The 144,179-nt window shown below is 44.3% G+C and overlaps 5 protein-coding genes across 8 annotated transcripts in view; 1 reads left to right on the forward strand and 4 right to left on the reverse strand.

The window, feature by feature from the left end:
- The window catches only part of LOC138609300 (zinc finger protein 271-like), a 3,879-nt gene extending 3,680 nt beyond the window's left edge, over positions 1-199 (reverse strand). The window contains exon 1 of the mRNA XM_069681938.1: positions 1-199. This exon is cut by the window's left edge and continues 431 nt beyond it. The gene's annotated coding sequence lies outside the window, so the exon portion shown is untranslated.
- Positions 200-1,422: 1,223 nt separating this feature from the next.
- LOC138609312 (zinc finger protein OZF-like) lies at positions 1,423-4,022 on the reverse strand. Its single transcript, XM_069681953.1, has 2 exons — positions 3,413-4,022; positions 1,423-2,395 (listed from the first exon to the last, which is right to left on the reverse strand). The coding sequence occupies exons 1-2, from the start codon at positions 3,594-3,596 to the stop codon at positions 1,524-1,526; spliced, it is 1,056 nt and encodes a 351-aa protein (XP_069538054.1). The 5' UTR covers positions 3,597-4,022; the 3' UTR covers positions 1,423-1,523.
- A 3,243-nt stretch (positions 4,023-7,265) lies between these two features.
- Positions 7,266-9,258, reverse strand: LOC138609306 (gastrula zinc finger protein XlCGF57.1-like). The gene is made up of 2 exons (XM_069681948.1): positions 8,909-9,258; positions 7,266-8,729 (listed from the first exon to the last, which is right to left on the reverse strand). Exons 1-2 carry the CDS (start codon positions 9,090-9,092, stop codon positions 7,639-7,641), a joined length of 1,275 nt encoding a protein of 424 aa, XP_069538049.1. The 5' UTR covers positions 9,093-9,258; the 3' UTR covers positions 7,266-7,638.
- A 3,334-nt stretch (positions 9,259-12,592) lies between these two features.
- On the forward strand, positions 12,593-32,191 carry LOC138609259 (carcinoembryonic antigen-related cell adhesion molecule 20). The gene is made up of 10 exons (XM_069681895.1): positions 12,593-12,672; positions 12,998-13,327; positions 16,880-17,043; positions 17,143-17,269; positions 18,676-18,954; positions 20,711-20,989; positions 21,512-21,766; positions 22,691-22,808; positions 30,259-30,297; positions 31,706-32,191. The coding sequence occupies exons 1-9, from the start codon at positions 12,624-12,626 to the stop codon at positions 30,275-30,277; spliced, it is 1,620 nt and encodes a 539-aa protein (XP_069537996.1). The 5' UTR covers positions 12,593-12,623; the 3' UTR covers positions 30,278-30,297; positions 31,706-32,191.
- A 14,005-nt stretch (positions 32,192-46,196) lies between these two features.
- On the reverse strand, positions 46,197-108,419 carry LOC138608329 (glutamate receptor ionotropic, kainate 5-like). Of its 4 annotated transcripts, XM_069680890.1 has the most exons (21): positions 108,311-108,419; positions 95,879-96,043; positions 92,194-92,291; positions 89,387-89,552; positions 87,803-87,981; positions 85,750-85,803; positions 81,238-81,399; positions 77,779-77,931; positions 74,732-74,836; positions 71,915-72,022; positions 71,634-71,837; positions 66,316-66,429; positions 59,578-59,687; positions 58,962-59,135; positions 56,817-56,982; positions 56,442-56,667; positions 50,001-50,129; positions 48,974-49,129; positions 48,897-48,907; positions 48,069-48,522; positions 46,197-47,951 (listed from the first exon to the last, which is right to left on the reverse strand). In XM_069680890.1, the coding sequence occupies exons 1-21, from the start codon at positions 108,417-108,419 to the stop codon at positions 47,821-47,823; spliced, it is 3,174 nt and encodes a 1,057-aa protein (XP_069536991.1). In that variant the 3' UTR covers positions 46,197-47,820. The 4 variants fall into 4 exon arrangements, with proteins under 4 accessions (XP_069536991.1, XP_069536990.1, XP_069536989.1 ...); XM_069680889.1 differs by lacking the exon at positions 48,897-48,907 and having other exon boundaries at positions 46,197-48,522; positions 49,008-49,129; XM_069680888.1 differs by lacking the exon at positions 48,897-48,907 and having other exon boundaries at positions 46,197-48,522; positions 48,945-49,129.
- Between the last annotated feature and the right edge of the window lie 35,760 nt (positions 108,420-144,179).

A 144,179-nucleotide genomic window follows, 5' to 3' on the forward strand; every position in this document is an offset into this window, starting at 1 on the left:
ACACTCCTTGTAGCGCGGTGTAGCACAGTTCCGTCTCCGTCTAATTCCAGCTAGCAAGCTATCATTACGCTAACTTCATTTAGCATTCTTGGCCAACAGGAGATGAGTCTGAGCTCAGTAAGATCCATCAACTGAAACTCAAAGAGTCCGATAGATTGTTTTTCTGCACACAGGCTCCGGTGGTTAACTTTGGGTAAGGTACGTGTAACTTACGGAAAGAGTTGGCATGTTAACCACAACAAGAGAATCAACTTCCGGTACCATTCTTCTTCTTTGGTTTTTACGGCAGGTTGCATCCTTAGCGTTGCATTACTGCCATCGTCTGGAGCAAGTAAAAATTGCACTGTCCAGATTTAACTTATCAAAGGAATAACAGGTAAAGTTCATCTTGTCCTTATACATAATCTGAGAGCCTGGAACACATTTAATCCATAAAACATAATCATTCTTATAAATTGTCAATATCATTGCCATTGTTTCGTACCCTGTAGCGATACTTGTATCCCCACAGCCTCTTAATGGGCCTTGCAAGACAAAAAGTGTGTTCCCTCTTAACACAAACTGAAACAAATCAACAACAACAACGAGAATCAAGAACTGATCTCATCAAGGAACTTTAAAGGTATACTCTCTGTTAGGTCACTATCTATCGCTAGATGAGGATGTGATTGAGCCTATGGCCCACTGATGAAAGCCTTGCATTTGCAGTATATAGTATTATTATGGACTGGGTGTCTGTGGAGACATTCATGGTCTGCCAGAGAGGGTAGGCGGAGCTAAGCGGCTGCTCTTCCGGTCTCTGCAAGTGTTGCGAGTAAACAGTAATCTAAAACAAATTGGACGCTCAGATGAAGCAAACAGTCTAAAAAGGAAAGCGACCGTCAGCCAGGAAAATCAAGAGTTACAACCGGAGCCAACCGTGGACGTCTGGTTAAGTTGGGAAGTGTGCTCCCGCAATTACCGTTTCCCGCCATTAGAGGCGCCAAAGAGAAGGAATGATGTGGATGACTGTTATTCTCCTTAATATTGGAATCATGACAGACAACTTGAAAATGTTACGATTTTATTTACTACAAAGACCCCCGTTCTACTACACAAATTGTATTCATGTTTTTTTTGTTCTCTGCTATAGCAGTAAAATATTGACTGGAGGAATTAAATACAAGAGACAACACCTCTGACCTGTAAGAGGTCACACAACAAAAACACCTTGAGTGTATTGTGATGTATAAATCTTCTTTCTGTGTCTTTAATTTAAGATCTGAAACTGAAAAATAATCCATTTAAACACAGAAGTCCTATAAATGAACACAGCATAAAAGGAAAATATTAAAACAAACCTCATTTTATCCATCCATTGAATCCATTACATTTTCATTCTCATCCCTCCTGATTTTTGACACACAGTAGATGAGGGAATCTTTAATCACAAATGCTGCAAAATGTGGTTTTCTCCATGTGGACAGTCAAATGTCGTCTCAGGTTAACATGATTTGCATTTTGTTTTACCACAAACTGAACAACTAAATGGTTTTTCCCGTGTGAACAGTCATATGTTGTCTCAGGTTTTGGTATCGTGCAAATCTTTTACCACAAACTGAACAAAAGAAAGATTTCTCTCCCGTATGGCTTCTCATGTGTGAAACCAAATAGTTTCTTCGACTAAAAGTTGTTTTACAGATTGAGCAGGTGAAAGGTTTTTCTCCTGTATGAGCTCTTAAGTGTGAGTACAAAGTTGAGCTTCGTGTGAACCTCGAACCACAGACGGAGCAACTGAAGGGTTTCTCTCCAGAGTGAGTTCTCATGTGCCTTACAAGCTCTGATTTCCACGGAAAAGTCTTCTTACAAACGGAGCAGATGAGTCGTTTCGGGCCTGTTTGGATGTCTTTGTTTTCCTGTGGGCCAAAGCTTGTGGCACATTCAGACAAGCTTAGAAATGTTTTCCCAGTTTTACCTTTCATATCACTTACAGATCGTTCATTTTGCAGAGGGTTTAAACAGTTTAAACCTGACTGAGGTTCACTGGTCTCCTCCCAACCACATCTACTGACTTCAGTCTGAGAGGAGTGTGAAGTCTTACCACAGTCCTCTCCATCAGCTTCTGTTTTCAAATGCTCTGCATCGCTGCTCTGTTCAGTTTGGGTTTGATGAAGCTGTGAGGCCTGGGGTTTCTCATCATCTTCTTCACTCTTCACAGGGACAGGGGTGAATATGAACTTGGTGACATGAGCCTCTTCCGGCCCTTGAAGCTGCTCTCTCTCCTGACTTATCGAGAGTTCCTCCAGTTCCTTCTTCATGAGTTGGCACGCTGTGAGATCCTCCTGGTCCAGACTGGGGCTCCATTCCTGCTGCTCAGGGGGACCCTCCTGTTCTCTCACCAACAGCTGCTGGACGTCTGTTAAAACAATGAAAAACATACAAGTTGAAAAAAACTGTAATTAATATTAACATATAAACTGCTAATATCACAAAGTTATTTAAACGTGGGGAGAAATGTTGCTTATTTATGACTTATGTGGGAGTCAGTAAAACAAAAATAAACGATTATGTCAGAGAAGAAAAGTGATGAAGTGACTGCAATCAAGGAAACTCGTTATGTTCACGTGTGAATCAGACGGTCCTGAGTTCAGATACATCTCTCAGCAGAAGACATACAATTGATTTACAGAAGATGCTTTGATTCTGCCCTTGAGCCTGTTTGTACAGAGACTTTGTCTTCACATAATTTGTGGTATTTCTTATGTACCAATTGTATTTTATGTTCACGTCTGTGTTATGTGTTCTATCTGGAACAATTTAGTTGGAAGAGTAAAGGTTAAATACATGCATATTGATTCTTAATGCAAACTAGGCCATATATAAGACTTATCATGAATAAATATCCAAAGTATCTATGTAAAGGGAGAGAAATGTGCAAGTGATCTCATCTAAAAAAGACTTTAAATTACTCCTTCGTTGCAACTACAGATTATTATTTATTATTTCTAATCTGTTCATTCATAGTGTCCAAAAGATGGTAAATAATCCCGTTTACATTTACGATTGCTCTGATGTCAAAGGGCTCATTTAGGATTGGATCGGACAATCTTTGTTGTCATAATACATACATATAATACACAACTCCCATGGATGTCATCATGATAGACACAAAGCCAACAGAAACAACAGAAACACTGCCTACAGCTTGTTTAAAAACCCAACTGCTGATGGAACAAATGACCTCCGATATCTGTTGGATGTGAAGTTTTTACCATATTTGTGAGTAATTAATGTCAACAGATGAGATGCCTGTTTGTTTACAGTGAGTAAATATTGCCTACTCGTTCACTTATGATTTTACCAGCAGGCAGATGATGAACGCTGTTTTTTTCCCACCAGATTAAAGTGAGAATTAAAATGAAACTGTACAAACCTGGTCCGTGTAATCGGACTTCCGGGTTTGATACGGCGTCAGGTAGTTTGTGTTGATTCTCTTTGGATCGACACAGCTCCTCCTCGTACTCTGCTATCGTCCTTTCAAACAGCTCAAATATCTCTTCAGCAGCCGCAGTCAGTCTCTGGCTGACAAAATCTCTCATCACTTGGACTTTAGACATTTTCACCCAATCACAGCAACTCCTCCTGCAAACACTCTCCGTAACAAGCAGTTTAGTCACTACGATCTGCGCTGTGTAACTACGTCTATTTCCAGCTAGCAAACCAAGCTAACCCCACTAGCTGCGGAGGGTATCAGAAAATATTTTAAACTTAAAAATAAAATAAAGGTAAAGGATTTTGATCTACCAGACAGGGTTATGTGGGTGTTTTGGGTCCATGTCTCCGACTAAACAGTCTCGTGAGTCCGAATTACCTCTGAGCGAGCTAACATTACACTAACTTGCGTTAGCATTCTATGCTAACAGGAGATGATACTAAGGTGAAACAACCAGAATCTCTGCGTAAAGTCATCTTAAACAAATGTAGACATAATTACAGTCTCTTAATGTAAAATACGTAGTAACTGTTAGGATTATCATGCTTCCGGTGTCATTCTTCTTTGAGTTTTAATGGCGGTTGACAAACCAGCTTAAAGGGGCCTTACCGCCACCTACTGGACTGGAGTGTGGAGCAGTAGATTGGCAGAGGAAAAAAAACAATTTAAATTCTCTCTATAACTCTGGTTTCTCTGAAGTACTTGTCAAGAAGACTGCGAACCTTACATTATGATTTTCCTAGTAGATTTCCCAACTGATGTTGCGTTTTCCATGACTTCGTTCTGATTTTAATTCCCTTCTTTGCTCATCATACCCTTTGCAATCTATTAATACATGTTTGACAGTTTCCGGTTTACTATAGTGTATGCGTAGTCCAGTAGGTTTCTTGTTTGTTCTATGGAATCTTTTATTTAACCCTGGATGTTAAATCAGCTTCGTCTTCTTCTTCGAGATTATGGCAGATTGCAACCAACGTTAAAAAGGTGCATACCGCCACCTATTGTACCGGAGTGTGTAACATCAGGGTCTGACACTGTGCTTAAGGTTACATAAAGGAAAAAAAGAAAAAATTAAACAAACAAAACTTATTTAAAAAAAAGAAAATTCAAAGAAATCCCTTCCAAATTCCATGCAATCTTATCTGATCTTTCGTTACCCTCCACCCCAGCGTGAGCAGGAACCCAGCATAACTGTACATTAATTCCAACCCTTTGTATTCTCTGCATTATTGTACATATTTCCATCAGTGAATCTTGGCCACATATCAATAGTCCTAGCGGACGTTTCCCTCATTACTGCAGGTGGTCTGTGAGATTTTCACAATTGTTTAGTTGAGAATAGCAGTCACGGATAACTCAGCAACAAAATAAGTTAAATAAAAATGTAAATATACATTTAATAAACCAAATTTTACATTTAATATTCCTTCTTTCAATCTAAGTAGCGTATAGGGAAAATATAATTATTTTACAGTTTGTTATATTTCAAGTAGTGATTTTGCATAGAAAACACACAACATAAGAGATAATGCATAATTGTATAGATCAAACTGCCCAACTGGATACAAAATTCGAGTTGAAATGATAAATGGAGCGGCCTGTTTCCTCCGTGTGGACAGTCAAGTCTCAGTTACATGATGAGCGATTTTTTTTTACCACAAACTGAAAAACTTTCTCATATATTTCTCATATATATATATATATATATATACATATACATACGTACATAAAGTAAAAAATAATAAGAAACAAATAAACCAAAAAAATAAAGATATATCTTCTATCTGATTTGTTCTCCTGAGATATTGTAACAGCCAATAACACTCCTCCCCAGAACTTCTCTGTAGTAGATCATGAAGATCATAGTGCAAGTATCAGGGCTTATGCTGCCACTCTGGAGCCAGATCCACTGGTGGGCATCCTGGGTACCACTTTGAATAAGTGTCAATCACAAGCACTTTCATCATGTGTGGTGTTAATGAAAAAAGCAATTCTTCAGAAGAGGAAAGAGGAGCCTGCAGCCACCTTCGAGGGGTAGCTGAGGGAACTTGTATTACACTTGGAAGAGTTGAAATACAATTTAAACAGGAAGCCATTTGTGAAGGTTTGGCAGCCTATTAAAACCTTTATGAACAAGGTAGATCAGTGATCTTAATGTTAACCAGGTATCCTGATTATATGATTCTTATTTATTTTCCATTCTGTTCCTGTTGCTTTTATTTAGTCTGGTCGTGCTCTGTGTGCCTTGACTATATAATAAAGTTATTTTTTTGTCATGTATTTATTCTATTTTATTTTATTACAGCCGACATGCACAGTTCAAAACAGTGTGTATGAAAGAAAGCCTTGCCCTGTTAACAGTTCTTCAGGGAATTAGCACACCCCCTTTGTTTGTAGACGATTGTTGTTTTTTGCCTTGTAATAAATCCTTTCTAATGTTCTGTGCAGTCAATGGTCTGTTTGAAAACAAGAGATTGGTATTACGTTAGTACATTAGGTACGGTATTGTCATTACAAAAGTATTGTCATTTTCTCATGTTGATTTGTTTTCATTGGAATAACAAATTGCCATGGCTACTAAATGTATGACCCTGTTGTGAAAACCAAAATAAATGTTCAGTATCAGTTCTTCTTTCTGCCTCATGTTTTGATCAGTGAAGCATGACATGTTCGACATCTTCTTCCACAATACATTCATCTTTTGTAAATTTGTCAGCTATTTAATTTCCTTTTATTCCTTTATGAGCTGATATCCAAACAAGTATTACATTTAATCCCATCATTTGTATCCGATAAAGTGTTTGTTGCAATTCTATTAAAACATCTGGTCTGCTGTCTGGTCTGTTTGTCAAGCTGATTAATGACGCACTAAAGTCAGAGCTTATTTCTGTTCTCAAAGGTCTTATCTCTTCCGCCCACTGCAGTGTGCATCTCCCCAGTGTATACTGATAATCCATTACTGATTCTTTCATCGACTTTAATGTTGAATTCTGGAACAATGACGCAAATAGTTAGCATATCAGCCACGGTAAATAAAAATGCTTCCGGTACTCTTCTTCGTCTTCTTGTTTAGCGGTTGTTAGCCACTAGGGTTTAAGGCGCAATTCCGCGATCTTTCATGCTGGAGTTTTTACCGAGGTTTTCCTATTTCTGTTCAGACCAGAAGAAAGACGGATAAGCATTTCACCTCCTCAATGCCTAAAAGTTTTAAGATTCACCACTTGCCTCACCTTTGCTCCTTCTCTAGCTTTTCTTTATTTGTTTTGTACTTTTGCAGTGACACAGAACATGTTCAACCGTTTCTTCTTCTTCTGAGCCACATACACGCATAGATGCCCTGCAGTAAATAGAGAAATATCCTCCAGGACGGAGAGATTTTTCTTATGATTTCTTTAAAAAAATATCAGTCATGCATAATTTCTAAAATAGCATGTTCTATATAAACTCATTTAAAATGTAAATGTAAGTTTGATAAACAAAATTCTACATGTAATATTCCTTATTTCATATAATGTAGAATAGAAGGAATATAGATTTATGTTACAGTTTAGTATAATAAAATTAGAATTAAAATAATCATGTGCTTTCGTCTTAACTGAAAATATATTAGAAAGCATCTCTTAATTTAGAGTCTGTATCAGAGTTCAGGTCTGATATGAGTTGAGGAATTTTGCCCTCTGTAGTTCACCTGCTCATCATCTGAGTAGCATGTGTGTTACTGAAGGGAATTACACTGTTAAAATATCACACAGGCAGTTTATGGAGATATTTTTTTTACTTAAAGCACCTGAATCAAAACATTGTACAAATATCCTCTCATTCAGTTTTGTTAGATAGTAAAAAACGAAACAGACCTACTTTTTTCTTTTTTTTTCAATCAATTTGCTTATTGAAAAACAATTGGACAAATCAGCTAAATTGATAACTGCCTTAGTATCAATCATACCTCAATTACTAGGGATGCACAATATTATCTGCACGTTATCGCTATCTGCAGATCATGGCTTGAAAAGGACATATCGGCATTGGCAGAAAAATATCGGTATATCACAAATGGGGAAAAAATCCAATATCGTGCACCCCTATCAATATCCACCCCCTACTGCTTTAAACACATGATGGTGACAAATAGAAGATGAGTGCACTTTTTCCCACACATGCTGCAGCTACGTTTCCTCCGTGTGGACAGTCAAGTGTCGTCTCAGTGTTACATGTTGTGCAAATTTTTTACCACAAACTGAACAACTAAATGGTTTTTCCCCCGTGTGGACAGTCATATGCCGCTTTAGAGTTCCACGTTGTGCAAATCTTTGACCACAAACTGAACAGCTGAACTGTTTCTCTCCTGTGTGGACAGTCAGGTGTCGTCTCAGGTTTCCATGCAGAGCAAATCTTTTGCCACAAAATGAACAACTGAAAGGTCTCTCTCCAGTATGGCTTCGCATGTGTAAAACCAAATTGTTTCTAAGACTGAAACTTGTTTTACAAACTGAACAGGTGAAAGGTTTTTCTCCTGTGTGAACTCTTAAGTGTAAGGTCAAAGTTGAGCTTTGTGCAAACCCTGAACCACAGATGGAGCACCTAAAGGGTCTCTCCCCTGTGTGTGTTCTCATGTGCCTCTCAACATCTCCCTTCCATGGAAAAGTTTTTTTACAAACTGAGCAGCTGAAACGTTTTCCCTCAGAATGATGTCGCATGTGAGTCGTTAAGGAATTCTTCCGTAGGTATCGTTTACCACAAACTGGACAGCTGAATGGTTTCGGTCCTGTTTTGCTTCTATTGTGTTTCAGCAGATGTCCCTTGTGGCCAAAGCTCGCAGCACCTTCAGAGGAGCTGTTTGATGTTTTTCCAGTGTTACATTTCATATCACCTACAGGTTCTTCATTGTTTTGGAGAGTACTTAAACCAGACTGAGAATTTTTTATCTCCTCCCAATCCCAACTACTGTCATCAGTATCAGATTCAGAGGACTGCAAAGTCTTGTTTCTGTTCTCTTCAGCTTGTTTTTGATCGAGTTTTGATGACTGAGGTTTCTCTTCATCATCCTCACTCTTCACAGGGACAGGAGTGAATGTGAGCTTGTTGATATCAGCCTCTTCTAATCCTTGAAGCTGCTCTCCCTCATGACTAATTGAGAGTTCCTCCAGTTCCGTCTTAATGCGTTGAGGCTTTGTTGGATCCTCCTGGTCCTGACTGGTGCACCACTCCAGCTGCTCAGGGGGAACCTCCTCTTTTCTCACCAACAGTGGCTGGGCATCTGTGGAAAACAATGGAAAAAAATACGGGTTTACTGTAATTAATGTAAACATTCGATAGCACTAAATAGTGAATCGTGGGAGGGGCGTTGTGGTAGTCATAATATTTTAACATCAAGCAAAGGATTGAAGATGGTTCCTCAGCAGATTAAAAGAAGAAGAAGAATAAAACTGTACAAACCTGCTCTGTGTAAACGGACTTCCGGGTTTAAAACAGCTTCAGGTAGTTTGTGTTGATTGTCTTTGGATCGACACAGCTCCTCCTCGTACTCTGCTATCGTTCTTTCAAAAAGCTCAAATATCTCTTCAGCAGCCGCAGTCAGTCTCTGGTTGACAAAAGTTCTCAGCATTTGGACTTTAGACATTTTCACCCAATCACAGCTACTTTTCCTCCAGAGACACTCCGTTAAAAACAGTTTAGTCACTACGATATGCGCTGTGGGGCTACCTTCTATTTCCAGCTAGCGAGCCAAGCTAACCTCATTAGCTTCGTCAGCCACCAGGAAATATTTCAAACGTAAAACATTAAGGCTGAAAGACTTCTGAAGTCTATCTGGAAAATGTGGGTCCATCAAAATATACATATATCAGTCTTTACCTCTATCTCTACACTCTTTCTACCGCTGTTTCCGAGTGCCGTCCACAGACCGAGCTAACATTACGCTAACTTACTTTAACATTGTGAGCGTACAGGAGACGGACCAGGTGAACGACCCGACTCTCTGCTGTCAGTCCACCTAAACAAGCTGAAACACAGTGTCTGCTAGTTCACTTCGACTGTATCTGACCATGTACGTGGTAACGGACAGAGTTAGCATGTTAGCCACGGTAAGTAAAACTGCTTCCGGGTATCGCGCTTCTTCTTCTTCTTTGTGTTTTTTGGCGGATTGCAATACCAATTTAGGTGCATCTCGCTGCCTACCGTCCCGGATTATGTAAAACAGGATTCAAAATCAGTTTTCATTAGCAGTTTAAATATATAAGAACAAAATGAATATATAAATGATATTAATTATACAAAGAAGAACTATATTCTGTTCAACTTTTTCCTCTAAGTTCCACTCTTCCCAGGGGTACTTTTATATCTACTTCTCTTTTCTTGAGGGTTGCCTTTGCGATGAAATCTGCTATTTAATTTCCCTCAACTCCAGCATGCCTGGGAATCCAGCTAAAATCTCATTAATGGTTTCAGGGCGAGCTTTTGATTTGCCTCCTCTTAAAGCGCAGCTGCTGAATCAGAACAAATTAATACTTTATTTGGATTTATGTCCTCTATCCACCACAACTCCTAGAGAGTTGCTAACAGTTCTGCAGTGAAAACAGAGCTCATATTTGAGATTGGCTTATTAAACCCAAATCCACGCTCAGCCACAAACACCCCAGATGCATTCCCAGTCTCTGGGTCCTAAAACCATCCGTGAAAATGAAATCTAGCTTCTGTGTTCAACTAATGTTCTATTTTAGGGCCTATCCCATTACTGTTTCCATATAAAAAGGTTAGATTGATGTCCACTTCTTACATTAGCCAATAAGGCACAGGTGACCAGCCCATATGTTCTGCTATGCTCTCCTGGCCCACTGTTGTCAAAAAATTACCTGAACTTGATCTTAAAATCTGAATCCCACGACTCCTGCAAAAGACACCTAGCTAGGAAGGATTGTATGGAGCCACCCTGCTTTACCCAGTGCTGCAGCCCCAACTTAATGCACCTTAACCAGAAGGGCATTTCTCTCATTTCTATGAGTAGGGGCTGGGGAGGTTGTAAAATATTAGCGGTCTCCTGGGGCACGACGTTCCGGGGGCCACTGGCTTGAGCCTCAAACATTTTTAATGAAGCCCTGATGTTAAATTCAAGCCTACTGCAAAATTGACACCTGAACTCCTAACTCCCATCACAAGTTTCACGAGAGGAGAGGAGAGATGCGTTCAGGTCCAGGTGAAAAACTCAAACTTTTAAAAGAGGGGAGGGTAAGATGGGTTCTTTTGACCTACATATAATGTGTATTTTGTTGTTTAATTAGCTCATCCTACTCGTCTAATCACATGTGATACAGACAGACAGAGAGACAGACAGACAGACAGCATATAATAGAAAGGGAGGGAAAAAGAGAGAGAGGAAAGAGACAAAGAAACTATCTTAAAAAGTTTATTGTAAGTGTCTATGAATGAAGAACTGATAATATCACAGTAAACTAAAGGTAACTTGTGAATTTCACATGTTTCCAAGTCTTGTCAATAAATGTGAAATGATAGCAGTTGAGGTACACATTTTAAAAATGTCAATAATTACTTTGAATAAAATAAAGAGTGCATAAAATTGCATCAAAATAGAGCTTGGGGGAGAATCCCCCAGACCCGCCTGCTGGGGCCTAAGGCCCCACAATGTCCTCATATCCCAACACATGTAGCAAGCTCAATCGATGTTTATCGCATTGTCAAATCTAATAATCAGGTCTCTTCTGGGCTGCATACTGGCATGCAAAATAAAAAATTACTGTGTGGCAGAAGAACAACTTATATTTTACCATTTGCAGTGGGTGGCGCCAAATTCTAAACTTGCATAGGGCACTAAAATGGGCAGAGCCGGCCCTGTGGAAGCCCCACAACAGAGTGTCTAATTTACTAAGCCATGACTTCACAGCTGAGCCATAAACAAAACATCCATAATCTAATACAGATCGTATCACTGACCCCTTCTTCTTCTTCTTCTTCTTCTTCTTCTTGTTTGATGGCAGCAGTTCAACAAGCATGTGGAGTTTGGATCGCAGTTACATATTTCTACTAAGACTAAAAGAAAGATTTAACGGAGGGAAAACACAGCTTTATATTTTCCATTTTAAATTCTGTAAACTGTCAACACACCACAGTGATAAATGCTTCACTTGTAGCTTAATGACTTCCCTGTATGCCCACCAGGTAGCAGCAGCGTCTCACTGAACTCGCTGAAGAAACTAAAGAAATGAAGTTCTCTCTCCTCTTTTTTCTGAACACATTTCAGCTGTATTGTTGTCTGTGATCGATTTTTGATTAAAACAACCAAACATAAAGCAGGATTTAATAAAAGTCACTCTAAAGCCTTTAAATTACCTGAGTAGGCTGAGTACAGTTTAAGTGAAGGCAGTTTATTGTTATTGTTCATGTTGAAACATCAGCGGATAGATCACATCTCTCCAACGTGCACTTTAAGACTCAACATTAAAACTGTTGTCTTTGCTGTAGTGACTAAAGGAAGTAGTACTTTTTACTGCACTGCATTTGGTGCATTCCTTTAGTCATCAGTTACTCTCAGTCATGTATTGTTACAGCCGATAACAACACAATAATATCCAAATATCCTTTGAAAAGCTGCTCAGGCATTAATGCAACTGTAATTTTGCTTATCATATGAACTTTTACTGTATAAAAATGGTCAAATGTTTGTATTTTTATGCTTTTGTTTTGTTCCTTTTCACGCAGTAACACTTCTTCCACTGCAGCACTTTATGTCCCTTCAATGATCTTTGGTGGCCAAACATCGATCGACATTTCACAGAGCACTCAACAACAGACCAAATAAGAAATTCTCAAACATTTTCTTTGTGTATTCGTGTATTAAGCGAATGAGGTGAAGATGTTCAAACTCGAGAGACTGATAAAAAAATACCCTTCATGATGACGTAGCCTTCAGGGATGCAAATGATTCATTGAGAATAAATAAAACGCCTCAAATTACCACACACCGCGCGCGATACCGATGACGTGTGTTTTTCTGTGAGTGTGGTGAAGTGAGATAGGAGGAATGTGTGTGTGCGTGCGTGCGCGCGCGCTCACCTTGTCTGGGTGTGTCCCTCTAAAAGCAGCAGGTACTGCCGCGTTTTCGTCTCTGTTTCTGCTGGAAAGACTTGTACCGTCCGGGATGGATCTGTTCGCCGTTAAGTCGCTTCTGTTTCTGCTCTCTTTTATCGGTAAGAAGCAATAAAAACTCTCAGTGTGTTAGAATAAACTGTAGATAGAGCTGAGGGCATGTTATTTATTCTGTTACTATTTGATGTTTTTGCTGCGTTTCCATCGTTTGTGCGTGGAAACTTGGCGAAGCCTGTTTGAATTAAAGAAAATAATATAATAGAAAAGAAACGATGAGATAATCTTCTTGACCAGACAACACGATTGTAGTTTTTTGTATGACTTAATGGTTTAAGTAACTGTAGGTTATTCCTATAGTAGCATGTCATTCAGCACACTAGCTCTACAGTAGCCTAACCACATTTGGTTCGTATTTCTTCTCCGCAGGATGCTGTGCGGGGCAAGAAATCCTGCCGGAGGGTCCGGTGGACGGAGTACTGGGGAAAAATGTGACTTTAAAAACGCTACTTGGCAAAACGTCCTACGCAGTTTTAATTTGGAATTTCAACGACGGGAGTGACCAAATTAATGTTGTTACCATCACTCCCCCCAAAGAGCCGACCGTGAGCCCACATTACCAGGGCCGGGTGTCGATTAACGCGGACGACGGCACTCTGACCCTGACCTCCCTGAAGTCGGAGGACAGTGGTGATTACAGCATCACCGCAGTAACGGATGCAGGGACGAAAACTGCTGACATCAAAGTGCGAGTTCTGGGTGAGTTTTTCTTCTTGTTATTGCACCTGTGATGCGGGCTAATTTAGCGCCTGCTAAAGCATATTTTTAAGGTGAATTTTAAAGATTGAATTAATAAAATACGCACTACATTGGACTATAGGTGGGCCGACTTTAACAGTTTGTCATGGAATTTCAGAAACCATACTTTAATTGTAAAGTTTGATACTTGCAACAGCTTTGTGAACACATGCTGCTTTAAATTTCAATCTCTCAAATTTTGTTCGGTCTCCTGGTCCTTGTAAACACGGTGTTTTTTTTTTGAGTTTGTACTCTTACTGTTAAACAATTAACTAAGTACTACTTCTATGCCGAATTGAACTTTGTGTCATGACAAATCAGAATTGTATTTTAACTGTACATTTTGACGCTCGCACTGACTGAGAGAACCAGTAGGCCTTCTGCTTTAAATTACAATGTTTAAAAAAATATCGGTCAAACTTTATGAGTGATAACTCTGACTGTAAACTGCTTCTTGAACTATATTAATGCCGAACAGATCAACGGCTTCTATAGATCCAGACGAAGCTGTTTCAGTCTCTGTTTTGAGCTCATAATGTCACCCAGAAACAGTTTTACGATAAATTGTTAGAATCTCTAATGGAGTTTGGTGCACGTCGAAAACCGAGCCACACCTGTTAACGGGTGTGGAGCCATGGAGTTTAGGGTATCCCTGCGCCACGACAAGTTCATTCATCGCTTAACAACCACACAGCGCAGCCACTGTTCGAGAACTATATTCCGTCGCGGAGGAAAAGGCATGACCTGTTTCCCCAGCAATAAGAACTTGTTGAACGTTTGAGCGCTTTTCTACGTGATAATAATGTGCTACTTTGTTGGACGTGAGGCCCCATAACATCCTTAGGCTGTTCTAGTCAAATCAAGGTGCGGGATAGTAATTTCTCAGAGGTATTAAACAGTAGCTCTCTCCAGTAGAGACGTTGTGACAGTTACAGTCTGATTCAACAGACAGTAAAAATGGAGTTTCTTGAGGGTGTGGCTCTTCGTACAGAACTCTCCTGGTGTCTGTGGGCGTGTTTGTGTGTGTTTGCGTATAGGTTCAGTTGAGGGAGTTGATTTGCTCTCTGTAAGGCTCTGACCTCATTGTTGTAACAGTCAGGGAGTATTTAGAGGCTGATTTACATGTTGTTGCTTTGTCACTGGATTTCAGATCTCCAAGCTCAAATTAAAGATTGATTCTAGATTTCTACAATGAAATTACATCTTTAAATGTTTGTTTTGTCCAATCAGCTGTCAGAATCTTTAAGATAATCAGTCACGATGACAAAAAAAGGAAGCAGCAACTGGAGAATAGTTGCCCTTTATTTTTCTATAAATTACAACAACAAAGAAACCAGTTTAGACAATGTTGGATCATTTAATTGGCTCATCTTTGCAGCTTTACTCAGCTCTGTGCAGTAAATATAGATCACTTAGCTGAGGTGATGCTGCAGAAAGTCTGTCCCAAAGACTACTACACAATGTCCGTTTGAATCTTTATTGATTAGAGGTTGGTTTGCAGTGGAGTATGCATGCTTTTATTTCCCAGCATACCTTTTGACTCTCATTCATACAGTAACACTCACTTTCTCGCAAGGTTTGACAGACACTCAGAAGTGTTTCCACGTTTGTTTGTTAACCTGGGACAATATTTGTACTTATTTTTGGGGTCTAAATGACTAAGTTTTGGATATTGTCCAGTAAATTCCTTAAATTGCAGCTGCAAAATGATCAGATTGTTATTCTAAGTGTGTGACAACATGACAGAAAGGATCCCTACAGAGATAGACCTTTGTGTTACAGAGGAAGATGATTGTTTTAACCACACACAGACGTTACATCGCTCTCTGCACACACAACAATCTGAGCCTGTCAGTGACAGTTCTGTTAAAGAGGAAGATGCTTTTTTTGAAGCAGAAGCAGCTGTTACATCACTCTCCTCCAAGCCTCCCGACTCCATTGACAAAAGCATTTTTTTTGCTGCTGCTGGTCTTCTTGCACCTTAATCAGTTAGTTTGTTTGTGTTGTGTGACTTTGGTGTTTTAAATGGTAAGTTCAGATCCAAGAGAATATTTGTGTAACTAATGATAAAACAATAAAAAAGAAAAACTACGCAGTCAAAGGAGCAGTAGACCAGCAACGCTCTGCAAAGAAAAATTATTGTTTTTTTCAATGGAGTCTGGTGTGTGTGCAGAGAGCGATGTAACGTCTGTGTGTGGTTAAAACAATCATCTTCCTCTGTAACCAAAAGGTCTATCTCTGTAGGGATCCTTTCTGTCATGTTGTCACACACTTAGAATAATTAATGTGAAATGACTGTGTTATTACACTGAACCAACCCTGTAGGACAATGTGTTTTATGGAAAAGTGATCAAGGATGATCTGAGAAAGTAACTATTTAGGGAAGTTACTGGATGAACTTCAGAACAGGTTTCCACTCCTTCACATTGTTCACACACACCTACAGTTGCCTAATCCTCAATAAAGAGCCGTCGCATTCAGAAATGGAGCTCCATGATTACTCAGAACGAGTCCAGCAGGTCTAGTTGCTGCGGTTGTCACTGCCGCCTTCATTCACTCCATTCAAATGTTGAATTTAGAGCACAATAAGGATTGTGTGAAGGGAGAACCGCCCCCGGGCGAGCAGGTTATTAGATTCACCACCCCCATGTTTAATCGTGCTGCCATTAGCTGCTCATTGTAAGAAGATTTCATCATTAAAAACTACTTGAATGTCTTTGGAAAAAATCATGTAAGAGATTTTGAGCCGATTTTGAACTTCATCTTTATTTATTCAAGGTGTGAAAAACTCTTACTGCTGCTACTGAGGAATTTATCACTTCTATTCGGGGGGGGACACAATACTGAGATTTTGCTGATATCTTACATGCTGATGTTTTCCAACTCATTGCAGATGCCGCTATATTTTAATCAACCTAACAGCTGAGAGCATTAAATCTCTCCTGTAGTGGAAACAGCATACTATTATGTCTCCTCTAATTGTGATGGTCCAAAGGAAGCACAGACATCAAATAACATTAGCGAAATAAAAAACGATTTCAACGTAGGTTACATTTGAAACATGTCATGTTCATTTGTTTATTTTATTTTTAAAAGTTGTGTATGATACGGACGGTTTCAGACACCAAGGCTCAGGTTGCATGAACATAATCAAAGTCTCATCGTATTGACGTTTTCAGTAAGGGTGGATGTTGACATTTAAGTTCTAAGCCTTTATTGGCTGTTACCCAGAGGTGTCGCTGTCATCATGCATCTCTACGTCAGATGGCTCTTCACACAACAAATGTGGCAAAGATTCCCTTGAAAATTTGACTTGAAGGCTTATTTTGAAACATCTGTGCAGGAAGCTTTGTGACTTTAAAATACTTCCATATATTTATTTCTTGATTCTATCTGAGCTTGTCTTTGGAGGATTCATGATGCCACCCTTTCCTCTGGTTTCATATCTGTCTCAAGCGTTCACTTGTTCATTCATTCGTTCCCCATGCTGACCCTCCTCGTCTCTGCCTGCAGAGCCGGTGTCTGATGTGGCCATAAAGCCCAACGTACCCGAGGCCATTGAGCACAACAGCACCGTGGTTCTGACCTGCTCCGCTAAAGGCTCCTTCCTCAAGTTCACCTGGGTCAACGGCAGCACGGTCATCGTGGCCGATGGCGAACGGCTCATACAGAAAGACGTAAGTTTTGACATCTTTTTAGGTGAGGAATGAAACTTGATTAGTTTACAGTTAAAGTATATTTAGCTGATGTATTTCCCTCTTTGTTCTGAATCTCAGGAGGAGCTGTCCAGTACGCTGACCATCACGGGCGTTTTCAGGTCCGACCTGGTGGGCCCCATCTACTGCACAGCTGAGAACAAACTGGAGAAAGAAAATAGCCCCCCTTTTAACCTCACTGTCTACTGTGAGTACTGCACCCTCACTGCCTTGTGACTCCTCCCACACAGGAAGTGACGAACTAAACAGAAGAACTAGCTTGTTAATATAAGCCGTGACAGAAGAACTGCTTCACCAGATAATTCAAACACTTCTTAAGATAATTACTAATTTATTACTTGATTTAATGACGTGTTACCCAGGTGATCCCTGATGTCTCCATGACGACGCACCACTGTTATGTGTGTTTTTATTATCCTGCTTGAAATGATCTAACATAAAAACCGTCACAGCTGAAGCAATCTCTCTTTTTGCAGCGGAAAGCTAAGGCTTCAGTCTTTGGCGTCATCACATTGTACGTTAATTTACAACATCATTACGTTACACTGGTTAAAAAACGAACCAAGCCCAGTCACTCGTTTTATTCCCTTATTGACTTAACTGTTTAACTCTTGCATTATTTGAAATGTGTGTTTCTTGGAATGAGCTCCGCACCTGTTGGACAACAAAGGCCAGACGTGAGTCAGCGTGTGTCACTCCTTCACACCCCGACACACACAGTCTCACTGGTTCTCTGACAGATGTATGACAGTATCACTGGATGCATCTCAGTTAGGACTGTTTACCTGGTCAGGTTCCTGAAACACTCGGGGATAAACAGGCGTCTGAGCCGTCATGTGACTCCTGCAGTGTAGAGTCTGGTGTGTGTTTGCAGAGCGCTCCCTCTCTGCCTGCTCTAAAGCCACGCTGTGTACACAGCGGCCTGCACTTCCACTCCTTCTCCATGACTAACCTGAAAGGCAGGAAACCGCACCGACCGCTGGTGAACCCTGTTATTAATTAATGCAAAGCTCACAGCTTCAGCTCGGCTGGCCGGGCTTTATGTTGAAGTCAGTGAAACTCAGATTTTAATACAACATGACAACGTTAATAATATCAATAATAAACCACATGAACATACACGCATACATGAAATATGAGAAATATTTTTTCTTGTAAAAATGAGTTTAGAGAGTGAAAAAAGATTCTTTTGAGAGTAACAGCAGCTACATCTCTCGCTTCACTGACACCAGACTTTACCTTGTGGGAGTTGTTGTTCTACTGCTGCTGTGATCTGTTTGTGGTATCGTGTGACTCTGGGATTTTTCAGTGGTAAGCTCAGATCTAACACAACACTACACTAGAAATAAATCAACAGAGTGAGTGGTAGACAAACAACTCCTGTGTGCTGCGAATTGTTGTTTTTATGAATGGAGTCTGGTGTGACTGCAGAGAGCGATGTAACGTCTGTGTGTGGTTAAAACAATCATCTTCCTCTGTAACCAAAAGGTCTATCTCTGTAGGGATCCTTTCTGTCATGTTGTCACACACTTGACTCTGTTTTTGTGGACGCACTTTGATCGTTGCAGCTCAACATTTGTTGCTTCTCCACAGACGGCCCAGATGAAGTCACCCTCACTCCTGCCAAGCCTCCCCAGTTCATCCAGTCCGGCTCGAGCTTCAACCTGTCCTGTGCTTCCCGCTCCAGCCCGGCCGCCACCCTCACCTGGTACCACAACCAGAAGATGATCGATGTCAAAGGTCCCGTCCTGACCCTGGCAACAGTCGAGAAGAACAAATTAGGGATGACAGGTGAAGCGTTCACCTGCAGGGCCACAAACGCCAAAACAGGACGTGTCCTCTCTTCTCCTGGGGTCAGCTTCGTTGTGTTGGGTGAGTCACCTGATCGAGCTTTGGGAGAAACAGTCAAAATGTGACATAAGCAACCGTATAATAGATTGTATCACATTCCCACAGCAGCTGAAACAGATGTAAATTATGGATGTGATGGTCAGCAGAGCGGCCTGTGCTCGACTTCACCGTCAAATACAGCATGTTTGTGAGTTTAAAATATGACAGTCTAGGTCACGCCTGATGTCATTTGTGGGCGCGGTCCTCTAGTTTGTGGTTTCTCCCCCCTGAGAAACCTTTTTCGTGGGTTTGAATTGTTCCTAAATTATTATTAGAAGTGACCTGAAAAGTTGAGTTTTCTATCTAATTCAATTTTCCGATTCACACGTTCAGACGAGGCAGAAGTTCACCGACACTCCACGGGCAGGTGGAGAGCAGCAGACTGAAAGCTTTTCTCCTCTCGGTGACACACCTCGGTGGCATGAAGCGGTTAAATGTACACACGTTAGTCACACAAGCTGCTCGTGACTCTCCCAGTTCAAACAGGCGGCAGTGACCGTCAGCAGATGCGCCACAGTTTTTACCTGTGAGGTGTTGAAACGTCGTGTAAAACACAGAGAACCTGCGCTGTCTGTAATTACTACTGAGGAATATTCTTGCTTTTGGAGGAGGGTGTTTTTAAGTTGGCGGCAGACCATTTGTGTGTGTGTGTGTGTGTGTGTGTGTGTGTGTGTGTGTGTGTATGTGTGTGTGAGAAACCTGCTTGGTTGGGGGATGGTTTTACATTTTGCCCTGCAGCGTTTCTGTGTTTTCTTCCTGCATGATAACAGAGAGCAGGAGGAGGAGTCTGCATGAGGACAGGAAGTGACATGAGGCTTTCTGTGGCTTGAAACCACAGAGAGACTTAAAGTAGGAGACCATTATGTTTATTAATGCAGGACGTATTTTTACCACCTGCTTGCAGAGACCATCAAGTCTCTCCTGTCTTGTTGCGTTGGCCCACAGAGAGATGCACATATAAAATACAGCTCTCAAGTAAGAAACATGTCATCAAACTTGGTTTAATGTGAAACAGCCAATAAGATCAGGCGAACAGTGGATGTGTGTGCAAAGTTAGAGTCTTATTGGCCTTATTACATCACATAAAATGGGAAGGCCAGGGCCGAGGGAGGGACTCATTGTTTCATCCCTGTCTCGGACCAAAGCTGAGTTTAAAGATCGAGCTGCATGAAGAGAATGAATGATCTGTGTTCGGCTCGTTATCTTGTTTCAGGTACACTTTAAATATCATGCAGGAAGTTCAGCGTGAGTCATAGACAGATGAGTTTGAATGTACATCAGATAGCACTGCTGAGATACTCACTTAGTCAAGCCTGGGAGATAAACCCTGATGATGTCATTGTGATGTCATCTGCTCGGGCTTTGGGAGAGTTTGATGGCATACAGCCGGCGTTAATCCGGAGGTGTTTGAAAGACAAGCTTTCTTTTTTGACCAGACTCGTATTAAAAGCAGTTTCCAGTTGCATTATGGGAAATGTAGGCTCCATATGTTTGGAGGATAACTTGGATTCTGTTTCTTTAATTTTGACCAATATAAGATTTTTGAGATGACAGATATGACAGATTACAGATATCTCTGTAAAAGGCCGATATCAGCTGATAATATTGGCCCAGTGATAAATCGGTCGGCTCTTTCAATGCGTCTCTTTTCTTGTGAGCCTCTCAGATTTATGGATGCCCTTCTTACTCACTGTAGTAACCTTACTGTAACACCTCTCTCTCTCATTACTGTTTACAGATCCCATCGTAGGAGCTAAGATCGCCGGCCCGTCTGGGGTCCTCATCGCCGGCAACAGCTCGGCCAACCTCAGCTGCCAAGCAACGTCGGGCACGGTGAAGACCAGGGCCTGGTCGAAAGACGGCAAGCCTCTGGCAGCCAGCTCCCGCACGGTGTTCTCCAGCGACATGAGCTCTGTGATGATCAACCCGCTGCAGAAAGAGGACAACGGAGAGTACATGTGTGTGCTCAGCAACCCTGTCAACCAAAACAAAGCCACCCACAAGATCGTGGTCAACTGTGAGTGCTTGTTCTGCTCAGAGACTCAGACATGTGTCAGGGTTTATGATTTTACATCACCTGTGGGCGTGTGTTTGTCTGTCCTGGCAGTGATTACATTTTATTGCACCTTTATAACCAGAACTCATTCAGAGGTCCATAAAAAATCCTTTAAATCAAATAAATATGTGTGCTCATGTTATAAAAACGACATGGTTTATAGACAAATATGACTTTTCTGCTTCATGTGGGAGTCTCGATCTTTCTGAGGATGTCATTATCTTTCATACAAACTTCCAAAAGTCCACCAAGAAATGATCGGATTAAGACGCTTCTTTCCCTCGTCAGGCTTTAAAGCTTTCTTCAGTATGAGAGTAATCCAATGATAGTCGTCAGCTATTCAGACACAGCTCCTGAAGAGGGAGGGGACAGCTGAGCTGTGCGCACCTCTGGGTGATGTGATGAATCCAGACGATGCTGCGGTTTAAAACATCAAAAAAGCACTAAATGATAAACCCTGTTCTTTTTCCGTTTTGTCTCCAGACGGTCCTGAAGCAGTGGAGGTGACAGGCTCGGACAAAGTAGAGGTGAAAGACCCAGTGCAGCTCACATGCTCTGCTCCCTCCATCCCCCCTGCCAATATCACCTGGAAGTTTAACGGCACAATGACCCAAGTCAAAACGGCCATGTATGTCATCGAGAACGCTGCCTACAAAAACACTGGGACGTACACATGCGAAGCACATAACCCTGTTACCGGCAAGACCATGACGCACACCCACACCCTGTCTGTCAAAGGTAAGATCCACGTCTGTAGACCAAACCTAGATCTAAGTTAGTTATCACAGTGTTTCCCACAGAATGAACTTTTAGTCCTGGTGTTTTCTGACTGGAGTTGTTCATTTATCGGACTAAACAAGCTCAGAAAGCTTGTTGAAACTTAGCGGACTCCCCGCCCACTCAACTGCATCTTTTCTTCAGACAAAATCCAACAAGAATCTTGACTCCTGCAGACAAATTAATCAGTGTACAAACTAACAAGCCAGGTATGGTGAGCACAGATACAGATAGCTGCTAATCAGTGCTGACATAAATAATATGATGAGTGTGAACAGTGTGTCTGCCTTGTTGGACGGTCTGTCAGTCCAATAAAGCGCAAAAGCGAAAAATATTTTTCTTTAAAATAAAACGTACTCGACGTTAGTTATGCTAGCTAGTTAGCACGCTAGCTACCTGTTGCTAGGCGACAGGAGTGGCATTTGACGCAAGGGTAGACCAGACCGTCTCATTTCAGTTCGGCTTTCACTGTGTACGCAGGCTATGGATGACGCGTCCTCCGTGTACCGCCTCCTGTGAAGAGTCTGCACAGCATCCACAACAGACTCTGTCCTCTGTTGTGGATGCTCGTGTGCCAAAATGCCGACTGTTACATGCATGTTGAAATGGAAACTGTGGGCAGTGCAGTCTGTCATGTTGGTCTGACCAGTATCAGTACTAGTGACTCACAAACCGCCGCCCGCAATCAGATCGACTCACTTCCTGTCTTTCGTTTCTGGGAATCCTAAACATGGCTGCTGTTTCCACACATGAGAACGTAAAATGTCTCTGCAATAACTCAAGAAAATGCAGACTGGGATCCTTCTTTAATTTACAAAGACTTTACATGAAGCTTTTCCCTCTCAGCAGGAGATCATCATGATAAACGTTAATGTTGTTTTACAGAGGAGGGAGCGTTGGACAACGGCCTCTCAGACGGAGCCATCGCCGGAATCGTCATCGCCATCCTCGTCGCTCTTGGTGCCGCCATCGCTGTTATCATGTACTGCAGACAGAAAGTACCGTAAGTACTCTCACCTTTAAATTCTACATCTGGGCTGGAAGTCACGGCTGTGTTTGCGGAGTGTCCACATGTTGACATGTTGAGAGAAAAGTAGTGAAATCGGTCTCAGGTGTGTTTTTATCTTTCACACTCTGTGACTGAAAATATTTCTCTGCATTTCTTCACAAAAGTAGTTTAGTTTCATTTCATGCTTCAGTGTTAAAAACTCTATCTGCACAGAATAGATGCGTGTGTGTGTGTGTGTGTGTGTGTGTGCGTGCGTGCTATCTGACCCCCTTTCTTCGAGTCTGAGTGTGTGTCTGAAGCATATCTGTCATTCTTTCTGTCTGCATGTATCACAGTCGTGTCAGGCACTTCATGACCTTCCTGGAAATTCTCCTCATTCCTCTCACGCCTCGACGTCTTGCGACACGTCAGTCCAATGTACACGCATACTTAAACACACACTCAAAGCACACACACACACACACTCTGTGGGGCTGCCACGCCCTTTAAACTGTCACATTTGCAGCTGAAATTACAACATATCTACCTTAAGAAATGCTTCTTGTTAACAGGGGCCACACGGGAATCTTTGCTGTTTTTGTGAACTTTCACAAACTGAACTTTTTGTGAACGTTCAGGTACAATATGTTCAAGAATTCCTCCAGTAGTTTGCTTCAGCCTGCAGCTATGAAACTGTCTGCAATGGATGCAACCATCCTTTGGGAAAATGGGTCTGAGCTCTCTCCAAGCCACCAGACTCCATTGACAAAGCAGTCATTTTAACTTGCACGACGAGTGAGTATCTGGTCCACTGCTGCCTTGATAGGCAGACGAGTCGAGTTCTGCGTTTTGCGAGGTAAAAGAAATTGTTAATGCTGTCTGGTTGCTTTGAAGGGATCGATAAAATGGTTGTTTCTGGTTTAAACTTCTGTACTGAACTGAACTTAGAACCGGCTAGTTGCCCCAAAGGATTACACAGTGGAGCAATCTGCAGTTCCAAAACGTTCTGTACCTTTTAGTCATTTAGACTTAAAATAAAGAAAAACTCAGGTTTAAGAGTACCAGAATTATTCTTTAAGACACGAGTTCAAAATGACGTTTCAATTTGCACCTGTAACTAGAGCTTTTATCCATACGGAGCTGTAGACGTGAGACGTCGTACTCCCTGGAACAAACCCGTGGATCAAACTGTGATAGAAGAACTTGAGCTCAGTTATGAAATAATAAAACACAGTTGCAAATGAAAATATTAGACTGGACTTCAATGACTTAAAACATCAGTTGCAGTCACATTAATCAGTAGTGCGCGTCGAGCTGCGGAACGTTAGCAGTGATGCAGTCCTGCGCTGCATCCTGTCAGATTTCAACATCATGTGGAGCCCAACAGGAAGCTGCTAAAACAAAGAACAAACAGATGAGTCAGTGACAGACGCGGCTCCGACACGCTGAGACATTCCTGTGAAACGAGGAGTTTGTCGCTGTGACAGGCTCGCTTGTAAAAGTTTAGATTTAGAGCTGATTTTCTCCAGGGTCTCTCCACCATCACTCACCATCCTCTTCCTCTTTTCCTGGGACTCATCGCTGAAACAAGAACAAGCTGAACTGTGTGCACGCTGTCTCTGTCGGCTTCTACACCAGGCCCTTCAGTGCTCGTCTGGTCTTAGTGATGCTGTGCAGAAGTGTGGGGATCCAACCACAGCCCACCCTGAAACAACACAAGGGGATTTCTGTGATTAAAGAGCCGAATGCACTGACAGAGTGCTACCATTTGTGGTTTGTGGTGCGTTTCAGCTGCTGATACAAGTTTTCTGTAATAGCAGTACTGAAACTCAGCGGAGACAGATGGACAGGCGCTCCACAGCTGAAACAGAGCACCGGTAGTTGGTGTCCATCAGAGAAATCATGGTACTGATCCGAGCTCACGGCTCATCACACTGGGCACTGGTCAGCCTCAAGGAGCTGGAAGCAGCAGGAGAGTTCATCAGACACAGCTCAGGAGGAGGAGGGAGGTTAACCAGCTGTGTGCTCCTCAGGGTGATCTTACAAACCCAGACACGACAGCACTTACTTTTCTGACGTCTGGAAAGGCAAATATTTGCTGTTTTTGTTAAACCAATGCAAATAAACACAAATGATCTCATGGTCAAAAAAACCCTCTGCGCCTCCCACCTCTGCGTCTTCTCTAACACACTCAGGCGGAGCTCTAACGCAGCCCGATGGTCACATGATGCCACACAGGTCATCAGGTGTCAGGTGGAGGAGGTGTTCAGCTGTAGAGAACCTCTCTGGGCCCCGGGGCCTCTGGATGATTGAAGCGTCTGTCCTCTGTCATTCTGTCTGCATCACCGTCATCGTCGCGTGTAGAGGGTGTCAACAGTGACGACAGGAGGCCTTTGTTCTGTTAGAGCCCATGTTGCTGTTGTTGGCGGAGGTGGAGGTGAAAGATCCACCTGAGGATGACCTGAGGGGACACTTTGAGATTCATTTATCCTTCAAGCTGCAAGGAATAAAACGTTTTGTAAAGTACTGTGCTGCTGTAGAGCTTGTTGGGAGAGAAACGTGCAGGAAGGATTTCTGGATGGACACAGGTTGCTCTGAGATTTATCGTCACATCCTTTCAGATATTTATGACCCCCTCAGGATGAATTGTAACAGCTTTCTACTTGCACCATCATCAGGTCAAAATATGAATTAGCCCAAAACATTTACGACCAAATACCAGCAAAACTCACCACATCCTCATCCACAGGAGGGGTTCAACATATCAGAGCAGATTTTCACAGCTGGAAGGCGGTTAAAGAGATGGATTTACGGGGAGGACAGGGGTTTAATTACAACAAGGCATGAAGATATTTCTCTGTGATATCCTTCATGCAAACATACGGTCTGTCAGTCTGCAGAGAGGCGTGAAGGAAAGTCGTTTAAAGCGTCGACAGCAGAGATAAGGACGGCTTCAGCAGCAGCAGACACATACGAGCATCAAGACTCTGTACTGGATGAATCAGAGGTGTATTTGTAGGCGTTACCTTTCTTCAGGTGGTCGCAGACTCTGGCCCACACTTTCTTTTTTACTTAAACATCAGCTTTAATTCAGGCTTCAAAGTCTTGCACAAGGACCTGCTGACGTTTTGGTTTTACTAGATCAAAGTAGGTGATCGTATTTACGTCATGGCCATTTCATTGTAAACGTAAATTCTAAATGTAAACTGTGTCGCCTCATCAAACTGAAACTAAAGCTGTATGAGCAGGATGAATCTTTTAGTCTGTAAAATGTCAGAAGTTGTAAAGAAGCTTTTCTGTCATAAATGACAAAAAAGCTAGAACCAGTCGTTGTTTGACAGTTCAGCTTGAAAAAGGATCAATTGAGTATCAAAGTAGTTTATTTTTCTTTAGATTGAGCACGAAATAATCGATAGTCACTGCAGCTCTACTGGTAACAAACGTTGCTGTAGAAAGCAGGAGAAGCTGATCTGAAAGCCTTCTAGCGGCATGTTTGCATTTGAAAACACAGAAAAATGAGCTCACGACACAACAATGTTCTTGTCCTGGAGGGTTCAAATAAAACCGGTTCTCTGCAGGGTACAATAACAGACACACACACACACACGCACACGCACACGCACACACACACACACACACATACACACCTGTCGTACGGGACCTATGTGAGAGGAACACTCACACACAAGCTCACAAATCAAAATAAAGATCTTGTTCTCTGATAGTCTCACAGGAGCCAGGAGAAGAACTTTATATGAACCAAAGGAAATAACAGATCCAGCAGCGCCTGCAGGTGCAGACAGGAAGTTCAGAGGAACGTTGTTGAACGGACTAAAAACACCTGCTGATCCGGGACGGACAAAAACCTGCTGCAGTGCATGACGGATAGAACCAGAAATTTATCCAAGAACGCTCTCACAAAGAATTCAGGGAAGATTAATCCAGCAGGTTACTTTGTTAGTGACCTGTCACTCACAGGTAGCCCCGCCCTAAACCCTCCCCTCTACCTAGTCTGTGTGACTCTCAATGGGAGCATCAGTGACTAAATGAACATCATGCTGTGTTGAAGAAGAAACTAGAGACTGAGACCATAAACTCATGAGGAACATGTTTACTGAGGGAATACATCAGGAGAGGAGGAGGAGCATTTTGTCATAGACCTCTATAGGATCAGAAACAGAACATTAGAAAGAGTGCAGGTTTAAGACGCCTCCACAGGTTATGTTCACCTCTTCAGTCTCAGGGTGGGAAACAGGAAGTGACAAAAATGTTTCGTGAGTGTCTGAGGAAGTAGATGGCATCTTTCTGTTTTCATTTCTGCTGGTTGTTTAGTTTCAAACACACACGCACACGCACACACACACGCACACACACACACACACACACACACACACACACACACACACACTCCCACAACCCCCCTCCTGCTGAACCTGGCCTTGTATCAGGATTAAGTTCGTCTGTGTGGGTTTCGGTGTTTTGAGAAACAGTCTGACTGCATTCCTTCACACTCAGCTGTCAATCACAGGCAGGAAGTCCCGCCTTCTCCTCAGGGCTGCAGGTACATGGTCTTCTTTCAGTCAGTGCAGCTGCCTCAGGTCTTATAATTACAGGTGGCTGGTCATGGGTGGAGAAGCAGACTCCTGTCTCTGGTGTCCTCCTTGCTCTTCCTCTGTCCATTAATAGTCGTTGACCTTTGACCTTTTATATTTTTGTTCCAAAATTCATTAAATAAAGGGGACAACATTTTCATTAGAGTAGAATTTCCAAGGTCAAGGGTGGATTTCTGCTGATTTTATAGATTTAAGGATTTACTTTAGATTCAGCGTTTTATTTTAGTTGAACGCTTACAAAAAATATTTATTTGAAATCAAGAAAAAATGTTCATGTCTACTAAAATCAAAGCTGCAGATGCCCCTCGTCACTTTTCAGAAGCCTATTTGTGTCCAGCTGAGCCAAAAGAGAGAGAAACTCTGAGTTAATCCATTTACATGAAAGTAAATGACACTGAAAGAAGCTTTACCTGAACATCAGTAATAAAGAGTAAAATGTCCATGAACTGCTGAGGAAACAGTCGGAGAAGGTAAAAGTGTTCCTCTGCTCTTTACTGGCTCTGTAAAGAAGTTTAATGTGAGTAGAGAAACCAATCGAACCAGAGACCCCTCACCAGTTTGAGCAATGTGAGGAGATGATCCCCTCCAGTTAACATCTCTCACAGTCTGTTTTTATGAAGCACAAAGTCTGAGTCTGATCTTAAAACAAAAAGAGATCAAAATCAAAGCAGACCTCCTCCTGTGACCGACTCGATGTCTGCTCTCTGTGGTTTTGTAAAGAGATAAACTGACTCTGGAGGAAAAAGCTTTTATTTTTACATCTTTAAACAAACTAACTTAAAACTAAGAAAAGTTTGGCTGCTAAACTTGAACAAGTTTTTGGAGAATATTAAAAAAGCCGTTCGACCTCATCTGCTCGATCAATCCACTCTGCTCTGATTAAAACATCCTTCCTATTTTTCCTCCTTTTGATGCTGCGTTCAAAAACAAGCTGCCAGCTGGGGAAACCCGCTCACGTCACACCCCTCCGTTATAATTACACGTTGGGATACTGATATATTTTTTGCTCATCATCTCCTGCTGAGCTTTATTAGCTCCAGAGATGTATCAGCAGATGACACACAGCCGGCGTTTCCCTACATAAATACAAACAGATGAACCTGCAGCTTGTTTTGTTGACTTCAGATCCAGTAAATGGAAATATTTGTAACTTTTATTGGTTCAAACCTGTGAGGTCTGAAATGCTGCCCCCGAAAGTCGACCCAGTGCTAGCAATGCTTGAATTTCTGTGTGGCAGTAAAGGTCCAAGAGGACAGAACCACTTTATTAAAATTGCACCAGGATCAATAAATGAACTTGTAATTTATTAACCCTTAAAAGACAATAGATCTAATTTAAGCAAGTGTTCAGAGTCAGGTGTGACCTTTCACCTGGAGTCACCTGCTCGGTCTGTGTGAGTACTTTCTTTCCACCTAAATGTGACACAGAATCAAATCTCTCCGATGACCTTTGACCTCTGTAGCATCTTCTCGAAGTCCTCTGTCTTGTCCTCGGACGTTTCTCTGAGAACGAGCCGCCTCTGCTTCCTCGCCGGAGGTTTGATCCTCGGAGGGGCGAGGCTGATGAGTTTCAGAGAATGGCAGGAATGTCACTGTCATGTCTGCACTCGTCTTCTGCTGCTCACGTTTGTGTCGTCCTCGCCTCTCACACACACCTCCGCCTTCTTCTTCTGTCATCTCGTTTTCTTTCTCTTTTTGTGCACGGTTTTGAACCCTGTGGCTCAGTGCATCTCACTCAGGTGTTTGGCTGCTACATGTGGTCTGGGGTGACCAGTAGCTCATGGTGGCTAATGCTAGCTAACATTACATGAATCCAAACAACACGGCCGACACAGCGAGACAATATGAAGACGATGAGAAAGTTCAGAGTCCTGTTGGTCTTCTTCTCACAGCGTCTCAGGACAAACAAACATGGCTCCACCCTGAGCGACCTGACGGAGCCTCTCTCATGTTGTTTCTCTGCCGCTGTGTAAACTCTGGTAAAGTTGTAAAGCGGATAAACAACCACAGGGATGTTAATTGTGCTGCATGCGATCATCACATCTTTACTACGTCCTCTCCTCTTTTTCTTTTGTCTGCACATCGTCTGTCTCTTCCATCCCCTCACCTGCTGTCTTGTCACGCTCGTCTGACCCCTGGTGTTTCGTCTGCTGCCGCTCTTATCAGCGTGATCTGTGATAAGATTCAGCAACAAGTCTGTCTTACAGTCGCTGGCTGTTGTTTGCTTTTGAAACATGCAGGGTTTCATGAGCAGCTCAAACATTTAGCAACACCTTTATCAGCCCGGATGTAAAAGGTAACAGTGACGGAGATTAGACTGCACTGCAGAAATGTGGATTTTAAAATATGTCAACAAAGCTGTAAGACTTGTATTGTCAGAGAGATTTACTGTACTTAAACTTTAACTGAAAGGCTGAGTTATGATGTAGCAAAGACTTCATGCTTTAGTGTAAATTTAACCCTCTAAACCCCAAAGCGCCACAGAGCGCCGTTCTGTATATCAGCCTGTAACACCTGCAAGCGTCGGCCATTTTTAGAAGCTTCACAGTGCATCAAATCATAGGAAATAAATGTGTGTGTGTGTGTGTGTGTGTGATGAGATGACATCATACTGAAAGTGTGTCAGGGGTAACGATGCTCTCAGAGAGACATTTTTTAAAATGCATAAAAAACAGAATGGGGTTTGGTTCCTGTGATCGGTTCTTTACAGATACCTTGTTTGAACGTCTCCCTCATGTGTTTATGTTAACCTGGTTTATTCTCTGTGTTTGGACCGTCGTGATCCACAAACTTTTGTATCACAGACTGTTGAAGATCATCATCGTTAATGTGACCTCTGCTCTCTGTTCTCAGGGTCGAGTCTCCGTACTAAAGACGTCCTGAACACTGCTGGTGAGTCTACAAACACACGCACGCATGCACGCACACACACACACACACACACAGACACACACAGACACACACACACAGACACACACACACACACACACACACACAGTAAATCAGTAAGAGTTTTTTGTTTGTGATAAACAGATAAAAATGAAGTTGCTGTGTGTGTGTGTCTGTGTGTGTGTGTGTCTGTGTGTGTCTGTGTGTGTGTGTCTGTGTGTGTCTGTGTGTGTGTGTGTCTGTGTGTGTCTGTGTGTGTGTGTCTGTGTGTGTGTGTGTGTGTGTGTGTGTGTGTGTGTGTGTGTGTGTGTGTGTGTGTGTGTGTAGAAGCAGGGTCATAGCTTCCTGTGTGCTAATAAGAATCTGTATATGTGTGTGCGTGTCTCTGTGTGTTTGCGTGTGTCTGTGAGGCTTTGAGATAAGACGGTTGGTTTAAAGGGGAGTCACACAGAATCTTTGTGTGTCTTTGTGTGTGTGTGCGTGTGTGTGTGTGTGTGCGTGTGTGTGTGAGCCCTGCAGCAGCAGCTTCCTGCAGCTTTTCAGGTGCTTTTAAGGGAAACAAGTTAAATGTGTTTTTCTTTGATCTCTGACGCTCGCTGACAGATGAGAGTCGCAAACTGACACCTGAGGACAAAACATCAGGGGAGACAAACATGAGATGAAAAAGATTTATATTAATCCTGAGGGAATGTTTGAGGCTAAGATGCTACGTTCAAAAATATAAACACTGATAGATGGGATGTAGGTGAAATGTGTGATAAACAGCGTTATGATAAGGTTCTGCAGAGACCTACACATCTTGTACTCTAGATGTAAGAAAACAAATGTGTGAAAATATAAATTGAGATGCAAAAAGGTAATTTCCCTCTAGTTGTAAATCGTGCAGTCGTAATATATATAATATTTGAAATTAATCACAGTATGCACAATCCTGCAGATCTTAATGAACCAAATAGATCACACTCAGACTTTAGTACATATCATCACCAAGATATTCAAAATACTTTATAACATCAAAAGGACAAAAAGGTTTTAACCACAGAAACATACAAATAAAAACAATTTATTTTTCAGCTGAACTCAAACTGAGACATCAGAATGTATTTTTATCTCCTCTAACAGAAACATATAATTGTTTTAAATGTATTATAAATTATAATACAATAATATAAATAATAATAATGATATAATAAATAAACCCACTCCGGTAAACAGCACTCACACTAAATGACTAATAAATGTAATCAGCTGGTAACTCGGGTAACTTAGCAGGTGACCAAAGATGGAGGTGCAGAACGTCAGGCAGAGATGTTTAGAGTGTTTGAGGCAGATTTACTGTGTGAAAGAAAAAATATAATAAAGAAACAAAAGGTGAAAATAACTGGTTTTATTTCTGTCTTTCTCTCTTTAGGAGATGCCGGCCCAAAACACCCGAGCATTTTGTTTCCCATGATCCATCTGTGCAGCCTGGAGGAGAGTGTAGCTGGTTTCCAAAGTCCTCGTCCCAAACCAGCGTTCCCATCATGCCTTTCTCTCTCTGTCTCTCTCTGGCTGACGAGGATGATGGTGGAAACTTGATTTTACAAAAATGACAGACTCTATCAAAGTTTGGATCACCAGCTGGAATCTTCACTCTCCATCTGACCATTTTTTAAATTTTGTTTTTTACATTTTTTGACCGATTTGTCACCTTCCTCATCGCAGGGTCACGACCTCCCCGCTCTTCTTCTTCTCTTCCTCCTCGTGTTAAAAAACGTCGTCTGTCACCTTTTGTCCGCCTCCTTCAGGAAACTAAACACACCGAGAAACTCAGACGTTTTCCGGACTAAAGCTGACGGACTGACTCTGATGAGTGACTCTCTTTATCCTGCTGGAAACCTGAGGAGGAAACACACACACACACTGGAATACTAGATGACTGTGATGCCTGGCTGATCACACACACAGAGGCCACACACGTCGACATTCAGGGCTCTGGGTTAAAATAATATCTGGAAACAGTTTTGTGGTTTGATTTATCTCTCTGTCTGTGCCAGGCGGGCGGAGTTGAGTGGATGGGTGACGCTTCAGGTGCAGCGGAGCATTTCAAAGTAAATTTTGAGAATCTTCTCTGTACTTGGCCGTGTTGCTGGAGAACAGTTTGATCTAAAATACCTCAGCCCTCCACCCCACACCGTACAAACATGTCACCTGTTTCTGTCCCTCCCCGTTCGGCTGATCTCCTTCAGGTTTCAACTTTTATCTGAGCTTAAAACATCTGAACATAACGGCATTATTAAAAGTAATTTTTACTTTGTTAAATTTGGCTATTTCTGTTGATAACAGCCCCTTTTGAGCGCCAGATAATGGTGATGTCATATTAAACAATAACTTTATTTAAATAGCATAAACCAAAGTTACAAAGTGCCTTAATAAAAACCCAGAAACTATAAATAAGAGTAGAACATCATAATAAAAAAATAACTAATGAAATAAGAAATAATGTATTTTTATTGATTGTGTTTTTCCAGAAACTCGAAGCTGAAAAAGAGGTGTGGTTTATGATGGCGCCCCCTGAAGTTTAATGCTGTTTTCAAATTTTGATTGAGCCAATTACATTTGGTGTAAAGCGTGATGTTAGCAGCAAAGCAAAGCAGACGTTAGCCAGAGCCAGACAGCAGTTGAAAACACTCTCCGACAGCGTTAGCTTCCTGCTAAAGTCTCCTGCTTATCTCAAGTACAAACAGAAACACACTTCTTGTCAGTGTGAGAGGGAAGCCTCAGGGACACCTGGATCTCCATGTTGATTCTACTGCCCGATCCAGCTCCTACACATATACATATAGAAAATGTAAGTGGGCGAAGTTTGCGGCTTCTTTAAGCTAGCAGTTAGCATGTTCTTTAAAATCAATATATTGACTGGTTTGGTAAGACATTAAAACAAAATGCAAAATAGAAACATACAAAACAATATGATTAATAAGGGGACGGACTAAGATAATAAACTAGCTAATAACTAGGTAAGGGGAGAAGGGAGGGGGCAATGTTTGTATGCACGTATAGAACCTACCACAGAAGAAGAAATACAGGAAGAGGAGCTCTGAACTACAATACAAGCACATTCTGGAGTTCAAACAGTCAAACATAAACTGTAACGATAGATTTTGTGAAATTATAACAACAGCATGAAGATACATCTGACCCCATTACATCAGCAGGGAAAAGTGCACAGCTAATGTCAGTTTGCAGGCTAGGTAGCTAATTAGCCGCTTAGCTGCTGCATGTAAACGTACCTGCTGATGTCACTGTGGTCTGGTCAGATAATAGAGTGGTCATTGCTCCTTTACACCGCTAACAACACTGTCTGAAAATGATGTAGGCTATTGGCTACAGCACACCTTTTTTTTTGTTAATTTGTCCACTAAAAAGAATTTCTAACTTTAAAATGTTTAGCTGTATTTCTTTACCTTGCCCCTCCTCTGCTTTCCGGTCCAGGATCCCCTTCAGTGTTTGTTCAAGTCATCCCACGCCATCTTCTGTGGAAGTGTGTGAGATTAGAAAGAGGAGGAGGTTAATGTTTGAGGACAAGATTCAACACGCAGGGACAAGTCAGCAAGGCAGAAAGAAATGAAAGACAAAAAAAAGGGCGGGAAGGTCTTTGTTAGCGCTGACACACTGAATTTTGGAGGGAAAGTTTTTCGAGCTTCAGGGCGGTGCTACAGTTTGTTTGTTTTACCACATTGGAGATGTTTTGACAGTTATCACAAGTTAATAATACACCAGGCTTTTACATTTAAATGTCAAAGAAATCAAACCACGTTTTGTATTATCTGAAGTTAGCTTTTAGCCTGACCACACAACTTTTCTGGAGTATTTTGGCATCAAACCTCAGCTGATTTCCTGCCTCTGAGCTCGTCGATAGTTTTTTGTTTTAGTTTGTTTGGTTGTGTGTGATCTCAGACTTCATCATGCACTGATCTCCAGTGAGAAAAGTATTTATTTTGTTTAGAAAATCTTAATAACTGGAGCTGAAGATCATAGCTGGTCTGCAGGTCACACATTCAAAATCTCATTCGCTTTTTTCCGTGTTCTTAGCCGTGCGTTTTCACCCTGAAGATGCTCAATTTTAAAAACAATGTACTATTTTCAACATATTAATGTTTCCAGTTTGGGCTGATTCACAAAGCAGAATGTATTAACAACCTAAGATGTAGATATTACGATTAATTGTACTAAACAGACACATTAATACGTTGAACGAATGACCAAAGTGCCCTCCTTGTAAATACCAGAGACAGACAAGCTGTAAACAATGTTTTTGTGACATTTTTTGGAATTTTTGTGGGTTTTTATCTCTTATTGTGATTTATTTGTTCAGAAATGTTTGTTTCTCTCGTTTTGTTAAAGTTTACAGAAACTCGCTTCAACACAAATCCTGTAAAAATCTCAAAAGATAAAATAAATGTCCCCTCGATGAAATTTGTGTCCAATTTAAAAACTTGTAAAGTCATAAAAGTTGTGGAAATATTTTCCTAATTTTGTCTTGTTGTGTTTTTATTTGGTATATTTTACACGATGACACTAAAGCCTCAATTTCAATGACGACCAATCAGCGTGTGTGTATTTTCAAACTGTCCAATCACAGACAGAAGCAGTGTTTTCGTTGAAATAGCTGGCAGACTGTGTGTGTGTGTGTGTGTGTGTGTGTGTGTGTTTTTCTCTACAGTCAAAGATACAAGGGCGTGGCTGGAAAATCCCTGGGCAGAATTGAAGCACACACACACACACACACACACACACACACACACACACACGGTGGAAACAATCTGTCTCAACATGTCATCATATCTCAGTTTCAGCCTTCAGGACTTTTTCATCTTGTACACACAAATTGATTGACGGATGTTTTAGTACAAGAGTTAACAACGACACAGATGTCTCCCAGCAAGAAAGCAAGTTTGGATACATTTCCCACATGTAGATTTCTTGCACCTTGATATACTACTTATGCCTTACCACATCTTTGCATCTGGACTTTGTGCACCACCAACAGTAAAGGATCTTCTGTGCAACAGCTTGTTAGGATCAGTGTTTATGTTTGCGGACAGGAAGCGATCTCTACTGCGACCTACTACAGGAGAAGATTCGTGATCAGGTGGTGTAAGAAATCATCAGAAATCAAAGAAGTTAGCTAGTGATGTAGCTAGTGATGACGGTTAAAGGCGATTCATTCCGTTCTCCTGGAGGAAAGTCTTGCGTTTGCTTGACCCATTAGAGTCCTGCCTGAAGCCAAAAGACAAGCTTTACTTATTTTAAGTTACTTGTGTAACATCCCGATGTAACGCAGCTCAGCTATATAATGTTACTAACTTAACTAGCTTACTTACTTGACCCAAATCGATCAAACCAATCTATGACTGTTCAACAATGTCAACTGAATAAAAAGATGGCCGACATGACAGCTCCCTAAAGTGAAGCCAAACCCTCTCTATCGCCCCCTGCTGACTGGCTGCAGTATAGTTCATAAAGCCCGCCTCCTCCATGTTAACAGATGGGACATGAGTCAAACTATAAAATCAAAATACACGTCAAATACATTTTTCTCCAACATGGTTTCTGTCATTATAGTTAGTTCTTATCATGCTGATTTATGTCCAAGTGTTCATTTTTCTGACAAGTTTTACTTTTAATTAGTTATTTGATGCTATAAAAAGGGGAGGTGGCCTAATGATTGACAGCTCTGTTGACAAATGGGGCTCCTGCAGCGTTCTGTTCCCGAGTAGCAGAGTAGAGGAGGAATGGCGAGAGGAGACGTAACTAACACTAACACTACAGTCATTGAACTTTCCATCAGTGTGAATATCTGCTTCAGACCGACACAAGAAGCTGTTCTGCTGCAGACTGAGCCCACCTGAGGGCTCCAACACGTCAAGGACACCTGAGGGCTCCGACACGCCAAGGACACAAGGTAAAGGTATGTGTCGGGTAGAGGAAGGGGCGGGACGTCAATACTGTGGCTCCACCAGCCGATCTCAAGAGGAGGTAAAGACACGCCTTTCATCTATGTAAATAAAGTCCTTGTGTCCAACGTGCCCAGTGTGTAGATGTGAGGATGTGTTTGTTACCTGTCATTGGAAGGGTTAGCACTGCAGGTCGTATTAGAGGGAAGAAACAAATGACCTTTGACCTTGTGTGGCTGTATGGACTTCTTGGTTTTATCTGGCCTGTGTTTGTCTGGTTTTATCAAACGAGTTTAAGAGTGACGTCTCATTTGTCATCATATCTGGATGTTCCTGATGGTGCTTGGAAGTGTGTGACATCACTCAAGGTCTCAAACTTTGGCTGGTGTTCACAATCATAAAGTACGAGCCTGAGCAAGCTGTGTGTGGTTGGTACGCTCAACTCCTGTAGGTCAGCTTAACCTCCTGATAATCTCTTTTCTTCAAAACACAGAGATAAACTGATAACACACACACACACACACACACACACACACACACACACCATCAGTTTCAAGGGTACAAATGCCGTCAGAAATATACAGAAGACGACTGTCAAAATATTATCTCTAGAAAACAAGACCTCATTTTTAGATTCAATAAAATGTCAAGGAAGTTGACATTTTGTAGAAACAAAATGAAAATGTTTGATTGAAGGATTCAATCTGAAGCCATCCTTCAATCAAACATTTCCACTGTCAGTGTGAACGTGTCTCACAGTGAAGTGTCGGCTGCATGTTTGATTTGCATCAGCGGCAGAGCTGTGCTGAGTTTGCATGTAAGAGTTCTGTGGTGTCTATAAACACACAGCAGAGCAGCCGCGCTCAACACAAAGACGATCTAAAACACACTCAAACACAGCGTCTGTTTACACCAACACCAGGGCAAATACAGGTCATTAACACACACACACACACACGCACGCACGCACGCACGCACGCACGCACGCGCACACACACACACACACACACACACACACACACACACACACACACACACACACACACACACACACACACACACACACACACATATTTTCATATCCATCTACCCCCATCCTCACCTTTTTGTTACAGAGGAAGATGATTTTTTTAACCACAGACAGACGTTACATCGCTCTCTTCAAACACACCAGACTCCATTGATAAAAAGAGCAATTTTACTTTGCAGTACAAGGGAGTTGCAGGTTTACCGCTGCCGCCATCTTTTCCTTTTTTTGTTCTGTTTTTTTACACAAATATTTTGTGGGATCCAAACTAACCATTTAAAACAGCAAAGTCACACAATCACATAAACTATCTATGGGAATGACACAGCAGTTGACCAGAAACTCCTGTTATCTGTGAGGTAAAATCAGTGTTTTTATCAATGGAGTCTGGTGTGTGTGCAGAGAGCGATGTAACGTCTGTGTGTGGTTAAAACAATCATCTTCCTCTGTAACAAAAAGGTCTATCTCTGTAGGGATCCTTTCTGTCATGTTGTCACACACTTAGAATAACAATGTGAGCCTGTCAGTGGAAACAACAAGAACTTTTAGTGGTCGACCTTTGACCCATCAAGGATTATGTTGCAGCCATTACAGCCTGTTTCACTGCTGAAGGCTGAAACAATCGACTGGCTCAGGTTTAAAATGACAGGAACAACCCTTTTTATTTTGATTTAAATATATGTCTTCACAGGATAAATCCACCTAATAAAATGTAATCCATGGATTAACTGAGATCTGTCAGCTCATGTCCTCTGAAAACATTTCATAAGACACAACACAATAACGTTTCTGTACACCTGCACACACGTAGAGCCTCTGAAAAGGCCTCGTGTGACTCTGGGTCTCTGAGTCGATTGTGTAACAGAGCGGAGCAGCAGGTGGGTTCAATGTAAGTTGTTATTTTTCCATAAGGGTGAATTTAAGCTTCTCAAAGCGGCTTTCTGCCTCGAGGCAGCAAGGTGTGTCTTTGGCTCCACCTAGGCTGGTTGTTTTCTACTTTTACAGTCTGTGTGCTAAGCTAAGCTAACCTTTACATTTACCGTACAGGCAATAGAGTTGTATCAGTTGCAAAATACCCGTTTGGACTATCAGAATGTCAAGCCAGCGGTGTAAGCATGCACAAACTCTTCCACAGTGAGCTTTCTGCAACTTTGTGACGACGTCCATATCAAGAAGAGTTAAGAGGTTCAGGATTGTTCAAATGTCTACTGAACCACAGAATCTGTTTTATTTTTCAAGTTCAAATATCAAACTAACGACCAATGAGAGAACAGTGAAGGTGTATTCGACCAATCAGGAGAGGAGGAGGGTTCATGTTGACGTGCGGAGGAGAGAGCGGTCAGTCATCTTGAAAAACCTGCTCTGGTTTACACGAGGCCTGTTTCTCAGGTAGGTTGGTTTGTAGGACAGATCCACTCAGTTTCAGACTCAGGTGAGTCAAAGAGGTGGAGAGTCTCTGACCTCACAGAAGTCACTTCAGTTCAAAACCTCCCAAAGAAACCTCAAATAAACCTCAATGAAACAAGAGGAACAGCCCTCTACTACTCTGCACACACACGTTTTGGGTTTCTCTCTCGTTGTGTGTGTGTGTGTGTGTGTGTGTGTGTGTGTGTTTGTGTGTGTGTGTGTGTGTGTGTGTGTGTGTGTGTGTCTCAGGTATATCTGACAGGACTGAACACGCCTGCAGCATTTAGTCAGGAATGTGTGTTGCCTCTCGTTGGGAGGGGGGGGGCGGGTTCGAAGAGGCAAACGTAACCAGGAAGACACTCCCCCCCGAAACACCGGCATCCATTTCAAGTTCCTCACTACAAACATGGCAGGCACACTCGTGGTCTGAGTGAGATACCTCAACAACTAAGGAACGTTTATTGACCTTTGACTTTAGAAATGTTTGTACAATCAGAGTATTCTGTTAATAAAGAATTACATTTTGGAGGCAAGTTGAGCAGATTTAAATTAATCTATCTCCCCATACTTTCAGTTTTACGTTTACTCCAAAGATGATCAAATATGATGCTGATGTTGCTTGTATCATCTGATCTTACAGATTTTATTTAGGTTTTTTCTAAAAAGCTCATCAACTGAAATATGAAAAACCGGCAGGAAGAAGCCATCGTATTAGATTGTTTTGAGCAGTATGTTTCAGTGTCTTTGTCGCCCCCTTGTGGTGAAACAGTTCATAGCATCAGACAGTGTATAAAGTTGTTGGTGTGTGTTTGCTGTGGAAGCAGAGAGTCTCAGTTTGCTGTTTTTAGTGTAGAAAGGAGTCAAATCAGGATCAGAGCAGAAATAAACTAATGACTGCAGCAGGAGATCAGTGTGTGGGCCTGTACCAGCACGTTACCCTCTACCTGTAAGTGTGTGTGTGTGTGTGTGTGTGTGTGTGATTACAGAGTAGACTAATAACAGCCTTGTTGGGTTGGATAGTAGAACGATAACTCACAGAGTGTCTCTTGTTTCACAGCTACGGAAGCTCACTGAGGACAAAAACAGAGTGACTGATCTGACAGGTGATTAATTTTTAAACACAGACCTGAGAGAACACACAGGCCGCGCTCAGTGCAGGACAAACATGACACATGTTTAGCTTGAACCTTTCTCATGTCTGCACTGTGAACATACAGTATATTTATATAAGCTCTGTCTTACACACAGGTTGTATAAAGCACACGAATGCAGGAACCTTTTAATATGTATCCTACAGTTTCTTACATCCTGTGTTTCACATCCTGAATGAACGGATGAATGAGCCGGCCCATTACAACACAAGAGTGGTAGATAGTAAGAATGTACTGTGAAAGTTCGTTCCTCCAAAAGTTGATGATAATAATGAATGCACAGAAATCTGAAGAAAACCCTGTTTGTGAGAGAGTTTAAAGTCAAGGTGAAATGAAAAATGTCATTTTAATCCTTTCAGATCACATCCCCGGTAACACTGTGCATCTATTCCACAATATAGGTAAAACAAATACAGAAAATCAATTTCTTCGTATTCTTATATCTAAATCAGATAATTTTTTCTTCCACTAAAACTAAATTTCACGCGTGTTTACGTAAATTAGCACCAACCATTTTCAACCAATCAATCGGCAACATTTAGCCGCAGAGCACCAAGAACGCTCGGTCAGTTAGCTAGCTGCTGCGCTGTGGAGAACGTCTGTCTACGCCCACTTCTCAACGATCCAATCAAATCCCTCTAATGATATGTCCCGCCTGCACGTCCTGTTTCACTCGGAGATACGTCACGATACGGAAGCTAGATGCTCTGGAGATGCCGTTTCAGCTCGACTTTAAAGCTCCTGTGAGGAACTTTCTGTTTGTGTTGATTTTGGCGCCCCCTGTGGACAAAGCCGTCCCTCTTATCTCTTTGCTGATTTTGTCCTGTTCATGCTTTAGTGGTGGTTTTTAGAAAAACATCTCATCCTGCTGTCATATGTATCAGTCACGTTAAATCTTTCTGTTAAATAATAACAACATAGAAATAATCGATCTGTCGCTGATGGTCTGGTTTGATTTTGTTGGTCATAAAGAGTCATCAGAATTAGTTTCAGTCTGTTCCAGAACCTGAGAAAAACTCCTCACAGGAGCTTTAAGCTAAATTCAAATAATCCCAATTCATTTCCAAACACGTCTCCAGAGGAGTTTGCAGGTCTCGACACAGCTCAGTGTGCAAATGAGCAAATAAAAGCTTCCAAATCAAAAATTTCAGGAATGTTTTTAAACTCCAGGGAGTAAAAAAAATCTCACCTGGCACACAGCGATGTGTCCTGACACGACACCTGCACTGACAGGACCGAAACAACAGCTACAGGGGTTATTAGTGGAGGTTAATCTGCATGTTCGACTGTATTCAGCTTCATGACACACAGAGGAGGCCGCAGAGCAGCAGACAGAACACACGTCTCATCGAGGAGGATCAGGAAGGAAGCGTCTGTGGCTCTGAGTGGCTCTAATTGCTGGGAATATTTGTGTGATGAATCATTTTCTGACTCAAATGTCAGTTTCTGTGTCAGAGGAGGAGTGTGGCGCTGGGCGGATTTCACGGTTTGATTTCTTTAATTCCAGCACAGTGATTAATGCAGAGTATGCAGAGGAGGGGGAGTTTAATGCAGCATGACACTGACAACATTTTGAACACATCTTATCTATTAAATAAACGCTGGACAAGATTTATATTTAGCAGCACCAACGCCCAGAAAAGGTTCAAAAACTCCCTAAAAACGGCTGAATATCTCTTTCCTTTCTCATCATGAGGCAGTCTCCGTCTGACAGTTTAACTCTGTGTTCATTCTGCAGGCGGAGCGTAGACATCGACATGTCTACAAGCAAGCTTTGACATGAGCCTGAAGGGGATTACACTTTATTAAACTTTAAGCCTTTATTTTTTTTTTTATCATCTTTGCTCTGAAAATAAAAGCACAACATGCGAATGTGTGTAAAAGATTCATTTATTACTTTAAATGTAGATTTCTGTGATTATTGTGGATGCTGCAGTTTGTGCAGCTGTTAAACTCTTGAGCAACAATCGACTGTAAGAGGAGGACGAAGCCGCTGTGACGTCACCCATCGGTTTGTAAACAAGCTTTGAGTTATCTTATGTGTCGCCATTTTTCATGTTGAACCAAGAATGACCATATTTGGATGAGAGGGTGGATACACATCGCATCGCGGCCGTGCTCGTCTCACACGGCCACACGCTGGTGCATCAGGTAATGTAACGTTAGTTTGAGCTGAAGCCAGGCTCTACGTTACGTTAGTTGGCATCTGTTCAGTCACAACTATGCTAATTTAGCTAGTTGTTATAGCCTATAGAGAAAATACAGTTGTACTGGCAGGGATACAGTAGAAGCCGTTTCCACGGTTACCACGCATAGAGGGCCTGGCGTTTACTCGTGGAGTGCTTGTGTGCCTGTCTGTTCACATGAGGAGCACAGTGAGACCCTTAGATCCAAGCGGGTACGCAGGCTGAGGCCATGTCCACACGTAGCTTTGTCTCTGTGTTTTGACCTTTCCTCCACACAGACGCCGCTTTAGGTCACTGAAAACAGATCTTTTGTAAAACTCCGTTTCCACGGAGACGTGTAGACGGGGTAAACGCCGTCTTTGGCTAGTGACGTGAGGCTGTGCACCGTTATCTCGGACGTGACAGAGAGCGATGCGTAACAGGACTTTTGTCATGTTTACACACGTATGTACGGTTACTCGTCCACTACATTGAGGAGCAAAGATTTTTTCAGACTTTTGATTGGCCGCGATTCTTTGCATGACCGGGTCATATCGCCGCCTGTTGGTGTGGCAGTCTCATGACAGCGTTTCTGTTGTGTTTTTGCGTTTTCATTAGGACAAAGATTTTTTATAACCGCGCTTGTGTGGACGGGATATTTTTTGGAAATGAAGGAGGCAAAAACTAGAAAATATTCAGGTTAGATCTCGAGATACTCCTCTCAAGCTCACTGAACTGTGACTCCGTCTGCACATGTGCAGAAACTTCTGGGATACAAACACCTCCATAGTTTGTTATTTACATGAACAAATGCAGAGACTCAGGCCGGAGGACAGGACAGACTGGATGTGTCTGCACTGTAAGAAGACTTCAAATACCAGCTCCTACATTCAGTCTCTTTATGTTTGAACATGTATCTCGTGTCTGTTTGGTTTTCTCTCTGAGTTTTAGATTATTTGAAGCTCTAATCTAAAATCTGGTTGAAGCTTTAATGAAACACTTTGTCTGAAATCTTGTTTTTCAGTTTCATGTGCAGCAGCTCACAGAAGAAGGGACAACATTCTGATCAGAAGAAGGAAAGGGCGGGGTTGATATAGGCCTCTGCAGGTTATTAAGCTGATTGAAGGCAGGTGTGGCACCCAGGTGAACAGGATCCAGGTGAATTGGGAGGTGGAGCAGGGACACACACGGCAGAAGACACAGCAGGAGAGGGAAACAATTATGGCTATTTGAAGGGAGCCGTAAGACCCGAGGTGAGAGTAATCCAGCATAAAGGGGAGTGGATGGACCAGCAGAACAACAGAAGGTCACATAGCTTAAATATACGTTTGTGTAAGCAAAGAAAACGAAGCTGCTCGGCCTCTAAAAAATCTTCTGTGACATCACATCGGCCTTCGTAAATCCAGCATTTGTGATTGCAGAGCAGCAATCTGTGTCATGACACCGTCTACAGGAAACAAGAGGACATCGTCTTTGTATCACGTCTTTGCTGATATCTGAATCTCCCGGATGCTGTCGTCCTCAGGCCGTGAACACCATCACAGTGTTGATGTGTTAGCGTTGATTATTCTTCAAAACGCCTCCAACGCTCAAAACTTACACACACTTTCCTACAGCCAGAAGTTTGAACGCAATGATAGCCAGGCTAGCAGTTTAGCTCGCTAAGCTAACCATTTCCTGGATCAGTCTCTGCATCCTCTTACTCTGAGGCGGAGATATTCCTGCTTTTTAAAGGAGTAGTTCGGTATTTTTAAACCTGGGCCGAGTCGAAATGACTCATAGGAACAAAAACTTGTGGAATCGTTCCAGTGGATGTCCTCTGCTGTAGCTGCGATACGGCCGCATTGGCTGCAACATAATCCCCTGGGACAATTGTGCACGATCAAAGTATGTCCACTAAAAGTGTTTTGCCGCTGACAGGCTCAGATTATTACTCCAGATGTCCGAGAACATTACGGAAATGATCCCTACAAAGATCGTCCTTTATTTAAAGAGTAACCAGAAACAGAAGTCTCGCTCAAGGAGAAGTCTCGCTTTGAAATCTCGCGGGTGGTGAGATGTTACCTGAGCAGGACGATGGAAAGTTTGTAAAGAATAGGGCCCAGGTTTAAAAATACCGAACTTCTCCTTTAATCTGATGAGCGGTGGACAGAACACACTTCTGCTCCGTCCCCGCTCCGTCTCTCCAACATGTTCCTCCGTGCACGGACGTAACGCTCCCGGACTTGTTCCATTTAGTTTTGCAGGTTTCCACGTCGACTTCTAAAACAGAACTTATCTGTCTGCAGCTGTTTGACAGGCATGTTTGTCTCTGCGCAGTGATAGCAACACATCGTACAGGTGTGGATCATTGAGGACTTGGTCTATCAGCTCGTCTTCAGAACTTTCTGTCCTTGTTGTCCTTGCTGCTGTGTCCACCCTGTCACGTCCCCTCTTTCTCCAAACTGCCCCTACTGGTCATGAGCAGACTGCAGCTCAGCCGACGCTCCAAACAGACGCAGGGCACGCGGGGGCAGCCCCGGGCACGCAAACGCATTATTGGTTATTCTTTGATGTTGAAATTCTGTATTTTTAAAATCTAATCTTTGAGCACATTTTTAATCTAATGTTGTTGTGTTTTCTAAAACTTTCCTGTCAATAAAGCCTTTGAATGAAATTGAGTTGAATATAATTAAATTGAAGTGACCCAGATTTATTCCCGTCTCTCTGGTTGTTTGTCCGGAGGCGTCGCTCGGCCTTCAGAGGCTTCAGCTCTCAGGCTCCACTGATAGAATATTACAGATAAATGACGTGTGTCTGGGTTTTATCACAGATTAATCACCTCTGAACTTTTTCTGACAGTTACACTTTGTTCCTGGTGAAAACGTCACTTCATGAGGTCATCTCAAACCGGCTGAGGACATTTCTGTGCTCACAGTGAATCTTTGACTCCTGATCATTTAACAGAAACATGATGACCTGCTGATTAGTTTACAGAACTAAACATGGTGAATGTGATTTCTCTCTTGATTCTCTCATCTGTCTGATTTTGGTCTCATTCAGTGTTTTTGTTTTTAAAATAAAACAAAAACACTAAAAGTAGTTTTCATAGAGTCGTACAAATGCAAAGACCTTCTGTGTATTAATCACCTGGTCTTTGATTCACAGGTACTGTTATGAATTACTCTCTTTCCTCTGAAGAGACACATAAAGACGTCACTGCTGAAAAGGATGAAAATCTGTTGTAACACCAAAAGGTTATGATGAGTGTGATCTTGAATGTAAATCGTCCCGTTGAATTCTAAACCATAATTATGTTTTGTTACGTTTATATTATAATTTATGTATTTATGTAAAATTAAAACTAGTCCTTTTTACTTTTTAGTTAATAAGCTGATGCTGAGCTTTCCCTCTCTTCTGATACACACCACGTGTGTTTCCATTTAAAAAAATAACCCTTCCTTTAATCTTTTTATTGCCACCTGTACTTTTATTTTTATTACTTGAATACTTGATTTAATTTGCCTGTTTTGTGAGCTGCTGTAACGAGTAAGTTTCCCTGTGGGGGATCAATAAAGCTCACATCACCTTACTGTATCTTTTCCTCTATCCTGCAGCGCCCTCTGCTGGCTGTAAGCAGGCGTTACAGCAGTTTGAGTTTCCCTTTAAGGTAAATCTGTCATCTTTACTTTCGTCGTGGTCGAAAAACCTCCTGAAAAATGTCTTTTATGACGTAATGTGTGAGAAAGTTCGATGCTGGGAGGAGTTCACGGGGTGGAAGCTAAAACACAACTATGAAACAATAAGAACAAACAAATGAACAACATGAAAAAGACACAAAAAGAAAGAACAAACATGAAACAGTAAATGAGTGTTTGGTCCTGAGTGAACATGTGACAGCCTGAGGAGGACAATGTTTAATATTAAAAACAAAAACATGCGTTTTCACATTATGAAACATAAACAACAAATAAAGACAAAATAACATTTGGTCATTTTAATTTGTTATTGATAAATCAGGTTTGAACCAGGTCGACGCCTGATTTATAAATGAGCCGATATTTAACATTTAACGATGTTCGGTATGTTCTGGAGCTCTGCCCACCCGGATGTGTGATCAAAAGAACATCTGGACTCACCTGAGCACCATCCTGCAACTGTTAAGAGAAAAGGTCAAAGGTCAGGAGGTCAGACAAACAAAAACTTCAGCAAACATCGTTTTTGGTACATTGACTGTTTTTTTTATTCCAAACGTGTGTCTATATATTGAACATCAGAGGGCCGGTCCCCTCCTACAGTCACTCACACGTCAATATCAATAATAATGAACAGTAGAATCATCATTATGAATAATAATGAACAACAGAGTCATTATAGATAATAATGAACAACAGAGTCATTATAGATAATAATGAACAACAGAGTCATCATTATCAGTAATAATGAGCAGCAGGATCATCAGATTAACATCATCGTCATCTGTTGTCTCCATCCTGCCGACACGCTGAGCTCTGCTGGTACGAGTCTGACGGAGGAGCTGAACGAAAGCAAAGGAAACAGACGAAACATGACACACACACACGCACACACACACACACACACACACACACACACACACACACACACACACACACACACACACACTTCTCACTCATTTCCTTAAACAATATCTTTGTCTCAGATGCTGCTGGTTTGAAACATTTTCGTAGTGAAACTAATAAAACAAACAGAAACTCCAGGCACTGCTCTTCAACTCAACAATGATTACAAAGTGTTCAATAAAAAAATGTTCAGGAATTGATTCACATCTTTTGAACGCAGCCTGCAGACGCGGGAAGCAATTACACGTGGAATCGACAATCAATATCAGCACTTATGTTGGTTTATGGGTCGATATGATTCGTCGTTTTATGGACGGGCGACCTTTGAACTCCGTCATGAAATCAATTAAAAATGAGTCACGGTCTGTTCCAAAAAAAAACTGTAAAAAAAGAAAGAAAACAAGCGATACTCAGATTTAATGCTCCGACAGGAAGGAAAGTACAATCAGAATGTTTTAAATCTAGTTTGCCCTCCAAGTTTACCTGTGTGTGTGTGTGTGTGTGTGTGTGTGTGTGTGTGTGTGTGTGTGTGTGTGTGTGTGTGTGTAGGTGTGTGTGTGTGTGTGTGTGTGTGTGCGTAATTGTCTGAGCTCCACTGACTTACTGTTTGGAATAAAAATGACACCCTGCACGTTGACTCCAGAGACATCCAAATGATTGACAGATGATAACTGTACAGCTGCTCTGCTACCGTGTGTGTGTGTGTGTGTGTGAGTGTGTGTGAGTGTGTGTGTGTTTATATGTGTGTGTAGCTCTCCCTCTATACAAACACCTGGTTCAGTATTCAAACAGTAAAACATCAGTGCTGATAAACACAGCTTGTCTCTCATTGTCTCTGACTCCTCCTCACTTGGCACGGAGCGAGATGATTGGCCGAGGCAGGAGGGGGAGGCCAGATAGTTGGCGCAGAAAACGAGGCCTCGGGATGGCGTCTTGATGAAAGTCACTTCCTGTTTGTCCATCGTCCGCAGCCCTGCGATGAAGGTAGCGTCTGATGCGGAGCGGTTTGCTCCGTCCACCCCTCTGAAAGGTTATTGGTACGATCCGCTGAGCCGAAGTGGATTTGTTTATGAATGACCCTGCAAACAGGTCAAAATGGTTACTTCCACCCCCCCCGCCGAGGCCAGTTTGGACTGATCCAGCTTGTCTTTGGGGCCAAAAACCCTCGACCTTTGACCCCTCTTATGACGGCCCATGAAGCATCCCTCCTCTCAGTCGTGCCCCCCCATTAAGTCTGTCGGCGGGCGTGTTGGCGTCTTAGGTGGAGGAAGTGGTCGAGGCGGGTGGCGGCGGTTTGGTGTTGGTCCGCCGTGGACTCCCCGCCCCCCCGTCACTGTCGGCTCTGTCTGCTGGGATTGGAGGAGGCGGCGGTGGGAGGCGGGGCAGCGACATGGAGCCGTGGTGGTAGTGGAGGTGGTGGTGGGGGTTGTGGCGGTGGTGGTGGCCCGGCGTCGGCACGGACGGAGGGATCCGTGAGCAGGAGGAGGCGGAGGATGATGAGGAGGGGGGAGGAGGAGGGGGAGGTGTGAGGGTGGCGGGTCGAAGGCTCTGGATCCGCCGGCACTCCTGACAGATCCTCACGTGGCTGCAGGCCTGCAGGAAGCTGCGCGGCGGGGCGGGCGGAGCCACCAGGGCTGATGCTGGATTGTTGGTGGCGTTGACGCCAAGCGGGTCCTCCAGGAGCCGCTGTGGCCCCGGGCCCAAGTCAGGGCCTCCTCCTAGTCCCAGCCCCGGTGGCCCCCCCGTCAGTGGGCCAGTGCCGCTGTACAGTTTGCCGTTGCTGAGACGCATGTCACGGACCAGACGGATGGGGCGAGGGGCGGCCAGAGCCAGACGGGACGGGTGACGCAGGACTCCGCCCCCGGCGCTGCTCAGAGGGCGCCGGCGACGAGAGCGAGAACTTTTCTTACAGGAGACAGCGTTTCTAAACTCTGTGAGCATCTCCTGACAAACAGACACCTGAGAGAGAGAGAGAGACACACAGAGAGAGAGACACAGAGAGAGAGAGAGGGGAGAGAGAGAGAGAGAGAGAGAGAGAGAGAGAGAGAGAGAGAGAGAGAGAGAGGGGTGGAGAGAGAGAGAGAGAGAGAGAGGAGTGGAAAGAGAGAGAGAGACCTGAAAACTCTTCTTAAGTACAATAACAAAGTTCTTCATCACATCCTGTCTCACCTCTTCTTCACGCACACACATTTCACACGATTTAAATGATTAAGTCTGAGCACGTTTAAGTGTAACATTTCAATAAAGCACATTCTGATCAGCTGACTGCAAACAAATACACACACACACACACACACACACACACACACACACACACACACACACACACACACAGGCGGATGACCTACTGAGGAGTTTGAGCTGAGGCTGAGGCCGGGGGCGGGGCAGGAGGAGGAGGACGAGAGAGGAAGAGGAGGAGGAGGAGGGTGATGATGAAGGTTTACCTCGTCCGTCTCTGCGGTGCGCCGCGTCGACCACACAAACTCCATGATGGCCACGAAGACGGCGATGATGAGGCCACAGATCAGGACCACGAAAATCCCTCCGATGTTCTCCATCCCGAGACCTGAAACACACGGAAACACGACGACGCGCAGAGGACGTTCAATCGAGAACATTTATTTATTTACTTAGCAAACCTGACTCAGCCATAATCAATACCTTGGCCTCTTTGAGTGACAGGTAGGAGCTACAACTCGTCACGTTTACGGTCACTTTACACAGTTCAACGTTCAAAACGTGGAAATAAAAATCCCCAACACATCCTGGATTTTAGCAAGTGTTCCCAGAGCAGCTCATCACAACCACACAAAGTTCTCTCTGATCTTAAACACAATTTAAATCAGTGAAAGGACGAAAGCTGTTCCCTCACAGCGCCTCTCTTTCTTTGTGAGGACACACACACATGCACACACACACTGTGTATACTGTGCAATCAGCAACAAAGAGACACTTGATTAGCCTTAATGGGTCTTAACGGGATCTTAATGGCTTGATCTTCTCACACACACACAAACACACACACTCTAGTTTTGCTGTGTGACCTTATTTCCCCCGCGCTCAGGGAATGAAAGAAGCTGTTGGAACAGATGACAGAGAGCTGCTGATCAATACTCAGACAGGACTCACATTCCCATAATGATCGGCTGCTGAAAACATGATCTGAGCGAGAAAGTCGATGGACACAAACTGTCTCATCTCGTCGCACACAGGAAGAAAAACAAACACGGGTCAATAATAGAAACATTGAAGGGAAAATTCAGTCGTCTTGATCACTGTGGACACAGACGAGAGGCAGGCGGAGACAGACACACACAGAGTTCTTACACTCAGAGCTGACACTGCTTAATGGCTTTAGTGTTATGATAGAATATCAACACCATCCTCATGTCTTCAGTTTGAGGGCCGCTCTGTCTCCGTCTGTCGGGGACACCCACCTTTGGCTCGGTGGTCCTCCTCTTTGGGACACTGTCCTCCCTCCCACCAGCGTCTCTTCAGGATCTCCAGCCTGTTGTTCTCCTGCAGCTGTAAGATCCCCAGGGTGATCTCGTCTCTGAACGGAGAGCCTGCAAAGGAGGAAGAAGAGCCCAAGCTCGGTCAGGTCAAAGGTGAATATTTGACATTTTAAAAACGTAAACAAACATAAATCGAACTAATCGTCTGGGTCTCAACAATGTGTGGTCGCTGCTTTTTCTCTGCGTCGAGAGGTCCAGCCTGTGGAAGTGAACGCTCAGCAACAAAAGTCCAGCTTCCTCAGTCACAGTTTTGTGTCACTTTCACACCTGGACTTATTATTTCATTCATATGAAAGAAAAAAAGAATCCTATGTGTCCTTTGAGCTCTGCTCTGGTAAATATTCACACGGACTGACAACAGAAATAACTGAAGGAACAATGTGTTGGGGCCTGACAGATAACAAGACGACGTGGGCTCATGTGAAAGTCTTTCCTCCTTTATTAGAGCAACACACTGACAGAGACACAAAAAGAGGCTGTGGCTCTCTTTGAGATCATTTTGAGCCTCTTGGTCTGGTTGTGTTGTGTCTCTATGTGGTTGTGTATCTTTGTGGTTGTGTTGTGTCTCTATGTGGTTGTGTCTCTTTGTGGTTGTGTTGTGTCTCTATGTGGTTGTGTTGTGTCTCTTTGTGGTTGTGTCTCTTTGTGGTTGTGTTGTGTCTCTATGTGGTTGTGTCTCTTTGTGGTTGTGTTGTGTCTCTATGTGGTTGTGTTGTGTCTCTTTGTGGTTGTGTCTCTTTGTGGTTGTGTCTCTTTGTGGTTGTGTTGTGTCTCTTTGTGGTTGTGTATCTTTGTGGTTGTGTTGTGTATCTTTGTGGTTGTTTTGTGTCTCTTTGTGGTTGTGTTGTGTCTCTATGTGGTTGTTTTGTGTCTCTTTGTGGTTGTGTTGTGTCTCTATGTGGTGGTGTTGTGTCTCTTTGTGGTTGTGTTGTGTCTCTATGTGGTTGTGTGTCTTTGTGGTTGTGTTGTGTCTCTTTGTGGTTGTGTCTCTTTGTGGTTGTGTTGTGTCTCTTTGTGGTTGTTTCTCTTTGTGGTTGTGTTGTGTCTCTTTGTCTCTAGCTGGATGTTTGGGTCCTTCGATGCCCATTATGTCTCCAGATGGTGGTTGTATGATTGCTTGAATTGTGTCTCTTTGTGGTTGTGTTGTGTCTCTTTGTGGTTGTGTTGTGTCTCTTTGTGGTTGTTTTGTGTCTCAATGTGGTTGTTTTGTGTCTCTTTGTGGTTGTTTTGTGTCTCAATGTGGTTGTTTTGTGTCTCTTTGTGGTTGTGTTGTGTCTCTTTGTCTCTAGCTGGATGTTTGGGTCCTTCGATGCCCGTTATGTCTCCAGATGGTGGTTGTATGATTGCTTGAATTGTGTCTCAATGTGGTTGTTTTGTGTCTCTTTGTGGTTGTTTTGTGTCTCTTTGTGGTTGTGTCTCTTTGTGGTTGTGTTGTGGTTGTGTTGTGTCTCTTTGTGGTTGTGTTGTGTCTCAATGTGGTTGTTTTGTGTCTCTTTGTGGTTGTGTTGTGTCTCTTTGTGGTTGTGTCTCTTTGTGGTTGTGTTGTGGTTGTGTTGTGTCTCTTTGTGGTTGTGTTGTGTCTCTTTGTGGTTGTGTCTCTTTGTGGTTGTGTTGTGGTTGTGTTGTGTCTCTTTGTGGTTGTGTTGTGTCTCAATGTGGTTGTTTTGTGTCTCTTTGTGGTTGTGTTGTGTCTCTTTGTGGTTGTGTCTCTTTGTGGTTGTGTTGTGGTTGTGTTGTGTCTCTTTGTGGTTGTGTTGTGTCTCTTTGTGGTTGTGTCTCTTTGTGGTTGTGTTGTGGTTGTGTTGTGTCTCTTTGTGGTTGTGTTGTGTCTCTTTGTGGTTGTGTTGTGGTTGTGTTGTGTCTCTTTGTGGTTGTGTTGTGTCTCTTTGTGGTTGTGTTGTGTCTCTATGTGGTTGTGTTGTGTCTCTTTGTCTCTAGCTGGATGTTTGGGTCCTTTGATGCCCGTTATGTCTCCAGATGGTGGTTGTATGATTGCTTGAATTGTGTCTCTTTGTGGTTGTTTTGCACCTGTTTTCTATAATATAATGCAAGAAGAGTTACATTGTGGTCACTGTGTGATGCTAAAATGTACAGACTTGGACAAAAGCACGAAGCAGTTTGAATCCTCTCAGAAATTTAAAGGAAGTTAAAGTGGATTTCTACATGATTTCTATTTAATTCCATTACCAATTATTAGAAAAGCATCAGAGAGAAAATTCAGCTGCAGGAAGAGTTTTGGTTTTTCTCTTTGTTAATATTGAACTAAATCATCTTTCTAACAAGACACAGAAGGCACCGAAACACGGCGTGCAGCACATTCAGCTCCTGCATTCAGAGTTTCTGTGGGGGAATAAAGCAAAGTGGAGCCCACAGTTCACCTGCTCACCTTGGCTTTGTTAAACACGCCGAGCTGCACTAACAGGCACAGCGTGGTCTCTGCTGCTCTCAGGGTTTTTATATCCACATTTTCCATCCAGGGAGCACGTGTGCTGATAAAGTGAGAAATATTAAGAGAGCAGAGAAAGACACGACGCAGCGGCTGCATCTTTTATACCAATCAAACGAGCCTGCTGATTCTGTGAATCTCATTTTGCACCTGAGCTCTTTGTCCTGCTTCATCCAAAGATAAATAGACCTCTGTGAATGGGAACACTGGCTTTCATTTCTGGTCAGACATTTAAAATGTAGTAAGCAGTAGCATGGTGTCACACAGAGACACTGTATCCTAGAAATAAACTATACTACTAATAAACAGCAGCTAATATGCTGTGTGATGAATGTAATGCCAGGTAGATCACTTTATTATACACACATAAACGCCTGAAACAACAGTTCATCCATGCTTCTTTGTGAAGAACTGTTGCTGGCGAGCTAACCGCTAAAACAATAGCAACATTAGCCTGGGAACATGCTAGCAGCATTTACAATAACTATCTAACAGTCTTCCTGTTTTGTCTTTACTGGGCAGAATACTTTAGGTTACCTTTTTGTTCTCAGGATTACAAATGATTTGATTCAATAAAGAGTTATTGAAGACAAGCTCTCTAAGCTAATGAGCTTGCTAACCGACAGCTAGCAGTCTTGTTCGCTCAGTCGCGAACAAGACAAAAAGACAAATACCTGATTTTTAAAGCGGATGCTGATGTTGCCGTTGAAAGAAACGATGTTGATGCAGAACTGTGACACAGATAAATACATGGGACATTTGACAGTGTGAAAATAACTCACTTCTGAATGACCTCACACCTTTCTTGATGATCTGATCGACCATCTTGTTCATCTGCAATATGCAGCTATTAGACACTTGTCTCATAACTGTCTGCAAACCAGATTTTGTTGAGGAATAATTTTGTGCATGGCTCAATAAAACTGACATGCAGCTAATGAGCTTCAGAAAATATCCTCCACTTTGAAGGTCAGCTCTGTCGAACAGGCCTGATATCAGCTGAACTCCAGCTTGTCCCAGAGAGTGGATCCACACACGGCAGTGATTTGATTCATTTATTAAAGCAGAATATTCAAACCGATGTTGTGAACAGGCTCACAAAATGTTACATGTCCGTAAAATGACCACTGAAGTCTTTTGTTTCATGCAACATGCTGTCAAAACCCAGCACTTCATTAACCTCTGTGACGTCCTCCTCCCGCGTTACATAATGTTAATTAAAATATTGCACATCCTTCACGAGAGAAACAACATCACCAGGGAACATGATCCATGCAGCTGCGATGTTTTCCTCCAACCCATACGTCCACAAATGTCGTCCCTTCCTTCTTATACGAGTCAAACCAACATTTCTGAAAGTGGGGCCTCTAAAGGACGTCGTTCGAACTACGTTTTAACTTCAAAGAAGTCAAAGTCGACTTTTTGTAAAAATGGGACGTCTGTTTTCCTGTCTTTGCGCTGACTAATGCCTTTTCTTCCTTCATGTGCTGTCAGCTGAAGTCACGCTGAACCACAAACATAAATATGTCATTATTCACTGTTGCAAAGACGACCTAAAGTTGTATATTTGGTGCAGACGGTCTCATAAATACAAACTGTATCACTGAGTCACTGTACAATAGAAATCATTTACATTTAACACAAAAAGAATTAATATACGTATGAAGATAACGAGGATCAAGACCACGTTTAGTGGAGGATCAACGTTTAGCTGCTGTGAGATGATTGTTCTTTAAGTTGAATAAAGTCCGAGGTGACATTGTTACAGAGAGAAGTTCAGCTCGGAGTCTTCGTTATATTTTATTGGTACCTGTCGTTAATATTTTGTCCTCTACAGCTGTAAATCCAGAAGCTCTCACCCTCACCTCGTCCTCCCTCTCTCTCTCTCTCTGGTCCATCCATCTTCTTTCTTATTCCATTAAAAAGTGACGATGACTTTCACAGAATGACGGACAGCAGGAAGATAAGTCTTTGACAAAGTGATGACACTTTTACTCGTTAGATCCTCCATATTTTAGATACAGAATGATTCATGTGTCACCTCCTGACTTCCTCTTCTTTTTGCTCTTATAAAAAATTCATATCTGCATTTTTCAGAAAACTTTTTCCTTGGAAGCCAAATACCTCACCTGGCAGGTTTCCAAGACTGTGATCCCCTCCAGGTAATATTTATTATCCAAAACTGAAACCAGGTTGAAGTTCCTTCCAGCAGAGATCAGAGACTCTTTAGGTTCGTTCATGAGGTTTGCTCAGAGGCGGTGCTGCCGTTTGGAGCTGGTGACGTCTTTTGTATCCAGAGCGTGTGCAGCAGAGATCGGCTGGTGGAGCTGCAGTATCGACGTCCCGCCCCGTCCTCTACCCGACACACACTTTTACCTTGTGTCCTTGGCGTGTTGGAGCCCTCAGGTGTCCTTGGCGTGTTGGAGCCCTCAGGTGGGCTCAGTCTGCAGCAGAACAGCTTCTTGTGTCGGTCTGAAGCAGATATTCACGCTGATGGAAAGTTCAATGACTGTAGTGTTAGTGTTAGTTACGTCTCCTCTCGCCGTTCCTCCTCTACTCTGCTACTCGGGAACAGAACGCTGCAGGAGCCCCATTTGTCAACAGAGCTGTCAATCATTAGGCCACACCCTCTTTTTACAGCATCAAATAACTAATTAAAAGTAAACTTGTCATAAAAATGAACACTCGGACATAAATCAGCATGATAAGAACTAACTATAATGACAGAAACCATGTTTGAGAAAAATGTATTTGACGTGTATTTTGATTTTATAGTTTGACTCATGTCCCATCTGTTAACATGGAGGAGGCGGGCTTTATGAACTATACTGCAGCCAGTCAGCAGGGGGCGATAGAGAGGGTTTGACTTTTTACAGTCTGTGGCGGTGACCCGTTGACTCTCGTGTTGAGTCTCGGGTCTAAAGTCAGGGAGGAAAGCATCTAATGAACAATTTCCTTTTTATCGCCAAATACAACAAAACTGAGAACTTCAAGATTTTATCTTTAAATCTCAAAAAAGTGAGATTTCTTGTTTGACGCCTCCAAATGTTTTCCTTGTTTTCCACACGTACAGCTGCGTACAGGCTGTAGGTTTATGGATGTGTCACGGTTTTGGTTCAAATGAAAACTTTATAAATGCTTGAATCATCATTTAGGTTACAAAGACTTTTCAAAGGTCAGGAGACGTCTGTCAGCTGGAAACAGGAAACAAACTTTACATCAGACGTCCAAAACAAAAGGCAGAATGACTCAAGCAGCTGTGAGTTCTCATTTCCTCGTCTTCTGGCTGATGCTAATCGCTCACTGTCAGTCAGAGCGGTTAGCATGGGAGACAATGAGGACCTGGGGCACCTGGGTAATTCTGCTGCTTTTATTTAAATCACTTAACAGGCTGGTTGACTGACAGGCCGCTCTCCCCAAAATCTCCATCCTCCCGCTGTTCCCTCTCCTCTCCCCACATCTGTTCCTCCCTCCTCCATTAGCCATGCTAATGTATGCGCTAACACTTATCACCAGAAACAAGTCTGAGGCAGATGACGAGACCCGGTCAGACACCGGAGAGAGCTGGCCAACGCCAAATTGGAATCAGGAGGATTTAATTTTCCAAGAAGAGCAGCTGCACAAAGAATCTGACCCGGTTAACTGCTGAAACAGAACCGCTGCGCGAGGAGCCGAGCGGGACGCAACAGCCTCGATACATCGCAGACAATACGTGATGTGACAGCCGACCACACACAGTCACACTGCACATAAACAAAGCAGAGAGTATGCACAATATGATTATAGGACCTGTTCTCTGCTCTGCTGGAGATGCCTGCGATCTGATTAGTTGTTTTTGACTCATGTGACTCCCTGACTGATACGTACACATAAAAAAACCCTCTAAACTTAAACACGTTGGTGTAAATCGAACTCACCCAGAGGCATGCCGATGCCGTATCCCTTGGTGTCCAGCAGCCCTCCGATCTGCGTCAGGTTGCAGTTGAGGCTGCGGTAGTACTCGTTCATGGTGCTCTCCATCAGGAAGGCGTACTTGGAGTTGAGGACGCGTGCGATGCCTTCCTCGGTGCTCTTCACGAACACGCTCGGCTGCTTGGAGTACATGTAGTTCCACATCCGCTGGTATGTCTGGTACCGCGAGTTCTGAGGGAGGAGGAGGAGAGGGGCGGAGGACGTTGGAGACAGAGAAGGTCGGATTTTGGAGGTGAAGGAGGTCATCCCCGTCATAACGTGCAGGAACCTTTTATTTTATATCGATCATTAGTATAACATCTATCTGTAATGATTCTCACCATGAAGAAGGTCATGGTGGACCCCCCGTGGATGGTCCCGTACTGGATGTTTGTCTGGTCGGCCAGATCGTCCGGAGACTCGATGGGAACCTCCATCCTCTGCACGGTCAGGAAGGCCGCCAGGTTCGCCGTGTAGGACGAGATGATGATGAGAGTGAAGGCCCACCTGAGACGAGCAGAGAGGAAGAACAGCTTTAACCTTTATTCACCCTGAGAAACTTTCAAACCGTCTCGCCCTCTTTTTTCCCTCTTTTCATTACGAGCTGTGAGCGGCAGGCAGGAGGGAGACAGATGGAGCGCTCTGCAGGAAACGTCAGGATTTTTAGGTAAAAATCATCAACCTAAACATGAACTCTGTCTGCAGCAGAGCGGAGCGGGACGCCTCCACTGCAGAGGAAATGAGACCGAAGTGATGAGCAAGGGAATTAGGAGGAGAGGGAGGCAGGCAGAGAGGGAGCAGGAGGAAATGAGACACAGGAAGGTGTTCTGGTCATTATCCTCCTATTCCAGTTGCCATAGACAACATAAGACTGTATAACGCTGGTGGCTACATCCATCGGCTTGCACACACCTCCAGTGGGAGAGAGGCCACGCCCCTAATTGTGCAAACAAACAGGCCGACAAACAGGAAGTAGTGTTTTGCACTCTGAGCTGCAGCCCTCATGAGTTTCTGTCGGGTTGGCGAGGCTGAGAGCTGTCAGAGGAAAGATGCTGATGAACCCTCCAGTCCCTCCAGTATCACTCCACCATCTGTCTGACAGCAGCTACTGGGAGCAAGGGAGGGAGCGAGGGAGGGAGGAGAGGAAGAGAGAGAGGGGAAAGGAAAACTGGAGAGTAATTGTTTCTTCACTTCTAGCAGCCAGCAGGACGGCGAGGTCTGGTTGGAATATTCTTCCTGTTGAAGTGAATATTTGAGGCAGATGAAGGTCAGCACGGTTCAGATTGGATTCTTCTACAGCCAAGAGGACCTCATCATTCCTCCTGAACTCTCCTGTTTCATACCAGACGACACAGCTCTGTGCACACAGCTCAGCGGGAGCCACACACGTGTAGAAGCAAAGCCTGACGGAGGAGAGAAAACCTCCTCCAGCAGGAGTCGTCTCACCAAAGCAAAAATAACTTCATCACGATGCAGCGCGGCTCGACAGAAGTCTCATTACAAGCTGCTGTGATATCTGTGTCTGCGGAAAGACCAGGGACAAGAGTGGAGGAGAGGAGGGGAGGAGGAGAGATGGAGAGATGGAGAGATGGAGAGATGGAGAGATGGAGAGACGGAGAGAGGGCAGAGGAGCGTAAAGAAAACGAGAAATGAAACTGACATCATCAGTTTCACCTGAGAGCCAGTTCACCATCTGTTCATGTTCACCTAATGTTCCTGAGGAGGGAGCGACGGACAGAGAGGAGAACGGAGGAGCACGGAGGAGCACAGAGGAGCACAGAGGAGTGAGGAGCACAGAGGAGCACAGAGGAGAGAGGAACACAGAGGAGCACAGAGGAGCACAGAGGAGCACAGAAGAGAGAGGAAGACAGAAGAGAGAGGAGCACAGAGGAGCACAGAGGAACACAGAGGAGCACAGAGGAGCACAGAGGAGAGAGGAACACAGATGAGAGAGGAGCACAGAAGAGAGAGGAACACAGATGAGAGAGGAGCACAGAGGAGCACAGAAGAGAGAGGAGCACAGAGGAGTGAGGAGCACAGAGGAGAGAGGAACACAGATGAGAGAGGAGCACAGAGGAGTACAGAGGAGCACAGAGGAGCACAGAGGAGCACAGAAGAGAGAGGAGCACAGAGGAGCACAGAGGAGTGAGGAGCACAGAGGAGAGAGGAACACAGATGAGAGAGGAGCACAGAGGAGTACAGAGGAGCACAGAGGAGCACAGAGGAGCACAGAAGAGAGAGGAACACAGAGGAGAGAGGAGCACAGAGGAGCACAGAGGAGCACAGAGGAGCACAGAGGAGCACAGAGGAGAGAGGAGCACGGAGGAGCACGGAGGAGAGAGGAGGACGGAGGAGCAGAGACGAGGAAAAAAGGACTTTGACAGCACTTAGATGCAGTAAGGCCGACTGGAGGGTGTAAAATCAGGGTTACTGTGATTGGCTGGTGTAAAATCAGGGTTACTGTGATTGGCTGGTGTAAAACGTACCAGACTCCGCTGACGCAGCGTGTGGACAGAGCGCGGGGCATGATCTCTGAGCCCTGCTGCATGAAGCCGCCCACAGGGAACCACAGGCTGTTCCCCAGCGTGTACTGGTTCTCCAGGACGTCCCGCCGCTCCCGCAGGCACGGGTGAGGGTTGTACCACTCGTACGGGCTGAGCCTGGAGGAGCACACACACACGGACACACACACACACGGACACACACACGGACACACACACACACGGACACACACACGGACACACACACGGACACACACACGGACACACACGGACACACACACGGACACACACACGGACACACACACACACGGACACACACACGGACACACACACGGACACACACACGGACACACACGGACACACACAAGGACACACACACGGACACACACACACACGGATACACCTTTACACAGGATATACAACTTCTTCAAACACTCTCATATCACCAGCTGTTAAGATAAGTTATATGTTAATCATATTTGTTCAGATAAAATCACAGGCAGACAGAATAAAACTATTACTACAAAGGTCTTATTCATAGGTGTGAACAGCACACACACACACACACACACACACACACACACACAGGCAGGTGTGTTACCTGGCGGCGAGGAAGAGGACACAGCTGACAGCGAGGTACGCCAGCAGCATGAAGAGCCAGACAGCCGGAGAGAACGGATCCAGGAAGGAGAAGTAACCCGGTTTACGACCCTGAAACACACACGCACACACACACACAAACACACAACCACACACACAACCACGCACACACACACAACCACACACACACACACACGTAAACATAAACATAATCCTCTCTGAGTAGGCTAACAGGCGGAATAAACCAGGGCAACTTGATGAAAACAAATATGGAGAGCAGTCGTGCTTTGAGTAACACCCTGACATGCAGCCAGAGGATCTTTGAGTTGAAGTGAAACATTGCGTTTAACAGCAGAGGAAGTTGTCGTGTCTCCCGCTGGCAGCAGCGAGTCCATAATGACCACCTGTCGCTCAAATCTGTCGACGTCTCGCCTGAAAAACACAACCCGCACTTTGTGACTGACAGACGAGCGGTTTGGAAAACAACACTCTGGATTTCCCGTTTTCAGCTTCGTTTCTCTGCACTTAAACCTGCAATTCAGATACAACAACAAAACCAGAGGACGAGGCAGACTGTAGTTACAGCCTTTAACGTGTAAACGAGCGTCAGATGCTCCCATCACATCCCGACCCAGCGTCTACCTGATGAAGGAGCGGGCAGAGAAGACCATTAAAGAACCAGATTGGATCTAATGTCAGCAGATGTCTGAAGCTGTAAACGAGACGATCAGCTGTGCTTCTGCTTCTGTTTATTTAGACTCATCGAAAAACTGCATATAAAGCGGCCGGCGGCTCAAATCTGACGTGTCTGATGAGACCGGAAATCCTGCGTGAGCATGGATAACAGGAAATGGACTGTACCTACATAGCACTTTGTTTCAACCACTCAAAGCTGCTTTTACACGACATGTATCAGTGTTTTGATCATGTATAGGTGTGTCGTCAGTGTTGTCCCTTAAAGAGCGCGTTCGTCGAACATGCTCATATTTTTGGTGAATGCTAAACTGAACTAATTAATTTGTAACTCATGAACGAGAACGTGAGCGAGTAACGATTAAAGAAGGATTAACATCATTTACTTGTACTTTACTTTCAATGCTTTCAAAATCACAAGCCCCGCCCAGTTAGTGACGCGTTTTCCATCAGCCAGCAGTGGTTGGTCTGCCAGAGAGGGTAGGCGGAGCTAAGCGGCTGCTTTTCTGCTCTCTGCAAGTGTTGCGAGTAAACAGTAATCTACTATGGCTGAACAAACAAAGAAAAGATGGATGACTACAGATACAACTTCAACAAGAAGTGAAAATCCAAAGAAGAAGAAACAAACTCGACGCTCAGATGAAGCAAACAGTCTGAAAAGGAAAGCGACCGTCAGCCAGGAAAATCAGGAGTTACAACCGGAGCCGACCGTGGACGTCTGGTTAAACTGGGAAGTGTCCTTCTGTAATTACTGTGTATCGCCATTAGGTGGCGCCAAAGTGAACGAAACCCAAATCTTCAAGATTGTTTAAGTTCAGTAAAGACTTTTACTGGAGCAATATTAGAACAGCTGACTTTAACTTGTACCAGAGTCATCCTCTGGTTTGATATCTGTACTTTCAGTACGGCTTTCAGGTACTTCATCCACCACTGCTCAAACTAAGAGCTTCTTTGTGTCTGTATTCCTCTCTCCAGTTTGAAGTTGGCACTCCTGCTGATGTCACATATTTCTGCTCCTATCAGGGTTGAACAATATTTCAATTTAATGACGGTTTGCTGCAGAAAGACGCAGCCTTTAATCCACACACACATCTGAACATGTCAGGCTCTTTAACACATTGATTCTTCTTTGCGACTCCCGAAGTAACCAAATAAAGACAACAATCATGTCTGGAGGTATAAAGAGCTTAATGCACATTGTAAAACACACACACACACACACACACACACACACACACACACACACACACACACACACACACACACACACACACACGCAGCATCCATCCAAATAGCTGGCAAGCACACTTAAAGATGGTAATCTCTTTAATTGCTCAGGCTGTTGACTTGTGCACACACATTAGTGAGAGCCATCATGTTTATCAGCGTTCCTGCCCCCTGGTGATCAGCAGTGTGAATTTATGTCTGCTGCTGCTCCCAATTCATTAGTGCTCGATATATTATCACTCTGCTATTCACTCCATCTGAGGCACGACAATTTATTACAGCAAGTACAACAATCTCTGACATCATCAGCAAGGAGACGTTGGTTGTGTGCCAGGGACAGGAAGTGACATAATTAGTATCTGGGAGAATCAAGCTCATGAACAAAAATAACCCCGATACAAAGTGACCTGGTTGACTAATTACGACGGATATAAAAGATCAATTATATTTGTGATTGTGACTTTCCATCAAAAAACATGGACGCCCCCCCTTTGTGTCAAAAGTGAAGCCGAAGCAGAAGTGCCTTAAACCTGCATTCTTTCCAACGTCCAGAGCAGGGGGCGAAGTCAATGACAAAATGCTCCTCCTCCTCTCCTGATGTATTCCCTCAGTAAACATGTTCCTCATGACTTTATGGTCTCAGTCTCTAGTTTCTTCTTCAACACAGCATGATGTTCATTTAGTCACTGATGCTCCCATTGAGAGTCACAGGGACCAGAAGGAGGGGCGGGGTTAGGGCGGGGCTACCTGTGACTGACTGTGATCCAATCATGATAGAGGCTTAGCCACAGTATATTAAGTACACTTCTGAGGTACTCTACATGAGCATATTCACTTTAGGCTACTTTATACTTCATTACACCACATTTTTGGAAAACTTTACAGTTTACAGTTTTAACACTTTATGAAGGTAAACTAATAAATGACTATGTATCATAATAGATTATATATTACCCAGCACTAAAGTAGTTAAAATGAGCTGCTAATAAAGTGATTTAAATATAATTATATAATATAAATTATTGTTAAAGTGGCTGTTGTGCTTAATGAGGACTTTTACTTTGGTACTTAATGATTATGTTGGCTAGTACTTTTGTCCTGAAGAAATAATTTGACTGCAAGCCTTGAACTTCCTCTGTGTGTGTGTGTGTGTGTGTGTGTGTGTGTGTGTGTGTGTGCCTATCATCTGCATGGCCTGTTAGCCAGTCTATGTCCTGTGTATAATGGTCACCAGTGCTGCACTCGATAACAGCAGCCTGGTGTTTAGAGGGGTGAATTTATGATGTCAGGGAGTCCTCCTCCTGATCTCACAGCTGAAGGCTGTAACTGTGGATAAAAAACGTTCTGTGATAAAAACGTTCTAACTGTGGATAAAAAACGTTCTAACTGTAGATAAAAAACGTTCTAACTGTAGATAAAAAACGTTCTGTGATAAAAACGTTCTAACTGTAGATAAAAAACGTTCTAACTGTAGACAAAAACGTTCTAACTGTAGACAAAATCGTTCTGTGATAAAAACGTTCTCACTGTCGATAAAAACGTTCTAACTGTAGATAAATACATTCTAAGATAAAAATGTTTAACTGTAGATAAAAAAGGTTCTAACTGTCGATGAAAACGTTCTAACTGTAGATAAAAACGTTCCAAATGTTGATGAAAACGTTCTAATGGTAGATAAAAAAAATTCTCACTGCCGATAAAAACATTCTAACTGTGGATAAAATCGTTCTGTGATAAAAACGTTCTCACTGTGGATAAATACATTCTAAGATAAAAATGTTTAACTGTAGATAAAAAAGGTTCTAACTGTCGATAAAAACGTTCTCACTGCAGATAAAACGTTCGGTGATAAAAACGTTCTCACTGTAAATAAAAACGTTCTAACTGTAGATAAATATGTTCTAAGATAAAAATGTTTTAACTACAGATAAAAACGTTCTAACTGCAGATAAAAACGTTCGGTGATAAAAACGTTGTCTGTGTCGTCCGAATCCTGAGATAAACACTCGATAGGATGACGTTTGGACTCTGCAGTGCGAGGACGGCCTCACAGCAGAGCGGATCAAACGCAGAGGACAGATGGTGGAGGTGAATACTGATGAGCAGATGTACAGTATCTGCACATCATGAGCTGCCCTCAGAGAGACGCATCATTACGTTTTACCGACTCATTAAATAAATGTTTTATTAACATTTATTGTCATTACATTCACATTCACACTGCTGCAACCAGCTGCTGCGGTCCCACGCTGAGTTTACACGTTTCAGGACTCAGAGCAACACTCTGCTGTACTGTTGGATAAATGTTTTCTGGCAAATACACAGCCGCGCATAAGAATTCATTAGTTTGTTTTGTTTATGGACTATGATGTGTTGCTCTATCACATACAACCTCAATAAATCCATCTTAGTTTGCACCTGGAACATGACGTGGGAAAGTTCCAGGAGGACGAATACTTCTGCAATGAACTGTGACTGAATGTGTGTGCAAAGTTTAAAAGTTGTGTTGTGAAATATGACTGTATTCGAAGCTGCTGGTCAAATGTCATCCATCAAACATGCTCAGGCACGTGTCATAACCTGCTGTCCCTTTTGGGCGGAGGTCAAAGTTCATGAACTTCACTGGAGTGCTTCTCACTGATCATACCAAACCTCAAGTTACTTTATTCACTGATTTTGGGGAAATTAGATCATGTTTTATTTCCTGATGATGTCGACCAGCATCTCTGTCTTACATTGGAATGTTTGTTGGACAGATGCTTCACATTACATCTGTGTTTTTAGCTAGTTAGCTCAGTAAATGCCCGGACTGGAAGCCCGAAGCACAGAGATAGTAGTGTTTAAACATGTAGCACGGCAGCGTTGGACCTCCAGGAGGAGGAGGTTTATTAGTCCTGGACGAGGACAGCAGAGCAGGGAATACTGGCAGACAACAGGACTGCACTCTAAACAAGTTCTGACAAGGACCAACAAGGCCCGTTTCACAACAGGGACCACAGTACTGAGGGTGTTTACAGTGGCTTGAAAGAGGACTCTGACTCTGGGCAGCATCGAGACAGCGGGTGCCCTGAGTCAAACAAGACATCCATCTCTGTACCTCAACTTTTGTGTGCTGGGAGAACCTGGTCCTTTACCTGGAGTGAAGCAGCAGTACATCTTAACATACAGCGAGTGAGCAAACTGAAGTATTGTCAGGATAAGCTACAAGCGACGCTGCAGTCCTGCAGAGGGCACCGTGATAGCAGCTTGTCAATCACAGGTAGCCCCGCCCTAAATCCCCCCCTGCTTTATGGTGTGTGTGTGTAAATGGGACTTGAACCCACCTCTCATGTTACAGACTAATGGCACTGAGAGTAAGAGCATGGATGTTAAAAGACAGCTTCACAAAGCCTCTTACAGAGCTGTTGTTTGGGATTGCGTCACATTCTCAGGTGTTTGTTCTTGTTATTTGTCACCTTTCGCTCACCTTTTACACTCTGTCATATTTTATTTAGCATCCACAGAGACCGAAAACACCTTAAAAAGCATCCAACAAACTGTCAAACGTATTTATTTTAACACTTTTCCTCTGGAAGCAGAAATAATTGTCGCTTGTTGACTTCTCTGTATTCACAGTTAACACACCGTCCCTCCCTCAGTCTGCTATGCAAATACACAAACATCCCTGCTGGCCTGTTTGCAGTCTGTTCACCAACATTTCCAGCCTGAGCCGGCCTCTGTCACACTCACAGGAAGTGCAGATGTCCATGTTTCGTATTCCTGTCAGGGAGGCAGAGTCACTGATCCTCCCTCAGAGGCGGAAAAACTCATATTTTTTTTCTCCTGTCACCTTCCCCCGGCTGACTCACATCCCCTCTCCTCCACCACAGAAGAAGAAACATGCCCTCTCTCTGTGTCCTCAGCCCTGCTTTTATCTGCCCCCCGCCCTGCGTGATCTCTCCGGTCGCAGGAATATTTGCTGTGTCTCCATCCTGAACTCTCAGTTTGACTGTGCGGCCGGAGCAGGCGGGGGTCTGTTGTTGCCTCCGGCTCCGAGCTGCTGAGGAGGCGGCTGCTGCTGTGACTGCAGCGCTTTCTCTCTGAATTCATCAAATCACCGACCGGACGAGTCAGAGAGAGGAAGAGAGAGAGGGAGAGAGAGAGAGAGAGAGAGAGAGAGGCAGACAGGAAATGTCAACAGGTTCAAACGCTCCGTTGTTCAATTTGTAAAGTTTGGAGTTTTTTCTTCATGGACTTATTTAGAGGAAAGCAAACAGCCTGCTGGCTCCTTCAGCACGAGGACAATCTGCTCTGCAGCTGTGCGCTCTCATTTATTCATCTTAGACACCAAAAACAACATAAAGCAACATTTACACCACCTTACTCCTGAGGCTGCACCACCAACAGATCTCACTACCAAATTCAAATATTAGAATATCATAGATTTTTGAAGGGTAGCCATCGTGCTCATTGTCGTCCAAAAATGAACCGACTCTTCCTGTTGGGCTGCGTAACATCTTCCTTCATCACCATGAACACACACACTGTAGTTTGATTTGACTCGACTCCACACACACCGTCCTGCTGCTCCAAATACTCACTGGAGCACCAAATTCATCCGCCGCTGAAAATAGTTCCCCAAAAATGCTCTATTTCCTACTTTAATTAGCAGCTGTTTCAGCCTTCCTGTCAAACATTGTAGTCTTCAAACCCAAGACATCATTAAAAAGAGCACTGGGGTTATTTCCTCAGACGGACATCGTACGAGTCACGACCTTTAGGCTACAACAAGCTAGAGGTAATGAAATGAATCAGTAGAAGGGTGCAGAGGTGAACGTACCAGATGGACCCGGTAGAGGATGCTGATCCCCAGAGTCATGAAGGGTTTGGAGAAATCGATCACCTTTTCTCTCTCCGAGGTGATGGTGAAGCCGGCGACAGCCAGGTCTGCTTTCTGAGAGAGAGAGAGAGAGAGAGAGAGAGAGAGAGAGAGAGAGAGAGAGAGAGAGAGAGAGATTATTACCACATTTAACTTTACGGTTAGTTAGTTACAGTGGCGACCTCTAGTGGGCGTTGTAGTCATTACAATATAAAAGGTGGAAGTCAGCAGAAAGAGGGAAAAGTCCTTTTAGGTTAGAAGTCGACAGTTTGACACCAGTTTAAAAACCAAAGTCAACGTTGACTTCTGTTACATTTTGGAGTGATGTCACTGACATGCACAATGTCACATTTACGTGTAGATAATTTAGACATTAAACTTCTTTAGAATCGTCCTGTGGGTCTTGTTTGATGGTACAAACTGACCCACTAAGTCGTCGCCTGGGTTGGAGTCGTGTTTGTATTCCAGCTGTCTTTTTGCAGCTGCTGATTGCTCCATAAATCATCATAAATCATTTGCCCCGGCTATCTGCCCCGTCTCAAGGTCACAAAGCAAACTGCACTGATGGTATTCCAGTGCAATCATAATAATAATGGTAATACATGTTATTTATAAAGTGCTTTTCATGATACTCAAAGGCACTTTACATTTTCAGAAATGTAAAAATGCCTATAAAGTTTAGCAGCTGGTGCTGTTTGCTCTTGTTTTGTGTCTGATTGTGGAGAGAAGCTGCACCTCTGCTGCGCCGTGCTGCGCTCTCAGGCATTAGCTGAGCTCAGCTCCATGCACAGATGGATGATGAGCAGGGAGAGGACGGGGCAGCTCTTTAACAGTTTGTTGTAAAGTCCAGACTCGACAGGTGTTTACAGTTTCACTCTCTGTAACGGAGCTGCATTTCTTCAGCGAGCCCGCAGCAGCAGCTCTGCCATGCGTAACGGCTCCGCACATGTGGACAAAGTGTGCCGGGGTTGAGCCTCACACAGCCCCCGACTGATTGGTCTCCTGATTATAACAATAATGACAGAATATTATTAACAGACTGTTTTTATAGATATGATGTACAAAAGTTGGAATTGTTGTCGCGATCACTGGAAACTCTGAGCGTAGCAGCCCTTATAATACTGCGCTGCAGTTCCCACCAGCTCGTTTGCAGCTAATATTGTCACTCTTACTGCACAGTGCTGTTAGCTGTGCTGTTAGCTGTTAGCGCTGCTGTTAGCTGTTAGCTGTTAGCTGTGCTGTTAGCTGTTAGCGCTGGCGTTTGTGAATTACATGTTTAATCGAGATCTTGAGAAAACAACCGGAAATGACTCAGGAAACCGGAGTAAATAAAATGTATTGGTGCATGTCCGCTTAGGGCTTCCGTAGTAAATAAAGTTTGTTGTTACTTCAAGAGAAGTCAAGTTTTAATAAATGATGACATTTTCAGTTTCCCACAAGAATCTAGTCTCAGTTTTCTGGAGGTCCTGTGTTTGTTTGAGTCATGCATCGCCCCGACCACCACCCAAAGTATGCTCTTCATACTACGTCAGCTGACTTCAACACCACGTTATAACAAACAGAGGAAAGCATCCAGAATGCCCCTCGGGGCACAGATCGTCAGGTGTCTCCCTCCTGCACAGTCGCTCTGACATAATCATTTTTGTTGCATGTTTTCAAGGTTAATGGTGTCTCTGCAGCAGCGTGAGAGCAGATGAGCACTACTGTCCGCTCTGACTGATATTCTGGCGCATTAACGGGACAAAGAGTCGTCCCAACAGTCTCTAATTGAACAGCCGTCTGTTTTTACACACTGCACTCTGATTTTTCCTCCACAGGAGCGGCGATTAAAGGCAGCAGCTTTGTTCCAGATGTATAAACCTTCTGTGCAGAGATCCCGAGACTTTTAATGAAATATTGATTTTTATTGTACAGAAGTCATTGTGGAGGGCTCCGCTGTTACTGACTGCATTAGAAGTTAACAGTGAGTTGTTATTGTGCGGCTCTCAGGGGGCTGCAGGGCACTAAAGCTGCCAGAGAACAGCTTTTGTTCGTGCTGCGGCTCAGCGGGTAAATCACAGAGCTCACACTGCTCCCATTTCAAGCTAAGACACACTTTAATTTAGGCTGAGCACTCCTGATATACCGACTGCAACTTTCTGTAATTGTTTCCCTGAAATGAGTTGGACACTGAGCAGGTTAGGAAAAGATTTACACATTAACTGTTTTAAATCCGGGCGTGTGGAGACCTCAGCAACAACATCTGCAGCGGCTCTTTGGGATTGAACCAGATCAGGAGATTTTTAAGAACTTCTAATCAAATTAACACAACGTTCAGTGTTTTCACACGATCTCTGCTGCACACGCTCTGGATACAACTGAGCAAGATGGCAGCGCTTTTGTACGAGAGGAGATGGAGACGCATCGTTCATCTTGATGTCCATCTCACACGGCCATTCATTCATTGTCTGTGTTTATATTCAAGCCAACATCACGGTTCACCTTTCCCACATGTGTTTAGTGTTCCACGTTGGAGCGGGGGTTTAACCTCGCCGTGTAAACACGTCGGAGTGAATTTAAAGTTGAAAGATAATCTCATTAAGGTGAAGAGAACAGACGCTCTGAGTGGATCCATGGAGGAGCGTTTATCTGGACCCCAGACTCCCCTCTGCTCCTTAATTAACACTTAATTGATTAACGAGGAGACACTTGTAAAACGGATTTCACCCACTTTCATCAGACTGCTGGGCCTTGTAGTGTGTGTGTGTGTGTATGTGTGTGTGTGTGTGTGTTTGTTTGAAAGCATAAGGTTGTTTTAAGAGCTTCTACCTCTGAAATTTCATCAGTGTGCGAGCAAAGGTTACACACATACATGGAAAGAGAGAGTGTGTGTGTGTGTGTGCGTGTGCGTGTGTGTGTGTGTGTGTGTGTGTGTGTCTGTGTGTGTGTGTGTGTGTTCATACTGAGGACTCCCACTGTGTAATTGAAACTGTTCTCTATAATTAGTAAGAAAAAAGTCAGTTGATTAGCGCGTTAATGGCCTGCTTGTGTTCCCAATTTCCTCTCTCTCACACACACACACACACACACACACACACACACACACACACACACACACACACACACACACACAGTCAAACACACTCAGTCACAGTCATCAGCCACCATCACCATTATCATCACCATTATGTGTAGCTAACACGCAGTGTGGGTGGTTTCGTCTGTGTGTGTGTGTGTGTGTGTGTGTGTGTGTGTGTGTGCTATCAGCAGTATTAGACAGGAACCACCAGCAGTGCACTTTCTATATTATGTGGAGCAGCTTCACACACACCGTTTCCTCCTGTACTTGTGAGGACCTGCGCTGCACTCTGTCGTGTGGGCCTTTAAACGCTCCGTTCAGACAACGACGGTGTCACCTCGGGAGGTTTAATGACCAGCAAATATTCAACCTTCATGATACGTCAGAAAACCGAAAGCCATCTTGTTTTGGTTGGTACCAGCTGGTTAACCTCCCTCCTCCTCCTGAGCTGTGTCTGATGAACTCTCCTGCTGCTTCCAGCTCCTCGAGGCTGACCAGTGCCCAGTGTGATGAGCTGTTAGCCCGGATCAGTACCAGGACTTCTCTGATGGACACCAACTACCGGCGTCCTGTTTCAGCTGTGGAGCGCCTGTCCGTCTGTCTCCGCTGAGTGGCAGTTTCACTGTATCTAGCAAGTCACACGTGGGCTGAGATCTGTCTCACTACAGCGCTATGAAGCCACAACAAACAGATGTTACTGAGATTTAATGACAATAAACAGGCTGAGAGGATGCTGAGAGAACTACATCAGGAGGCAGGGTTGGAAAGAGGCTGAACTCATTCTTTCAACAACTTCTAGTTTGGTCCCGAGATGCAACATCAGGAGGGTCGCAACACTGATGGGCTTTTGTGAATTTATATATATATAAATATATATATATATACTATATATTATGATCAACTGTCCTGCATTAGTTGTCATGGCAACAGGCTGCAGTGGGCGTGCACAAAGGGTGCAAGACGTGTGCTGCGATCCGCTGACAGTGATGCCACCCTTAACTGCAACACAAGAGTCAGCCAATTAAAACGAGTGTTGGAGCGTTAGCGAGGCGCTCGGCCCTGAGCAGCACCAACACACACACACACACACACACACACACACACACACACACACACACACACACGCTGAGGAGGTATTAAGTGGCTCAGCTGAAGCTCAATTTCCCCCGTTAGTTGTTTTCTCAGGGAAAGTGGCTCATTTCAAGTCAAGTTGTGTCTAATTAAAGCTGCGCAGAGAATTGCCTGCGACAAAGCTGTGAGAGAAAGCAAAGATGATAAGGTGAAGTGTGGGCAAGTGTGTGTGTGTGTGTGTGTGTGTGTGTGTGTGTGTGTGTGTGTGTGTGTGTGTGTGGTCTTGCAGTCTGTTCTTGGCAGGAACAATTTGAAACACCTAGAAAGTGAGTAAATTTTGTCCTCTTCAAAGGAGAGTTTAAAATGTGAGACTTTTGTTTGAGCTCTTTTCTCTTTAAAGAAGTGAGCACGTCTAGAAAGGGAGGATTCTTTAAAGCAGCAGTCAGGAGTTCATATCAGTTTGACTAGCTGCAGTATCATCTGAGTATCTGTGATTACGTGCTCTTTTCTGTTTTTAAAGGGACATTTCACTGATTCGAACCTTTTCTTTACCTATCAGAGTCAGTTCTACAAAGTGAATCCTCTGCAGATGTTCTCTGTGTCTCTGCAGCCACAAAATCTCTTGTTCGTCCAACACCAGCACCGCCTGTGACGTAGTTGGTGTCCTAGAAGCTCTACATTCAGCGTGGACTTCTCCCACACGCCTTTGCTTGTATTAAAAACTAACTTCTAAACTTTGCAAAAAGCAGAGATAATGAGCTCCCCAAGATTCGCAGAGGATGTTCTGCACGAAGAAACATTTCATATTTCTTTCTGGCGAGTTAATACGACTGAATATCCAGAGTACTCGAGCAAAGAAAGGCTGCAGAGAGTGGCGTAGGCCACAGCTGCAATGCATGCTGGTACATGAAGACATTGGGACAGTTGTGTAAACAGAAGTCCTCACTTGGTGGGTTCAAGGAAACTAAAGTAAAACTTTAAATAGAAGAAATAACTTTACACTTCTATATATATAAATAACTAACACTTTCAGTAAATGTGATCGAGGAGCCCACATGTGATAAAAACAAACTGGACATGCTGAAATGTAAAACCTCTGAACACTAAGTCCTCTCTGACGACCGACTTTTCTCCCTCCTCGTCCACTCACCCTGTTGATCAGCTCTCCCACCATCCCCGTCCAGCTGCCGTTGGGCTCCGGCGCTCCGTACAGTCCATCATCCACCAGCTTGATCTTGAAGGAGAACTTCAGGATGTCCGCCAGCTCCCGCAGCATGTCCACACAGAAACCCTCGTACTGGTCGTTCCCCTGGAGGTCCTGGTATTTGGACTTACGCATCACGTATGGGTTTTCCTGTCAGATGAGACGTGACGACATTCAGCAACTCCAACCAGTGATACTTCATGCTGCGCTATATGAGGGATTTTTACCAGTATTGTGGTGACGATTAGCGTCTTGTTAGCCAGCGTCTCTGACGCATTGAGGTCCAGAGAAGTGGAGTTCATGGCCAACGTGTTGTTGGAGTACCAGGTACCAATCTGTCCATTCAGGAAGAAGAGAAGGACAAAGAGGAGGAAGAAGGGAAGAAAAGGAAAGAGTGGGAGATTTAAAGACAGACAGGTGTTAAAGAGTTTGAGATTCAACACCCCAGCAGCCCAGAATGAATCATTTAACGGTTAACTCAGGCTTGTTTCAACAATGTGTGAGCATATTGAAATTTGCGTTTGTGTTCCTGTGGTCATGGGCCAGAAAGCCATCGATATACGTCCAATGAAAATAGCCCTGAGAGCAACAGTTTGAAAACTCTGTTGAAAACTTTCTTCACAGTGTTGAGCAGAGTTTTACTGCACATCAGACACTTGGCGTGCAGACAGTTCTGAGACAGGAGCGGATGATGCCCCTGACCTGTGAGGACACATCCTTTGAAGGACGTAGTTTATGAAGGCCGCCGTGAAGGCCAAATCGAGCGTTGTTAAATGAGACGATCGGCTCTAGAAGATTTTCTATTTACGTCACCAGCTGTTCTCGTCCTTACCCTTGAGTCGCTCAGCACCGTTCCCGGCACACACAGCTAATAGAAATGGAGCCAGAGATTTAAATTTTATTCTTTCTGCTCGACCATTTATCAGAGGCCTCACAGGCGGTGTGTGATGTATTTCAGGGTGTCGTTACTTTTGGGGAAGCTCTTTTCTCTTTTGGATGAAATACAATCGTAGTGCGATGAGTCTTGGAACAGGTTGGGCTGCACATGATTCAGCTGTTGGATCTTTCAAATGAGGGAAAATTGATGAAAACAGGAAAGCTATTTGATGACCAGCAGAGCAGATCAGCTTGCTTGTGTGTTTAGCGTCTTTACGAGACGTGAAAGTGACGTCACAAAACGTCTTCATGTGTCGTTCTGTGAGTGAGAACAGTCCGCTGTGTCGTGGTCGTATCAGAGCTGCAGGTGTGACGGAGGGCGGAGCAGACACACACAGTCGACTTCGGCCTATAAACCCCGTCCCTTCCTGCGGGTCGTACGGAGGTGAAGGCGTGTTAGTTTGCTGTTTAACCGCTGTGAAACAATCAGAACATAACGTCTTATTTCACTGCTTTATTTACATTAACGGCGCTTGCTCTCTTCACTTCCTGTCTATGTCGCTCGACCACAGCTGCTCTCTCTCTTTTGCTGGCTGCAGCTTTGGGTTGAAAATCTGACTGTAGATCTGTTGTTGTTTTAAAGCTTCGGGACCTTTCGGTGCTACTGAACGTAAAAGTAACAGAGATCGTGTCGTGTTGAAACTCGTGGTACTGAAAAGTATTCAAAGTGTCCAAAATGGCTTCAACCTTTCTATTGAAAGAAAGACGGAGGTGGATGAAGTAAAGCAAAGTGAAAAACAAGAAAGAAAGATGGAAGAAAGTGGGCAAGTAAGGACAAAGACAAACAAACAGGTAAGGATAAAAACAGTGTGTTGTAAGGACAGAGAGACATCCAGAGGGAGATAAATAATCCTGTCTGTACAATCGATGCTAAAATCAATGAGGGAGGACCCGGCTCCTCCCGCCTCATTCAGCAGGTTAAATAAGGTAATAAATACATACTGAAGCACATAAACGACTATCTGCTGACCTGACGCCAACCCCATCCCATCCCCTGACCTCTGACCTCACCTGACCTCTTGTTTGCGTGTGTATTTATTAGCAGTTACGATACGGTGCTGTCTCCCAGGGGACAGGGAGACAAAGAGCCACTCCTGCCCCCGGCCCCGTCGTGATGTGAAAACTCTCACCTCCACTCTTTCTCATCTCTCTCATTACCTCTTTTTCTTATTGTCTAAAAGTCCAACTTTTCTCTGCTGTGACTCCAGTGAAAACAATAATGGTGCTTTGGGCCCTTTATGTAGGCTTTCTATTTGCAATTTCTTCATTAGACTGCTTCAGCCAGCAACTGTGAAACAGGCTGTAATGGCTGCAGCTAATCCTTGGGGGTAAATGTGCCAAAATAATTCTGTCTACTAAAAGTTCTTGTTGTCTTGTTTATTCTAAGTGTGTGACAACATGACAGAAAGGATCCCTACAGAGATAGACCTTTTTGTTACAGAGGAAGATGATTGTTTTAACCACACACAGACGTTACATCGCTCTCTGCAAACATATGCAAACATATTTTGTTTCATTGTCTGTAATACATAAATCAAGTCATTTGATTCTTCCATTTTTGGCCTGAGGGTGGCGCTCTGAGAGAAAACACAAGCAACAAAGAGCTCCAGCAGAGGCCTTGCTTGAGGATTGTTAAAGTCACCATATAGATCAAATGAGAGTCTCCGACAGTGTATTACTTCTTACAGCGCACTTAACCCCGGCTTGTCAGCCCCTTTGACCCTCAGTTGACCTCTGACCTTTTCATTTTCTTCTGAGGTCATAAAGCAACATTCAACCCACACATCATGAATGGATTCTATCGATGAGCGAATCAGAGAACTGCTTACAGCCGGCAGATCAATGCTTAGCGACCAGCAGTGGCTGTAAACCTGAACATATTGGAACAGATGGTATCGACTCTCCCTCAGTTCTCTTCAGAATTTCAAAATAAAAGCCTTTTTTATTTACAGGAAGTAGTCCCTACAGACCTGCTTCTTACAGCTGATCTCTAGTCACTGAAAAATTAAACACACTTTGGGAGGGATTCCAGATTTCCAACAGTGACCTGAATACTAACTTAACCTCTGACCTGTCTGCCTACCACTTGACCCCATTTGACCTCTGACCTCTTTGTGGCCCCCAGGGTGCTTCTCCAGGATCTTCAGGGTGTAATTGGTCCTCTGGCCTTTGCTGTTGAACTCAATGTGACCTGTCAGACCGTCGTACTCCACCTGATGAGACAGAGAAAGAGAGAGAGAGAAGTGTTGTTAGCTTACGGGCACAGCTAGCAAGCAAAGTCAGGGGAAAGCAGTTAGCAACAATAGTTAGCTTCTATGTAAAGCTTTTGGATGGTTGTGCTTTAGGGACCGATATACACCCATCAGTCATAAGGATACGACCACCTGCCTAATATTGTCCCTGGTCCCTTTATGCCACCAAAACACCCTGACCCGTCGAGGCATGGACTCCAACAGACCTCTGAAGGTGTGCCGAGGTATCTGGCACCAAGACGTGAGCAGCCGATCCTTTAAGCCTCCATGGATCGGACTTGTTTCCAGCACATCCCACAGATGCTCGACTGGATTGAGATCTGGGGAAACGTCTGCAGCTGTTGAAGTAATCGCTAACATGCTAGCCAGCCAGGTGGACGCTAACACTATTTAGCACTCCTCTGCTTTTTGCCGCCCAGCTCTTCAGCTTCTCCAAATGCTCTGCTTCTGATCAACAGCACAGCTTTAGCCATCACTAAAGTTGAACCAGATAATTTAAACTCCACATGGATTTTCTTTGCACCTGTGAGTGAACCCACTGATCCACTAATCCACTTTACCCATGCACTTCTGCAGACTGCCCCCCTGTGTGAAGTTTATGTATCAATAGCTACCGACGTTGGCTTATTCCTCCTGTACGTAATTGTAAGAACAGGTTACCCTGCATACGCTGCACACATTGTGAAGAGTCGATGATGAATCGGGCACAGAGGCATTTAAAAGGACCACATTTAGAAGACAGCCAGGTTGTTTTCATGGAATCAACCTTATTAAACTGAGTTGCAGGGCAGAACTGATCTGCACTCACTTTGGCACCAATTAATTTGCACCATCTTGAGCATGAGAGAGTCAAAGAGTCCAAAATAAAGGGCTAACTAGTTTTCCTGCACCAAATTGTCCTATTAGTGACCAAGCTAGCAAGCTTTGCAAGCTATTGTGACTGATTAGCACTAGCTGCTCCACACAGGCTTGCTTGTTAGCTGTTAGCTTACCTGCCACAGTAGTTATCCATCAGTAATGACCTCAATCAGCATCCAGCACCAACATAGAATTCTGTGAGGATGGTTGGATAAAACTTTGCACTTCTGTTAAAAGCATTTTGAATCAAACCGGCAGCGATATTAGAGAAACTGAGAACGTTTGCAGCGTCTGAAAAAGAAGCTTTGAACCAAAAAAAGATGCTAATTGATTCAGAACGAGGATGCTGAAGAGGAGACAAATAAGATCTGTACTGGAAGGAGAGGCAGAGCAGACAGACAGTACAAGAGAGTGACAAAGCTGTTTATGTATTGTGTGTGTGTGTGTGTGTGTGTGTGTGTGTGTGTGTGTGTGTGTGTGTGTGTGTGTGTGTAGGAATGTGCAAATGAGTGTGAGGATTGTGTGACACGTGTGCAGTCAAGCGTGCATTTTGTGCCTGAGTTTATGTGAGTAATGTGCAATTGAGAGCACGTACAGTGTGAATGAATATGTGTGTGTTTGTGTATGCGTGTGTGTATGCGTGTGTGTGTGTGTGTGTGTGTGTGTGTGTGTGTGTGTGTGTGTGTGTGTGTGTGTGTGTGTGTGTGTGTGCATGACTCAAGATGAATTACATCCCAAAAACTCTGCGGCGAGAGAGACAGAGACAGAGGGAGAGAATGAGAGAGCGAGAGAGGTCTCTGGTTGCTGCCAAAAACAGTGCAGAGATGATGAAGTGATGCACTGGGAGCAACAAAAACAATATGGAGGGAGAGAGACGAGGGGGAGAGAGGGAGGGAGGGAGGAGGAGGGGACGGAGGGAGGGAGGGAGAGGCATCTTCAGTGGATGGAAAAACAAGAAGTGGCAGACGGACAGAAACGGGGAGAGAGGAGACGAGAATAAATCAAATAAACATGAAAATGAAAGAGAAAATGGAGAGGGAAAGAGGCCAAAGTGTGTGTGTGTGTGTGTGTGTGTGTGTGTGTGTGTGTGTGTGCGTGTGTGTGTGCGCGTGTGTGTTTAACCATCAGTCCGGCCCAGATCTGCCGCATGAAGCAACAGGACACCGTTTCAACTCATCAAATAAAAACCGACAAGTCCACCAAGCTAATCTACAAAATCATCTGTCGTATATTAAAGGAACACTAGAGCCAGTAGCAGGTTAGCGTAGCATAGCATAAAGTCTGAAAACCATGGGATGATCTAGCCTAGCTCTGGCTAACAGAGGAAAAAATTGACTTTCAGTCTTTCAGTAAATAAGTTCAATGATGTGAATATAAACAACCAACAGGAGCCCTCTCTCCAGCATCAACACGAGCAGAACGAGCCATCTATAGATGCCCACTTGCTGTTAGCACACGGTGTTAGCGCGGCGGCGATTAGCTCCAGCTTGTAATGCTAACCCAGCTAACACGAACCCCTGCACACAGGACAGCAGCTGCTTCTGTTTCTGCTCCGTTGTTCATTTTTCATCTCTTGTAATTTGCAGTTTGTTCTTGTCATTTGTAGCCTTGTTAACAGGGACCCTGAAAGATCACAGTCTTTGTAAAATCTTATAATCTGTGACTCTTCAGATTTCTGTTTCCAGTCTTCTGTCTAATAGAGTTTAGGTTGAAATACAACTGGCTACAGAACGATGGCAGTTACGACGGTTAAAAGTAAATAATGTTGACACTCAGTATGAGATGGGATGTAAACAGAAGTGTCACATGTCGAAGTCGCTTTGTTGACCCATCAATCCACCCTCACCTCCGTCCTCAAAGGTTTACAGCTCTCCAACAACGTAACAGAACTTCTCCTTTGTTCCTGACAGACAGTAAGTGCTGGAATGTCGTCAAGTATATTAACACCAGTGCTTAATTTAATCCAGCAGCTTTTTATCAATGACAGCAAAGAGGGCCTCACAGCATTTCATTGTATGTTTCTGTGTGTGTGTGTGTGTGTTTACCATTCGCAGGTAGTTCATGAGGCTGGTTCCGTGCTGCCAGATCAGCGGGGAGGTGCAGCTCAGCGGCTTCACGCCGATCTCCTGACTGCGGTTCAGCTCTCGCACGGCGCTCACCACCACATGAACCGCGTCGAACATCAGTGCTGATGACAGCTGGAACACACATAATAAAAACTTGTTAGACGCTCCTTCTCACCGTCCCTTACGTTGCTTCGACATCGTGATCAGCTTCCACTCACTTGTTGTGTGTTCACATTTCAAGGAACCAACTTTGGCTGGTTCACAAAGTGGTGGATTAAAGAAGCAGTAAAAACGACATGAACCATCCAACAAGTCCTCCACTATTAACTAATACTATTGCAATGGTTTATACCCTTTGACACCTAAATAAGCTTCCCTGCTGGTGGCAGGCAACACAACCTCATGCTTACACCTACTACTGTAATATGTCTTGGAACCCTGTTAAACCTGGTTAAAGGGTTGCAATGTGGTCAGGTTTAAGTAACAAAAAGTAGAAAGGGACTTTAGACCTCCTGAAACTACATCACCTGACTTCCTCCACCTGTCAATATTGCTACAGGCAAGAGGTCGCCGTCTAACTATAAACATAACTGTAGGTCGTAATAAGCTAGCAGGTTTCTCTTTCTGTAACAACGCAGCACGCGGAAAAGGACGTCTTGACGGGAAGTCGATAATCGCTTACCGCCCGGCACGTTCACCGGTGTCCCCAGAGGCTGCATCGTCTCAGACTGTAGCCGATGGGATTCCAGATTGAGCTATGCTAAACTACAAAGCTGTTAGTTTAAGTGAAGCAGTTGTCTATTTAAACATACTGGAGACACTGAGCAACTAAAGCATCCTATTGGAGTCGTGTTTGAGTCCAACTGTGAATAAAAGTCTTTGTTTAATTTGTTTCCAACCATGCTTTGGTCTCCACTAACTCCTGAGGGAAAACATGGCTCCTAAACTGTTTGGTGTTGCTGTTACTAGCTCGACTCTTGTCTCAGACTATAAATGTGCCATTAAACCAAAACCCAAAGAGGCTAAGAAGCTCAGTAGTGCTGCAGACGTGGTGATTACCGTCTGTCATTTGATTTTATTTTGCTCATACAATCAGTGAGTCGGACACAATAGATAAACGTCTTTGTGTGTTTGTTCATGCTCCTACAGATAAAGGAGTTTGGGAATGATATGAGAAAGAAGAAAACTGAAGCGCTCCTGCTATCAGCGGCGTTCAGCGTGCGGCTCGTACGGCTCAGTGATCCTATCAGAGTCTGACGTTCTGGTCTGTTTGGTCAGTTGTCAGTCAAACTGACACTCTGAGGGAATCAGACAAATCGTACGGAGGCAGAGCTGCACAGGCTGTCGGCTGCTGATAAAAAAGATGGATGTATGACTGAGAGTGATTGGAGTTCTCTCCGAGTCGATAGTTTCAGGGCTGGATGACTATAACTAATTACAGTTTGAAGAGAGAATGATGGAAGTGGGAAGATAGAGACAGAGAGAGTGAAAAATAATTGTCAGCTCTCAGCCGTGTGTCTGTCTGCTCCTGCAGCTGTCTCCTCTGGTTTTAGGTAACATACGGTTACTTTTAGAAATATGAGCCTGTAACCTTGAGACAGTATGATCAGTGCTGTCATGTAAAACAACTCTGAAGGGAACGTTGGCTCAGTGTCCGGGCCTGGAGTACCAGACAAAGTTCTTTAGGTCTAGATTTGTTGTGTTTTTGACTTACTGGATTTTTTCTGGAAAAACAAACCAGAAGAATCTGCTGATCTTTCCTCTGAAGGCGTATAAGTTAGATGTTGGAACTTGCTACCTAGGCTAGCAGTTTAGTGCTATGTCACTTTCTGTTGCTCTAATTGGTTGTAGCACCACTGTAGAAGCATCGTGGTCTTCCTACGCTGATAACTTTAATTAGAAATTGAAAAATAGGATAGCGGGAGACAGCATAACTACTGATTAGGATAAGGTCATTGCTTGTTTTAATATCTTCATAGGCATTTCTGTATGATGATTAAAACATAAAATTATACAAACCTCCTCTGAGGTAGACGTTCAGAAAGACTGCTGACCCTGTTTTAGTTTAATAGTCTCAGGGATGTGTTTCAGTGTAAACAGGAGGTAACCAAGACTTCCCTGATTCTTCAAGCCCCCGTCTCGTGACTCTTTACTGGAAGGAAGAAGTGTGTCAACCAGCCTTGGCTTGCAGTGTGAGCTCAGGACCCTTGTGTCCAGCAGCATTATGAGCCCTGAATGGAGCGCTGCTGGGTGAGAGAAATGGTGTCTGTTTTATGTTTTTAGGCATGTTAGTACGGACATAAATGACTTCTGAAACTGTGCTCGAAGGCTCATATTGAAGCGCCTTGTTTACAACGTTTTAAAATGTAAACATAGAAACAAGGATGGAGCCTCAGATGTTTTGTCATTTCTATGCAAGCTATGATTTCAGAGCGAAACTCTTTATCTCATCATTAAGTAATGTCCATAATCATCACAATAAGAAATTGTGTTGTGAAATAAATAAGCGTAATAAACTCTCAGGGAGGATGTTTTCTGCAGTGATGGTGGCGTCTTCGGTGATTGAGATAAACACTATTGTCATCCCTGTAATCTTTATTAAAGCAGTCTGCTGTGGTGTTATTGCCTCTGTTGATATCAGAGCTGCAAATGAGACAAACACTCTGAACAGATTTATTTGTCCTGATGGCTTCTTTCATTGTGGAGCAGGAGGAAGCTATAAAGGAGGAGTGAAATTACATTCATTTCAACATGATAACAGAAATGGAGCACATACAGAAGGTTGTGGCTAAGGATGAGGAGCAGCAGCAGATTAATAGTGAGTCAGGGTGTGAAGGCGAAATGACCCCAACTTCTTAATACCAAATAATGTGCTGGCACCACAAAAACAATGCTAATGTTATGTCAGTGAGGATCCTTCTTTTGTGGTTGACACACAAATCCTCTAAAAGTCAGGTGGCGGCGTTTAAAAAGCAAAAAAGAGTCCGCTTTGATGGTGGTCTGAGTCAAACCCAGGACTGATGTGATGGTGCCCCGTGTGAGGCCAAAAGCCAACACTGACTTGTGTATTTTTTGTTGCCTACCTGAAATGAAGTTAGTTTTGTCATGTACCTAATGCAACAACATACATGTTCCTTACTTTGTCAAGGTAGGTACTAAATTAACCCAATCAGCGATCTTTGCACAACCTAACCAGGCCGACAGCTTCAAGTGAACCACATGTTGAAACACAATCAAGGTAGCTCAAACGAATGCTAAAGGGTAGATTAAAGGTACCTTGAAACCGATGCTAAACAGACGCTACCTTGTCTGTATTGCACAAAGAATCACAGCTGCTGTGCAGCCCAACGCGTGATGCCCAGAAACATCTTCAACACAGAAAAAAAATGAACTACAGGTAGAGGGCAGAGTTTGTGCAGATTCAGGCACATTCCTCACCGCTGGTCCTGGGTATGGGCTGATATGGCAGCCTTCCCTCCAGGACAGGTTGAGGCTCCTGATGAACTCAAGGTAGAAGGAGTGACTGCTGTTCAGCATGGAGAAGCCCACAATGTTGGACTGATCGTCCACCACGTCGTCCAGTCGGAGCAGAGGGAAGTCCTGAGGGACAGAGAAGGAGAAAGGGACAAACGGAAAAAGAGGTTAGATATTTTGTCAGTGTAATGAGATGTTATTCATTTGTTGAAGAAGCAGCAGTAGAAGAAACAATTTAAGATCACAGCGGGAAGAAAATCTGATAAGTGAGGATTGCAAGAAGAGGAAGAGCAGGATGGAAAAGAAACGAAGGACTTTCTTTTGCAGGCTGCACAATGTTGAGTTGTATTTATTAATTCAGAGCAGGCTAACAGAGAGAATAGAGGGTTATTTTTAAAGATGGACATCAAACGCTGGGGAATTTCAAAGAACTTCAAATAATCCTTGAGGGCGAGTTGGTGTCACGCTGAGCTTTGCTGCTGAAACAAACCAGAATCAAACTGTTGTTTGGGCCCTTGGAGGGTTTGTGTTTGCTCTGAAACAGATGCTGACAATGAAACATTTAGATTCGGCTGTGCAGAGCAGAGAACGCAGGCAGGGTCTAGTTTAAAGCGCTGCAGCCTTCACCTGCTGGTTTCACTGTGTAGCTCCTCTCCAGCTGAGGGTGTGCTTGTTAGATCCACTGAAATGAAAGAACCATGTGCCAGTACGTCCACTAAAGATTTTTGTTTTTGCCACTGACAGGCTAAAACCGCTGACATCTCGCTAAGAGGCTCAATGCAGAGCAATACAGATTCCTAGCTCAGATGAAAAATATCAACTCCACCAACGATCTAATGAAGCAAACCAGGTATTGGCATGAGTCTTTTTATTTGCCTCAAACAACGTGAATGGTTTCTAACGCCTCAAAAGTGACATCAGGTCTGCATTCACCTTACTTCAGGGTAATCAGGACTTTTAGCAGGACTTTTGGATTTGTATGCAGTTATGATCCAGTTTGATGATACTTTGGTTCAAGCATAATTATATTTACTGGTGGTAGAGAAAAGGTCATTGGATGAGCAAGAACAATATGAGTCACTGTTGAAATAAACAGTGATGCCACTTATATCTTATATTTGTCTGTCTCTTTTTTTATTCTTTGTACTCTTTGTCATGTATTGGTTTATTTTATGTCACACTTCTCTCGCCTTGCATCTTCGTGTATTTTCTTTGGAGGAGTGTTTGTTTTTGCTCTGGGTGTGTGGGGACATGGGTACTTTGTTCCTGGTTATGTTGTTTGTAATATTTATGTTGTTGGTGTATGTGGTTCCTTTTCCCTTCTGACTGGTAAAATAATAAAAAGAGAAATCTCGCTGGTGGCTGTAGACGTGTCTCACCCTGGACTTAAGTGTTTGACAGATGGACTGTCATCATCATCATTTGGCTGCCTCTGCGGCTGGGTTAAAAATATTCTGGCACAGAATTTATCTAGTCTGCAGAAAGTGTGTCTGCAGAGGGTACGAGGTGGTGGAGGGGAGGGTCCAAACCTTCAACTTCAGCCAAATATCCAGGAAGGACTCAGTCCTGGAACCTTTTCCCTCCAGCTGTTTAGCATAACTGCTAACCTGTGTTTGAGGTTAATTTCTTTTTCCCTGAATCTCTCCGACACTTATTTACTTAACAAAGCCTCAGTCCAGCCTGACGGGAAGCTGCTGCCTCCTCTGTTGTTGTTCTTGTTGTTGCTGCTGGTGCGTTTGCCAAATCAATTTCAGCTACAGCCAAGTACACTGTCAGACTGTAGGCCTGCCAGCCGTGACAAAGAGCTGTTGGCTGGAGGAGTCGAGGCGACCAGGCCAGCACTGCTGAGGGAGGAAACACTGCGACAGCATCCCAGAAGGACACCAGTGATGCTGCAGGACGTTTGTTTAGACAGAGTCAGGTGAAGCAGAGCATGGTCAGCTCAGCGCTCTGCTGCTGTCTTTCTGCTGTAGCTTTAAGTTCTGTTCTGCACTATTCAGGAGAAACTGGCCATTTTAGATTTGCAGGGATTTGATTATTTTATTGATTGATACCAAAAACTGTATAAAAGAAATGGACGTAACCACCGTGATGTTCCATCAGTTTGTGAACCCGCCTTTCTGAAGCCTTGATTGATTTGGCCGTCACCATCTTGTTTTATGGTACCAGAGGTGACCATGTTTGGTTCATGTTGATAAAAGCGTGGATACACGTAGTTTCCTCTCTTTCCTGGTGGCTGTGGTAGCAACTTGTCAATCACAGGTAGCCCCACCCACCTCTGCTTCATGATCTGAGTCTGAATAACCGGAGGACCTGAGGAACAGGGCTCGATGAAATGTCAGAGGATCACCAAAGTCATTGTAATTCATCCTGAGGCGGACATGGATGTTTGTCGTCATGGCAATCCACCTAATGATCGTCGAGATATTCAATCTGGTCCAAACACAGCACGCTCCTGACAGGACAGCATCATGCAAATAAATAAAGGTGGAGGTCCAGATGGCATCGCTCGGAGGAAATGTGTGATCCTGCAGCCAATTAGCTGAAATTTAATGAACGTAATCTAATGTTTGGATTGACCCTCATTAGTACACCTGATGTTGTATCATGGAGGCCTCGTTTCCTGTCTGGTTTGGTCTCAGTGCTCTCATCAGCTCTGTTTCCAGCAGCTGCTGTTGATGAGACAGAAAATGAGCAGTAAAACCAAAAACCAGAAGCTGAAAGAGGCAAAAAAGTTCCCTCGAACATGTCCGGGAATCCTTCACCAACTGTTCATTTTAAAAGTATCGAGTTGTGCAACTGCAGGGTAACTCTGGGATTTTAAACCTCGACCCGATGTTTACTAATTTGGTGTCTAAATGACTAAGAGTGAAAAAATACTTGGAATGGCTCCAGTACATAGCTTGAGCCCGCAGCCGTGAAACAGGCTGTAAGGGCTGCAACATAACGAACATGAAGTGACTGACGACATGACAGAAGAATCGCCACAGAAATAACGTTTTATTTTTAAAAAACAATAAAACAGCCTTTACATGGCGGTCCTGAACGTCAACAGACTCCATCAAGAAAAACAGTCATTTAGAACAAGGGTTAAATGACTGTGTTGGTCAAAGGAGTCTGCTGGCTGTGAGGGCAGCGATGTTGCAGCTGTTTCTGGGTTTAAGAATCATCTTCCTCTGTCTCTGCAGGGATCCTTCCTGTCATGTTTCAGAAAACAATCTGGCATTTGCCAGTAAGGTTTGCATGACATCGCATACCTGAAGCAATCTACTGGAGCAATTCCAAAATGTATGTACCTTCTTGAAAACAGGTCTCAGGTTTGAATACACAGCAGCTCCCCTTTAAAAAGTCTTTTGTACATGCAGACATCTCATAGCCAAACAGCTGTGTTGAACTCAGTCAGCAGAGCGTGTTTAATACAAAGTTAAAGATAGAGACCGGACTGCAGGTGTGTGAGTGTTTGTGTAGGCGGGGTGAAGTGGGGGGAATGATTTTACTTTTGGTTCCCATCCAGAGTTCTGCTGAAGGGGGACAGAACAGCAGCATCGCCCTTGGTCTGCGAGCACGGCGTGATGTGCCCTTGCAAAAGACTCCGTTAAAGTCTGTGACAGGACGGTGTTTAGAGACGAGGCGGAGATCGAGACGAGTTATTATCCACGCAAAGTCTCTTGCACAAGGGCACGACACCGGACAGTGAAGTTATAATGATGACAAACGGCGGCGGGGCCGGCATGCATCTGTGATGAGCGGAGAGAGAGGAGGAGAGGAGTAATGGCTGAAGAGGAGACATATGCAGGCAGTTTGTGAGGTGAGACAGGGGAGGAAAGAGGAGGTGACCCACAAACATCCTTTAAGGTGTAACACAGTTGGTTTAGTGCTCACAGACTAACAGATGGTGAGAGTGGGAGGAGGAAGTGGAGACAAAAAAATGGTGAAAGAAAGAAAAGGACAAGGACAGATGGAAGAAGAAGAGTGTGGAGATGAAAGCATGTTGTGTTGTTTAGGAAAAGGAAAGGAAAGGAGGAGGGAAGGACCCAAAGGACAGAAGGAAAGGAGAACAGGAGTAAAAAGGAACACAAAAGTAGTTACAAGGCCACGATTTAGGACATAAAAGAAAAGGAAAACTAATAAGGGGATTGATTGATGAAGAGTTTAAAAAAAGAAAGGAACAACAGGATAGAAGGAAAGAGGAAAGGAAATGAAAACAAGAGATGAGAGACGATAAGGGATGAAAAAGAAACCGAATGTACTGTAAGGGGGGTGAGAGGAGGTAAATAAAGGAGGACGGTACAGGAAAGAAGCGGGAATAAGACAGGAAATGAAGGATGGAAACATAAAGGAGATGGTAGAAGAGGGTGGGTTTAAGAGAGGACATGAGTCACTGACTGAAAGGACCGCAATAAAATAAGAGAAGAGGAGGATCCTTCGTGACAAAAGCAAGGGGCATAAACTGAAGAAGAGGAGTGCAGCTCGTACCATGGTGGTGAGGATGTACTTGTAGAAGGCTGACGTCATCCCCAGCTCGTTGGCCTGCAGGTCAGAATAGAAGAAGAAGAAAGATCAGTGTCACGGCAGGAAACAGGAAGTACACTTTTCCTGAATAATAACAAGTCATAACTCTGACGCTCAAAGTATTCTCCACCACATTTGAGACGATTATTGTTTCACCCTGACGGTCCGCGTCGCAGCGTTCCTGCTTCCTTAATAACACGAACCACCTGGAAACAGCGATTATGTCTGAGAGTTAAACCAAAGAATCTGTCAGTGATGTTCACAAGTTTGGGGAGGAGATAATAAGAAGGAGAATAATAGCTGAGAGCAGCTCTGTCAGCTCACACACAACTCGCAGGTCGTCTAGACGTCCCGGTTTAATCTGATTTCCATTTGGATAAAAACGGAATGTTCTGTAGACGTCTGAAATATAATTGTTGGGAGGTTTTATTCTTTTGTTTGACCCAGACATCGATAAAACTATCAATCAAATCCAGCTCAGGTTCAACCTGGATGTCTACTTATGTTTTGGACTACAAATCCAGAACACAGTGTTCAGCAGCTCCTCCTCACCAACAGCTACTCGAACAGGCTGCTCTTATTTATTGTTCATACTTTTTGGTGCAAAGTTATGCACCAAAGGTGATCACGATCAGATTTGGACACATGGACATTAGATGCTCAGAGCAGCTGCTGCGGCGCTCAGTGTAGAAAGAGCGATAACTCTGGCTGGCTTTTGGGGGCAGTGGGTGGGTTTGATTTGAGCGTCAAAGGTCAACAGGGTCATCGGGGTCAACATTTTGTGCCTTATCTGAACCAAACAGACCTTTTCACGTTAACCACTTTTTTGAAAGAAGGACCTTAAAACAAAAGCTTCATGGTGCCTTGAAATAGACACAACAGTAAACCTTAAAACAGGTGTAAGCACGTGTTAGAAGGGAAGAAAAGCACACATTATGCAAAAGTGTGCATTCAGTTGAAGCTTAGGTTAGAGGTTACCTTAAAACAGACATACAGGGTACAATGAGAAGGACATTAAAAGGTTCCCTTTAAAAAGGTACCTTGTCTCTAAGGTACCTTGGAATGGGTTGAAGGATGCCTTGAATATCTGGTAGAGGATACCTTAAAACAGATGCGCGTGTAAATTAAATAGACGCTTACAGGTGCTTTGAAACAGAAAAACAGGTTGCCATGAAACAGACGCCTAAGTGAACCTCCTCGAAATGGGTCAGCGTTAAAGGGGGTGTTTTTCATAAGATATGTTTGACCAAACTTAATGCTGGGTACTGAGTTATACCCCCTCCTACCAAAATTAGTTAGCGATCATCCTAAAAGAAAGGAAGATAATCTCTTGTTTGGAAATGTTATCCCGCCTCGCTCTGGACCTGGTTGCTATGTAACTTGTGAGTTTCTCACCTGTTGAAACGACCTCCTCCACTAACCCTTCCTCTTTAAAGCCTTTATGGCAGCTGTTGCAGAGTGTAACAGAAGATCTCAGGCTGGGACGAGCAGCTCACATCAACCAGCCTCAGTCTGACTCTGTTACTCATCCATTAATTCACACTGTGAGCTTCTCTCTGCTCTGTTCCGCCTGCAGGAGCTCTACTTTACAGAAAATACAGACAAATACAGACGAGTCGCTGAGCACTTTCATCCTGTATTCAAAACTTCTCAGACCCCCCCCAAGGTTACCGGGCACAGAGTGAAATTACAACCTGCCAAGAGCTGCTCCGTTTGGTTTGGGGCTGTAAAGTCTACCTACCACTTGGCAGGAATCCAACCTGCATCTGAAGATCCTGTTCTACTGAGTAAACACCACCGAGGAAGAAAACAGACAAAGCAGGAAATAGAGATGTTTCAAACAGACGGAGAAGCAGGACTGCTCAGAGATACTCTGCAGGAAAGACTGGATCTGTGTGTGCGTGGATCGAGGAGGATCAGTGTGAGTTCAGACTCTCTGAGCCTTACGTCTATGAAAGCGTAAAATGTTTCCAGTGACAGCGTGTACAGTTCGAGGAACGAGGAAGTGTTTCCTGACCTTCCTGAGGATGTGGTAGGAGATGGAGGCGTTGGCGTCGATGATGATGGTGGCCACCTTGTCGTCCCGGATCTCCTTCAGGAGGGGAGTCGGGTCCAGGCTGTCGTCCAGCATTCGCACTGACAGCGTCTCCCTGGAGATGAGGAAGCGGTGGACCAGCTCCTCCAATCGCAGCAGGCCTAAAGGGGGCGGAGTCAGGAGTCAGGAAGTGTCACGAAAAACCCTCAGCCTCTCCTAAACATGGACTCAAACTGTGCTGAAGTCTCAGGACTGCTGGAAGAGAGTCTATAAATAATCCTCGTCTGCGAGTTCAGCTTGTTTAAAATTATCGCTTCGACTAGAAAAAAAAAGGTTTGAGAAATTGCTGCCACTCGGAGTCATTAGAGACAAATAACTGTGGAAGCTGCAGGTCTGAGCAGCTGCATTAAACGGAGTGAAGGTGATTATGGTGAGTCCATTAATTTTCCTCTCAGAGAATCAATCAGGATGTAAACACGACGGATTTCGCTCAAACAGACGATTATTGGAGAGCTGCACGTTCGCGGATACCTCGAATTATAACTAATTAGATCTTCATTAAAACAAACACAGGCACTGACACCATATATACTGCAACTACCATTCAGTACGTCCTGTTAGTTTACTCCTTTTTTTGCCAATGTGGTTAGAAATACTCTTCTTAAAGATATTTAAAAATACATGAAAAACTTGATTTAAATATCTCCTGAGAAGGCTGCTGCTCTGCTTCACCTCACTTCTTTCATTCAGAGCCGCTCGGCCTCCGTCTCGTTCCCTCCTTCGTCCCTGACAGAAGCAGCGGGCGTGTCTCGACTAATCGTCGCCATAAAGCGTTTATCACGGCGCCGCCGGGTTTCACTGTCCGACAGCATCTTTCATGACGACAAAACAGGCCTGTTAAACAGTGCCGTTAACAGGACGAGGATACGGCTAAAGACTGAGAGCGAGAGCAGAGCGGCGTTTAAAGCGCGAGCTGGGGCAGCCCAGTCGGGTGGAAAGACAGGACTGAGATCGATGAAGGAGAGGTGGAGGAGAAAAAAAACTCAGAGGACAGGAAAGTAGAGAGGAGGAATCTAAAACTCTCAAACTTTACAGCAAAATCAATCGCTGCAAATGGCAAATAAATCTTTAACGACCGACTAAATCTGCACCTTTGTTGTCAGTAAATCCACCTGGAAACGTTTAAAAGAGAGATCCCAACAAAGAGTGAGCAGAAGCAAATAAAGGTTCCTTATATTTAACAGAGCAACATTTCGATCTTACAGACGTCTTCATTAAGCCTTCATCTGTCTGACTGTCATCAGATAAACATATTCTCTATTATCGGGGGAAATGTGCCTGATCAAAGGTCGTCCACTAAAAGTTCTTGTTGTTTCCACTGACAGGCTCAGATTGTTCTTCTAAGTGTGTGACAACATGACAGAAAGGATCCCTACAGAGATAGACCTTTTTGTTACAGAGGAAGATGATTGTTTGAACCACACACAGACGTTACATCGCTCTCTGCACACATACCAGACTCCATTCAGAAAAACAGCTGTACAAATAAAGCGTAAACAGACTCACACTCTGCTTTGGCACAGACGAGGCTGGCCGTCGGGTAGCCGAAGGAACGCAGGATGGAGCCGATGGCCAGGCTCAGGTCCTCGTTACTCGGGTACAGCGTCACAGAGGCGAAGCGAAGGTACGGCAGCTTCGGGGTCTCCTCCGGACCGATCTTTACATGAGGGATCTGCAGGAAGGAGGGAGGAGTAAGAGGAGATGTTAGGAAGGAAAACAAAAGGAAAGAAAGGGAGTTATTGGCAGCTGAAGGCCGGTCCTTTGGGCCAGTTGTCGTGGTGGAGATTCAAAGGGAAGGATGGAGAAGGAAGAAAGAAATGAAAGACAGAAAGGGAAGAGGAACAAAGAAAGAAAGGATTCAGAGGCAGGGAGAGGAGAGAATGAAGGGTGATGACATCAAGAGAACAAACATATATTTTTTATAAACCATCTAACCCTGCAGGCTTAACAGGCAGCTCACACAACAGAAATAAACGCTTTAATCAGACTCTGACGCTCGTCTTTGTTCGCTCTCACAAAGAAAAAGTGAAAATGGAGCAAAGCCCAGATAATCAGAGATATTACAAAAGTGTTTCATGCAGAAATCACAGAGAGAAACAGTGTTTGCCTTCACTCGGCCGAAACCTTCATATCAAAGGAGTTACAGATTTTTCATGGCAGGAAAATACAGAAGAGAGAAAGAAGAAGAAACATGAGTGTGATGTTAGAGGTTCATGAAGTGTCCCAGGGAAAAGGATGCATCCTCTCGGGAGCATGAATCCCTCCAGTTCATGTCCCAGCCGGAGGCGGCGCAGCAGATTTTACAGACGAGGACAATGATGACAAAACTAACTGACTAACAGCGTTTTTTATGACACAGGAAGTTTTCCAGGAACCATTTCAGAAAGTTCAGGAACAATAAAGAACCTGGGAGGTGTTCTACTACCTGATAAAGGTAAAGAGTTTGGGCCCAGTTTGAGCCTCACTCAGGGCAGGGTCATCATATCTCTGAAACTAACAATCCTGATTGGCCTGCTGTGGAGGAAAGAAAGGAGCCATAGTTTTGACGAGCCTATTTCCAACCAATACGACCTCCTACATCGTTCAGAGTCAGAGATATGCTTGCTTTTTATGCTTGTGATCGTGTGCGCATGATGGCTGCCCCGCGTTCCCCGTGTCTGTTTGGAACGTCAGCTGTGCACTTCCTCAAACATTAACACTACGTGTACGTGAGCTGCAGTCTGCACATGAGCAGTAGGGGCAGTGTAGAGGCAGAGGGGGTGTGACAGGGTCAACACAGCAGCAGGGACAACAAGGGCAGAAAGTTCTGAAGACAAGCTGATAGACCGAGTCCTCAATGATCCACATCTGTGCGATGTGTCGTTGCCGCTGCACAGAGACAAACATGCCTGTCAAACAGCTGCAGACAGATAAGTTCTGTTTTAGAAGTCGACGTGGAAACCTGCAAAACTAAATGGGAACAAGTCCGGGACCGTTACGTCCGAGCACGGAGGAACATGTTGGAGAGACGGAGCGGGGACGGAGCAGACCGTGTGTCCTGTCACTGTTTCTGCCGTGATCTCAGAGTGAACATCACAGTAACCTCCTCCAGTGTCTCCATGTCTGTTGTTTACATCCAGCACACGTAGCTGCATACAGCCTGAGCTCTCTGTGCGCCCTCTAGAGGTATCCTCCAGTGACACGCGTGGTGCAGAGACAAGTATGTGAACAATTACGTTCATGATGCAGACGGTTGTGTACGCAAACACAAGGTCAAAAAAACAAGAATATCTGCGGACTTATTCCAACTGTAAAATAAACTACAGGAGCGTTTCCTAAATCAGCGTTCACAGAAAACGCGTCCTGAGCCTGGACTGTGTCGCTGATGTTTTGAAACAGGGAAAGGTTGGTTAGGTCTGGTTAAGTTTAGAGAATAAGCTTTTGGTTGGTTAAAATAAGTATGTACGTTCTGTCATGTATGCAGCTTTAAAGAAGTCAACATTGACTTTTTCAATGCCTGTGAAGCGACTAAACCTGGTCCTAAATCTGATGGTTCAGTCTTACTTGCTGCATGGCCATTGGAAGTGTGTTGGAGATGAACACAGCTTACATCTGTTGCTCAAATAAACATGATGAAAAGCTTAAAGCACCTGGATTTGTCTCCATGGAACTGGTCTCTGTACCTTTAAGAGCCTGATGGCTCTAAGTTTATCTCTGTCTCTGTTTCAGTTTAAAGTCCTCAGTGCAAAGATCCTGTGACTGACAGAGTCTCTACTTAAGCTGAAATATTAATGACTAATTGAAAAATTAATGATGTGAGTGATGAATGAAGAAGCAGGTCAGAGGCCAAACGTCCTGTGTGATCCTCCGCTCAGCGAGTTCACACCTGCAGAGGTTTAAAACGGTAAACTGTAATTAGCTTGCCCGGGCTTCACTCGGATCTGCAGAGCTTATTTTAAATCCAGTAATGTGAGAGCGGAGCAGGCAGAGGGAGGAGATATGAGGACGGTGAGAGGATTAGCAGGAGATGGAGATGGACTCAGAAACGGTTAAACACACGTTTAAAACTACAGCTCCAGCGTCGCTGCAGGTAAACCCTGTTTAACATCTTTAATCTGAGCGCTTGTATGTCATCCCTGACTTTTAAACACAACTCTGTCAAATCAAGTTAAAGACAGAAGCAGTCAGCATCACATGGAGTAATAGTATGACTCACAGATCAGAAGAGCCAGAGTAGCACAGGTATTCGTCATAGAATGAATGAATGTGTAGGACTGATGCTTCCGCTTCCACGTCACTGTTACATTTCATGTCAGCAGGTGGATGTGACTCACCTCTTTCTCCCCACAGATGTGACTGATGGTGGACCCGGAGGCGGGGCTGGAGGCGGGGCCGATCACGGAGACCACGCCCTTCGGAAGGATCTGACACACTGTGGGAGAGAACAAGAGACGACAGGTTTGTGCTGATAGTTTAACTTCAAACCTAATTCACAAAAAACACTGCAAACACTTAAATATCAAAACTTATTCAGGTGATGTTTTGAACAAGTGTTTCCACATCCAGCAGCTACAGAGGCACCTCTCCTGTCAGGTGGTGTTTGTGTCACCTTATGAATGTAAGTCTTTGAGCTCTGTGTTTGGTCTCCACCGCCCCCTGAGGGAGCTGCTAAATGCTCCACCCATGTTCACTAAAGCTGCTCTCTAAGTGTCTCTGAAGTTCAACAGTTCAGCTGCAGTCAAACAGATCAACAACGAGCTCAAACTCACTATGAAGATGTGATTAGCCGAGGCGTGCTGCAGACTGATCACCAGAAAAGACAGCTCTCTAATTCAGTGACATTATTAGTGCATTGTTAAACTTATTGATTACAGCTGCTTTAAACAGACATCTTTGTGCTGATCGGCAGAGCGGGATGCCCATGAATGAGCTTCATGTCAAAGAGCCTGTAAGTATTAATATGCCAACTTTAATAACAAGCAGGATAATCAGGGGGCAGTAACTATGGAAACTCAAACAGTGAAGCTGAACTAAAACAAGACAACATTAAAGCTCAGGTAAGACAAGAAGAGAAAGCAGCGGAGAGAAGACGACAGATAAAAACAGTAAATGTGATGAAAGAACATAAAAAAATCAACACTAAAAAATAAAGAATATAAACAACAACTTGGTTCTTTTTAAGCAATTAAACTTCATAAGTTAGTGATTGTTCAGCCTGTATGTTCGCTGTTATACCTCTACTTATTAGCATAGATTGTAGCTACATGCTACATGCTTTCCTGTTATGCACAATGTACCAGTCTGTTTTTATTCTAACTCTACGCCGTATGAGTTCCAGAAGAAAAGTCATGGCCGTGATCCGTCTGACGCTGGCTCGTTTCAATGAGACCTGAAAACAATAAATAACATAAACATTAAAAAGGAAAGAATTATTTCAGCACATTAACCTTCTCTCAGAACTCCTCTCCATGTCAGCAGCTCCACTCAGAGTCGGAGGACACCTTTGGTTTTTAAATTGCTTATTTTTGTATTTATTAAAGGAACAGAAAAAATCCTCTCACTCAGCGGGTAATACACAAACCGAGCTTCGAGGTAACACGATGCGACCTTCAGAAGACGAGGCTGAATCCAGCTCGAAGCTAAAACACAAAAATGAGTTGTTTTTTTTGTCGTGAGGATTTAAACCAAAGAGCAGGATGGATGTGATCGTTTCTGTCTGAATCCGTGTGGATGCTTTTATTATGGTCGTTTGGTTTGGAGGTTCATCCATGTACATAATGCATCGTTTGTACTGTACAATGTGTGCCAGGTTCCTCTCGGCGTGTGTGTCTGTGTGTGTGCTCTGACAGAAAACATTAACTGCCCCTCCGTCGGGAAGTCTCTCTCTGAGCCGCCGGCAGTTCATAATCGATGGACATCGGGAGCAGCTGCTCGTGCAGAACGCTGTGAGCTCTGCGGTCACGATGACCTCGCTCCACAGCGACGCTACGCCCTCTGAATGTGTAAAACACTGCCGTCATTCGCCTGTCCTTCTGTCTGTACGTCTGCTTCATCGTGTCCAAGCAGAAGGTCGTCAGTGAGACGAGAGGACCACTGATCACTTTCACACAACCAGCCCTGAATAGTTCCTCACAGGCGCTTTTCAATCAGATTAAAGGGTCAATCTGAAGGTTTTAAACCTTGACCCTTTTTTGGTTTTTACAGATTTTAGCGCAATGAGTTTTAGAACTGCTCCAGTGGATTTCTTCAGCCTGCTGCCACAAAACAGGCTGTAATGGCTGCAACATAATCCTTGATGGGTCAAAGGTCGTCCTCTAAAAGTTCTTGTTGTTTCCACTGACAGGCTCAGATTGTTATTATAAGTGTGTGACAACATGACAGAAAGGATCCCTACAGAGATAGACCTTTTTGTTACAGAGGAAGATGATTGTTTTAACCACAAACAGACGTTACATCGCTCTCTGCACACACACCAGACTCCATTCAGAAAAACACTGATTTTACTTTGCAGAACACAGGAGCTGCTGCTCTGCTGCCTCCATTGGTCATTTTTTTGTATATTGCATAAATATTGTCCTGGTTGTGACTAACCACTTTGAACGTCAGAGTCAAATAAAAACCAACTAACTAACTAACTAACTAACGCATAAAGGCAGTCAAGGACCAGCAGCTCCGGTGTTCTGAGAGGTAAAATCAGTGTTTTTCTGAATGGAGTCTGGTGTGTTTGCAGAGAGCGATGTAACGTCTGTGTGTGGTTAAAACAATCATCTTCCTCTGTAACAAAAAGGTCTATCTCTGTAGGGATCCTTTCTGTCATGTTGTCACACACTTAGAAGAACAATCTGAGCCTGTCAGTGGAAACAACAAGAACTTTTCGGAGGACGTAATATGGTCCGACACATTGGCCCAGCAGGGATTACGTTGCAGCCATTACAGCCTGTTTTGTGGCTGCTGAAGGAATCCAACAACTGTTTCATCTTTTAATCCACTGGATTCAAAATATGCAGAAAAATATGTCTCAGGTCAGTTAAAAGGGAAAACCACACAATCATTATAAGGAGGGACATATTACCAGAGAATGTCCCTGTTCCTCTCTCTCTCTGTGTGTGTTACTCTGCAGAGTAGAAGATTGTCGGACAACTCTTTTCTCCGACAGCAGATGTGAAATTTTGTAAGAATCACAGAGGCAGAGAGTTCATCCTTTAGTCCACGTAAATCTGAAGACATTCCCTTCTGATGTTCCTGAGATATTGTGTTCCAAATTAATGAATGGATGCAGGGACAACTAAAAAATCTAACTCAACAGGTCTTTGAGCACAGATTGCTGCGACAGAGGCTCCACAAAGTTACGTTACACTTTCAGTGGCTTGAGGTATTCTCGATCCATACTAAGAGGTGTTCTTATTGATTCCAGTGTCTTCAGGTGTTTTAAAGCACATCTAACTCTTCACTGTGGCTCGCGTGTGCTGTCCTGCTCAGCTTAACACGTGTGGTGTTTAAAGTGCAGCTTCACAGAGCGTGAAGGAAACACTCACACCTGCTGCTCTATTGACCTGCTGCTTAATGAAGGCTGATGTTTTATTGCTCTGCTTCCTCTCGCCGAGTGCTCGCTGAAAATGTCAGCCGAACAGCTGCACGACGAAGAGGACGGAGAGGATGGAGAGGATGGAGAGGAAGAAGAGGAAGGAGAGGAAGGAGAGGAAGGAGAGGATGGAGAGGAAGAAGAGGAAGGAGAGGAAAGAGAGGATGGAGAGGAAGGAGAGGATGGAGAGGATGGAGAGGAAGGAGGAGATGTAGAGGATGGAGAGGAAGGAGAGGATGTAGAGGATGGAGAGGAAGAAGAGGAAGGAGAGGAAGGAGAGGAAGGAGAGGATGGAGAGGATGGAGAGGAAGGAGGAGATGTAGAGGATGGAGAGGAAGGAGAGGATGTAGAGGATGGAGAGGAAGGAGAAGAAGGAGAGGAAGGAGAGGATGGAGAGGAAGGAGAGGAAGGAGAGGATGGAGAGGGCGGGGACTTACTGGTGTCGGTGGTGTCGTACTGGGAGTCCTTCGTCAGCTCGTAGACGTCCACCTCCACCCTCGCCTCAGACGGGCCCTCCATCAGACTGTTGATGTTCTCCCTCGCCAGAGCCAGCGCCAGACGCTCACCGCGACCACACGTTGACTGATCGTCCAAAATGGCCGCTGGAGGGAGAGAATGGGAAAGGTAAAGGTTAGGTAAAGGAAGAAGAGAAACGTGTGTCCTTCATGTGGAGGTAGCTTTACCAACACACCTGGTGCTCCTGATCAGCTGCTTCTCTTTCAGCTCTATAGAGGAGACATAACACTAACACTAACACGACAGTAACTTCCCATAAGCATGAATATCTGCTTCAGACCGACACAAGAAGCTGCTCTGCTGCAGGCTGAGCCCACCTGACGGCTTTGATTTGCTAAAAACACCACAGAACACAAGAAGGAGGATAGATGCACTTCATTGATCCTCAGGGACGTCATTCTGGCAGCGTGTACTTTGTAAACACAAGGTGTGCTCAGATCAGTACTAATCCAGACACAATCCTCCGTCTGCTACAGGTGGAGGCGGTGCAGTCACGATTGGATCTCAGCCAGGTGAAACAGAACCTGTGCGGAGCGTGGGACGAGCAAACATCAGCAGCACTGACACAAATAGATTCGACACTCGTCCTTGAACTTCAAGCAAAAAGCACTCGTCATCGTTTCTATTTCTTACACGAGTGAAGAAAAAGTACCCGCTGGCTGCAAACAGAAACAGCTGCCATGTTTATTCCTGTCAGCACCTCCACGCTGACTCGCTGCTTTAAATACTGATGGTACAGAAACAAGGAGAGTGTCTCTCTTGTTTCAGCCCAGAGGAGAACATAGAAAGGACGCAGGACTTGACGAGGAGCTTTAAGACGCATCTTTCAGCGGACACCGAGCTGTATCGCCGCCGAGCAAACACAGCACACAACAAGAGTAGAAATCAAAGTGAATGTGCTGCTGAGACTCAGTAACAAGCAGGAACTGTGATTCTGCTGCTGCTCGGGTCTGTTCGGGATTAGATTAGTGTTTCTTTAATAATTTACGCCTCCCGGGGCGAACTAGGAGGCGATTCATCGTGTCCTTCAGAGAGACTGTTGAGACTGCTGCAGTTTAGGAAAATACAAACAGAGCCAGATGGTTCGTGTTGCTCTCTGAAGCTACTTGGTGTGGGGAAACTCTCCAGGAATACGACGACGTAGCAACAGACACGATTTGACTGACGTGTAAATGTATCAGAGACCTCGAGAGAAACTACAGCGTCTTCCCCCGGGGCAACCGTGACTCCCGACAAGTCCTTTTATTAACTACGAAACAGTTTCTCAAATCGGCTTTAGACCGAACAAAATCACGAGCGACCTTTTATTTTCAATCTAGAAAAAGTCTTTTTGCACGAAGGATGTTTAGATCTGTTAGAGCTGTCGGCTTACACTTCTGTTTTATGTCTATTTAATCCTGTTTTAAGTCCAGCCTCTTAAAAACACTTTGATGACTAGAATAAATCCTGATGGCGACACACAGTAATTACACAAGGACACTTCCCAGTTTAACCGGACGTCCACGGTCGGCTCCGGTTGTAACTCTTGATTTTCCTGGCTGACGGTCGCTTTCCTTTTCAGACTGTTTGCTTCATCTGAGCGTCGAGTTTGTTTCTTCTTCTTTGGATTTTCACTTCTTGTTGAAGTTGTATCTGTAGTCATGTGTTTACCTTACATACACATGCTCATGCAGTAAAGCTCTGAAGTCCTTCCTCATCTTGTGTCAGTGTGTTTCCAGCAATCCAATAGTGAGTTTAGATTGTCCACCTGTGAGAGGCTCTTCTCTGCACATCAAACATGTAGCCTGTGTGTTCACGTAACAAACTCAGAGCCGGCTGACAGTTTGAGCCAACACTAACTGTATCTGTCAGATCAACGTCAATAAAGTAACAAGTAGAATATTTCCCTCTGACATGCAGTGGGAGAAGAAACAAGAAGGAACTCTCAAACACTCTCTGTCTTATCGGGAAAAAGATGTCTGATGTTTGGGACTAAACACCGACAGGTAGAGCTCAGTATCTTCCCAGAATGCCCTGTGCTCGGAGGGAGGGAGGAGGAGGAGGAGGGGGAGGGGGATGAAGATGAGAGGCCAGATAAAGAGTCTTCCTCAAGTGCCTCAGCAGTGTTCAAACACTATCTCTGTTTATATATCTGTTACTGTGGGTCACTGCGACCACACACACACACACGCGCACACACACACACACACACACACGCACACACACACACAGGCTGCAGGCAGAGAAGATGAGCTGATCTCAGACGGTCAAACACTTGAACTCCTCTCGCTCTCTTTGTAATGTGAGGCGCTCTGAGCGGCCATTTTTGTTTCCAGCTCATCAAGATTAACTTCGCTTTAATGTGACCTCATGCATCGTTTACTGACCGTGTCCTCTTCTTGTTGTGACGTGCCGTTGATGTCAGGTCGAGGAGTATGAAGAGTGAACTCTTTTACTTTAAACCAACGAGTCAGTTTAAAATGTTTAAACTGAACTGAACAGGAGAGAGTGTATCTGTGAAGGAGGTCAGTGAGGTGGGGGGGGCTAGGTTGTGGAGGGCCTTGTAGGCGATGAGGAGTATTTTAAATCGGATTCTTTGTTGGGTGGGGAGCCGGTGGAGGTTCAGAAGGACTGGGGTGATATGATCTCTGGTGTGGGTGTGGGTGAGAAGATGGGCGGCAGAGTTTTGGATGTATTGTAGTTTGTTGAGGATGTTGGAGGAGGTGCCGTAGATGCTGCTGCAGCAGTCCAGTCGCCAGGTGATGAATGCGTGAATGTTCCGGCTGCTGAGAACGAGACGGAGGGGCGAAGACGGGCTGTGTGTTTGAGATGGGAAAAGGCCGTTTCTGAGATGTGGTTGACGTGACGTTCAAAAGAGAGGGATCGATCAGAGATGACAGCAAGGCTACGGACGTGTGTGGAGGCGGTAACAGTGAAGCCATCGGTAATAATACAGACGCACAGGCTACCAACTGAACGAAATGTAAGATAGGCCCGTCTGCGGCAGTGTAAGATGATAAGTAGGGGTCAGAGGTCAGGGGAGAACGATGGGCCAAACATCACAGAATCTTTGCCCAAGAAATCAGGGTTCAAGTCTCGTGTAAATCCTCAAGTAAACGCTCCGTATTGTTCCAGCCTTCCTCGTGATGTTTACCCTAACCTAACGTCACCTCACAGAACGACGTGTTGAACAAGAACAAACCAGCGCCCCTCATTACCACCAAGTTGAGTGCTTTTTATTATCACTAAAACGAACATGGAAAAATGCAAATGCAGCTTTGGCCTGAGGGGTACCTGGACTCTCAGACTTTAGCTGCCATATCTGAGGAGCCTGTTCACGCTAAGTATCTTCCCTCTGCAAACTTTCATCCTGGTGTCATTTTAATTCACGTTTCACTTCCTTCACTGAGTGCGTTTGGAGGCTCCGACCACAGCTGTTGCAGTTTGTGATAAACTAGTTTGCCGTCTTTATTCCTCTCTTTGTGTTGCCTTCTGTTTCCTGTAAATTACCTCCTGACGGCTCTGTTTACCCTCTCTGAGCTGCACAACGAGCCGCACTCAGACTTAATATCAAATTATGCTGTTTCACTTTTTACCCGGCTGCTGAAACGCTGCCGTCTTCCTGCCCGCCAGTGCACAAACGTCATCTTGTATTTATGTAAAGAGGTTGTGGAGCGAGTCGGAGCGCCGCCGCTGTGTTTTGTTCTGGATTTAACCTGAGACACGACGATAAAGCGGCTTTTATCGAGGCCCTCGGAGCTCCGCAGACTGATTTTATTTCACCCCTGGAGGCGGTGTGACTTCACAAAAATCGACGAACAGGTTTTCTTGTCACTTCCACCTCTGAGCTTCATGTTTTTGACGTTCTGTGATACGAGTGAGGAGGAGTGGACTCTGGGGGGTGCAGGTAGGTCGACAGATTCAACGAGACAAGACAAAACAGAGACTAAAAACAACAAATGGCTGCGTCTGCCCGAGGCTGAATCACAGCGCTGAATCCTCTGGAGGCCGGTGTCCTCTCAGCAAACAACACTCCTCTGTGCACACATCGCCCCGTGTGTGTGTGTGCGAGTGTGTGCCTGTGTTTTAACAGTTACATTGATTTGTACTCGGAGCGGCCCGCCCAGAAAATTTGGTTTAAGTGCAGAGCTGCGATGTGGCGGGAAAACTGTTCCCGGAAGAATTCAGTTGTTGCAGATAAAAAAAGAGCGGCGGCTCCTGCTGTCTCTCCTTCAGTCTGTTTGTGTCTGACTGTCACATTAACCCTGCATCCTGTTTCCACTCGCTGGAGCCACGCGGCTCCAGGGACGACTCTTCTCTTCGGTCCACACTGAACTTTAACAACTGTTGCATAGTGATAAAACTAACATCCCCTCAGGGTGAAGAGTAATAACTTTGGTGGTTGTCTTACTTTTCATGTAGCGCCACCATCAGGTCAAAACATTTCTTTGGTTTGTTTGGTTTGTTGTGCAAAGCTAAGAGCAACTCAACCAACATATTATTAAAATATTCTAATAAAATTCTAATTATAATATTATTATAACATATTAGCATTAGCACATGCCAAACTAAGATAATAAACATGATGCACATGTTACTAAAACATTAGCATGTTAGCATGAAGTTAGCTTTCAGCGTCACAGAGTTGCTAATGTGCTGCAGACCTTTATGCTGGGTCTGATTCCAAACGTTAAATATTCTTTACAGTGTGAGACAAACGGTTTAAAAGCATCATTTTCAGCACAGTGTTTTATATTGTTGCAGGTGTGAGCAGCTCCTAACTGTCCTTTGTGTATTTAAAGACGTTATCTCAAAGATTTCTGTTTCGTCTCACTGTAAACAGGAAGTAACACAGAGGCTGCACTCTGGCTGACTGCAGCGGGATGAAGCCCAAACAGAAACTTTAACTAACGGCTCTTCAGTTTGCTGAAAGAACAACATCATGATGCAGATTAGGAACAACATGAAGCTTTGTCAGGTCTGTCCTCAAGAGGAGAAGGAAACTACTGTAACACGAGACGGAGGGTGGAGCCATCATTTATGATGCCTTCAGGGAAGTCAGGAAAACACTTTCGCTTCATAGCATCAAACAGATTTGTCTCAAGTTGAATTTTTGATCTAGAACAGATTGTTAGCTGAACTTACTGCAGATGTTTGTTTATAGAGATTAATAAGAAGCTAAATCATTGTCATAAGAAAACAACAAAAACAACCTCTTACCAAAGCGAGTAAAATTCTCCTTCTGTCACATTATTATGATTCATATACAATTTAAAAGGCGGTAACGACTTTTATTCAGCATCTTGAAATATTCATGCTTTGGTGTCAAAGTCTCAGAACAAGCTCTGCTACATCTGCAAAAACAACAAATCATTCACATGAGAGAAGAAGCCTGCAGATGTAGTTTTACAGTCATTTAGCAGAGATCCTTTGTTAAGACGAGCTGCAGGGCCTGTTGGTAAAAAACGTTGCTGTTCTCAAACGGCAGAATCCTTCAGATTAAGCTGCGGGCCAGCTCACAGCGTGTTTACATCTCGTTTCTCTGCTGGGTCGTTTCTCTCCGCTGCGTTTAAGAGTCCTTTCTTCTTTTCTCATCACAGTTTTTACCTTTAATTTGAGTAAATAAAAGTCTGTGACGTTTCTGAGCTTCAACATTTGGCTCTCACAGGCTCTGAGGTCGGACAGAGGACGACAAAGTTCCTCCTCTAAAAGGGAATAAATTAATATTCAGATTGACATTCCTCCTTTTGAAATAAAAGCGACGCCTTCACTCACAAAACGACTTCATTCATTCAAGTGAAAACTGCACTTTGAGCTGGTTTGTAAAGGATTAATGTTACATCCGTCCTGCGGTGACAAACTGATTTGTACACACTGGTTCTCCGTAGTTTAGAGGTTTTATTGATGAAGTGAACTTAATGAATCCTTCAGAATGACTGATCGCACAGGGGGAAATAAGTCACGCAGGTTTTTAGCGGCAGCTGAAGGACACTGATGCTGAGATATTTATGCTCAACTTGATTTTTAATCTGGCCTGAGGAGGAACTACCTGCACGCTGAGGATTATTTCATACTCTTATTTTCTACACTAAAAGTCAGCAGTGTGCATCAGTACACAACACCTGTGCACTGTCACACAGTCCTCCAAACACAGCCTGTAACCACGCCCACAAGTGATGTCACACAGGCCGGAGGTTCACCTGTACATTACTGCAACGAGGGATTGACCATAGTCACACGGCGGCCATTTTTCTCATTCCTATGTACTTAACAAGCTAACTAACATGCTAACCCTGCAGCAGTGTTAGCTCAGAGTCAGGGTTGCCAGGTCGGCAGTTTTCCTGCAGAATTGGGCTACTTTTGTGTGTCGCTGTGGGTGGAAAATGTGTCCACTGGTTGGGTAGATCTATTTTGCATGAAAACGTCATGAATAATCTATGAATAGAAATCCTTTATTTTTAGCATCATAGGTGTAACACCGCACTGTAAAGTATTTGGGAGTATAAACTTAAATCCAAAGATTCTGTTGAAAGTGAAAATCGGAACGTGTGGAAAATAATAAATGATTCAATCTAAACTTAACTTTGTTGAGGGACATTAGTTTAGCAGGTCGAATCTTTGTGACTTACACGGAGAGAATATCAAGATGTGTCTTCTGCTTTTTCAATGGCAATCAAACAGGGCAATCAAAAAAATTAATCAAATACATTTTGATTATATTTGAATGTATGACAGGCTTTACCCCAGAATGTTCCAGCTAGAACAATGTTTGTTAAAGGTCATTTCATATGTTCTTGTTATGGGAAATAAGAACAATGATTTCTTGGTGAACAATGATGTCATCCTTGGAAAATTCCATGAACACAAATCTAAGTACTTCTAGTCGTACCCAAGTTTAGTATATTCCTTGAGTTTCTTTCTTACACAAAGAAAAGTTATGAAAACTGGAAATGCAAAGAAACTTCTACGTTTTCCTGAAGAATACAGTTTACAAGAAAAGCCCTATAAAGTTATTTACTCTATTTACGTTTGGATGTTCAGAAATGTCTATGCCATGTTGTTTGTACATTCTTTTTGATCAATAAAACACCCTCCTCTCACAAAAGCCGGTTTGGCAGGAGTATATTTTGAGTTCTAGGATTGTGCTGGTTTGTCACACAGACCTGGCAACCCTGCTCAGAGTTTCCTTCCCTGTTGTGATGAAACCAGCAGAGGCCCGTGCGTTTCCCCACCGCCTGAAACGTAAACAAAGTGACGTCATCGCAGAACTTGATGAAGTCCCAGCTGTCTGCAGCAGAGAGGACGAGTGCTCGATCGGTAACAGATGTTATTTGAGAACACAAACGCTCTCCTGTGGCCCCTAAAGTCAAACTTCTAATGAAAAACAAACGTCCTGCTGTGTTTGGAAGTTTCTCTGTGGGAAATGACTTATTGATGCACAGATGTATTATTAGAACATCATCAGTCTCCTGTTTCTCTGCGGTGATGCCGTCTGATTCGCAGATTGACTGCTGCTCGTTTCAGCTCCTCTGATAACTAATCACCATCAGGCTGGGGTTTATTGACCTGTGAGCTGGCGTGGCGGCTCGGCCGGAGACCTGCAACACACACACACACAAAGCCGCTCTAATTACAGTCAGCGTCTCTGATGCATTCTGGGTCGTCTCCCAGCGTGACAGCGATGAATCTGCTCGTTAAACCTATGTGATTGATAATTACAGCTGAGTCATGAGTCCTGTTCTGAGGTGTGATTGCTGCTCTTGTGAAGAGCTGCTTATAATGGCCTTTCTGGAGGTCTGAGTTCACGGCTAAGATGCTGAAATCCTGGATGTGCCTGAGGCCGCGGTTTGTACAGATGTTCTTGTAAATATGATTCACCGGGGCACACAGGGCTGCTGCTTTGTTACATAAATAACTGCCCCTGTCTTTTGGGCGAACAGAGAGATTGTTGAAGGCTGGTATACAAGGGTCCATGAAGGAATGATTCGCTCTAATATTTAAAGAGAAACAGAGCATGAACTCATTTTCAAACAAGTATACAAGTAACCTATTTTCTTTTCTTTTTAAACATATTTTGGGGTGTAAATGATAATTAGCAGAAAAGTGTGTGAGTGTCTCCAGTAGATGTGTTCATCCTGCAGCAGTGAAACAGGCTGTAATGGCTGCAACATAATCCTTGATGGGTCAAAGGTCGTCCACTAAAAGTTCTTGTTGTTTCCACTGACAGGCTCAGATTGTTATTCTAAGTGTGTGACAACATGACAGAAAGGATCCCTACAGAGATAAACCTTTTCATCGGGCACATTGTCTAACTTGACTCTTTTCTGTGTCGGGGCTCATAAAGTACTTTTCTCTCGTACTGTTCTGGTGGGTTCAGGATCAGGAGGACTACATGTGAAATGTTACTATAAAGAAACATTGAAAATAAGAGAGCAGTCCGTTGTTGTATCTTTTGTTCTGATGTTTGTCCGACAGATCCGGTTTACATCCTGATGATCGCCTGATGTTGCAGCAGCAGGTAAATCAGCTCTACGGTGTCCACCGCAGGACAAACTGTTCCAGCGTTCGACTGCTGTTTCCCATCAGGTAGTCCTTGAATGACAGAAACACTCACAGGCCTTTTTATTTCACTGAATCCTGAACCTTGAAATGTTTGTTACAGCCGAGTGTGTTGGAGTGGAACTAAAGTGGATTTTCCGCCACCTGAAGAGAGGAGTGCTGCTAAAAGGAAATATTCACAAACCTGAGCTTAAAGTTTAAACCAACACAAACAGCTGGACGAGCTGGATTCTTTGTTTAAATGTTCCTGCAACAACTCCAACCATTCGATCTTATTCTTAGTTTAGCGACAGTCTTCTGGAAGAACATCGAGTTGTTACGTTTATTTGACCCAGAAATGTAAAAATATTATCGGCGGCAATAAAAGAAAACCACCTAAATGTAAATTAACGACTTTAGACTGGATCAAGCTTTTAACACTGAATGAAGGGACACTGATTACACATTTAAATAATGAATAATGTCAAGAAAACATTAGGATATATTAAGTCCTGCTGTCCCAAAAATACTCACTAGGGTACTGAATGTGGATACATCCGCCGCTGAAAATAGTCCCCAACAAATGCAGTCTTTGCTTGTGTATTGTTTTTCATATAAACATTAAAGAGTGCAGCTGCTGAAAGAAATAACATTTAACTTTTTATTCGCGGGATGTTTCTATATCTCATCTTTAGGAGGAACCAATGAGCTTAGAGCGACAAACGTATTCATGACGTATTCAGAGACGGACTGACACAGTTTAAATCTGAACATTAAATGTTTAAAATAAGTCCGACTTTCTTTTTCTAATGATTCAAATTCAACTCTGTAAAGATGAATTCTTGATTTTCCCTCCGTCAGTTAATCGTGTCGTGTCCGCCTGCAGCAGAATGTGATCTTTTTTCTCCATCAAATCATCTGTGAGTGTGAAAATGTGACTCATGTTACTTTATGACTCCACTTATCAGACATGAAAGAAATGAGTGTGTTCCTCACCGTCTGCGTGTGTCAGATATCAGTGTGTCTGTGTGAAGTAGTCAGCTGTTATTAATGGACGTGTGAAAGGTGAGCCATTACGCTTCGCCAGGCGAGCCGCGGGTGCCATGGCAGCCTGCGTCTAAGTGCTCGCTGCTTTTACCCGAAGCCCCGCGTGATAAAAGCAACAAGGATTTGAACTCAGAGCCATCAGGGCTGAGGGATGAACAGGAAGAAAAAAAGCGTTATCTGCTGCGAGGAGAGAGCTGAACTTTTACTTCCTGCTTTAAGTCTCTGCTTTCATTGGAGTTAATCTTCCTCAGCAGGGCGCCATGAGGATGAGGAGTCAGAGGGGCTGATAGCAGAGCGGCACTCAGGCCGAGCCACGAGGCACGCTGGGAAGTCACCGAGACACTCCCTGATCCAGTTCATTTGCATTTACAAATGATTCAACCTGGGACAGAAACAAAACAACAAGAAGAAGAAGAGAGGAGAAGAAGAAATGCAAAGTGTGCGAACGAGCGGTGGAGACAAAGGCGAGCCTCGGGGGGCTCGTAAGAAGACAAACACAGCAGAGAGATGGTGTGAGAGGAATCAAGATGGCAAACAGAGACAGCGGTGGGAGGTGAGAGGAGAAACAAATGACGAGGAAACACCGGAGAGGAGCGATACAAACACAACAAAACGGGGGAGTAACGAGGGAGGAGGAGGGTTCAAAAATAGAGGCGATGCAGAGGAGTGTGTTTGATCTGTTAACACGTTTACACACCAGAGAGAGGAGGAGTAGTACAACAGAGAGAGAGTGTGTGTTTATTTATAGAGACAAGAGGATTCTGGGTAAAGTGTGACGCTTTGTGCAACAGGCACAATTTCAATCTAATGTTTGTCAGATTGTCTACAAGCATGTAAAATCAACCAGTCCATTTAAGGTGCCAAGTACTGACTTACAAGTACCAGGTCCAGACCAACAAGTCCCAATCAAGTTCCCAAATATGTCCCAGTTTAAGTCTACTCACAAGGCCTAAGTTAATTCCAGTATGTCCCAAACAAGAGCCAAGTCAAGAGCAACAAGTCAACAACTTTCAATCGAGACCAATATGTCCTAATTCAGGCCCTAAGTTAAGACCAACAAGTTCCAATTCCAGGCGAACAAGTCCCAGTGAAGACCAACGACTCCTAAGTTTTTAACTTTTTCTAATGACCAAGTTCAAGTTCCAGACCAACAGATCCCAACTAATTCCCAAGAGATACAACTCAAGTCTTGACCACTAAGTCCTGACGAAGTCTTAAGGCAAGACCAATATGTCCCAACCGAGTCCCAAGCAAAGGGTTTCTGTGAAATTCTAAGTCCAGACCAACATGTTTCAGTTTCAGATGAAATAGTCCCAGGTCAGGCCCAACCACTTTCACCAAGTTCCTTGTGAAGACCAATTACTGTATATAAAGATAGGTGCTGCCATCTTGTGATGGTGACGTCATATGGAGCCAGAGTCTGCGCAGTAGAGATCGGTGAGTGAAGCGGCCGTAGCCACTTCCACTAACCCAAACACACACTTAACTTACCGAAACAACAGCAAGGATCCCGCACGCCGGCGTGTTTAACAGCAGAACAGCTTCTTGTGTTGGTCTGAGGTTAAAGTTCACAGGTATGGAAACTTCAATGACTGTAGTGATTGTTTTAGTTACGTTTCTACTCGCGGATTGTCCTCCGCTCTGTTCACCCGGAACTGATCAGCTGCAGGAGCCGTATTGGTCAACAGAGCTGTCAATCATCATTTTGACAGCATCAAATAATTAATTAAAAATAAACTTGTCAGAAAAATGAACACGTGGACATAAATCAGCAGGATAAGAACTAACTATAATGACAGAAACCATGTTTGAGAAAAATGTATTTGACGTGTATTTTGATTTTATAGTTTGACTCATGTCCCATCTGTTAACATGGAGGAGGCGGGCTTTATGAGCTATACTGCAGCCAGTCAGCAGGGGGCGATAGAGAGGGTTTGGCTTCACTTTTAGGGAGCTGTCATGTCGTCCATCTTTTTATACAGTCTGTGGTCAAGACCGAGAAGCCTCTATAAAGTGCAAAGTTTTAACCATCAATTTTCAAGCCTCAAGACAAGAAATGAAGACCAAGAAGTCCCAAAGAAGTCCGAACTCAAGACCAGCTCAAGCAAGGAAGTCCAAGTTCCATTTCAATTAATCGGTCCAAACCAAGTCTTAAGTCTTGAACAGGTAAAGTTCTAAGTCAGAACAAAGAAGTCACGCCAAGACTCAGAAGACCCAATCAGGTCCCAGATAAAGATCAACAAGTGCCAATCAACAAGCCTGAATCAGGTTTCAAGTCTTGATCCAATCAAGTTGGGACCATCAAGTCATAGGTCAAGACTCTCAGGTCCCAATCGAGTTCGAACTCAAAGAAATAAATCCTAAGTCCAGACCAACCACTCAAGACAAACAGGTTGCTGCTAATGTCTTAATGTAGCGTGGCAGAGCGGTTTGTAGTCGACGTAAAGGGAAAGGTTATATGACATTGAAACAGTCGTCAGTGGTGTACCATCCAATAACTGAAGATACCGACCAGTTGTCTCAAACCGAGCTCAGCTGGTATAAGGTGGCTCTGTGGTTAGTGCACATGTTTCTCACCCAGAAGTCATGACAAGATGTCTTTTAATCTAAATGACGTGTAAATTTCAAGATTTGTTTTAACGGCTCCCTGTATGAAGATTCCTCTAAACAGTAATTTCAAGATGAAACTAAACCAACAAATTATTATATTTTGGCAGCAGAAGTTTTGTTTTTACTGCAGACAAACACACAATGATGGATTCAAACCCACGTCTCGTGACTGTACTCACCCATGCGGACGGCAGAGAGGGTGTTGGCCTGGCTGAAGGAGAGCGGTGCCATGGTCAGCAGCAGGACGGCGACGTAAATCGACAGCAGCAGTGCTGGCAGAGCCGGCATCTTCCACTGCTCCTCATGGAGAATGGTCTGCTGGCTGCCTGTACCGCCACCTGTAGGACAGGAGGACTCATTACTACCACATCTATAATATATCATACTGTGTCGTCTCACTTATCACATATAGAGTCTTGAATTGAACACATTTTACAGTCATTTATCACAAGTTGAGCCAGTAAAAAAAGCAGATTCACGGCTGCTGTGTAAACACACAACGTTCAGCTAGCATCTCAGGTGCAGTACAGAGCTAAGATTCTAGCCTGTTAGCCTCTTCTCATACATTACATTTGTTAGCACACACTCACATGACTCACACTTTCAAAATAAGACTCGCCATGTCAAAGAAAAACCTTAAAAATTTAAAAATTAAAAAAAAACGATGGGACTTTAAAATGATTTCCCTCCGTCTCCCTCCGACGCTGCACTATTTTTCACGCTTGAAAAAAATATTTTTTTGTGTAAATACTAAAAATCTGTTTCCAAAACAAGTTATCTCTGTGTGGTGTCCCTGCTGCATGTACTGCCACCTGCAGGGCAGGAGGACTCATTACCCATTTAGGAAGTTACCATCAATTAAGGCATATTCCAAGGTAAAGATATTTTATAAATATAAAAACATCTATATTATTTTCATATTATTTTATATCACGTAAATACTGCTTAAAGCTCCTGTGAGGAACTTTTGGTTTGTGTTGATTTTGGCGCCCCCTGTGGACAAAGCCGTACCTCTCATGTCTTTGCTGCTTTTGTCCTGTTCGTAAGTGTTGGTTTATAACAAAACATCTCCTCCTGCTTTCTTTAACAGTCACATGTGTCACTCACTGTACATGTTCGCTCTGGAAAATGTTAACAAAGGCAGCGTGCAGTTAATCGCTTTGTCTGACACCTACACCCCCCCAGCCCCCCACGCTTTCAGCCATTACAAATAACTAGACAGAAATAATCGATCTTGTCTCTGATGGTCTGGTTTGCTTTTGTAGCTCAAACAGAGTCATCAGAATTAATTCCAGTCTGTTTCAGAACCATTAAAAAACTCCTCACAGGAGCTTTAAGTATAAAGTATAGACGCATTTTTTCCTGCAGTTGTATCAGGATATGTCACACCACACCTCGCCGTCCTTGGTCACTGCTTTAAAGCATGAACACACCCCGCTCACCTACAGAGATTAGTTTCTGATTGTTTTATCATAATGTTTTAATCAGGCCTCCTCTCAGGACTGTGGCATGTATATGCTGTCCTTGTCTGACTCTGCTTTGTTTTATTGCACCGGCTAAAGCATCATTATCATTCTTATTAGTCCTCTGCTGACCTCCTGTAATCACCACGTCTCCGCCTGACTCCATAAACTAATAAATGAAAATACCTGCACAGGAGTTCCAGAGGGAACACACAGACGCGACAGCTGTTATTAACCTGTGGCTATTTTTATCTCAGGCCTCCGTGTGATCCTGAAAGACATTTAATCAAGCTCACAGTGAAGCAGAGCAGGATTCATGTTACCTGGTTAACAGGTAGAGCTGCCGTCAGGATAATATTGTACAAATCCAGCTGCGACAAGCTTCAAAGAAACAACGATGTCCTCCCTTTGGAGACTTCAAACGAGAAAGAGGTGGAAGAATACAAGCCGTCTTTTAGGCAAACACTGGAAGTCAAAGTTGCTACTTGGAGAATAAAAGTGCAATTATTAAAGAATCCGCACGTCACGATTTTAACTAGACCAGGGTTCAATCCCCGTGTGAAACCAGTCGTCAACTTCGCCTATTCAGGAATGTAAGAAACAAGCTTTGGTTATGAAACATATGCAGGTCATTCTGGTGCCTGAACATACGCAAACATCTGCCGCCAACATACTATCTTAACCACGTGTTACTTATTCTTCCAAGTAAAACAAACAAGCGTGTCTTTATTGCAAACGTGTAAGTGTATGTTTCCTTTTCAGCTGCTGAACACATGCTGGCTGTGATCAAAGGTTTTGTTGTTTGATTATGAAAATACAACAAAGAAGAAAAGATTCATCAGCTTCATTGTCGCTCTGAGTGGAGGAAGAACGTGATTTGAATGAGCTGTAAAGCCTGCTGCAGACACAGGTGGTGTCATCGCAGGTTACATGTGATTGTGTGCGCGTGTTTAATTACAGAGAAAAGCAAGAGAGACAGCATGAGAAGATTAGAGAACAGAGAAAAGGAGAGGAGGAGGAACAGAGAAAATGCAAACATAAGAGGGAGGAGATGGCAACAGAGAAGAGGTGCACAGACGGGAGAAGAGAGCATGAAAGGAAATATTAGAGAACAAAAGTGAGAGAGAAGAAGAGACGGTCACATGCTGCAGAGGGAGAGAGAGATTTAAAATGGCTGAGCGAGCGAGCATGACGAAACCAGTCCAAATCTTCAAAGTAGATTAGAGAGACTGAAGCGAGATTTTTTCATTAGCCAACGCGAGTGTTTGTGTTTTCCATGTTTGCATTCAAGTTATCAGAGCAACAACACAGAGACACAGCAAACCCTGTTCAATCCCAGCATGCAACTGGTCCATCTTTTCATCTCTGCCTGGACAGTAACGTTCCTCTAACGCTCCCTCCTCCTCCACCTCCTCCCCCAACAACACCTTCTTGATTTGGTTAACCCGCCCGCGCTAAATGTTTATCGCCGCCCCGCCAATGAGGCGTCCCACATGAATTTAAATGAGATTCTCAAATGGAATTTAAATTGGCTCGAGTCGATGGGGACGAGCTCGATGGCGGAGAGATGAAGAGTGAAAGATAACAGCCTCCAATGAAAGGGGGAGAGGGGTGAGGAGAGAGAGCTTCTGTTATTAGTGATACGGATGATGATGATAATGATGATTGAATCGTTCTTTAAGCTAAATGACTGATTGTTATAATATAAACTGATTATTAGGTGTCATGTTGATAAGGGCTGCAAGCTGAATGCTTTGTCTTCCCACGGTGTGATTATGCAAACTGATTGTTGGGAAGCAGCGCTCCTCATCAAACGTGTGACAGACGGAAATGATTTCATTACACGGAGCCAAAGAGTCACAGCTCCTGAAGTTCTAAGTAAAGGAGGAGAGGTCGACACAGCTAGGGGACAGTCATGGACCAAGGGACCATCACGGACCATTATAGACCAACATGGACCATCACGGACCATTATAGACCAACATGGACCATCATGGACCATCACGGACCATTATAGACCATCATGGACCTTTACCAATGCTGGCAGACATTCTGGACAAACATGGACTATCATAGACCATCATGGACCATCATGTTCCATCTTGGACCATCACAGACCACCATCGACCATCACAGACCATCTTGGACTATCATAGACCATATAGGCCAATGTGGACCATCATGGATCATCTTGGACCATCTTGGACCATCATGGACCACTGTGGACCCTCATGGACCATCTTGGACCCTCATGGACCATCTTGGACCATCATGGACCACTGTGGACCCTCATGGACCCTCATGGACCCTCATGGACCATCTTGGACCATCTTGGACCATCTTGGACCATCTTGGACCACTGTGGACCCTCATGGACCCTCATGGACCATCATGGACCATCTTGGACCATCTTGGACCATCTTGGACCATCTTGGACCACTGTGGACCCTCATGGAGCCTCATGGAGCCTCATGGACCATCATGGACCATCTTGGACCATCATGGACCACTGTGGACCCTCATGGACCATCTTGGACCATCATGGACCATCATGGACCATCATGGACCACTGTGGACCCTCATCATGGAGCCTCATGGAGCCTCATGGACCATCATGGACCATCATGGACCATCATGGACCATCATGGACCATCTTGGACCATCATGGACCACTGTGGACCCTCATGGACCATCTTGGACCATCATGGACCATCATGGACCATCATGGACCACTGTGGACCCTCATGGAGCCTCATGGACCCTCATGGACCACTGTGGACCCTCATGGACCATCTTGGACCATCTTGGACCACTGTGGACCATCATGGACCATCTTGGACCCTCATGGACCCTCATGGACCCTCATGGACCGTCACATGTGGTGGTGATTCTGAAACAGTAACCCAGGAGACCAGGGCGAAACAAAAAGTCACCGACTCATTTTGAGCCGCTCGTGTTTCCTGAACATGAAGCACTTGTTGTTCCTGAGGCCGCTCACAGATCTTCATGTTCACGTGTTCAAAAGAAAAACCTCGAGAAGATAAAAAACTTTGAAGAGACAGAAGGAAGAAAAAACTTTCCCTTCACTAACCATCTCAGAAAAACTTCTTCTATTGTTGACGTGTTATTTTCCTGGTCTCTGGCGATCTGCTCTGTCGATACCTCCCACTGCTGTTCCCAAATGATCTGATGAATTATGTGCCATGAAACTTTAGTCTGTCGATAAGTGTCTCAGCACCGGTGCCACCATGACGGATCCCTCTGCTTTACCTCCGCCGCTGAGCGATGAGCTTTAGATAATGCTTTATTTTTTCTCCCAGAAAATGGATTAAAAGCGTCACATGGCAGGAAACTCAACTCTTCATTCTTCTTCTTCCAATCAACCCCCATCTGTTCTTCGCTCTCTCTTTTATTGCTCCAATTCCTCCTTTCATTTCAGTTTGCACTTCTCCCGCTGTGTCGCTTCAGCAGCTGCAGCCAGGTCTATAAACCTGAGCCAATGATGACTCAGATCAGGAACATTTGCATACAACTCCTCTGTTTTATTCATAAGTGTGAGTGAACTGTGAACATATGGAGGCACGCCGAGGTAATTTAATGCAAATGTGAGTTTAAATAGCTAATTACATACGTTGAGTGTCGTCTGCCTCACAGTTCAGCAGGTTCATCAGAATCACATTTCATTAGTTCTGCAGGTAGAATTAATACTGTGCTGCTGCTGAAGCTGCTGCTGACAAATCTGGATCATAATTACACACTCTGAGCAGCAGAGAGTGTTTACTGTGCAAATTCAATGTGTAATTATGTCAGCCCTGCATGGCACACCTTAACAACAGGGCTGCACTTGGGCCTGCAGGAGGTTACGTTTAGGCTTCTGATATATTTTAGTAAAGACGAGGGAACGACTGTTCATTTCATACTCATGATGAAAATATCGTTCAGCTGGTGTGATTTGTCTTTATAAATGCATTTGCTGTTACTAAGCAGACCGCCAATCATAGATCTACAGGTGGACTGGTTTGACGGAGACTTAGATACAGCCTTAATGTGTTGCAGCAAACATTAGATATACCAAGGTGATGTTTCAGCCCATTCGCACTCCAGAGTGTTAGAACAGGCGGCTTGGCCCTGAGTGTGCAGCTGTCGGTGCCCCTCTAGTTTAATTTCTGCACGCTCTCCTCGAGTTCATTGTTTTGATGAGGCTGGAAGGCAGGTTGTTTAGAATAAAGAGCACAGCAGCACACAGCAGGAACAGCCCTCAGGGGGTGCTTGTGCCCAGAACACCAGGGTTTGATCTCCGTGTGAAACAAAGGTCAGCGTTTACTTATTTGTCAGTTCCCTAATCCACACTGTGTAACATGAAACAGAACTTATTTAAACCCATATCACACCATAAACATCATACCTTCCCAAACCAAAGCAAGAAGTTCTGATGCCGACCAAACTGAGACAGGAAACGTCTGCAAGGCGTTCATGTGAAGCGTTTCTCTGCAAGCTGTCTGACGGTTCGCTCAGCTCTGTGACCGTTCTCTGGCTAAGATGGTTTGATGATTGATTTGACATCTATGGACCTTTTATGGAAAAATAAATAACCCCAGGTCCCTCGCAAAAATCCCACACATTTTTAGTAGAGGGCCAAATCAAGATGGCCGCCCACGCCATCTGGAAAAATTAACTTTTGAACCAAAGCACCTAGGATCATGTATGAAAACACTTTTTCATATACGTTGAGCAAGAGGATTCCAATTCTGACATCAGTTTGACGTTATGGCACCATTTTAACCCAGAAATCCAAGATGGCGGCCACCCAGTTGAGTGAAAACAGTATTTTTGAACAGGTTCAAAAACATATTTCTTAAAGCTTCCTTGACTTCTTTAGATTGAAAGTCGATGCATTCCCTGCATATTTAATATTGCTAACTTTCAAACAGACACTTGCACCTAAAAAAAGTGACCCTTCAGAGATACCAAGGTCTTCGTATCGACGTGTTGGGCCACAGACGAGCTGCTGCGTCTGACGAGTCGGGAGTGAAAATGTGCTCATATCTCTTTATTTAACAACTCAAAACACTTCCTGTTTTTAAAATAACAACTTCAGAAAATGATTCAAAAACTTTAGTTTACGCTGCAGTTTGCTGCTTTTCGTACAAGTGACATGAAAGCATTGAGCTGGCTCTGAAGCAGACTCTGACCTGTTGCTGAGTCCCATCAGAATAAAAACAAATGTTCCTCCGCTGCGAGGAATCCTTTCTCTTCTCTCTGTCACTCTTGTTCTGCATCGTGCTGCTTCCTGTTGTTGCCTGTACCGCAGGGTAACATGGTTTATATCATTTTAAAAAGCATACTGACGTTACGAGCAGGAATCGAACCTCCCTCCCTCCTCCCCCCCCTGCTGCCTCCCTGCTGTTTTTGGAGGCGGAAATGTGTCGTGTGTCAGCGGCTAAATGAGAGGATTAGCATGTCATTATAGTGGTTTGAGTCAGCAACACTCTGTGCTTCATGATGCCGCCGCTGCAAAACAAAATCTCTTTATCCCCCTGAGGGAGAGAAAGCTAATATCCTATATTTAGGTGAGCATTAAGGGCCATTACCCGCCAGACAAAGTGCTTTATCCGCAGCGCTCCGCTTTTGTTGGGTTGGAGCCTTTTCTCCCTCTTTTATTGCGCCTGAAAGGAGGTGGAGGAGATATCATCGTTCACATCAGAAAAGCTCGCAGCCGGCTCTGATGTTTCCGCTCTCTGTCTGATTGAGGCGAGCTAACAGCAGGCCGGGCATGAAGCGGGAAGTCAAATTTACGATGTAACCTTTAAAGCAGCGCTGCAGACGGAGGGGAGGGGGCGTCTGAAGATTAAAAGGCGTGTTTTCTAACCTTTTGTGCTCAAACTGTTTTCATGTTGACTGAAGCGGCTTCGCTTCAGTCTGAAATGCTGGAGATTCTTTTGTCCTGCTGAGCTAAACCTCTAAAGCTTCTTCTGCAGGGATTTCTGTTGACTGTCGCAGTGAGAGACAAACAGAGGATGTTTGTGTAGTGCAGTGTGGAGTCTGCGGGGGTCGGGCCTGTGGATGGACTAAAGATATCCCCGGTTTATACGAGAGATCTTATTATTTAACCATCACAACCTCTTCCTGCAGCGGAGCCGCGTCTCTGTCGGTGGTGTTCATCCCGACATCCCAACACGTTCTCAGGCCTCTGTCTTTACATACCTGTCATGGCCGCCGTTTGGCATCTCATGCAGCCGCACCAGGAAGTGTTCAGTTTCTGTTGTAAAGTCTCTTTACTTCATTTATAAGACGACAGAATTTGTAAAACAGGTCAAAGTTTAGATGAAGAGCAGCACTGAAATATGCTAAGTGAAAGTGAGGTCCAGAAACGCACCTGCAAATATCACTGAACATCAAAGCTGCAGCCGAGGTGACCTCTTTTAGTGTGTTGCTTTTTTCTCTGATCAAAGATGACATCATCCTCCTGGACTTATTACAGCGAGTAAAGACTACAGGTTAGAGGTGTCACTTTTTGAAGTAACACAGGTTTACTACCAGCTACAACAAGTAAGCTAGCTGGACATACGTGAGCAGATAACCCGTCGTCTCTTCGGCTCTTTTAGATTTACAGTTTTGGAACTTTAAACACTTAAAAACACCTTTTTATGAAGTGTCTCTGCTGTACAACACTTCAGCATGTAAAGGCAGTTATAGGATAAATTCAGGTGTTACAGCAGCATCAAGACATTTGAAATAATGACTCGGAGCTGCTGCAACAGGCTGCCGACCTCTCAGCGCCCAGAAGGGAGCGATGGTACTTATTACTTACTTATTATACTTATTTAAGGTCAGTTATGTACGACAGAGCATCGGGGCCACAGTAAAGAAAAAACATCAGAGAGTAAAGTCCTAATTTTAGGCTTTAATGAGCCTAAAATTCACCCCATCAGTCACTGATTGGTTTAGTCTGCTTGTCAGGGTGGGCGCGTATGAACGGCTCTCCTGCTCACTGCTGGGTAAGATGATAGATCATCATTAATACAGGTTTAACAAACACTCCATCTTTTGGCTCAGCAGCACCAAACTGTCAAAAGTATCAGGACTCTGAAAAGTGATTTTATCTGAAAATGGCCGACGTACAAACAACACAAACAAACAAACACATAACAAACAATTGAAAATATGAAACACAAATACAAAACTCACAACAGAAAATAACGAAACGTTAACAGAAGAAAAAGAGGGAAAAAAGTTTTTATTAAATAAAAGCTGTGACTGAAGTTGTACGGAGCCACTTCACATGATGCTCCACGCTCATCATCTTAGCGCAGGCGGCTGGCTGCTCTTCATAACAACATACAGGCTAACAATAGCCTAAAACTTCATTGTTGAACGCATGCTTTTTCTTTGACGTGGCCCTAACAGACCGTCACAGTTATGTGGCTACACGTCTTTAAAGCGTCCTGATGCTTGGTCTCTTACAGAACGACAGTGAGGGGCGTGAAGAGGAGTCAGGGGACACGTCAGACTGCATGAAACACCGAGCTGTCTCCTGTAACGTGGACCCTGCTTCATCACTGTTCAGGTTTGTAAACGCTTCGTGTTGAAGCTTAGATGGAGAACGCATCTTCATCTCAAGTGGTTATCGGACACTGTCCACCCAACAAAAAGCAGTTGTTTCCGCACGCGCTCAGTAACAATATGTTTGTGTTTAAGTGACTCGGCCCTCTGGAAGTGAAAACTCTTCATTACGCTGGAAGAAGGAGCAACCTCTCAGGTCGCCTGTGATTCTCATTTCATTTGAGCTCTGAGTAAAATAAAATCAACTCATTTCCACCGTGTCGTCATGAAGTCGTCTCTCCTCACTTTATTGAATCACCTGACATCCCCTGTGTGGAAGCCTCTGAAGTCTGTGATATTACAGGACTGACTCAGAGGAGTCTGTCGTTGTGTCGTATTAGCACAAACACCACTTATCCCTGTTCTCTCTTCATGGTTCCCAAACATCGTCTCGTATGTCCTGAGGAATATTTGTTTGCTCTCTTCGACCTTTCTTCCCGTCTTCACTTGTAAAGCTGATGGAGCGGGACTTTAAAGCCCCCCGCTCGGCTGCTCGCGCTGTAAGTCTCTGTGAATGAGTGTCAGCTAAATGGCTGCGATGTAAAATGAGACGGGATTGAAAGCAGTTAATAGAGTTGAGGTTGTGATTAGCCTCCGAGCTGCGGCGGTGCACTGCGGTGGCGCTCGGTATCAGTGGGGTCCCGCCGGCTCTGTTTGCTAGCTGACATGATAGCACTTCCTGCAGGAAGGACCCTAATTAATTGTTCTCATCATTGTTTATTTCTGCCTGCAGCCATTTCTCATTCCCCGTCTCCGCTCGCCATCACGTCTCTCTCTGCCCAATTTTCTGTCACTCACATCGCTGCCTTCTTTTCTTTTTTCATTGGTCTCTTTGTTTTCTCCGTCCGTCTTTGTCCTCCTCTTGTTTCCATCTCACTCTCTCTGCTTCTCTTTCTCTTCCTTCACATTGTTGACATGATTTCCGAGTGTTCTGCAGGTTTATTTTGGAGGCATCGCGGATCAGCTCTCTTTTGCCTTATCGATGAGTCAGGTTCACCCGTGTGTAAACTGTACCGAGCAGCTTTTCTCTCTCCAGGATTCGCTGCCAGGACAGAAGCGTCATGCTAAGTGTTTCTCTCAGTTACTTTCCCCTTCAGCACTGGCTGCCGTATGAATGAAGTATGGTGAACTCGGAGCTGCAGAGTGGTGCTGGGGTTAGGGGTCAGCGCTGTCACCTCACAGCTAGAAGGTTCCTGGTTCAAGTCCCGGTTCAGACGTAGTGGATCTTTCTATAGAGGATGATGGAAACTGTCAGTGAGTAATGTTTGTACAGGAACAGAAGTGTTTGTGTTCTGGCAGGAGTACAGCTGAAACTCGGGGTCACACCTGTGACCTCTGACCCCGTGTGTCATTACGTGCTCGTTGATTCTGTCTGTACGGATGGAAATGTTGTGAGAGCTGGCTGCTGAGAACGGTGAGGCACTGCGGCTCCAGCAGGAGGAAGGACACACTGAGATAATTGATCAGCCGATGGTAGAAACAGAAACGAGGATATCGTTCGGAGGAAGAGTTACGAGTGCATCAACAGCAGAGACTGTAAAACAGAAAGGCTTTTTACTGGACTGAGATCAGTTTAATGGAGCAGTCTGTCCCAAACACCAGCAGTACGCCAGCTCCTCGTGGTGGCACTCGGCCTTCCTGAAACAACTGCACTTCAAATGGCCCATGAACCTAAATCACTGCTCTTCATGTAGATGTGACAACACAACACAGATGTTATCTCCATCATAGAGAAAAGCCTGAGCTCAGCGATGTTGGCTGAACAAGATGCTCACCAAAGATTCAGACTCTGAGTTTCATTTTGAATTTGAAACCAAGTCAGAAACATTCAGAGACGCCGGTTTGGATCAGCCGTTAGATCTCACATCTCACAGGCTCGGGCCTCGACGTGGCTGCTCAGGGTTCAACCCCCAACCTGTCATCCCCTCTCTCTCCTCCCGTTTCCAACATTATCCTCTCTTTTCATAAAAGACCAAATAAATAAATACAAATAAAACAAGCAGCAGCAAGATTCTTCCTGATACAGATCTCTTGATTTGACTGAGTTGGTACTTAAAGTCTCTGTTCCTGCCTCTCTCTCTCTCTCTCTGTCTCTGTCTCTGTCTGTGTCTCTCTCTCTCTCTCTGTCTCTGTCTCTCTCTCTGTCTCTCTCTCTCTCTCTGTCTCTGTCTCTGTCTCTGTCTCTGTCTCTCTCTCTGCCTCTCTCTCTGCCTCTCTCTGTCTCTGTCTCTGTCTCTGTCTCTGTCTCTCTCTGTCTCTGTCTCTGTCTCTGTCTGCCTCTCTCTGTCTCTGTCTCTGTCTCTCTCTCTCTCTCTGTCTCTCTGTCTCTCTCTCTCTCTCTGTCTCTCTCTGTCTCTCTCTCTGTCTCTGCCTCTCTCTGTCTCTGTCTCTGTCTCTGTCTCTGTCTCTGTCTCTCTCTCTGCCTCTCTCTCTGCCTCTCTCTGTCTCTGTCTCTGTCTCTGTCTCTGTCTCTGTCTCTCTGTCTCTCTCTCTCTCTCTGTCTCTCTCTGTCTCTCTCTCTGTCTCTGTCTCTGTCTCTGTCTCTGTCTCTGTCTCTGTCTCTCTCTGTCTCTGTCTCTGTCTCTGTCTCTGTCTCTCTCTCTGCCTCTCTCTCTGCCTCTCTCTGTCTCTGTCTCTGTCTCTGTCTCTGTCTCTCTCTCTCTCTCTCTCTCTCTGTCTCTGTCTCTCTCTCTCTCTCTGTCTCTCTGTCTCTCTCTCTCTCTCTGTCTCTCTCTGTCTCTCTCTCTGTCTCTGCCTCTCTCTGTCTCTGTCTCTGTCTCTGTCTCTCTCATTTCATGTAAAGAAAAGAGCCTGTAACAAACGTCCTCTCCATTATGGAGGAACTAAATTTGTTTACGGTACATGCGGGTAAAAAAAGGATCTGAACTGTGACGGACAATCGATTTGACTCAGCAGGAGAGAAACGCTGACTTCACATTTGTTCTCCGTGTTTCTTAAACGTTCACACAGAACAGCGTGTCATCATATCGAAGCAAACTGAATCTCCTTCTCTTGTTCCTAATATCACATCCAATTATGTGCAGCCGTCAGCGAGAGACCAACACACCGAGGAGACACTGAAAACACTCGGAATCACTTCAAATGTCAAGTGGAATAAACCTGATAAAGCTGCTGACATTTCAGATCTGAGAGCGGCACGGACCTGAAACAGGGCCTCAACAAACAAACACACAGCCTGCACATGACGTGTCCCCGTGTACCATGACCGGGCTGGGGTCCTCATACAGAAACGGATCCCAGGATGTGTAATTTATACGACAGAGAGGCGGAGCCAGGATAAATGATTGGCAGGTCATTTCAGTAGAAGCAGATGTGACGCATGAGCAGGAACATGTTCCTGTAGAAGCCGGACGGATGGAGGGATGAATGAAGGCCAGAGAGAGAATGACAGGTGTTTCATTTACCTGCTCTGTGTTTAAGGTTTGAGCTCGGTTCAGTGACATAAAGATGGTCGAGTTCTCTGTTGCTGTTTCTTACTGCTGAAAGAGGTCAGAGTCAGGAGATCGTAGCAGGTCATATTTAGTGTTTGAACATGTGACCGTCACTGCTTTTTCTACTTTCAATTCTTTACATACCGTCGAAATCTGTAAGCAAAGAACACACGTTCATCGCTACGCAGACGACGTTCAACTCTATCCAGCTGTTAGTCCTGATGAAACGAGCCCCTGTATTATTTTTAAAACTGCCTGTCTGACTCATATTTTATAGTCGACTAAATGTTCTGCTACTGACGAGAGAAAAAGGGTTCTGGTGACAGAACAGAATACGATTCACGTCACGTGACAGAGGCTCACACGAGACAAGCTGCTTTCATTCGAGGAGTTTGATCGAGGATCAGTGTTAAAAAGAGCGAGCTCCAAGTTTCGGTTCACACGGATTAAAATGAACTCGTTCACGTTCATTTATACGTGTTTTCTGTTTAGCTGCGGCGAGCTGCTTCTTCAGTAGTAATGATTTCTTGTCGTCACCGTTCACTCGCAGATATTTCCCGGGGGATGCTCCAACTCTACGTGACGTTTCTAATTCGTTGCTGATGTGACGTTCGGACTGTGCTGCAGGACCCCGAGCACATCTGGTACACCATGAGTTTGCACCTCAGACCGTCAAATTTTAAACCAAGAGAAGAAGAAGACAACAAGAACAAGATGTATTTCCGCAGCCACAAGGTACAAGGAGATATATATTTGTTTTCTTGTCGTCTTCTTCTTCTCTTGTTTTAAAAAACCTCTCTGAACGTCAGCAGTCGCTCACCGTCTCCGGAGTGAACTCTGCTCACGTTCTCATTCATGAGTTGCAAATTGATTTGTTCAGTTCACCAAAAATATGAGCACAATCAATGAAAACAGTCTTTTAGCACGTTTGGGTACGACGCTGCAAAGCAAAGGTCCATTTTTCTCTCCCAAAAAATCTAAACATGCGCATGCTTTAAATACAAATCACCGAAAAGCTTCATCTAAGAAAAGTCTTTGAATCGGCTCAGCTCACAGAGAACACCAGAAACCAGTCTCCTTTAATATCTACGTTCATGTTTGCTGCGCGGTTTCCCTCCTGCAAAAAGACAACTTCAACTCACACCATTTTTTCACATGCAATGCTTCGTTTTCTTCCAGGTGATATGGCAGGAAGACAAACTAGAGACTGAAGCAGAAGCACTGCATTGAAGCCATGACGACGGAGGAATAGATGGATGAGTGGATGAGTGGAGGGCAGCTGCAGCAGTGTGAAGGTGACAGATTGACCCCTGGGTCTCCTCTGCACCCGGGAGAGTCGGACCGCCGGGGTGAAAGCTTCGGACGCGAGCCAGCGGGGAAAACAACAAACTCCACTGTCAGCAATTATAGAGGAGGAAGAGAAGGAGGAGGAGAGGAGGATGGGCGAAAGAGAGATGGAGAGAGAGAGGGGGGAGTAAGGGGTCTGAATTTAGTGTCAATTAGGAAAGGAGAGAGTGGAGACGTGTGGAGGTGTGGATGGATTTATTGTAAGTGAGCAGGAGGAGGAGGACAGGACGGAGGAGTGTGAATGAGAGAGGAAGGTGAGAGAGAGATGGAGGCAAAGGAGGGGAAACCAACGAATCAATGAAATGGAAATTTCTTTGATGTAATTTCATGTTGCCGTAGCTACAGAGCTGTTTCTACACGAACATCCATCTGAGCATTAAATTTAACGACAGCTTCAGACCCTGAGACCTGCTGAACAAAAGCCAGAAGTCTTAAAGGATCATTCCGCTTTATGACGGCGCGGATCTGTTTAATGCCGTCTGATCATTCTCACGCTGCTCGACCCGTCCGGCAATGATCACATTGATGAGGACGATGTCATTAGAGTGGAAATGATCAGCAAAGAGTAGAACACTGCCGATCCAAGGAGCAGCGAGCTCTGAATCACAGGAACAGAAGCTGGATCCAGGCGCTGACACGATCAGACTCAGACTATGAAGCTGTAACAGGAAGTGGATATTAATGCAGAAGGTCTCACTGCACGCCGACGTCCTGTCAGCCGGCTTGCATTGACCCCCATGCCTGTCCTTGCAGGTGGTGAGCCCACAGTGCGGCGGCTCCATGTTGTTTAATCGGGCTGAGCCTGGCCACGCCCCACCAGACGCTGGCCGGCTCCCCCCCAGGTCTGCCTCCATGTGGCCGCCGCGGCTTCCCTGTTCCGGGCGAGGTTGCTCTCTTTTGATTTGGCCGTTTCATAAGGGTCTGTTGAATCGCTCCTGGTCTGGACCCTCACCTGGCCTTAGGAGACCCAACCAGGGGCTAATACCCCTGACAACATTGCTCCCAGGTTCACCGCTCATTCTAACCTGGAGAATAGTTGCTTCTAAATAGTTACACCCAGTAAATAAGACTGTTCCTCCACAGAAGGTTAAAGGAGATTCTAACACATTGGTTCATCTCTGAGTAACTCCTGACGTCCAAGCTGAAAAAGGTTTTTTTATCAAACAAAGAAATAGTGCATTTGTTTGGGACTATTTTCAGCGGCGGATGAATCCCCATTTGGTGCTTCATTGAGTCTTTGGGACAGCAGGGCGACACACGACACTTTTCAGTGGTAGTAAAACAGATGATCAGCAGACAGCATCTTCACTCGGATCTCACGGCGGAGTAACAGACAGCTGAGACACTTTCATGAATGGATTTCACTCTGGAATTAAATCGTTACATAATTCTGTCTTAATCAAGCTCAGGGAGGAAAAACGACTGAGCCAAGCAGATCTGAGCGCTGTGGTTTCATTATGTGGAGAGCACATGCTCCAATGTCAAAGACTGACCTTCAGCAAACAATATAAAGAGGCAGGCTGATGGAGAGATGCAAAGAGAGAGAGAGAGAGAGAGAGGCTGGGGGAGGACAGCAAAGACAATAGAGAACACGAGAGAAAAGAGAGCCACAGTGACAGACAAAGAACAGAGAGACTCTCTGCCGAGCAGGCTGCTGGTGGATATTTGAATGATCCAGTGCAGATATGACTTCATCCTCTCCATTCGAACAACAGAAGATGTGAAAATGCAGCTCAGAGTGATTGAGCCGCGAACAAAGCCGTCATTATCAGCACAACAGCTGTGTTTACGGTTCAGTCTCTGAAGGAGCTCGGCGTGCAGAGAGAGAGGAACAGAAAGTGACTGGTTTGAAGTGAAGCGTGCATTGTTTCACAAATCCTGCACAACAAAGCGCGTTAGCTTTAATAACTGCACAGAGGAGGAACAAACGCACACGGCAGAAGGACGCTGCTTTTAACCTGCAGCGAGAACACACGCAGAATACTTCTGCAACAATCACAGTCCTCTGATATTAATAATGAATGTAAATACTCTGCAGCTTCGTCAGGTTCCAGTCTGCTCGTCCCTGTGAAGACAAGATGGTCAGAATACGACACGCATCGAGTACAGCAGCTCGGTTAGTGTCTGAGGGGCCAAAATAATAAAGTGTCTCAATCTAGTTTTGCACCAATGGAATAACAGATGATGCATGACTCACACAGAGCAGAGTGAGGCAGAGCTCAGGACCGGTACGAAGTTATCAGAAGGGCAGTAAATCCAAAGGGGCGGGGCAGAAAGGATCAAAAACAGGAAATGGTCAAAACACGAGCACGGGAAGAAGGCCGGACCGAGGCGGAACAAAGGAACACGATGAACTGGCAACGAGAGGGAAGACAGGCAGCGTGTATACACGAGACACAGGTGAGGCCAGTCAGGGCGGGGCTGACACAGGTGGCGGGAAATCACAGGAAGCAGGAATGAAGGGGACAGAGACACGGGTAAGCTTCAAAATAAAACAGGAAATGACACAATAAAAATATAACAAACAAAAACATGACCTCAGTGACTTGAGGAGTGTGTCATGTGATATTTAAGCTAATGAATCAACTAGTTCATCCAGAAGCTTGAAACCATTTCAGCGTCCGGCCCCGACAGCGATGGTCATTGCTCTGTGTGTCGGGGATCAACAAACTCCTAATTAGCCATATCACATTTTTTCAGGTATCTTGATTATTGTTTACAGTCTGACCATCCGTCCATCTTCTTCTGCTTGTCCGTGGCCGGGTCGCCGTTGCAGCAGCCTCAGCAAGTTAGCCCAGACGTCCCTCTCCCTAGCAACATTTCCCAGCTCCTACGCGGGGATCCTGACGTGTTCCCAGGCCAGACTGGATATGTAATCCCTCCAGAGAGCTCTGGGTCTGCCCTGGAGACTCCAGTCGGAGGTGCTAGGAAACCCTCCACAGGGAGGCGCCCACGAGGCATCCTAATCAGATACCTGGTTCAGGTACCTTGGTTCTGGGATTGTTTTGGGGACGTTTATCCGGCATACGGCCACTGCCTGCCTCTTTCTAGCCTACAGATCATGCATGCAGGTATCTTATGTGGCGTCCTCGGTGTGAAAAAGAAGAGAATAGGTGGCTGAGCGTGGATGAGGTGTTTGTAGCAGAGCACTTTACAGAATAACAGCTCAGCACGTTTCTTCTTCAACATGTGGAACGTTTCCCGCCATCACTCCAGCAGCTCTGAGTCCATGACACAATCAGCTGCATGGAGACGTCTGAACAGAAGTCTGCTCACATGAACACAGTGTCAGACCGAACACAGGCTCTCAGCCGGGTACAGAGCTCGGATGAATATTCTTGGTAAGTTTCCACCACTGCAGCACAGAGAGGTTGGCCGAGGACACCCAGAACCAACACACGCCAGATTACAGAGACAGAAGAAACACAGACGGACGGAGTGAAGAGGAGGATGAGAGGAAGAAGAGCGGAGAGACGAACAGAAGGTTTGTCTCCTGTGGGATCGCTCACACCTACAACAGTCTGAGGTTCAGGCTCGTCCGTGACACCGGCTCCTCTGCAGGCTAACAGCAACAGAGAGGAGGAACCGACCGCAGGAGGAGCGCCTGTGTGGATAAAACACAGGAAACAAAGCGCTCCCACAGGTCGACTCACGCTGCGGAGGAGACGTGCGCCGCCACAATACATCTATCTTTATCTCTGTTGGTTTAAGCAATAAAATGTGAAAATTTACTGCTTTTCAAAGAGGAGCTGTCAATGAAACACTTTGGTTTTTCAGGGTGTTGCAAACAAAATCACTGCGGTTAGATGAGACGTTTAACCACTGGATGGTTTAAGGTGGGTGATACACATTTTAACCCGCTTTTTAGCCTGTTTCTCTGAGCTGATTCTGGTGTAAATACAGCAAAGTGTTTGGTATCTGATGTAAAAGGAGACGCTCTGACGCTGCTCGGTTTGTTACTGTACCATAAAAACACATCGGCTGCCAAGAAGACGCTGCGCTGCCATGAATGCATCCAAAGAGGCTTTCATTATCCCGCAGGAATCCAGATGATTCCACTGCCAGCGTGCTCGCTGGTGACGGGACGGGACGCCAAGCTGCTTGTGTTTGTTCAGATGGTGTTTGGACTGAAACTCAAAGCAGGCTGAAGAGAAAAGATTCTGTGTTTTGGGTTTTACATTATTTCTTTGGAAGCATCAAAACCTGCAGAATAATGAGTCACTTTCCAAACGAGAAGTTCAATTCGAGTTCAGCTTGATCGGACGAATGTGACAGAGCGAGTGACGTCAGGCTGCGCAGAGCTGGAGGTGAGACGAGCACCCGGCCTCCGACCCCGTCGACAGCTAACCACAACCTGCAAGAAATCCATCGTCTACAGTTTCCTCTATTACATGCACACCTCTGACTACCTTCTGTTTCAACCCCACTGTCAGCTATAAGACACTCTGTTTAAGGTTACCTGTGGTTAGGCCTGGTGTTAAGGTCTGTTACCTTTTAACACAAGGTGAAGTTTATCTTCAGGTGTCCTTCCGCGTCTGTTTTCTTCCTTTCTAACGCGGTAAAGTTGTTAGGTTCCCTCTGTAACTCTGTAAGCTCAACGGTACCTTATCTACCTACAGGGACAATAAAGTAACCAAACACTGACTGATTTACAACAATGACCAATCATTGACTTGTTCTGGGTCTCCTAGTGTGAGATGTTCATCGTCCTCCGACCGCCACCCTGAGAAAACTTGCTGCTCTGAGCGTCTGTGAATGGCTCCAAACTGGCTCATCATTAGGGTAGATATGAATGACAGTGTGAACAGTGAGGAGAGACGAGCTCTCAGTGGTTTCTGACTGAGATCACAGGTACAGTAAAAGGAGGGAGAGGAGTCCAAACACCTGCAGGAGGTTGGAGCAGAACTTCGGCTCCTTGATGATGATGTTGAAGCTGCTCAGGTATCTGATTCGACGCCTTTTCGCTTTCACAGTCTCCACCTGGGAGGAGCCCCTCGGGGCATGCCTGAAACAGACTGGAGGGATAACGTATCTCATGATGCCTGGGACCGCCTCAGGATCCTGCAGGAGCAGCAGGTCTGGGCTACCTTTCCCGGCGTCCTTCAACTCTCACCTGGACAGTTTAAATGTTCTGTGTGTCTGAGACGACGCGCTGCAGCGCTTACATGCTGATGGCGTCCGGGCAGATTCATTAGCTGTCTCATAAATATTGATTTACTGTCTATTAAGCATTTATAAATCCCTAAATAAATATTGAATTAATGTAAGGTTAAACAAGACACATATCAGCTTGCACCATCACCTCCACATCCCTCCCTCCTGCCGTGTCTCTCTTCCACACAGAATAATGCCATCCCTCCTTTCTGCCTCTTTTTAACCCCGATATGATGGAGTGATTGACAGCTTGCCTTTGTGCGCCCTCCAGCCTGTCTGACCTCCAGCAGCCCGTCACTGGGACGAGACTGGGAGTCATGAAAAAGGCCAACGAGCCGAGCGTTAATCAGACTGGTGCTAAAATTAAATCCTCCTCCTCCTCCTCCTCCTCCTCTGCTGCTGACAGGATCTTCCTCGTCTCTCGGGGAGAAGCTGAACACTGGCAGGAAGCCGAGCGGCCGAAACCTTTTCTTTCCTGTCTGTCACTGTCGCTCTCATCACTGTCTCAGCTTCTGTTTACCTGTGAGCTGCTTTGTTTCCCTCTTTTATTCTCTCTCGTTTGTCTCTTCCCCCTAAAAAAAAAAGCTCCGCCTGCTCATGAAAGCTGTGTGAGGGAAATGTTCCTCCATGTTGGACCTGGAGGAGACAACTCCAACTTTGAAAGCTTGAACTGGAAGGGAAGCGTTAGCGTGACGGTGCATCTGAGGCTCCGCTCTGCTGTGGGGAAGCTGTGGTCCTCCGAGCCTCCTCCTCCTCCTCCTCCTCCTGCACTGCTTTGTTTCTGTGGCAACACATCCCGGACACTCGCTGTGTGGATGTGACTGACGGCTGACACTGAGGGACCTGCAGGACTTGTTGCTTTGCCAACAAACTGGAGCCTTTACCCACACTTTCCAACAATGTTTTATATTCACACGCAGGTGCTTCAAAGCTCAGAGATGAGCGTGGAAAAGGATCATGTCTTTTGTGAGTCCAGCTTTTATTCAATTCCATTTGGGCAACAAATCAACGTCAGTTGTTCTGAATCATTTGGGGGCCTTTTGCAGGAATTTAGAGGCGCTGCAAGAGGAGGGAGCGTGCACGACCTGGGTGCAAAAATATGGAGGGGTAGAAAAGTCGCGAGAGCACCGAATAAGCTCAATTGGTCGAGCAGGCATCCTAAATACACATGCAAAGTCCTCGCCATCCTCTCCTCCCTACATTTCCTGTCTATCTCCATCATCCAAACAACAAACACAAAGGCCATAATAATAATCTTTCTGAGGATAGTTGATTCCTCACAAGACAACAAAGATGGCGGACACACTACAGCGGCTTGGGTGATGATATTAGCTGCAGAGTGAAATGTCATACAGGTCCAGGGTTAAATGTTTAACACGAGACAATGAGACAGAAAACGTGTGGCTTTAAGATCCCAACAAACGCCTTCCTCCTCTCGCTCCGCTCTTCGTTTCATTCCCCGTCTGCTTGACTGGGCTGAAGCAGGAATATGAAGATGGATGGACGAGCCGTGAAGAAAGCAGAGGATGTATGGAGAGGGGAAAACCTGTAAATGAAGAGCGATGAGGAGTGGAAGATGTTATTTCTGCACACAGAGGAAGCAAAGTCAAACCTCAGCGTGCTTTCTCACAACATGAAACAGAGGTGAGTCTTAAAGAAGCCGCAGTAATCCACAGGCTGACTCGTGGGTCGGCTCATAAATAGAAAACAAATGACTGTCAGTGTGGAAGTGCAGCAGGTGTCACAGGAAGATGAACTTTCAGAGCGAAGATCAGCTGTTTCTGGAGCTCAACAGTTCAGTGATTCATTTTTATCACTTTTGATGAAGATGAATAAATGAACGGAAAGTGATGCAGCTGACAGGAATCTTTAAAAACCCTAACTTGACATGTTTTGAGGACTTAATTAGGGATGCACGACACTATCAGCACGTTATGAGTGTCTGCAGATCATGGCTTGTGAATGACACATCGGCATCAGCAGATGTGTCATTTTGCTGCCGATATTTTCCACTGATAAAACAACGTTTAATTCTGCTTAGATGCTCGATGAGTCCCTCAGAAAGATGACGACTGTTCGAGTTTTATTTGAAAGAAAACGTTTCATACAAATAAAAATGGCATTTTGTACATAACACAAGCAGTTTTCTTACATTGCCCAGTGAATGTGTACAGAGTAGGCGCGATATCAGTCCCACCGCAGGAGAGACGTGATGTTCTCCTCAATTAGGTAGAAAAAAAAACATGCCTCGGCAAAAACGGTTGGAAAATTTAGGCAAAAAATCCAATATCGTGCATCCCGAGACGTAATGACTATTATAAAAAGTGTCTACAGCAGTGAAACAGGCTGTGATGGCTGCAACATAATCCTTGATGGGTCAAAGGTCATCCACTAAAAGTTCTTGTTGTTTCCACTGACAGGCTCAGATTGTTATTCTAAGTGTGTGACAACATTACAGAAAGGATCCCTACTTCCTCTGTAACACAAAGGTCTATCTCTGATGGATCCTTTCTGTGATGTTGTCACACACATGAATAACAACCTGAGCCTGTCAGTGACATTACAGCCTGTTTCACTGCTGCAGGCTGAAGCAGCCTTCCAAATCATCTTTACCTTTCTTACCCAAAATATGTCGGAAAAATCAGGCCAAGGTTTTTTTAAAAAACACCAGAATCCCCTTTAATAGCCGTCTTTTGAAATCACACTCACTGTCACTCCCTCCTGAATTAGCTTTCAGCTCCGTGCTCACAATTTGAATACTTCCTCTCCTCCCACACAGTTTTTCGTGTCATTAAATCTCGTTCAATCAGAGAGACGACAAACACACGCAGGAAGCAGAGTGTCAGAGGCGCCGCGGGGCGGAGCCAGGCCGAGCCGTGCGACGCTGTGATCGCGCCGTGTTAGCAGGCTGCGTTAGCATCCTCTGCTGCTCCGCTGTCGGACATTAAATATTTACAGGCAGCGCTAATTAGAGGAGGCACAGAGGGTGAACACACACACACACACACACACACACACACACACACACACACACACACACACACACTTTACTGAAGCCCTTCATTCATACTCTCACATAGAAAGCAAATTACAAACCTCCACTTTTAGCACACTTGCTAACGGTATTTGCACACTCACACAAACACACACACGTCTTATTCCTCCTGACATTTGAGGATGAACACACACACACACACACACACACACACTCACTCCTCTCCTGCGTCCACTGAGGTTCTGAATTATTCCTGTTTGATGAGAGCGGCAGACAGCTGCTGAACTCTCTCCCTGCTGGTGAAATAGTCGGCTAATGGTGGTAATATTGTGAGTCATAATAATGGCAAAGCATATTTCAGTTTCTATCCATAATTAGAGACACAAAACAGTTCATCCCTTCCAGAACAAACACTTCCTCTGAGCAGCGTCAGGTCTGATTCTCAGGCTGCCGTCTCATGCCTCTTTAAATGTGGTGTGAAGAAATCAGGTTGACAGCTCGCAGATAAAATAAAAACAAAGGAGGAAACATTTCTGCTCTCTGCATCTGAAACAGTAAATGTGTTCCTGCACGCTGCTGAACCAAACAAGAGTACGGACCTCAGGAAGAGGTGCTAAACCGAGACAGGAAGCAAACGATGCTGCGACGCACGACAGATAAACAATTACTGAAGGGTACAGATTTTTTTACGCTAGCAGAAGTGCTGCTCTTTTTGCAAAACGTCTTCATTACCGTCCTCAGCCATCGTGCTAGCCGAACATGCAGTCACATGTCACTGATATAGCATACAGCTAGCTGGGGGTGAATGCACAGCCCAAATATCCTGGACCACGACAGGTGAAATGTTTGCATGCTGTGTGTGAATGCATGCTGTGTTTTTTTGCGCTTGATTGTACTAACAGAGCGTCCAACAAGTCTGACACACAGCTTTTACACATTATACTATTATGTAATTTATATGTTAGCACTAATTAGCAGCTATCTGTGTCTGTGCTCAACATACCTGGCTTCTGAGTCTGTCATACATTGCTGTATTTGTGGCGGCCCACGCAGGGAGTCAGGAATATCCTTATAGAGAAGACGGCGAGCTACATGCTCCTTCTCTCACCAGAGATTCAGGCGGGTGAGAGGTGAGTTTGCTACACTCAATAAGCTCTCTCTCCTTCTTTAGTCTGATTAATAAACAACTCCAGTCAGCGATTGCCACAAAGACACCTCGTTCTGTGGGAAACACGATGGCTCAGTGGCTCCTTAGCCAGCTCATGATCAGCCGCGGTTGCAGACTGTTTAGCTTTGATAACCTGACGATTGCTAACCCCTCGCTCCGCCCCAGCTCCACCCTCTCGTCCAAATATGGTCAGACTTTCTCTTCCTGTTCAGTGTGTAAACACCTGGTTACCTTCCATTTATCAGCCTGTGGTCGGTGCTGATTATCACCTGAAGAAACAGAACGTTTCCTGACAATTATATAGAAATAATAAGTAAAAATAGAGCTTCACTTCAGCCAGAGCTTTATAATAGACCGTGCACAGTGCGTGCACTGTATAGGAAAGGTTACAGTCATTATGTGCACAGGAGTTATAATTCCCTGAGCTGTCAGCACTTTTACAGTGAAGAAAGAGGAGCGGAGAGGGGGAGGACTTGTCCCCCAAAAGTGGCGGCGCTAACGTTAATGCTCAGAGACGGGAGAAAGGCAGAAAAAACACACGTGTCAGTCAGGAGACATCCTCCGTTAATCACACGCGTCAGTGAGGAGACGGGCTGCGTTTACCCAGAGTGCAACGCTGCAGGGAAAATGTTTACAAGGAAAGCAGCTTCGATAGGAATGTGATGATTACTGTTCTCTACTTGATTGCCCCTCACTCCAGAGTCCAGCTCTATCAGCTACCAGGCCTGGAAGGAGCCTTAAATTAACCCTTAATGAACCAACCCTGCAGAGACACACAGTGAGAAGCTGAACGGAGACAGCTTCCTGTTGAACTGTATCTGAACTATTAAACTCCACTGAGGATCAATAATGCCGGCGTGTCTCTGGAGCTGCCAGATTCCAGCAGAAGAAATCTGCATTTTGTGCCATGAAGTCTTTTTGTTCTTCTGCAGAGATGCAGCGTTCTCTGGCTGGTCGGGGGAACAGAAAGTAAAGCTAAAAAACCTCTTTATGTGAGGATATACTGCCCTGACGCTGAGGCAATGCTGCACAGTTTTGCATATTTATTAAATAAGGATAAATTGTCCTTGGAAGTATTGGCAGAAACAGTCTGATATTTAACGGTTGGTCGCTTCCTTCGGCAGCAGCTGAACGACATTTGTCCCATTTAGTAAAAGGCTCGTAGTGTCGTGAGAGATTTAGCTATACAACACAATGTTCCTAAACCTAGCATACTCGGAGACATAGCCCACACTGGAAACTGGAAGCTTGTTAGCCTAGCTTGCCAACATAACAACCATCAACATAACGTCTCTGGTCACACACAGCTGGTTAATCTCCCCTCCTCCTCCATGAACTCTGACCAGTGCCCAGTGTGATGAGCTGTTAGCTCGGATCAGTACCAGGATTATTCTGATGGACACCGGCGTTCTGTTTCAGCTGTGGAGCACCTGTCCATCTGTCTCCACTGAGTGGCAGTTTCACTGTCACACGTGGGCTGAGTAATCTTACTACAGCGCTACGAAGCCAAAACAAACAGATGTTACTGAGATTTAATGACAATAAACAGGCTGAGAGGATGCTGAGAGAACTACAGCAGGATGCATGTTTGTACAGAGGCTGAGTTCAGGCTGAGTCATGTCTGTCTGCAGGACAACAAGAACACTACTTTAAAACGACTGTTTTTTGAATGGAGTTTGGTTTGACCGTTTCAGATGCACCATCAGCAGAATTTGCTTCTTTGCTTTGAAGTAATCACACTGCAGGAAAATCCACTTCAGTGTTGCTCTGAACACAATGATGTCATGAGCTGCAGAGACAGTAAGTGTTGTTACCTTCACTCAGGTGGGGAAGCTGCAGGAAGTGATTTCCACTGAGAGAGGAGGGTTTCAAATCCAACCACCTGTAGATGTTGTCTTTGGAGTCGTATTATCCCCCTGCTGTGATTTTGCCATTTCATTCGTAATAACACTTTGAACAATGTTTGTTAATTATAAATGATTGTGCGATAACCTTCTACATGCTCAACAGATTCATGCTTTGTTTGTTATCATCTCATTACCCTCCATCCTGCCTTCATTGTATTGTTTCCATCCCTGCGTCTCTCCACAAAATCAAGTGTTTTTGAAGATAATAAACCTATAAATACTCCTCCTGTTCACCTCCTCACTGCTGCTCCTGCTAATCTCCCCTCGCCGCAGCTCAGACAATAATAACTTTGGGATAATAAATTACGGAGGTGAATTGGCAGACGTGAAAGTGGAGAAGGTAAAAAATAAAAAGAGGGAGAAAAAAAGAAAAAGGCTAAACGCTCTGACTCCCACGCGCGGCTGATAAAGTCCCGGCTCCTGCTTTCTCTCCCGGTGTAATTATCCAAACCAGTCAGACATCAGGCCGCTAAATGCCAACTCTCTTATTAATCACCCACACACACACACACACACACACACACACACACACACAAACACAGTTTTAGCTCATAATGAGATGGTTGGAGAAGCCAAATTTGGTATTAAATGTTAAAATTACCCAAATACACATATTCTATCCTTCTCCTCGTCTATTTTTACATCCCTCCATCCTCTCTTATTCCCTAGTTATAGCTGAGTCACTCCCTCATTTCCAAGCTACTTATTCACATTGCCATAGAAACTAACAACAACAACAACAACAACAACAACAAATCCCTATAATTTTAACCCCTGGCCATATATTTGGATAAAAAGGCACTAAAAGTTCCGGACTTACTCCAGTAGGCTGTAATGGCTGCAACTTAATCCTTAATGGGTCAAAGGTCGTCCACTAAAAGTTCTTGTTGTTTCCACTGACAGGCTCAGATTGTTATTCTAAGTGTGTGACAACATGACAGAAAGGATCCCTACAGAGATAGACCTTTTTGTTACAGAGGAAGATGATTGTTTTAACCACACACAGACGTTACATCGCTCTCTGCACACACACCAGACTCCATTCATAAAAACTGTTATTCTACCTTACAGTAACCAGGAGTGTCAGCTCAACTGTTGCCTGATTCCCTCAGACAGATTGTGTGACTTTGGTGTTTTAACTGTTTAGTTGGATCCCACAAAATGGTTGTGTAACGCACGCGACATCGCTCTCTTCAAAGGACTCCATTGACAAAAACAGTAATTTTAACCTCACAGGACATGGGAGCTGATCGTCTTCTGTCAACTAATAATAACAAATAAAACTAAGCAGCAGCAGAGCAGCAGCTCCGGTGTTCTGTGAGGTAAAATCAGTGTTTTTTCAATGGAGTCTGGTGTGTGTGCAGAGAGCGATGTAACGTCTGTTTATCTCTGTAGGGATCCTTTCTGTCATGTTGTCACACACTTAGAATAACAATCTGAGCCTGTCAGTGGAAACAACAAGAACTTTTAGTGGACGACCTTTGACCCATCAAGGATTATGTTGCAGCCATTACAGTCTGTTTCACTGCTGCAGGATGAACACATCTACTGAAGCAGTTCCAACATTTTTTATACCTGTTAGTCATTTACAAGCAAAATATGTTAAAAATAAAATAAAATTGTGCCAAGGTCTCAAAATACCAAAATTCTCCATCAACATTTAGAGAAATCGTCCTTTATGAAACACAGTCTCACCCTCATCTCCTTGCTCTCTCCCTGTCCATCTCAACCTCGCTCGCCCACTCCATTTCCCTCCGTTAAGAAATGACCCATTAAGAGGAATCAATCTCTTTGATGTTGTTTGCCTCATCGTGCGGCTGCGACACCAGCCGAGCAGTAATACCTGAGAGGACGGTCATTAGAGGGATTATGGGTACAACATGGGGCCGCGCTGTAACACTCAAAAAGCCATAATGACGGAGCGCAGCGTCCCCGAGGGCGCCGTGACTCTGACGCGGCGGTTAATGGCGCAGCATGTGAGGACGATTTAACAGACAAGTTCATTTAGTCTGCTTTATTTAACAAACACACACAGAGGCAGGGAAGTGTTCCTGATTAATGAGGACGAGTGACACATACATGATACAGGAGGTGAGCTACGTTTGAGCAAAGCTAGGCCTCTTAATACACACGGCTGCTACCAAAGATCTGCTGACCTCCATCATGTCTGCCCACAGGTGTGTTTGATCACCTGAAAGCTGACATATGACCCCACAGGCGTAACAGTTTTTATTTCGACGGTACCTTTTTCTTTTTACCTCAAAGACACATCTTTCCTCTCCTCCTACCCTGTGCTGTCTCTCTTCCTCTTGTTGTTTCAGTGACTCGACAAACAGACAAGAACTCCTTGAAAGACGGACGCATAAATTACCTGCCTCTCGTCTCTCCTGGCTCCGTGTAATCTGTTCTGTTGGCTCGACACACAGCAGACTCGTGTACCTGCTCCTCGACACGAGGCAGGAAGCAACGGGGAGGACAGGAGCGTCGCGGTGGGTAATGAAAGACGAATTCATCAGAATAAAAAGGTCCGGAGTTCAAGAGAATAAGAGGACGAAGGAGCGAGGAACCTGCAGAGAGATTAATGGAGGAGGAGAAGACGACCTGTTGGACTGAGAGGAAGGAGGAGGAGAGATGTGGAGCTGAGTGAGCCGATCTCTGGCTGGTTACTAACACACTAAAGCAGCGCTGGTTTCAGGTCTCTGACATGTGTGCCCCGCTGACAGCGGGACAAAGGACGGAGATGTCCGCCTGGTTCAAGGCTAACTATCCAAACAACCTGACTGAATGGAGTCAAAGCTCTTCCTGGAGTTTTAAATCCTCGATGCAGACTGACACGTCCACACATCCACATCCCAGTGCAGTAATCATGATGCGGCTTTGCCTTGTGTCACCTGCAGCGTGCAACTTAAACAAAGACGGGGAGCTCCTTCTTATACCCTCTTTATTTTGCAGCAACTGTGAGTGGCGTCTGCAGGCCATCGACCAACGTGCGTTTCAGTGTAAACACCTGTACTCACCCATCGATCATTGAAACATCCAGGTCGTTCTTATGACTACTTTGACTACTTGACGACAGACATCTCCATGGAGATATATTGCTTCCTGTTCTCTCTCCGAGCTCGTCAAAGATGGCCGCTCAGTCAGCTGCAGACCGACTCCATTTATGAATCTGTAGGTACCTTTAGAAACAGGTTTGATTCCCATCATGTGAAACCACTGACGTCTTTACAGGTTTGTATGTTGGAGTGCTTTCAGACGTGACAGCTTAACTTCAGGGAGGTTTCCCACCTGGAAATTCTCAATAACCAATCAGAGAGCAGGTTCCTTGCGCATCTAATCTTTTGGTCTGCTGGTTAAAGCTGCCGTGAACACAAACCAAACTCTGGGACCAAACTAACGTGAGGTGTGAACGCAGCCTCGTTTCTCCTTCCTCTCACTCGGCACTCTTGGTGTCTAAACATGAAAACAATCTATGATTTCTCTTTTAACTTCTTATGGCGATATACTCTAACTTATAAAACCCGTCATTATTCCGCCTATAGACTGACGTATTGTGAAGCTTAGGGCCTCAGACCGAGCTGCAGAGGACGTGTTGAATACTGTTGATGCAGAGTTTTTTAACCCCCATGAATCCTGCATCTTGGACAATCAGAAGGAATACAATCTGTAGCGAGCATCCAACATGATGTGCTAACAACAGACTAAATCACACGGGCCAGAATAACGTCGGTCCACACACCTAAATTCAAAGGCTCCCCAACATTACGATAAAGGAGGCCAAAGGAGGAGTGACAGAGGAATATATCTGGATTTATCGAGTGAAAGAAGAAAGACAGAGAGAACAGCGTCACTTCCTCTCTGAGCGAGGTGAGCGTGTGAGCGGTGAGGTGTCCCCGGGCGTGCAGCAGAAGATAAGCGGCGTTAAAGCGAGATTACAGCAGCGCAGGAGGCAGATTACAGGTGCAGTGACAGCGCGGCAGACGTAAAGCTGGATTACAGGAAGGTCTGAAACCTGAACACAGAGACAGACGCCGACACAGGAGGAGGGAGAGGAGGCCAGTCTCCTCCTGTCATTACTCCTCCTCATATTTACCTTCATCCTTTCTCTCCATCAGCTGTCTCTTCTTCTTTGTTAGTTTCCACCCGCTGACATCTTCCTTTTGTGACGTACTTCCTGTCTCTCTTTCTGTCTCCAACATTTGTTTACTCATCCCTCACTTCTCTCTCTCTCTCCTCTTTTGTACATCCTCACATCCAAACATGAAGCTTTGTCAGGTCTGTCACCAAGAGGAGAAGAAAACGACTTTAAAATGAGACGTTTGTTGAACGGAGGTCAGAGCATCATTTATGATGCATTCAGGGAAGTCAGGAAATCTAAACGCTGAACGGCTTTAAAACAGATTTAAAATATCTTTTCTCTCTGTTTCCACCTCTCCATCCTAGTCCTTCATGTATCTCTCTCCCCTTCATCCTCTGTGATCCCTCCATCTGTCCTTTGTGTTCCCACCCTCCCTCCGCTCTGTGCCAGCGGTCAGACCAGCTGAGCCCCCCGTCTATCCGCTGATCCTCTGCGCCACAGAGGAATCCCGCCGGGCTGCGACACAAACAGAGCTCCTCCAGCAGGAAGTCAGACCCCCGATCTTCTCCACTTACCCCCCTCATGCCTCTCTCTCTCTCTCTCTCGCTCTCTCGCTCGCTCAGCGTCTCTCACATCTTGATAAAGTCAGACTCAAACATCTCCAGCTGCTGATGTCGGTGCTTTTGGATTTTCATTCAATTAAATCTGGAATACTTCAGAGGCCCGAGGCTGCACGGAGATGTTACTGCGGCTGAACTGACCTTTAGCTAATCTTTAACCCCCTGAGGTACCGATGCTACAATCTGGCTCCACACATTAGCAGTTCACAGTGAAACTGAGCGCAGATTTACCGTCCAGAATGTACCATCATGTTGGAAACAACAGCTGAAACCCAGCGGACTCAATCGAGAATAAGAACCCATTCGTTCCCCCGAACCGCCGACCCAAAGCCGACATTAGACATTTTCATATTACATCACCAGACTGGCATCTTTCTCGTGAGATGACCCAAAGTTTTGACATATTTTATGCCTCCATCACCCGACACACGACAAGGGATCAACAAACATCCTGTTTGGTGGCGGACAGACGAACCCTCGAGGGAGTCTGATGATGAAGGTTACAGAGGGATAGATTCCTCTTAAAGGAGAAGTTCGGTATTTTTAATCCTGAACCTTCTTCTTGCAAACTTGTGTGTCGAAACATAATCCAGGGCAGCTGCGCCCGATCAAAGGACGTCCACTAAAAGTGTCTTTGCCGCTGACACGCTCCGGTTGTTCCTCCAGACGTCCGACAACAATGATCCCGACAAAGATCGTCCTGTTCTTAAAGACTAAGAGTCCCGAGCACACATCAGTGTCATGTACACTCGTCATGCATGTTCATAATAAAAACCTATGAGTGTGTCTGCTCACAGGGCGTAGGGCGCCTGTTACAGCTGAGTCAGACCAGGCTGGCGAGTGAAGGCAGTGGACTAGAAAACGTGTGTGTGCCTGTTGTAAACACAAGTAAGACGACTCAAACTAACGTATCAAATGCAAATAAAGAGCTTATTGACAACCTCATGTCAGACGTGTTCCGTGCTCTTTTTTTTAACCTAACCGAGTTAGTTTCGGTGTCTACACAAACCAAACTGCGACAGGTTCACGAGGTTAAACAGGCTTTTTCTTCTCCTCTGGAAACTTTGCATCGGAGTGTTTCCGTGGTGACTGCATGTAATATATCAAAATAACTTTGTTAATAGTGGTTCTTGTTTTGCAGACTTCCATGAGACTAAATGAACAACAGTCTCTGCTGATTATTGATAACACAAGAGAAACAAAGGGCGAAATAAAAAGAGGTTTGTAGAAATTAGAGCTCGACAAATCTGGATTCTCTGCAGAGCTGGACCTCCTGAACCTCAGCGCTCAGAGCAAAACACACCGTCACTACGTACACACACAGAAGAGCGCGCAGTGTTACACTCGGAGACGATTAAACGTGTACAACATGTGAGCAGCAACACGATGTGTGGAGACAAGTGATGAGACGCCCTCCCTGCCTCTCTCTTACTCCTTCTCTCCTTCAGCTGCTGTTTTATTTTCACCTGCATGATGTGATCAGATGGCTGAGCAGGTGTGTGTGTGTGTGTGTGTGCGTGTGTGTGTGTGCTTTAAGACGAGGGCTAACCTTTCAGCAGGTTGTGAAGCCTTTGAAGTCGGCTGTTTGGAGGAGATGAGTTCTGTATCAAAGACACGAAGAGTTTTTGTCTTTCACAGTGAAGATGGAGAGAGATGCTGCTGCCTCTCTCTCTCTCTCTCTCTCTCTCCCTCTCCCCCTCTCTCTCTCTCTCTTAACCCTTTGTGTAACCCACCCTCATTCGTCATCATTGATCTCTCACTTCTTTTTTCTGTCATTTTGATCTTCATTTATGCCTCCCTCTTTCCCTCCCTCCTCTCTCTCTCCCTCTGGTCAGCTGACCCTGGTTAACACAGACGATGACAAGGTGTGAAAGGTTTCTCCAGGGCTCTGAGTGACAGCAGCACACACACACACACACACACACACACGCACACACACACACACACACACACACACACACAGATCGTGTGCCACAAGCTGGCCGAGCAGTCAGCCAGATGGTGACTGCTCTTTGCTTCGCCCAGAGGCTGCACACTGCTCAGCCTGAGCGGAAGAGAACAGAGCAGCACAGAGGAGAACGTCGTTAGATAGAAGAGAATAATAAAGAATAGAATAAAACACAATAGAATAGAAAGCAGCTGTAAGAACAGATAACATTCAGTCACTGAGGTTTTTCCAAAGGCTGTAATAGAATCAGTTTGCTGAAATTATTGAGGACTAATGTGAGCACCATGTTTCCCATCAGCCATCACTGCAGCAGCTGTCAGTCACTCTGTGCTTTAATAAGTGCATGTAATCACTGTGAAGAGGGAAGCTTCATCCTGACTGCTGGTAAAGAAACACTTCACTTCCCTGCAGACAAAAACGTTTAAAAGGAAAAAGGATATTTTTAAACCTGGACTGTATTTTTAAATTAAAAAAAATCGTTCATTAATGTTGTGTCGAAGCCGAACTGATCAGTTAAAGCACCAAATCACAAAATGACTCAAACGAACCAACTGATCGAGGCAGCGGTCGACCAGAAGCTCTTCAATATAAAATCAGTGTTTTTCTGAATGGAGTCTGGTGTGTGTGCAGAGAGCGATGTAACGTCTGTGTGTGGTTAAAACAATCATCTTCCTCTGTAACAAAAAGGTCTATCTCTGTAGGGATCCTTTCTGTCATGTTGTCACACACTTAGAATAACAATCTGAGCCTGTCAGTGGAAACAACAAGAACTTTTAGTGGACGACCTTTGACCCATCAAGGATTAAGTTGCAGCCATTACAGCCTCACTTTTTGTATCCCAAAAACATGTTAGAAATATCTATGTTAATAACATGTTTGATAATTCAGTAAAGTTTCAACATTTTCTGACACATGATAGTGAATGTGCATCTATGCTTTAATGCAAAATCTTCACCTCTCTTGCAACTTTGCTCTCTGAGATTTTCACATTTTTATACGAAGCAGAAAATGATCCGAACCAGGTCCTCTACAGGCTAAAATCTGCACCACCTACACCTTTGAACAGAAATACCCACATGCACACAGCAGCACAGAGCAGAGACACTGACAGAGCGATGCAGCTCAGCGTGAAGCGTAGCACACACGTAACACAGCGAGTGTGTTATTTCAGTTTCACCTGGCCCCACGCGTGGTCGTGGTGACTGCAGGCACACAACGATAGAGATGCTTCACTTTTAGGGAGCTGTCGTGTCGGCCATCTTTTAATACAGTCTGGTGCAAGCTTATAAGGAAGTGAGATGTATAAGAGCTGAGGGCTTTTCAGTTTGTTGTTGGAGCAGCGGATGAAGCTGGTTGTAACAAGAAATCCAATTAAGTTCTGCACCTTAAAATTTACAGTCAAATGTGGAGGTACACGTTTTGTATCTTGTATAAATCCAGAGGGAACGGCAGCTCCTCTCACATTCAGGAAGAAGCTCGGGAATTCTGGGATTATTTTTTGTTGTAGTCAGATGAGACGTCCATGAGCAGGAAGACACAGCTCTGCCTCTTTGAAAACAACCGCTGACAAACAAGTGATTCATGGAGGAGCGTTAGTGAAGCTATTAGCCTCAGCGCACACACACACACACACACACACACACACACACACACACACACTCAGTCTGAATGATAGTTTTCCTGATGTTGAACTAAATGACATGTAATTACACAGCTGAATGTGATCCTCAGTTACAGATGGAGGAAAACAATTAGAGCACAACTGGCAGCATATTTCACGTCACACAGACCCGAGCTTCATTTGCATTTGGAGCTCTTTTACTCGACGTGTTTCCACGCCGAACATTCAGACTTCACTCAGCAGCTTGTGGACGCGCGTGACTTTAACAGCAGCAGATGTTTAAATGAGTCTTGTTTTAATCACCAGCCTGCTTCGTAATGCTGCATGTTGTTTAGGACATGCTGCCTTCAGTCAGACCTACAGTTACCTGTACTTTCAGCTAACTGAACTGATCATTCAAATCTGCATGCATGAACTTGCATGTAAAGCTCATGAGACCTTTGCAATTGATCTTTGATCACAGATCAAATTCAAATGCTAATTTACAAACAATTGCTGTTAGGAGGAGTGTCCTGTGCAAGCATCCGCTGCATTTGCACATGCACAGTAACGTTCTGATGTGTTGGGTAACAGCCCTGCACTCATGAGGCAAAGAGCTCAAACAGTAGCTGTGTACCAATCCACGGAGGATGCTCCATTCATAGCCTGCGTAGACCTGAAAGCCGAACTGAAATGAGACGCTCCTATCGCCTAGCAACAGGTAGCTAGCGGGCTAACTGGCTAGCATAACAATCATTGCGTAAGTTAACCAATAATTTTAAAGATAAATTGTTTCAGGGGCCGTTTAAACGTGTAACACTAGCTATTCGACTGAGTTGAACCCAGAAACGTTTACATTTTAAAGTGTGTTCCTCGGTCGTTTAAAAGTCCGTCATTTAGTTTGAAGTGGCGCACAGTGCATCTCGGGAAACGGTGGGCCGCGAAGGATGCACCCGATGGATCCTTCACGGCCCGGGAAACGGAGGACACATTTGTTGGCCACATCTGAAGGAGCCTTCGAATTGCTTCTGTGACGCAATCAGCCTTCAAATACGGCCTTCGAAGGCTGCAGCCAGTGGAGTGGTACACAGCTAGTGTGTTGTGTACTTTAGAGGTTCCTCAGTCTGAATGAAAATACCCACCTGTAGCTGCCTGGTAACCTTAGGCCAGGCTGAAACTACAACAGGGGTTATAGGCAAACTTTTACCCGATTTCGCCTCCTGAAAAAGGAGGAGGAATCTGGTTTGGCACTTGGTTGGTGCTGATGTTCAGCCTACATCTGGTAATGTGAATACTTACAGATCCAGTAAACCTTCTGAACGGCTCACACTTTCATCAGAGCTGCCACGATCATCTTAAACATGTTGACAGTGTTTCAAAGCAACAGCAAACATTCCCTCCCTGAGGCTAACGTTAGCTAGCATGCTACTGCTAACAGATAACAGATCAATCTCACTGTCTCAAGGACAGACAGCCTGTGTGACCGCATCACATGTCCCATCCAGACTGACGACAGTGACGTGCAGCAAACAAACAACTCCTGCTCATGGACGAAAAGGTGGGAACATGTTGCTGGTGTGGTACTGGGAGAGGACTGGGACGCCTGCTGGAGTTACAGCTCATATAAAGTTCTTGTTCATCTGAAGTTTCTTGTTACCAGAAAACAAACACATCAGGCACATTTTTATTTCGTGGGTCAATTTAGTGCCGATGATGCAACTGATGACATCACTAAAGCTGTCCAATGAATGAGTTACGTGTGGAAACATGTGACCTTGTGTTTACTCCTCCTGGTTAGGAATAAGTCAGAGAGCAGAGCTAACAGGTGAGAGAACTCTGAACATGTCGTCCTGTAAGCGTCTCTCAGTCTGAAGGAATGCCTCTGCGCATCATTAACAGTCGTCACTCGTCGGTTCTAAAAGGCTTTTGAAAACATTCAGCTTTAATTAAAATCCCTCATTCTTCCATTAAGGTTCACTTTCCAACACGCTGGCTCATTTAACACCTCAGTACAGACACACCTTTATTTATTTGTTTGTTTGTGTTTGTTTATTTGTTTAGTTTTCCGTTGAGCACTTCCTGCCTCACGTTTGCACCGCAGCCAGCCGAGCAGGAGAACATGTTTCAGGTGCACAGAGGAACCGTCACAGCGGGGGGGCGAAGAAAACAAGAATCAGAGAGCGCAGGATGAGAAGCAGCTTTGATGTGAGCTTTCAGGACAGCACGGATACATTCAGGTAAATCCCTCCGAACCTCTCAGACCGCATGTTCACCTTCCACAGGTGCATCACCATCTCCTCACCTTCTTCAGACTCAGAACTCTCAAAGTCTCAGTATCCATCTCCTACCTGACCCTGGCTCCTACATCAAACATTATGGTGAAAATGTTGGACTGTTCCTTTAAGAGAGAAGCGCTGCGAGACAAAGTAAGAGGAATAAGCCGCGAGGAGCGCAGCAGAGGGGATTTTTCTCCTCTTCAGAATAAGAGTATTAAAGAGAAAGACGACGGTGATGAGAGAGGAGGGTTCAGCCGAGGAGAAGGTGACGTGAGGTACCGTCCGCTGCTCCTCTTCATGTTTCTGGCTCCTGTGTGGGCGTGGTGAAGACGAGGGTCGTCACCTCTGACGAGAGATGAAAGTTCAGGGCCTAATCCTTCATCCTCCCGAGACTAAACGATGCTTCTGTTCTTTTACTCTCAGACTGTGTCCTCGTTC

Source organism: Semicossyphus pulcher, unplaced genomic scaffold (assembly GCF_022749685.1).
Source record: "Semicossyphus pulcher isolate SPU_LCO1_2020_fin unplaced genomic scaffold, fSemPul1.0.p SCAF_5, whole genome shotgun sequence".
Taxonomy (NCBI): Eukaryota; Metazoa; Chordata; class Actinopteri; order Labriformes; family Labridae; genus Semicossyphus; species Semicossyphus pulcher.

Bases quoted from the DNA above. Each gene is read 5' to 3' on its own strand.
- LOC138609312 (XM_069681953.1), bottom strand. From the start codon at position 3,596: ATGTCTAAAGTCCAAGTGATGAGAGATTTTGTCAGCCAGAGACTGACT. The intron at 2,396-3,412 runs GTTTGTACAGTT...TTGTTTTAACAG, and splicing joins AGTCCGATTACACGGACCAG to ACGTCCAGCAGCTGTTGGTG.
- LOC138609306 (XM_069681948.1), bottom strand. From the start codon at position 9,092: ATGTCTAAAGTCCAAATGCTGAGAACTTTTGTCAACCAGAGACTGACT. The intron at 8,730-8,908 runs GTTTGTACAGTT...TGTTTTCCACAG, and splicing joins AGTCCGTTTACACAGAGCAG to ATGCCCAGCCACTGTTGGTG.
- LOC138609259 (XM_069681895.1), top strand. From the start codon at position 12,624: ATGGATCTGTTCGCCGTTAAGTCGCTTCTGTTTCTGCTCTCTTTTATC. The intron at 17,044-17,142 runs GTAAGTTTTGAC...TCTGAATCTCAG, and splicing joins AACGGCTCATACAGAAAGAC to GAGGAGCTGTCCAGTACGCT. The intron at 20,990-21,511 runs GTGAGTGCTTGT...TTTTGTCTCCAG, and splicing joins CCACAAGATCGTGGTCAACT to ACGGTCCTGAAGCAGTGGAG.
- LOC138608329 (XM_069680887.1), bottom strand. From the start codon at position 108,419: ATGCCGGCTCTGCCAGCACTGCTGCTGTCGATTTACGTCGCCGTCCTG. The intron at 66,430-71,633 runs GTGAGTGGACGA...TCTCTCTCTCAG, and splicing joins TGGGAGAGCTGATCAACAGG to AAAGCAGACCTGGCTGTCGC. The intron at 48,523-48,911 runs GTAGGTCATCCG...TCTCTCTCTCAG, and splicing joins GCCTCAGCTCAAACTCCTCA to GTGTCTGTTTGTCAGGAGAT.